The sequence below is a fragment of the Chiloscyllium plagiosum genome, unplaced genomic scaffold (genome assembly GCF_037043375.1).
Source record: "Chiloscyllium plagiosum isolate Xiang-an unplaced genomic scaffold, Cpla_swu_hap1 HiC_scaffold_8, whole genome shotgun sequence".
Lineage (NCBI taxonomy): Eukaryota > Metazoa > Chordata > Chondrichthyes > Orectolobiformes > Hemiscylliidae > Chiloscyllium > Chiloscyllium plagiosum.
The window spans coordinates 52,289,404-52,433,582 of record NW_028270146.1 but is presented as its reverse complement, the minus strand read 5'-3'; the positions used below and the strand labels follow the sequence as shown (position 1 = coordinate 52,433,582).

General features: G+C 41.2%; 2 protein-coding genes and 1 long non-coding RNA gene across 6 annotated transcripts; 2 read left to right on the top strand and 1 right to left on the bottom strand.

The window, feature by feature from the left end:
• Positions 1–33,936: 33,936 nt before the first annotated feature.
• Positions 33,937–40,537, top strand: cdca4 (cell division cycle associated 4). Its single transcript, XM_087989845.1, has 2 exons — positions 33,937–34,069; positions 38,320–40,537. The coding sequence occupies exons 1-2, from the start codon at positions 34,064–34,066 to the stop codon at positions 39,160–39,162; spliced, it is 849 nt and encodes a 282-aa protein (XP_087845971.1). The 5' UTR covers positions 33,937–34,063; the 3' UTR covers positions 39,163–40,537.
• Positions 37,294–58,302, bottom strand: LOC122553580 (uncharacterized). Its single transcript, XR_006312767.2, has 2 exons — positions 58,238–58,302; positions 37,294–38,030 (listed from the first exon to the last, which is right to left on the bottom strand). It is a non-coding gene; the product is annotated as an uncharacterized LOC122553580 (long non-coding RNA).
• On the top strand, positions 58,298–116,307 carry LOC122553578 (SERTA domain-containing protein 2-like). 4 transcript variants are annotated; one of them, XR_015757902.1, is made up of 2 exons: positions 58,298–58,754; positions 82,218–84,546. XR_015757902.1 is itself a non-coding variant. In XM_043697596.2 (2 exons), the coding sequence occupies exon 2, from the start codon at positions 113,179–113,181 to the stop codon at positions 114,019–114,021; it is 843 nt and encodes a 280-aa protein (XP_043553531.1). In that variant the 5' UTR covers positions 58,300–58,754; positions 113,175–113,178; the 3' UTR covers positions 114,022–116,307. The 4 variants fall into 4 exon arrangements, 2 of the variants coding, with proteins under 2 accessions (XP_043553531.1, XP_043553533.1); XR_006312766.2 differs by lacking the exon at positions 82,218–84,546 and adding an exon at positions 70,632–72,170; XM_043697596.2 differs by lacking the exon at positions 82,218–84,546 and adding an exon at positions 113,175–116,307 and having other exon boundaries at positions 58,300–58,754.
• The last annotated feature ends 27,872 nt before the right edge of the window (positions 116,308–144,179 follow it).

Here is a 144,179-nt window from a genome sequence, read left to right as displayed (position 1 = left end):
GTGCCAGTCCCTGACTCCATTACTGGTTAAATTGTTAGCCTTAAAATTTCTCTTAATTTAATCACTTCTTATTACCTGCAAATGGTACTAAATGCTTGTTCTGTAATTATAGAATTTGTAATCTGGGATGGAATGAAGGTTAGTGGGAGCAGACTTGCTTCCTTCCACTTGCCCAGAATGTTCTCACTAGTTTAGATCATTATGCTACAAATGTTCTGTCTCGTCAGTAAGTGGCACTATAAAAACTGTTCCTCTTCAATTTTATTTTCTCTCTCTGTAACTCTTAATTTAGCTTCCATCTTGAAGTCCCAGTTTTTTTCCCCTCCATACTGTAATATTTCATTCCCTAATGACCTACAAATGACTTAGATTGTACTCTCTGGTCCCCAAATGGTGATTTCTGCTTGATTTCTGAAACTTTTGAGTTTTAGTATTTGAGTTCACTATCAATGACTATTTCTCCACATGGATCTTGCATCCTCGGAGAACTACATTCATCCTATCTAGGTAATGAGAAACCAGGATTAATCAAAGATACCCCATCAAATACCTTCTGACTCACATGGATTTTATATCTTATAACATAGCATTACATTCACCAGGTAGATAAGTACTTGTTCTACCAGATTAAACTAAAGCTTATACAGTGAATGGAATAATTTAAAACCAATGAGGCATAAAGTCATGTAGCATGGCTGACCATGTTCCCAAACCAAATGAGTCCCACTTGCCTGTGTTTAGCCCATATTTCTCCAAACCTTTCCTATTCATGTACTTATCCAAGTGTCTTTTAAATGTTGTAACTGTACCTGCATCCACCTCTTCCCCTGGCAGTTCATTCCACACATGAACCACTATTTATTCCTTAAATATGTCTGTCAATTTTTGAAAGGTTTTAGTATCTGGTGCCTCAGGGAAAGTTAGGCTCTTAATAACAGAAAAAGCTGTCACTCCACAGGCTGTCAGAATAATTACTCGTTGCTTTTTGGCTGCCACAATATCATTTAACTAGAAAAAGTAATGCATTCTTTCCACATTCTGGACCCAGTCCTCAATGGCATTGTCAACTGAGTCAAACTTCCCAAACAAAGGCATGATGTAAGAAATGCTTACCCCTGCTCAAAGATGACTGTTGCAAGAGGGTTTCTTCAGGATCATGCTTTACTCCCACTGTTGCCACTAAAATAACTCCACAGAAGCTGGTATCCCATCACCAAGTCACCGTTTATTTACACATGAATAGTCCTTCACTTTCATACTGCCTTAACTATCAGCATAGTAGAATCTCTGACACCTCTTTTTATTTAGGTAAAAACAAGGACTGCAGATGTTGGAAACCAGAGTCTAGATTAGAGTGGTGCTGGAAAAGCACAGCAGGTCAGGCAGCATCCGAGGAGCAGGAAAATCAATGTTTCGGGCAAAAGCCCTGATCTCCCTGAATGGACCAGGTTAACAGCCCCAAGGTCCAGCTGACTGACCTTGTTAAAATCACTACAGCCTTCACTCCTTCTTCTTCCTCCCACAACAGTAATAGGGTCCCCTGGCTCATTTACCACCCTACCAGCATCTCCAAAAGATCATTGGCTATAATTTCTGCCACCTCCAGCAGGTTGCCACCACTGGACACACATTCCCCTCCCCTCCATTGTCAGCTGTCCACCAGGACCATTCCTTCCAGCACACCTGCTCCACTCCCAATACTTCCCCAAAGTCATCTGGCTCACTAATGTAAGTTAGGGAAGGAAATTGCCATCTTTACCTAATCTGACCTACACGTGACTCCAGATCCACAGCAATGTGGTTGACTCTTAAAACTGAGGATCAATTAGGGATAGGCAATAAGTGCTGACCTCATTCCATGGCACCTTCCCATGAAATCACAGAAGGTATAACATTTCCTGCCTCCCTTTTCACTATCCAAGGCCCCAAACACACCTTTCAGGTGAAGCAATGATTTCACTCAATGTTGTCTACTGTATTCACTGTTCACAATGTGATCTCCTGTACCCTGTGGAGACAAAACACAGATGGGGAGGATTACTTTGCCGAACATCAATGTTCTATCTGCAAAACTGACCCTGAGCCCAGTTGCAAGCCCTGTTGCCTGCCACTTCAACACACATTGTATTTCCTGGCCAACATCTCCATCTCGAGTTTGCTGCAATGCTCCAGCGAAGCTCAGCGCAAGTTGGAATAACAACATCTCATTTGCCATTTGGGGACAGTACAGCCATCACGACTCAACATTAAGCTCAATAATATTAGGGCTGAGTACCTTCTTCCATGGCCTTACCCCAACCCCACACACCAGAAGTCAATGTATAATACATAGTACAGATAGAAATAGTGGTTTTCTCCATTTCTCGACATCACTTTTAACAGTAGGTCAGCCTCTGTAGCCTGTATATGCGGCAACTGCCTCTAGCATTATGCCTGACAGAGCTCACTTTTCTCAGCCATTGCCAACCTCTCATTTCAAGAACTGCCTGGGATTTTGTTGTAGCTGGACCCACCCTGTTATCGTAATTATGGCAAAGCTCTGGCATGGAGTAGGACCAGCTTTGAGCAAAATCTAATGTTTTTTTAAACCTGAAACCATTGTCCAGTGACTCATTCCGAAACCAAAAAAAAACAACTAATGTTACAGCAAGAAACAATTTGGGAAAATCATGTCAGTTTTAATGTATCAGATGGAAACAGTATTAAAATGACAGCACAGTCCTTACTACCCTAGTTATTCATGCATGATGCATGTTTCCTCTGGTTTTGGTTTTGGTAACCCAAATACATGCACTTTTAGACAGTAGTGTTATATAATGGCTTGGATCTTCTGAGAACAGAAATCATTATCAAATTGCCCCTCCATGTAAACTTTCCCTGACTTGAGTTGCTCCACTTTTCCTGCCAGGTTTTTCAAGCTTGGCTTTCCCAGAACATGAAGGACAATGTTGCTCAGGACAATTGAATTAGCAACAGAGGGAAAAAACAAGTACCACAACACCACTACCATATCGGAAGTTTGAAGGTTTAGTGTGAATGTTAGTGATTGAATCAATGGATGAATGTAAGTGAATGGTGGCTGAAATCATATGGGCGAGATTATCGTCAGACTGAGAGTATTTGGTGGTGGGAAGGGCTCATGCATAACTGAGAGAGTATTGTCATAAAATCACATAGAAAGGAACCAAACCTTTTGGTACAACTCATTCATGGTGACCATATTTCCCAAACTTAACTCGTCCCATTTGCCTGCATTTGGCCCATATCACTCTAAACTTTCATATTCATGCATTTGACCAAATGTCTTTTACATGTCATAACTGTACCTGCATCTACCACATCCCCTGACAGTTTATTCCATGTATGAACCACCCTCTGTACGAAAACGTTGCCCCTCAGGACCCTCTTAAATCTTTCCCCTCTCACCTTAAAACAATGCTCTCTAGTTTTGAACACCCCTATTCTAGGGAAAAGACCTTTGGTACTCACCTAATCTATACCTTTCATGATTTTATCAACCTCTATAAGGTCACTCCTCAACCTCCTGTGCTCTAGTGACAAATGTGCCAGTTTATTTTTGTAACTCCAACCCTCCAGTTGCGGGAGCATCATTGTAAATCTTTTCTGCACTCTTTCCAATTTAATAATAAGAGTTGAAAAATCAGACAGAGGTGGGAGAAGTGAGGGGGGAATGTGGAGTTGTAAAGTAAGAAGAGTTGTGACTAAAGGGTGAGATTTGAGAGCGGGGGCCAGTTATAAGTTTGAGAAAAGAGTTGCGATAGAGGATGAGTCAAGACAGTAGGGGAGACGTTGAGAGCTGGGATGCTGTACAAGCAGTGGGGGTTATCATGAGAACTGGAAAACAGGAAGCAATTTTTTTCACAATGTCGAGTGGTTAGGCTGCTGATTTCTTTGCACTATACCCATCAGACCAAGGCAAGAAATGAACAGCACGTAAGTATGTCAAAGGATCTCAGAGCTGCAATTGATCAACTGAAGTGGTTTCAAGAAAGTAGCTCACTACCACTTTCTGAAGGGTGATGAGGAATGGACACAAAATGCTGGCCAAGCCATAACACCTGCTCAGCCAGAGAGGAAGCATCTTATAAAAGTGACCCCCAGCTCATGCTTCCATGTCAGTAGTATCATGCCACTTGGATATACCTGTTGTATATAATATCGCGCTGAAATTCAATTAAGCAGCTCACAAACCTGAAACAAAAGCATTGATTTCCAGGTGAAAAGTGGCACTTGAGCTCAATAGGTAGAGGAATTTGTCTCCTTAAGTGGATTCCTGTAGGTGCAAGGGTCATTGAATCCACCCAAATGCTCACCAAGGCATTGTTTGACTAGTTGAGAAGATTGCTCAAGAGCAAATGTATACAGTCCCTAAGTAGTCACATTTTGTTTTCTATTTTTCATTCACGAAAAGAGGGCATTGCTGGCTAGGCCAGCATTCATTGTCCAACCCTAATTGCCCAGAGAGCAGTTGAGAGTCAACTACATTGCTGTGGGTCTGGAGACACATGTAGGCCAGACCAGGTGAGAATGACAGATTCCTTCCCTGAAGGGCATTAGTGAATCAGATGGGTTTTTCCAACAATTGACCATGGATTCATGGTCATCATTAGACTCTTAATTCCAGATGTTTTTTTATTGAATTCAAATTCCACCACCTGCAGCAGGGCTCGAACCTGGGTCCCCAGAACATTATCTGGGTCTCTGGATTAACAGTCCAGCAGTAATACCACCAGGCCATCGCCTCTCTCGTGTCAGCAACTGATGAGCAACCAAAGCAGGTGTGTGCATGCTAGCCTGGAAGCTACCAGGTTTCGATCTGATGGCAATCACTGATGTGCAGTTCTACTGGAGATCGATGTTAGCAGATGAGGCTTATTCCATGGGCAATGATTGACTCCAGTGTATTATCTAGTCTTGGAAGCAAAAAGACTCAACAACCAAATATCTATGGTTTGTTCAGTTATTTTATGAAGATGAGTGTCAGCTATCTGATAATTTGGGTGACATCATCCATTACACTCCGTCAAAGTTCTTGCATACTTTTATGGTCTACTGTATACTTCGTGACTTGGCTGTCCAGAGAGGCGTTGACCTAGAAGAGAGAGAAACTCTGGCAAGACATAAAATTGTGGGATAGTTGACAGTGAAGAAGGTTATCTAAGATTACAGTGGGAACTTGATAATTTGGGCCAATTGGCTGAGGAATAGCAGATGTAGTTTAATTTGGTTAAATGTGAGATGTTCCATTTTGGTGAAACAAACAAGGGTAGGACTTATACAGTTAATGGTAGGGACCTGGGTACTGTCGTCAAAGAGAGACCTAGGATTTCAGGTACATAGTTCTTTGATAGTTGTGTCACAGGTGGACAGGGTCATTAAAGAGGTATTTAGCATGCTTGCCTTCATTGATCAGACCATTAAGTTTAGGAGTTGGGACATCATGTTGCAGTTGTACACAATATTGGTAAGGCCATTTTTGGAGTACTGTGTACAGTTTCAGTAGGCCTGCTATAGGAAGGAAATTATTAAATTGGAGGGGGTTCAGAAAAGATTTACCAGGATGTTGCTAGGACTGGAGGGTTTGGATTAAAAAAGACTGGATAGGCTGGGAATTTTTCACTGGAGTGTAGGAGGTTACTTTGTCAAGATTTATAAAGTCATGAGGAGCATAGATATGGTGAATAGCAAAGGTCTTTTTCCTAGGGTGGGGGAGTTCAAAACTAGAGAGCATATTTTTAGAATGAGAAGAGAAAGATTTAAAGGAACTTGAGGGGAAACGTTTTCACACAGAGGGTGGTTCATATGTGGAATGAACTCCCAGAGGAAGTGTTAAATGCAGGTACTGTTACAATGTTATTTCAATGCAAGGGACCTAACAGGGACGGCAGATGAACTCAGGCAATGAATAAGAACATGGGACTGGGATATCATAGCAATTACGGAAACATGGCTCAGGGATGGGCAGGACTGGCAGCTTAATGTTCCAGGATACAAATGGTACAGGAAGGATAAAAAGGGAGGCAAGAGAGGAGGGAGATTGGCATTTTTGATAAGGGATGGCATTACAGCTGTGCTGAGGGAGGACATTCCCAGAAATACATCCAGGGAAGTTATTTGGGTGGAACTGAGAAATAAGAAAGGGATGATCACATTATTGGGATTGTATTATAGACCCCCCAATAGTCAGAGGGAAATTGAGAAACAAACTTGTAAGGAAATCTCAGCTATTGCAAGAATAATAGGGTAGTTATGGTAGGGGATTTTAACTTACCAAACATCAACTGGGACTGCCATCGTGTTAAAGGTTTAGATGGAGAGGAATTTGTTAAGTGTATACAAGACAATTTTCTGATTCAGTATGTGGATGTACCTACTAGAGAAGGTGCAAAACTTGACCTACTCTTAGGAAATAAGGCAGGGCAAATGACTGAGGTGTCAGTGGGGGAGCACTTTGGGGCCAGCGACCATAATTCTATTTGTTTTAAAATAGTGATGGAAAAGGACAGACCAGATCTAAAAGATGAAGTTCTAAATTGGAGAAAAGTCAATTTTGACAGTATTAGGCAAGAACTTTTGAAAGTTGATTGGAGGCAGGTGTTCGCAGGTAAAGGGACAGCTGGAAAATGGGAAGCCTTCAGAAATGAGATAACAAGAATCCAGAGGAAGTATACTCCTGTCAGGGTGAAAGGGAAGGCTGGTTGGTATAGGGAATGCTGGATGACTAAAGAAATTGAGGGTTTGGTTAAGAAAAAGGAAGCATATGTCAGGTATAGACAGGATAGATCGAGTGAATCCTTAGAAGAGTATAAAGAAAGTAGGAGTATAATTAAGAGGGAAATCAGGAGGGCAAAACGGGTACATGAGATAGCTTTGGCAAATAGAATTAAGGAGAATCCAAAGGGTTTTTACAAATATATTAAGGACAAAAGGGTAAGTAGAGAGAGAATAGGGCCCCTCAGAGATCAGCAAGGCAGCCTTTGTGTGGAGCCACAGAAAATGGGGGAGATACTAAATGAATATTTTGCATCAGTATTTACTGTGGAAAAGGATATGGAAGATATAGACTGTAGGGAAATAGATGGTGACATCTTGCAAAATGTCCAGATTACAGAGGAGGAAGTGCTGGATGACTTGAAACAGTTAAAGGTGGATAAATCCCCAGGACCTGATCAGGTGTACCTGAGAACTCTGTGGGAAGCTAGAGAAGTGATTGCTGGGCCTCTTGCTGAGATATTTGTATCATCGATAGTCACAGGTGAGGTGCCGGAAGACTGGAGGTTGGCAAACATGGTGCCACTGTTTAAGAAGGGCAGTAAAGACAAGCCAGGGAACTATAGACCGGTGAGCCTGACCTCGGTAGTGGGCAAGTTGTTGGAGGGAATCCTGAGGGACAGGATGTACATGTATTTGGAAAGGCAAGGACTGATTTGGGATAGTCAACATGGCTTTGTGCATGGGAAATCATGTCTCACAAACTTGATTGAGTTTTTTGAAGAAGTAACAAAGAAGATTGATGAGGGCAGAGTAGTGGATGTGATCTATATGGACTTCAGTAAGGCGTTCGACAAGGTTCCCCATGGGAGACTGATTAGCAAGGTTAGATCTCATGGAATACAGGGAGAACTAGCCATTTGGATACAGAACTGGCTCAAAGGTAGAAGACAGAGGGTGGTTGTGGAGGGTTGTTTTTCAGACTGGAGGCCTGTGACCAGTGGAGTGCCACAAGGATTGGTGCTGGGCCCTCTACCTTTTGTCATTTACATAAATGATTTGGATGCGAGCATAAGAGGTACAGTTAGTAAGTTTGCAGATGACACCAAAATTGGAGGTGTAGTGGACAGCGAAGAGGGTTACCTCAGATTACAACAGGATCTTGACCAAATGGGCCAATGGAATGAGAAGTGGCAGATGGAGTTTAATTCAGATAAATGCGTGGTGCTGCATTTTGGGAAAGCAAATCTTAGCAGGACTTATACACTTAATGGTAAGGTCCTAGGGAGTGTTGCTGAACAAAGAGACCTTGGAATGCAAGTTCATAGCTTCTTGAAAGTGGAGTCGCAGGTAGATATGATAGTGAAGAAGGTGTTTGGTATGCTTTCCTTTATTGGTCAGAGTATTGAGTACAGGAGTTGGGAGGTCATGTTGCAGCTGTACAGGACATTGGTTAGGCCACTATTGGACTATTGCGTACAATTCTGGTCTCCTTCCTATCGGAAAGGTGTTGTGAAACTTGAAAGGGTTCAGAAAAGACTTACAAGGATGTTGCCAGGGTTGGAGGATCTGAGCTACAGGGAGAGGCTGAACAGGCTGTGGCTGTTTTCCCTGGAGCTTCGGAAGCTGAGGGGTGACCTTATAGAGGTTTACAAAATTATGAGGGGCATGGATAGGATAAATAGGCAAAGTCTTTTCCTTGGGGTCGGGGAGTCCAGAACTAGAGGGCATAGGTTTAGGGTGAGAGGGGAAAGACATAAAAAAGAGACCTAAGGGGCAACTTTTTCACGCAGAGGGTGGTACATGTATGGAATGAGCTGCCAGAGGATGTGGTGGAGGCTGGTACAATTGCAACATTTAAGAGGCATTTGGATGGGTATATGAATAGGAAGGGTTTGGAGGGATATGGGTCGGGTGCTGGCAGGTGGGACTAGATTGGGTTGGGATATCTGGTCGGCATGGACGGGTTGGACCAAAGGGTCTGTTTCCATGCTATACATCTCTATGACTCTATGACAACATTTAAAAGAAATTTGGACTGGTACATAAATAGGAATGGTTAAGAGGAATATGGGCCAAATGCAGGCAAATGGGATTTGTTCAGTTTAAGAAACTTGGTCATAAAGTCATAGAGATGTACAGCATGAAAACAGACCCTTTGGTCTAACCCGTCCATGCCGACCAGATATCCCAACCCAATCTAGTCCCACCTGCCAGCACCCGGTCCATATCCCGCCAAACCCTTCCTATTCATATACCCATCTAAATGCCTCTTAAATGTTGCAATTGTACGAGCCTCCACTACTTCCTCTGCCAGCTCATTCCATACATGTACCACCCTCTGGGGTAAAAAAAGACACCCGCACCAATCAACCAAATCGCCCTGTGGCTCAACATTTCAACTCCCCCTCCCACTCTGCCGAGGATATGGAGGTGCTGGGCCTCCTCCACCGCCGCTCCCTCACCACCAGACGCCTGGAGGAAGAACGCCTCATCTTCCGCCTCGGAACACTTCAACCCCAGGGCATCAATGTGGATTTCAACAGCTTCATCATTTCCCCTTCCCCCACCTCATCCTAGCTTCAAATTCCAGCAACTCGATCCCCTGACCTGTCCGGACTTGTCCGACCTGCCCAGCTCCTTTTCCACCTATCCACTCCACCCTCTCCTCCCTGACCTATCACCTTCATCTCCTTCCCCACTGACCTATTGTACTCTATGCCACTCTCTCCCCACCCCCACCCTCCTCTAGCTTATCTCTCCACGCTTCAGGCTCTCTGCCTTTATTCCTGATGAAGGGCTTTTGCCCAAAACGTCGATTTGCCTGTCCTCGGATGCTGCCTGAATTGCTGTGCTCTTTCAGCACCACTGATCCAGAATCTGTACCACCCTCTGCCTTGTAAATCTTTTCTGAACCCTTTCAAGTTTCACAACATCTTTCCGATAGGAAGGAGACCAGAATTGCAACCAATATTCCAACAGTGGCCTAACCAATGTCCTGTACAGCCGCAACATGACCTCCCAACTCCTATACTCAATACCCTGACCAATAAAGGAAAGCATACCAAACGCCTTCTTCACTATCCTATCTACCTGAGATTCCACTTTCAAGGAGCTATGAACCTGCACTCCAAGGTCTCTTTGTTCAGCAACAGTCCCTAGGACCTTACCATTAAATGTATAAGTTCTGCTAGGATTTGCTTTCAGCATGGACAAGTCGGACTCAAAGGCCTGTTTCTGTGCTATTTGCCTTTATGACTCTATAAAGCAGACAAGTATGAAAATGAGGTTAAGGTAGGACTGGAGAACAGCCTCCATACAAAGAGGGGTGTGGATATTAAAGGCTCAGGAGGTGGAGCTTTAATGGGGATGGCAGGGACACTAGAACCAGTCAGATCCAAATGTATTTCACTTGAGCCTATTTAATCTTTAGAACGTTTTGAGAGAAGATTCCTCTTTACCTGAGTGAAAGCAAGCATCTGTACAGAACAAAATTCAGCAATCTTCCAAAGACAAAAGCATTGCTATGCTAACCCGTATTTGCCTTTCTCCTGCGTTTCATCCTGATGATAAAATCTGCCTTAGTTTAACAACATGCCACATTATTTACAACAGGCACACCCAAGTGGCGTGAGATTTTTGATGTGGATGCCTGAGATGTGGCTACTTGTGTGAAATGTTTCCTCTGCGGCTGAGAATGTGTTGAATGCAGAACACTTGCAACAAAGAACACACACACAGACAAAGACCCACATGCACACATATATTTTGTGGGGTGAATTTGTACTTGCAGGGTTACATTGTACTTTGCTCAAAAATTGCATGCATTCATGTAGAACTCTGAGCTTGAAAATGCATGAATTCATGTAAAACTCCGTTATCCCACTTTTTACAATAGAATCAATCTAAAGCATAGACAGAGAACACAGGAGGCTAACACCTTCAACATATTGTCTAGCTATCACCATTGTCAACAGCTATCCTGAGAATGCAACTTTTTATAAAAAGGTGTTGTGATTTACACATGAAAGAAGTGAAACTATCATGGTATTCTAACAGATGAAAGGCTTAACAGACAATCAATTTTTCAATGTATAATTTCAGTTACATTACACTGTAAATTTTTGCTATAAATTCTGTGTGTTAGGATTGAGCCCTCCACTACCACCTGATGAAGGAGTGACGCTCTGAAAGCTAGTGTGCTTCCAATTAAACCTGTTGGACTATAACCTGGTGTTGCGTGATTTTTAACTTTGTACACCCCAGTCCAACACCGGCATCTCCAAATCATGCTTATTATGGATAAGTTTGTCTTTTTTTAACCTTGAACATTCTAGCTATACATTAGGAGTATTCATTTGTTCTGAACTCTCCCTTCAAGCTTGTTTCAGTGTTTTGTGAAGCACTCTAGTTTCAGTGAGGGAGTACTAAAGTTTATTTTACACAAGTAAATCTCCAGGACAGGGTCCAGATAGTTGGATGCCTTTGTCTCTCTCTGTGTACAAAACAAAAATCTTGTAATTTTAAGAGATATAGCCAGCTTTGTATTGACAGAAATCCTGCCTGAAAATCCAAATCCCTCTCTGGTGAACTGTCCATTAACACTGGAAAATTCCTGGGTAGCATTCCTGACAAAGGGAGATATAGATAAGCCATCTAAAAGCTTTGAAACCCTTACACATTTCTTTGGGGGATTCAGTCACCGAAGTTAAAATCAACCCAAAAACCAAAAACCTACTGATACTTTGCTAATAATTATTGCAACATACTAAAGCGAGCATTTGTTTCAGTTTTCCTTCATATAAATAATAGAATAAATTATATTCCAAAATACTAGAGATTTCGCCAAATTTACTGTCAGAAAATAATTTGCCCTCTCCAGATGTGATTTCTAAAACTGCTACTATAGCTGAACTAATCAAAATTTTGCTGGTTTGAGTGACTATTAAAGATGTCTTCTCATAAAGCACTGAGAGTGTGAAAACAGGCCATTCGGCCCAAACCAAACCTACAAAAACCATCCCACCTCAACACTGTATTTTCTATGGCGAATCCACCTAGTCTGCATATCCCTGAGCAATTTAGCATGGCTAATCCACCTAACCTACACATCTTTGGACTGTGGAAGGAAACCCCACACAGGAGAACATGCAAATTCCACACAGTCACCCAAGGGTGGAATTGAACCCAGGTTCCTGGCACTATGGCTCACCATACCACCCCATGATATCTAATGATTTAGAAATTTGTTAACAGATTAGAGAGATAAAAACTGGAGCCAAGAATTATTAAGACAATAAACTGTAGTGTAAAAATAATTTGAATAATGTTTTGATTTATAAAATTTATTTTGTAAAATAATGACAATTGCCACTGTCTCATAAGGTTCAGATTTTCTGAAACCATTTGTATTCCTGTATCTCTTTAATATTTAAGCATCTTAGTCCACTATAAATTGTGAGGTATCTCAAATCATTTGTTGGGCCAGTTGCATGCATTTGTGATTTAACATTGTTAATATAATCTGGCCCTCTTGTGGTACAGTGATAGTGTCCCGAGGCCTGGGTTCAAGTCCCACCTGCTCCAGAGTTGTGTAATAACATCTCTGAACAGGTTGATTTGAAAAAATACGTTAAATTACCACTGGGAATCTGGTCTTTCACCTAAAAACTGCATTTTCTCATGCTTTGGTGCCATCAAGTGGTGATTAAAAACAATACAGCTATTAGGCTGGATTTTTAATATTTGCCCATTTTGTGGCAAATCTAGATGCAGATCTATAGGTAAAAGGAAGCAGAATCCCCATTCTGCCAAAACTCTATTCATAAAAATGATTACCTTTATTTCCCTCTAGTAAATCTCCTGTGACATTTTGTCAGTAGGAGCATATTTTTCACTTTAAATGATGAATATTGACAAATATTATAGTCCATTTTCCCACTCATGTATTGCCATTGAAAATGACTGCCATTAAAATGATAGAATTGATTAAAAGGAAGTAATAGCATTTGGAAAATCACAACAAATGAAAATCAGCATGACTTCATGAGAGGGAAATTTTTTCTGATTAATTTATTTGAGTTTTATGAGGGTGTGTCAACCAGAGTGGATACAGAAGAACCAGTAGATGTGTTGCATTTGGACTTCCAAAAGGCATTTAACAAAGTACTTCACAAAAGGTTAAGTCATTAGATAGGAGCCCACACTGTTGGTGCTGGTATATTGGCAGGGATAGACGATTGGCTGATGGGCAGGAAACAGCAAGTGGGGATAAGGACTTCCTATTCAGGTTGGCAACCTGCAATCAGTGGGGTGGAATCAGTGCTGGGACTGCAACTGTTTACAATATATATTAATTATTTCTAGGAAGAAGGTGAATGTCTTGCTGAGATGTTAAAGGGTTAATTTATTCTGCTGACCTGCAAGAAATTGGATGTCCCGAGGGTAGGGTGGTATGTCTTTGTCTTGCAGATACAATGTAAAAAAATTACTTTGCCATCTCCGACTACTCAGAAGTAAATTTACATTTTCTTCTACCATTCACTTTGTCATCGCCTGCCATTCAGTATCAATAAGAACATTGCACTTGGAATTCTGATCACACCCTGTAGTTAAAAAAATGATTTACAACAGATCTGACCATTAAGGTATGATTTACTTTACACCGTTTCTGGAGATGATCAGGTCACTGCATTGTGTCTTGAGTAGCATGTGGCTGGGGCTTGTCTTGTGGCCATAAAGGGCTTTTGCCCGAAATGTCGATTTCGCTGCTCCTTGGATGCTGCCTGAACTGCTTTATTCTTCCAGCACCACTAATTTAGAATTGTGGGCATTACTGACTGTGATGTAAAGATTTTGTATAAAGGAAGGTGTCCATTCCTTTGTTTACAGAGCTTCTCTTGACATGCTTCGCAGGCATTGTGAAGAGTGTTAAGAGTTCTTCCAAAGCTTGTACTTGCTTCATAAATTTTGGTTGTTCACAGAAGTTGGCGTATTAAGTTGCATCAAGTGTGTAAGAATCTTAAGACAAAGAACCTAGCATTGCAGCTAAATTTGCAGTCAAAAATAGGTGGAAAGGCAGCTTATAAAAATAGTTATACAAAGTTTACAGAGAGATATTGATAGATTAAATAAATGGGCAAAAAGTTAGCAAATAGAGTATAATGTGGGAAAATGTGAAGTTGTTCATTTTGGAAAGAACAAGAGAACAGTATTATTTAAATTGAGAAAAATAGCAACACAAAGGGACTTGGGGGTACTTACGCATAAAACACAGAAAGCTAGCACTTAATCAAGGGCTAACGGAATGTTGGTCCTTCTTTCAAGGGGTTTACAGTTTAAGAGTAAGGAAGTCTTACTGCAACCGTACAACATGTTGGTGAGACCACATTGGACTACTGTGAGCAGTTTTGGTTCCCTTATTTAAGGAAAGATATTGTTTCATTGGTGGAAGTTCAGAGAAGGTTCACAAGGATGATCCTCAGAATATATTGTTTGTCTTAAGAGCAAAGGCTAAACAGGTTGGGACTCACTGGAGTTTAGAAGAATGAGAAGTGATCTCATTGACACATATAAGGTTCCTAAGGGGCTTGACAAGATAAATAAGGAGATAATATTTTCCTTCATGGGGAGAATCTAGTCTCAGAATTTCTTCTCAGAGGGTCGTGAATCTTTGGAACTCCTTGCCACAGAAAGCTGTGGAGACTGAGTCCTTGTTGAATACTGAAGAGTGAGATAGATAGATTTCTGCTAAGTAGAAAAATCAAAGGTTATAGGAAAAGGCAAGAAAGTGGATGTGAGAAATGTCAGATCAGCATCATTCTGGTAAGATGGTGGCAGAGTAGGACACAGAGCTCCTCTGCTCTACCTATTCTTTTTCTTTTTTCTCCCTATCTCCTCCCTTCTCTTGGCCTTGGACACTTGGCTCCAGCTGGGATTGGCAGTCAGCGGAGATGCCAGTGGCAAGAGCAAGGATGCCAGTAGCTGGAGCAAGGATGCCAGTGACCAGCAGCCAGAGCAGGGACGCCTGCAGCCTGAACAGGGAGGCCGGTGACCAACAGCCAGAGTGGGGATGCCAGAAGCCTGAACAGGGAGGCCGGTGACCAGCAGCCAGAGTGGGGATGCCAGAAGCCTGAACAGGGAGGCCGGTGACCAGCAGCCAGAGTGGGGATGCCAGAAGCCTGAACAGGAAGGCCGGTGACCAGCAGCCAGAGTGGGGATGCCAGTGACCAGCAACCAGAGCAGAGACGCTGGTGCCCGCAACCAGAGTGGGGATACCAGTGACCAGCAGCCAGAGCAGGGATGCCTGCAGCTTGAACAGGGAGGCTGGTGACCAGCAGCCAGAGCAGGGATGCCGGCAGACTACGATGATAGCCAACAGTCAGAACAAGTAGAGGTCCCCTGCACTGGTTTGCTGTGGACAGACTTTGGAAAGAGACTGTGATGTTTGTCTTTTTAACTTTGCTTCTTGTTTTTCTGATCTGTGGTTATGTTGTGTAGAGCTGTAATCTACCTTTTTTTCTTCATTTCTCTATTCTGCAACTAAGGATTGTATCTTGGCACCTTTGTATCCAAGGTAGCACAGTTAATGACAACTTATAAACTTTTCACTGTACTCATTTGTGTACATGAGACAATAAAGCTAATTCAATTCAATTCAACCCTGAGTGTGCTCGAGGAGCCAAACAACCTCCTGTTATTTCTTACGGTCCTATGCTGGTGCTGCACATCTTTTGCTGCGCAAGGCTATGTATTAGTTAAATGGATTTTTGACACAAAGTCATGCCTGTTTTTTTGAAATTGCAATTCTTGGATATTTAAAGGTATTTTGTTAAACTTGAAAGAACTTAAAGGGACTTCTACATCATGAATCAACAGAATAGAAATAGACTTGAACCCAAATTAGTGAATAGACAAAGAAGAACCTATTCCATACCCTGATGTGTGCTCATCTAAGGTCAGAGAGAACTCAAACATTGGTCTCATTTAACAGACGAACTGTAGTCACTAAATGGACTACACTGAAAGTTGCCACTGTGAGAAATTGGCTGTCTTCTGGTCTGAGTTGATTGACATATTGGGTCTTGGAAATGAGCAATCCCAAGGAAACCTCCAATCCTGCTTTCCGTTGGCACATTCACTCAAAATGTCAAAGGCTTTTTTGCATGCCCTCCCAATCAATATTCCTCTGGGATTTATATTCTTCCTTTGCTTTCAATGAAGATGGTAATGGGTAGTAGTAAAAGATGAAAGTCAGTTGAGTGTAGTGACATAAAGTCAATAACCATCTCTCAGGTTTTTACGCCATGGGATCAATAGACTACAGGGAGTTCTCTTTCCGTCTGGAGAGACATCAGCTCTTGGAATTTCTGTGTTAATTCTGCTGTTTCACTGTCTTGTTTGTGGCTATTACCTACCCCTCAATTCAGGGGTAGGTAAAAACAATGACTGCAGATGCTGGAAACCAGATTCTGGATTAGTGGTGCTGGAAGAGCACAGCAGTTCAGGCAGCATCTGAGAAGCAGTAAAATCGACGTTTCGGGCAAAAGCCCTTCATCATCCCATTGCTCAACTCGTGTCAAATGCCTTCCAATGGAATCTGATAGCACTGATTAGGAAGTCAATTTTTATTCCTTTGTTAGAGTTCAAGCACATCTGAGTTCTACATGAACCCATCAAAGAGGATCTGACAGACATTATGGGACTTCAGGTGGCTAGAATCCTGTAAATGGAGGGCTTCATTAAAATCACGCATGTGCCTATAAAGAGTCAATCTCAGGACTATTACCTTCATAAGCAGGGATGGATTTATTTCCCCAAATACCTAAATTACTGGTGATGCAATTGTCTCATTACATATGCCATTACAGAAGATGCAGGAAGTAGCTATGTTTTGTCTGTTCTCAGGCGAACTATCTTTCAATGCCTTGTATGTTTAAGGCTTGTTTCCTTACCTGGGCCAGAAGATCCGGTTTCAAGTCCCATCTGTCCCAGGCATGTGGCATACCATGTCTAAACAAGTTGATTAAAAGAAAATCTCTTAAAGCTTCACTGGTAGTCTTTTAAATTTGTGCTCTGTCATTGTGGCTGCATATTCCAGTCATAGAGTCATAGAGATGTACAGCATGGAAACAGACCCTTCGGTCCAACCCATCCATGCCGACCCAATATCCCAACCCAATCTAGTCCCACCTGCCAGCAGCCGGCTGTTTAAATTATCTATTCTATGCTGGTCTATTTTGTGATATCACGGCTGTTATGAGTTGTTCTGAATATGCTGAGAGGTAGGATAGTTGAGAAAAGAGCATAGACGGGTTTAGGCAGCGAGTTTAGTACGATATGCAAGAAATCTTGCTAGGCTTTGGAGGTGAGAATGTCTCCAAAAAATGCAGGAAAATTGATAGTTTAAACACCACCATCTGCAGTATCCCCTCCAAGCCAAACACCATCCTAACTTGGAACTTCATCACTGTTCCTTCAGTAGGTCAAAATTCTATACTGTGTGCTCCTATTCCAAAGACAAGAAGGCAGTTTTTCATTCACGTTTCAAGAGTATTTAGGGATAGCAATATATGCTGGCCTTGTCAGCTGTGCTGTCATCCCATAAAATGCTTTTTTTAAAAAGCAAGCTCTGAATTCCCTGCTCAAAACACTCCATTTATCTCTCCTACATTGAGATGTGCCTTAAAATTATCTTCTTTGGCTGAACTTTTGGTCATAGAGTCATAGAGATGTACAGCATGGAAACAGACATCTGCGCTGATATTGCCTTCTGTGGCCTGGTGTTCAATTTACTGCATTGCTCTTAATTTCCTAGGGATATTTTATGTTAAAGATGCCATACAAATATTAATCATGATTGTTTAGTAAATCATACAGCACCTCCTGGTAGGTACACACTGATCTCTTGAAACAAGAACAATAATTTGTTATAAATGCATATCGGATGGTTTTAAAAAGGAAGTTTGTTGAAAAATAAGAACACTAAAGCATATTTGATAAGCAGGGAGAAGAAAGAAAAGTGGCTTGAATGCTGGGCATACTTAAATACTTTTGATGCTTACCATCATCAAGGAAAAATGTTTTAGATGAGAACAAGTACCTCTTTACATCAAATCTGCCCATTTGCTACAATTTTATAAATAAGGGGAAGACTAAGCGACAAAGTATTATATTGCATTGGATTAGATGTACAGGGTACGCTGAAATTGTTGTCAATATCTTGTACTTTTGCTGTATCATTCTCACATCTAATGCTAAATATTCATTAATAACCCGTTAATCATGTGTGATTATACTTGTGAGAGTAAGTGCAATGCTCTCTATTTTAACAACATATCTGATATTTTTATACTGTTTTTATTTAATATTGTATATTGTTTTAATTGATCTTCTTGTTGTGTTACAAACAGTAAATCACGACCAAATTCAATATTCAGATAAATAGAAAACACTTGGATAATTGGATCCAGCATGGGATGTGGTGGAGACATTTTGAACAGTAGAAGAGCCTGGGGGAGTGCAGACAGGAAGAGGATGGGAAGAAATGTGGGTGCCAGGAGGTTACTGGATATTAGCGAAATGACAAAGGATATTGAAAGGGTACTTGACACTGACCCAAAGCCCATTTCCACATCCATCAACATTCCCCCGTCATCTTCTTCAAAAACTACTAATGTTTATTTAATATTACATTCCCTTTACCACTTCCATGTTGATGCTCCCCAATTATTTCGAAGTAGTTAATCACTTTACTCTTAATTACAGATTCCAACAAAATTTTCACAACAAATATTAGGTTATAGATCTGAGATTTTCAGGTTTCTATCATTTTTACTTAAATAATGGAGTTACATTAATAATTTTCCAACCTAAATAGACATTTCCTGAATCAGGGTTTTTGAAGATTATAAGAAAAGCATTTCTGACAATTTCCTATTATTTCTTTTAAAAACCTTGGATGGAAACCATCAGGCATTGGAAATTTGTCAGTCTTAAGTGCTAATGTTTTTAGTAATGTTTTCTTGCACGTGTTAACTTTAGCAAATTTTACTGCATCTTTTCCTCTTCCATTACATAGAAATAAACCATAGTGATAAAGTACATTCAGTCCACTCTATAAGCAGTGATTGAACTCCACATCAACCTTCTCCCATGTATTACATCTTTCTGCCCTGCTGCCACATTCTTCTATTCCCCTATCATGTATTCATCAACCTTTGTCCTCATTGTTTCAATGATATTTGCTTCGACCATTCTTTGCGGTAATGACTTTCACAGTTTCACCATGTTCTATAAAGAAATTCTGAAGATTTTTAAAATTTAGTGTGTTTATGGTTATCATATATTTATATACCTTCGTTTGGACTCTCCCACAAAAGGGATCATAGAAGTAGGAATTTTTTTTCTCAGCTGTCTTCGTCATGCGTACTCTCTTTCATCTGGTATCCAAACTCCGTCTGCACTGTGCTATTTAAACTTTGTGAAGTGCAGCTCCATCAACATCTATAGCTGTAACACAATATTCTACATTCTGTTCAATTACATTGATGTACTTATGATTTGTCTGATTAACACACAAAACAATACTTTTCACTGTATCTCAGTATATGTGACAATAATAAATTAAATCAAATCAACGGAGTAGGCCATGTAACTCCTCAAGTCTGCTCTGCAATTCTAAGTCACGTCTCATCATCCATCTCAATGCCATCATTCCTGTGCTATCCCCACATCCTTCGATGTTATGAATAACTAAAGATCTATCAATATCTGTCTTGAACTTAGATAATGTTTGAACTTCCACAGTTCTCTAGGGAAGAGAACTCAAACAATTTCTCCAATTCCACCCAATCAAAATCCTTCATAATTATAAAAGCTTCCATCAGGTCTCCTTTTCATCTCTTCTGCAAAGAAAATATCTCCAGTCTGAGAGTGTGGTGGAGGTGGGCTCAATTGAGGCTGTTCAAAGGGAATTTGACCGTTATTACAAAAATGCATTATTTCAAACTCTTAGCGCTAGGGAAAAAGTCTGGCGTGGAACAGTAATTGTACTACTCTTTTAAAGAGCCCATACAGACATGATGGCCAAATGGACTCCTTCTATGCTGTAACCTTTCCACTTTTTTTTGCAACCTTTCAATGTTTCCTGATTGTTATATTCTAATAACACTTTTATAAATCTTTTCTGCACTTTCTCCAATGCTCCAATATCTTCCATGTAACATGGAGGCCAGAAATGTACATGGCAATCTAACTGTACATTAAGATACTATGCAAATTTCACATAGTTTCTCTGTCGTTGTACTTCAATGCCTAGAAATGAACATGTACTTTGTACTTGTGGGCTTATTGATCTTTAGTGCACTTATATTTTAAATTTAGTGTGTTTCTGTCGTTATGAATATGTGAATGCAGTTATTAAACTGTACCTGTCAGTTTTTTGTTTCTATGAATATGAGTGTAGATCAAAATTTGTACCTATCATTTTTTTGTTGTGTGAAACTGGGAGACTTATTACCAATCTGTTACAGTCAGTATCTGCTCTGCTGAGATGTGAGTGTCATTATTAACCTGGACCTGTCAGTTTCTTCTATGTGAAGATGAGTGTCATCATCAATATTTCTGGTCTGTTTCTGCAATGTGAATGCGTGAGTGTAGGTACCAATCTGTATTTGTCACTTTCTACTTGTAAATGTGGCTTAATTCTCTGCCAGCCGGTAATGTTCTCTGTGCCTATGTAATTCATTCTGTGACAGTAGTTATTAGGGTTCAGACTGGATCTTAATATCTTCTGTATTTTGTGAATTATAAGTGACTGGTCAGTCTGTGGCACATGGGGTGATGACAGGAGGGAGACTGCTTTCATCTGCGAGCCATTCAGAATCATCAACACAATTTCTTGTTTGGATGATGATTGTGGGAGATACATATATATAATAAAATGCTGGTTCTGTCTGTCAGAATGAGATGTGTTTCTTAGGGTTCTGTGGTGTCACTGACACATTTAATTTCATTTTGTACTCAGATATTATTGGCGTTTATTTGTGAAAGTGAGTTTTATTCCGCTTCTCTCTGTTCATTTCTACAGGATATTTTTATACGATACTCTAGACAACAGAATGTGGCTTCCTTAATCACCAGAATCTGCATCATAGAATCACAGCACAGAAGGAGGCCATTCAGTTCCTTGTGTCTGCACTGAGGCATTCTATTCTACATCTGTTCTGCATACCAGTTTCCAGCAATGGTTGAGAAAGTGAATATCATCCACTGCCGCTATATAAAAGAAAATGCAAATTTGATAAGTGTTCTGCACTCATCAAATATGTGCTAGTTTTGTTATGTATGTAACAGTTTCAGGTAGAATACATAGATCTTATTCTCCTTCTATATTCAGTTGTGATTTTGTGTCTGTGTATAGCAGAAACTTTGTAAATATTTACTGACCCCGTGAGATTAAAGGATGAATTTTGCATTAATATTTCTCTTTCCCATGGGGCTTAATTTTATTGCATTCAGTCTCAGTTTTTCTTTACAGTTTGAGGGGTGACCTTACAGAAGTTTATAAAATTATGAGGGGCAAGAATAGGGTAAATAGACAAGGTCTTTTCCCCAGATTAGGTGAGTCAAAAATAGAGGGCATAGGTCTAAGGTGAGAGGGGAAAAATTTAAAAGGGAGCAACTTTTTCATGCAGACAGTGATGGGTATATGGAATGAGCTGCCAGAAGAAGTGGTGGAGGCTGGTACCTGAATGGGTATATAAATAGGAAGGGTTTAGAGGGATTTGAGCCAAATGCTGGCAAGTGGAACTAGATTTATTTAGGATATCTAGTTGGCATGGATGGGTCGGACCAAAGGGTCTGTTTCCGTGCTCTGTATCTTTATGACTCTATTATTTATAACAGTGTAACACAGCTGTTACTTCACATTCCAGACCAGTAGATCTATCAATGTGAAGCAGCACTGTTTCTGCTCCATTGAAGCCTCACATTGTGCATAAATATGCAAATAAATATCTCAGATATTCACTCTGAACATATGCATTTGATTACCACTAGGTGGAGTTGACACAATAAGTAATTCTACTTCTAAGATATTGTTTGATTATTCATCGAACAATTAATAACAAAGATACTCTTAAGAATAAGATATGACAACAAATCTCAGGAGACCTTGTGGTGAAAAACTCTCCAAAAAAACTCAACATAACTTGCACTTAGCCAAAAAAAAGTAAGATTCAGTCCTTTGTGTTACTTCCTAATACAGCTTTTCTGAAGGATACGAAAGGCGATTATTAATTCAGAGACCCAGATAATGTTCTGGGGACCCAGGTTCGAATCCCGCCATGGCAGATAGTGGAATTTGAATTCAATAAAATCTGGATTTAAGGATCTAATAATGATCATGAAACAATTGTCAGAAAAAATCCATCTGGTTCACTGAAGTCCCTCAGGGAAAGAAAACTGCCCATCCTCACCTGGTCTGGCCTAATGTGACTTCAGACCCCCATCAATATGGTTGACTCTCAGTTGCCATCTGAAATGGCCTAGCAACCCATTCAGTTGTACCAATTGCTACAGACTCTCAAAGAATGAAACTGGACAGATCACCTGGCATTGACCTGGGCACTGGAAAACGTAAAGCAGGAACTGCCCTGTCGACCCTGCAAAGTCCTCCTCACTAACATCTGGGGGCTAGTGCCAAATTGGGAGACCTGTCTCACAGACTAGTCAAGCAACAGCCTGATATAATCATACTCATGGATTCATACTTTACAGACAATGTCCCAGACGCCACCATCACTATCCCTGGATATGTCCTGTCCCACCGGTAGGATGGAGCTAGCAGAGGTGGCAGCACTGTGGTATATAGTCAGGAGGGAGTTGCCCTGGGAGTCCTCAACATTGACTCTGGACATGAAGTCTCATGGCTTCAGGTTAAACATGGGCAAGTAAACCTCCTGCTACTTACCACATATTATTCGCTCTCAGCTGATGAATAGGTACTCCTCCATGTTGAACAACCCTTGGAGGAAGCACTGAGGATGGCAATGGCACAAAATATCCTCTGGGTGGGGGATTTCAATGTTCATCACCAAGAGGGGCTTGACAGCAGCACTACTGATCAAGCTAGTCAGGTCCTAAAGGATATAACTGCTACACTGAGTCTGTGGCAGACGGTGAAGGAACCAACAGGAGGGAAAAACATACTTGACCTCATTCTTATCAGTCTGTCAGCTGCAAATGCATCTGTCCATGGCAGTATCAGTAACAGCAACCACAACACAGTCCTTATGGAGATGAAGTCCCACCTCCACATTGAGAATAACCTCCATTGTATTGTGTGGCACTATCACCGTGCTAAATGGGACAGACTTCGAACAGATCTAGCAGCTCAAGACCAGGCATCCATGGCCTTGCGTATCCCCCACTCAACCATTACCATCAAGCCAAGGGATCAACCCTGGTTCAATAGAAAATGCGGGAGGGCATGCTAGGAGCAGCACCAGGCACACTTGAAAATGAGGTGTCAACCTGGAACAGCCACCACACAGGATCATTTACATGCCAAACAGCATTAGCTGCAAGTGATTACCAGAGCTAAGTGATCCAGCTAGGCAAAAGTGAGGACTGCAGATGCTGGAGATTAGAGTTAAGAGGATGGTGCTGGAAGAGCACAGCACCCGAGGAGCAGGAGAGTCGATGTTTCGGGCAAAAGCCCTTCATTAGGAATCCTGATGAAGCTAAGCAATCCCACAACCAATGGATTAGATCTAAGATCTGCAGTCCTGCCACATCCAGTCGTGAATGGTAGTGGACGATTAAACAACTCACAGGAGGAGGAGGAGGCTCCACAAATATTCCCATCCTCCATGATGTAACAGCCCAGCACATCAGTGCAAAAGGTAATGCAATCTTCAGCCAGAAGTGTCAAGTGGATGATCCATCTCGGCCTCTTCCAGTAGTCTCCAGCATTAGAGATACTAGTCTTCAGTCAATTCAATTCACTCCACGTGATTTCAAGAAATAGTTGGAGACACTGGATACTGCAAAGGCTATGGGCCCTGACAACATTCTGACAATAGTACTGAAGACTTGTGCTCCAGACTTGACGTTCCCCTAGTCAAGCTGTTTCAGTACAGTTACAACACTGGCATCTACCCAACAGTGTGAAAAATTGCCCAAGTATGTCCTGTACATAAAAAGCAGGACAAATCTAACCCAGCCAATTATCGCCCCATCAGTCTATTCTGAATCATCAGTAAAGTGGTGGAAGGTGCCAACAACAGTACTATCAAGCAGCACCTGCTCAGCAATAACCTGCTCACTGATGCTCAGTTTGGGCTCCACCAGGGTCACTTAGCTCCTGACCTTATTACAGCCTTGATACATGGACAAAATAGCTGAATTCGAGAGGTGAGGTGAGAGTGGCAGCCCTTGGCATCAAGGCTGCATTTGACTGAGTGTGGCATCAAGGACCTCCAGCAAAACTGGAATCAATGGGAATCTGGGGGGGGGGGCAAACTCGAGTGGTTAGAGTCATACCTGACACATAGGAAGATGGTCATGGCTTTTGGAGGTCAGTCATCTTAGCTCCAGGACATCTCTACAGGAGTTCTTCAGGATCATGTCCGAGGCCTAACCATCTTCAACTGCTTCATCATTGACCTTCCCTCCATCATAAGGTCAGAAGTGGGGATATTTGCCAAAGATTGCACAAATGTTCAGCACCATTTGCGACTCCTCAAAAACTGAAGCAGTTCATGTCCAAATGCAACAAAATCTGGACAATATCAAGGCTTGGGCTGACAAGTGGAAAGTAACGTTTGTGCCACACAAATATCAGGCTATGACTATCACCAACAATAGATAATCTAACCACCATCCCTTGACATTCAATGGTGTTACCATCAATGAATCCTCCACTATTAACACCCTGGGAGTTATCATTGATTAGAAACTTAACTGGACTCACCATGTAAACACAGTGGTAAGCAGGTCAGCAGCTAGGAATACTGTGGTGAATAACTTACCTCCTGACTCCTGAAAGCCTTTCCACCATCTACAAGGCACAGTCAGGAGTGTAATGGAATACTCCTGACTTGCCTGGATCAGTGAAGTCCCAACAACACTCAAGAAGCTTGACACCACCCAGGACAAAGCAGCCTGCTTGATTGGCACTGCATCCATAAGCATCCACTCCCTCCACCACCAACGCTTAGTAGCAGAAGTGTGTATTGTCTACAAGATGGTCTGCAGAAATTCTCAGCAAAGATCCTCAGACAGCACCTTCCAAACTCAGAACCACTTCCATGTGGAAGGACAAAGGCATCAGATATATATGGGAACACCACCACCTTCACGTTCCCCTTCAAGCCACTTACCATCCTGACTTTGACATATATCGCTGTTCCTTCACTGTCGCTGGGTCAAAATCCTGGAATTCCCTCCCTAATGGCATTGTGGGTCAACCCATAGCAGGTGGACTGCAGCAATTCAAGAAGGCAGCACACCACCACCTCCTCAAGGGCAACTAGGGACAGGCAATAAATGCTGGCCAGCCAGTGATGTCCACATCCCACTAAAAAAACTGAATAAATTTAAAAAAAGCATTTTGAACTGCATATATCACAAGGTACCCAGTTCAAAACCCAATGCAGGACTTGAGTGCAGAAATGTAAAGCATACACTTCCGTATTGTATAGAAGGAGTGCTGCATTTATCAGAAGTGAATTCTTTCAGATGGGACCTTAACCAAAGGCCCAGGTTCATACAGTCATAGTTATATATCATGGAAACAGACTCTTCAGTCCAACTCACCCATGCTGACCACAGATCCCATTTCTCAGCATTTGGCCTACATCCCTCAAAACTTCCTATTCATGTATCCATCCAGATGTCTTTTAAACATTGTAATTCTACCAGTCTCCACCACTTTCTCTGGTACTCGTTCCATACACGCATCACCCTCTGCATGAAAAAGTTGCCCCTTAGGTCCCTTTTAAATCTTTCCCCTCTCACTGTAAACCTATGCCTTCTAGTTTTGCACTCCCCTACTGTGGGAAAAAGACTTTGGCTTTTCACTCTATGCATGCCCCTTCATGACAATATAACCTCTGAAAGCTCACCTCTCAGCCTTGTACATACCAGAGAAAAAAGTCCCAGCCTATTCAACTTCTCTCTATAGCTTAAATCCTCAAATCCCAGCAACATTCTTGTAAATCTTTTCTGAACCTTTTCAAGTTTCACAACATCTTTCCTATAGCAAGGAGACCAGAATTGAACACAGTATTCCAAAAGTGGCCTAACCAATGTCCTATATAGCTGCAACCTCCCGACTCCTATACTCAATACAGTGACCAATAAAGGCAAGTGTACTAAAGACCTTCTTCACCACCCTGTCTCATCTTCACATCACAAAACTTGTAGGTCAGCAGGGAAGCTATCCTGGTTTACTGACCAACATGTATTCTTCCAACAACACCACTGGGATTCCTTCACTGCTTTCCTCCCTCAGTCACTTAGCGACTTCTCATCCTTGATAATTTGTGATAGAGGTTGAAATCAGAATGTTCTCTCTCCACCGCATTCACTGTCCGTTTCTCCACATAAACCACTCTTTCCATCTAAACGCCCCACTATTATATTTATGGAAAATTGTTTGATCATGTTAAATGCCATATTATGTGGTTTATTTGGGATAGAAATGCAATGCTGTACCAATGTGCCTCCTGGTTCGCTGTAACCACACGTGATCTCTAGCACATCTTGCAGTCAATTTCAATAAACACTGTGCAGACAAATGTGGCACTGGATTGAAAATATAACATGCTGTCAGAGATGGAGCTGAGGTTAAGGCTGAGGGAGGAATGCAGTGAACATATCTGTGATTTAGGGTGGTATAGAATGATGACTTGAAAAAAAGAGTTGAAAAGGGTGCAAGAAGGCCAGATGCTAAAAAGGAGACAGTGACCAAATCCCTTCTCCTCTGACAATGTGAGATAGAGGAATAAGTGCCACACTACTGATTAGTGGCGCAAGTGCTGGAAGCCATAATCAAGTGGAGAGGTTTCATTAACAGGAAAAATATTGTCACCCCTCAGCTGGGTTTCTATTAAATCCAAGATGTCAATGCAAACATCCTCAATACATTCATGAATGCTAAGGGCCTTCTACACAAGTAAAGGATAGTCTGAAGGGAAATATGTAAAGGGATAGTGAGACTGTTCTGCTGGCAGAATCCATGAAGTCAGCAGTGGCAGGGTATTTGGACAGAAAGATTATCAAGGTTAAGGTCCATGGAATGATAGGTCAATGAGCAAGTGAGGTCAGTGGGAGTTGTGACTGGAAATGATTCATCAATGAGTGTCTTGATGAGCCAGTCAACAGATGTCAAAGGAAGTTACAGAGGGAAGCTATCTAACAAGTTGGCAAATCTGCCCTGGCAACAAGAGAGCATGAACATTGAGGAGTACTGAAGGGATAGGGAATTGGGAAGGCAGATTGTTAGAGTAGAGATGTAAAAGGATGTGAGTTTGTGGAAGACAGGCTAGGAAGTGTAAAGACAAAATAATTTTAAAAGATCAAAAAGTAGAAATACATAGAAGGGCGTTGCTTCTGACCAACAACCAAAATGCACACAAGAATACAAGTTAAACTATTTGAATTTGATGTAAAGTGGCAATAGGAAATAAACTGTAATAATAAGTGGAATTCAGGGATAAACCTGGAGATCCAATGCTGGAATAATGATGAACTAGGAAGAGCAGAATCAACATAAAGCAACTCAGAATTATTGTCTAAGTTTGGAGACAGGGAGGTAAATCTCCAGAAGCTCTTTAAGCATAGATATAGTCAGACGCACTGACACAGGTAACAATAAAAATCCAGGAAATGTACAGAGTCAGGTGCAGAACAGAAGGTGGTGTCAAAGTTGGAGGACTCCATAAAATGCTACTTTCCTTTCCATCACTGTTATTCTTCTGTTTCTCCTTTTAACTTCTTTTGTATCTACTTTGGTATTACCATTCTAATTTACCCTCCTTGTTCATTTTTCCTGTTTCTTTCACACTCCTTAAATCCTTTTGGTTGGGGAGGTGGACCATTGGTTCCAGCATTCCCTAAAGTCCCAAATATCCTTTGATTTGATTCATTATAGTCACATTTACCCAAGCACAATGAAAAGCTTTGTTTGCGAGCAGTATAGGTGGGGATTAATCTAACCTCAGCTTTTCAGTTCTGTTCTTTTATCTGTGTTTGGATCAAGTCTACATCGGGGTTAGTATTTGAGTGGCCCTAGTTGACCTAGTTCTTCTTTCATGGTCTTTTTTTAATATCCCTGTAGAAGACTTTTATCATATTAATCCTCGCCAGATCCATGTGTAACTGCATTGAAATTGCTTTTGCCTGGCCAGTTATTTTATATTAAACGTTCCTTGTCTTTCCCTCACCATGAGTATGTCAATGAGTAGGTGATTTTTTTCAACTGCTTATCTAATGGTTCCATGCAGGACAAAGAGAAATCTTGTGATTTGTTGTGCCTAAATTGCAATTTCCGAGCAATGCAAGCTGACCGGGAGTCCTAGAAACAAATCACAACTACAGAAGTGTCTTCATGTGCTTCTACACTTGAATGCAGCCATCAACATTCCAGACGTTCCAGAGGAACAAATCCAGGGACCTACCTACAGCGTGGCCACTGTGATGTCACAAACTACAAGGTCAAGCAAAATTGATGAGTGATGAATCTGGACCATCTAAAAAGAAATCAAAAATGTACAATTTCCACTCAGAATGGGAAAATGAATTTGTGTTCACAACTGTAAAGATAAGAGTGTTTGCTTTGTATGACACTAAAGTAAAATCAATAATTAAAAAGGGAAATTTGGAACAATATCACACAATAATGCACAGTTAATTCAAGTTTTCCTTTGAACAGCATGCTTCAGACAAAGACAGTAAATAATCTGAAGACAGTTTTGAAAGCTCAGCAGTCACTTTTTTTCTAAACCAGTAGCAAAACGTCAGGTTTGTACTCACAAATCTTTTTTCATGTTTGCCACCTTCAAGAAAAACCCAATAAAGGATTCGTTGATAGATGTAAAAGTAATTAAAGAAGTAATAAGTGTAGCCACTGGCTCTTCATTAAAAGAATTTAAGAACAAAAAAGAAAATAACATCAATACAGAGCATGTCACTTGGTGCTTTCCTCTTTGAATTGCATTGAATTTACTGTCAGTGTATAAGCTATCCATGCCCCCACAAGCTAGAATTAGCAAATAAAGTTATGGACATTCTAGAGTAATTAAAGTTGTTGTTAAGATTGTAAGCAGTATTTGAGCAAGAGCACTTCAGTGTCACTTGTTTAAATCAACAAATGTGATGCTACTATGAACTAATCCTCCATGTGGATGTGAGATGTTTAGGTTGAGGTAAGGTGCTGCAAAGACTTTTAGATCTGATGCCTTAAATCTCTTTTCTTAACTCAAGAAATGAAGTGTGCAGTGAGTTGTCAGACAATGTATGGTTGCTCAACCACAAGTTCCTTACAGACATTATATCAAAACTGAATGAGATGAATTCTGAACTGCAGGAAAAGGACAAAGTCATAGAGTTGTATAGCGCAGAAACAGACCCTTCGGTCCAACATGTCTATGCCAACCAGATATCCTAAATAAATCTAGTCCCATTTGCCAGCATTTGGCCCATATCCCACTAAACCCTTCCTATTCATGTATCCATTCAGATGTCTTTTAAATGTTGTAATTCTACCAACCTCCACCACTTCCTCTGGCAGTTCATTCAATACGTGCACCATCCTCTGCAAGAAAAAGTTGCCTCTTACATTCCCTTTAAATCTTTCCCCTCTCACCTTAAACACATGTCCGCTAGTTTTGGACTGGGGAAAAGACCTTGGCTATTCACCCTATCCATGCCTTCTCATGATTTTGTAAACCTCTACAATGTCACCCCTCAGCCTCTGATGCTCCAGGGAAAATAGCCCCAGCCTATTCACCTTCTCCCATAGCCCAAATCCTCTAACCCTGGCAACATTCTTGTACATTTTTTCTGAACTCTTTCAAATTTAATAACATCTTTCCTACAGCAGGGAGTTGAGAGTTGAATGCAGTATTCCAAAAGTGGCCTAACCAATGTTCTGTATGGCTGCAACATGATCTCCCAACTCCTACACTCATTGCACAGACCAATGAAGGCAAGTGTAGCAAACACTGTCTTCACCACCCTTTTAACTGCAACTCCATTTCCAAGGAATTATGAAGTTGCACTCCAAGGTCTCTTTGTTCAGCAACACTCCTCAGGACCTTACTGTTAAGTGTATAAGTCTTGCCCTGATTTGCCTTCCCAAAATGCAGCATCTCACATTTGTCTAAACAAAATTCCATTTGGCACTCCTCGGCCCATTTGCCTACCTGATCAGGGTCCTGTTGTACTCTCAGGTACACACATTCCTGATGAAGGGCTTATTGCCTGAAATGTCAATACAGCTGCTCCTCAGATGCTGTTTGATCTGCTGTGCTTTTCCAGCGCCACACTTTTTTGAACCTTCTTCGCTGTCCAGTACACCACAAATTTTGGTCTCATCTTCAAACTTACTAACTGTACCTCCTATGTTCACACCCAAATCATTTATATAAATGCCAAAAAGCAATGAACCCAGCACCGCTCCTTGTAGCACACCGCTGATCACGGTCCTCCAGTCCAAAAATCAACCCTCACACCACCACACTCTACCTCCTACCTTTGAGCCAATATTGAATCCATATGGCTAATACTCCCTGTATTCCATGCTCTCAAACCTTGTTAATCACTTTGCCACATGGAACCTTGTTGAACGCCTTACTGAAATCCACATTGATAATGTCCAGTGATGTAGCACGTATGGTCAGTGCTGTTGAAGAGACCTGGCCTTGGCCTGCTGCAATGTTCCAGTGAAGCTCAACGCAAACTGGAGGAGCAGCATTTCATCTTCCGACTAGGCATGTTACAGCCTGCTGGTCTCAACATTGAATTCAACAACTTCAGATGATTATCCCATGTCAACCCCTCTGTTTTCATTCTGCTCCGTAATTTTATTTCATTTATTTTACTTTTTAAATATTTTTTTCACTGTTCTGTACCTCTTATTTCTTGATTGTTTCTCTTTCTCTTGCTCCCCACTCTCTCACCGCCTTTTTCTTCTCCTCTTCCCCCTTTGCTACCCTTCTCCCCTGTTTTCCATTTTGCTTCTGCTTCACCCATCCCCCTCATATTTTGTCACAGCTTCAGTTTTGGTCATCTCCCTATAATCTCTCTATGTACTGTCATTATCACCTCTTTATTGCTACCTTTGCTTCTGGAGCCATGACTCACCATCTCTCAGCCTAGTATAAATACCTCCCTATTTCTCCCTTTTTTTAGCTTTGACAATGGGTCAGTTAGACTCGAAACGTCAGCTCTTTTCTCTCCTTACAGATGCTGCCAGACCTGCTGAGATTTTCCAGCATTTTCTCTTTTGGTCAGTGCTGCAATGCATTTAAATTGAAACTGGTTGTGCTTGTCCCCATTAAAAATAAAACACTGCAACACTTCCCAAGTCTAGAGAAAACACTAAAAAAAATTTAAAGTAAAGAAAAATGGTTCCACCCAGAAAGCTTATGAACTTACCTGAGAAAGTTAGCAAAGGGTTAGGTGTAATGGAACAAATCATCATGTCTGTCTGAAATCCATTTGTTCAAGTAGACATTGGTGTGTTGGCTAGTAAATTTCATCAGCTATTGGATTTACAAAGCAATGGAGTTGAAATGAAGATACTTACTACACAAAGTGGTATTGAGCTAAAAGTCAGATCAAGTGATAGCAATTTTTGGGGACTTGGGACTGGAGAAAATTAACTACCGGTTGTTCTCCTATCAAGTGAATTCACTCTAAAGCAATTGATGAATTAGGGCACTGTTTCTAAAGCGCAAACTTTTAAAGTGTGTATTGGTTATAATGCAATTCTGGCCCCATTAAATAGTGCTGATATTACGCTGTTTTCTTATAACACAGGGTTGCACAAGAATGGAACTACCGCGTAATATCAGAACCGACAGAGCAGTACTATCATCCCATGCATTTAAAATTAAAACGTATTTAATTCCACAGTATTCTTTCCAGAGGATAATCAATTCCAAGTATCGCACTTGCCTCACAGCTAACCATTTGTTGGACTGTACACGACTGTATAAACTACAATTCAGACTTAAAGGAAATGGCAAATAATGTGCAGATACAGGGATCATACTGAGACTTGGTGAGTAGAGAACAAAATAAATAATTATAAATCACAGAATAACCAAATTGTATTGGTGCAGAGCAGGCCATCATGCCTCTGCACCAATAATCAAATACCATTACCTAGTGCTGATCTCCTGCTTTTTCTGCATACCCTTGCACAATATTTTAATCCAAATGATTATCCAATGTCCTCTTCAATGTCTCAATCGAACCTGCCTCTACCAGACTTCCAGGCAGTGCATTCTATACCCCAGCTACACAGAGTGAAAAAAGCTTTTCCTCACTTCACCTTTGCTTCTTTTGTAGGTCACTTTCAAACCATATCCTCTTGCTCCTTTTACAAGCACAGTTCCTCCCTATCTGTTCTATCCAGCCCAATTATGGTTGTGAAAACCTCTGTCATCTCTTAGCCTTCTTATCTCCAAGAACAGATCCATTTTCTTCAATCTATCCTCGCAATGAAGTTTCTCATCCTTGGAACTATTCTTGTAAACTGCCTCTGCACTCTTTCCAATGTGTTCAGATTCTGCCTACAATGTGGCAATCAGAACAGTATACAATATTCCAGTTGAGATTTATCAAGTGCCTTATACAAATTCAGCATCCCTCCTTGTTTTTTGTACTCTAATATCCCTAATTAATAAGTCTGAAGGTACTGTATGCTATAGTTGTTGTGTTGCCTACCTGTCCTGCACTTCCAATGATCAATGCACATGTTGACCCAGCTCCTTCTGCTTATGAACCCCTTTAAAATTGTACCCCGATGTTAATGTATTAATTTGTGAGATGTGGGCAGTGCTGGCTGGCCAACATTAATTTCCTGTCCCTAGCTGCCCTTGAGAAGGTGGTAATGGGCTGCCTTCTTGAACCGCTGCAATCCACCTGCTGTGGGTTGACCTACAATGCCATTAGGGAGGGAATTCCAGGAATTTGACCTAGCAACAGTGAAGGAACAGTGATATATTTCCAAGTCAAGATGGTGAGTGGCTTGGAGGGGAATTAGAATGCGGTGGCATTCCCGTGTATCTGCTGCCCTTGTTGTGGATTTGGAAGGTGCTGTCAGAGGATCTTTGGTGAATTTCTGCACTGCTTCTTGTAAATAGTACTCATTGCTGCTCCTGAATGTGGGTGGTGGAGGGAGTGGACACTTGTGGACGTAGTGCTAATCAAACAGGCCGCTTTGTACTGGGTGATGGCAAGCTTCTTGAATGTTGTTGGGGCTGCACTGATCCAGGCAACTGGGGAGTATTCCATCACATTCCTGACTTGTGCCTTGTAGATGATGGACAGACTTTGGAGAGTCATTAGATGTGCTACTTGCCACAGTGTTGCTAGCCTGCTCTTGTAGTCACTGTGTTTATGTGGTGAGTCCAGTTGAGTTTCTGGTCAAAGATAATGCCCAGCATGTTGACAGTGGGGGATTCACTGCCATCAACTTGATGTTGTTCTGGACATTCATGTACTTGGTTTTAAATTTATACGGATCTAAGAATAAACTTTGTTTATTCTATATTTTCTTCAAGGTAGATCCTGGGATACACTTAAATTCATAATCTTGTTCTTAATAGGGTTGGAGACCAGAGTTCTCGAACCCTTGTCACTTTCTGCCCTTTCTCTGCCACCACCGCAGTCTCTATTTGGATAACTAGAGTACATCCTTATAAGTATAATCTTTGCACCCCTTTGTTGATTACAAGACAAATATTTCACACGTTTTTGTTTTATTCTCTTGATGTTCCTTGTGTGCAGCAATTGTTAAAGCTTTCCCGGCACTGCAGCATTTCCTCGCTGGTCCCTGGCTCAAATGCAACTTCCCACGGGGCGGGGAGAGTAGGCGGGGTTAGCGCGTCGCGCGACTGCCAATCAAACTACGGGTAAACCATGGCAACCGGGCCTGCCAGCTGTCCATCAGAGGGCAGCGTTTCCTGCTGCCGCCGCCGTGATTGTCTTAGTTGCAGTAAATCGCTTCGCTGTCTTCAGTTCGCGCGTTCTGTTTCTTCCCCTCTCTTTTTCTGTGTCTATTCTTTATGCTCGCCATTTAAAGTATTGATCGATGCAGGTGAGCAAAATCTGAGCGAAGTTTATCTTCTTTCAGTTGTTTTATCGGTATTTAGATTTTTTTCCGTCGGCTCGGAGAGGAATGAGTTAGCGATCCTAAAATGGCGGCCGTTACCGCCGGGCGAAGATTTAAATTTGTGTCGCAGCTCCGCTCAAAGAGAATGCGCCCCACCCCCCACTAAAACAGCAGCAAATCGCACGTATTTAAGCGTGGTTTTAGTTCAGTGGCGGTGTGGGGATTGCTGCTCGGTGATTGTGAAGCCTGGCCCCGTCTAGGCCCCGGTTCGCGTATCTTCAACCTCCCCCCTTTACTCCGGGTCCCTCCGCGCGCGCGGCAACGTCACCGGGAGCTCAGGCTCTTAAAGCGGCAACGACCAGACCACAGGCCGCTCACCCGGCCTCTTACATACACAGCTGGTAACTTTACCCCAGGGTCGGAGGGGGAACGATGTGGGAGAAGGTGTGGCGGGGAAAGGGGGAGGTTTTGTGATGAGGGGAATTCTTATTTTTTGGGGGGGGAAGAGGGGTTTGGATTTGGTGGGTGTCATGGGAAGGTGTTCACGGGGCAGAGGGGAGAGTTTGTGGGTTTGATGGCTCGTGGTCGAAGGAGAGGAGAGGAAAGGAAAGCAAAAGGAGTTGGGGGGTTTGGGGAAGGCTATGGGGAGAGGGCGGTTAACGCTGGGGGAAGGGGGAAGCGTTTGACATTGTGTGGATCAGAGTGGGGTAAGAGAAGTGGTCTGTGGATTAATAATCATATAGTATAGAGGAGTGTGTTTGACCTATTGAGGAGTTTATTGCCAAAACTACTCTCTATGAACTAGTCCTACTTGGTCTATAGCCTTAAATGTTATCGCACTTCAAGTGCTCATCAAAGTGGAGAGTGAATTGGGGATGTAAACAGACAGCGAGGTGCAAGAGAAAAAATTTGATTTATTTTTTAGCTAATCAGTTTGTTAGCAAGCAGTCTTCAAACAAGCAGTAGTTGTAACCATGATTTATTTGTTCTCCTGTCAACACCTTTTATCCACTTATCCAATCTAGTCTGGGTATGGAAGGTGCTAAGACCCTACAAGTTATATCTCCGCATTCTATTCAATGTGGATCTGTGCTGGAGGACAACAAATATTGTATGTTTTTAAATGCAGAGCAATTGACGGTAATTACATGGCAGTTAGCTGAACATGAAATAGGAATGTCATCTGTTATCCAGATATGGAGTAGGTTTTGTCACTTGAGAAAAAAGCAGAAATAGTTTTATAAAAAAAAATTTGAAAAGAGAAGACTGTGCTTGCCTGACGGTGGTGGGCAAGTTATTGGAGGGAATCATGAGGGGACAAGATTTACATGTATTTGGAAAGGCAAGGACTGATTTAGGGATAGTCAACATGGCTTTGAGCATGGGAACTGAAAATGTGTTGCTGGAAAAGCGCATCAGGTTAGGCAGCATCCAAGGAACAGGAGAATCGACGTTTCGGGCTTATGCCCGATTCTCCTGTTCCTTGGATGCTGCCTGACCTGCTGCGCTTTTCCGGCAACACATTTTCAGCTCTGATCTCCAGCATCTGCAGTCCTCACTTTCTCCTTTGTGCATGGGAAATTGTGTTTCACGAACTTGATTGAGTTTTTTTGAAAAAGTAAGGGGATGGATGAGGGCAGAATGATCTACATGGACTTCAGTAAGGTGTTCAACAAGGTTCCCCATGGTAGATTGGTTAGCAATGTTAGATCTAGTGGAATACAGGGAGAATTAGCCATTTGGATACAGAACTGGCTGAAACACAAGACAGAAGGAGGTGGTAGAGGGTTGTTTTTCAGACTGGAGGCATGTGACCAACGGAGTGCCACAACAGTCGGTGCTGGGTGCACAACTTTTTATCATAAATGATTTGGAAATTAACATAGGAAGTATAGTTAGTAAGTTTGGAGATGACACAAAAATTGGGTGTGTAGTGGACAGCGAAGAAGGTTGCCTCATATTACAGTAGGATTTTGATCAGATCAGGCCAATAGGCTGAGGAGCGGCAGATGGAGTTTAATTTAGATAAGTGCGAGGTGCTGCCTGTTGGCAAAGCAAATCTTAGCAGGGCTTATACACTTAATGGTAAGGTCCTGGCAAGTGTTGCTGAACAAAGAGACCTTGGAGTGCAGGTTCATAGTTACTTGAGAGTAGAGTCGCAGGTAGCTAGGGTAGTGAAGAGGGTGTTTGGTATGCTTTCCTTTATTGGTCAGAGTATTGAGTATTGATGTTGAGAGGTCATGTTGCGGCTGTACAAGACATTGATTAGGCCACTTCTGGAATATTGCATGTAGTTCTGGTTTCCTTCCTACCGGAAAGGTGTTGTAAAACTTGAAAGGGTTCAGAAAAGATTTACAAGGATGTTGTCAGGGCTGGAGGATTTGAACTACAGGGAGAAGTTGAACAGGCTGGGGCTGTTTTCCCGGGGACTGAGGGGTGACCTCAGATTTATAAAATCATGAGGGTCATGAATAGGATAAATAGACAAGGTCTTTTTCCTGGGGTGGGGGGGGGGTTCAGAACTAGAGGGCATAGGTTTATGATGAGAGAGGGAAAGATAAAAAGGGACCCGGGGGGCAACGTTTTCACACACAGGTGGTGCGTGTATGGAATGAGCTGCCAGAGGAAGTGTGGAGGCTAGTAAAATTACAACATTTTAAAAGGCATCTGGATGCGCATATGAATTGCATGGGTTTAAAGGAGTATGGGTCAAGTGCTGGCAAATGGGACTAGATTAGGTTGGGATACCTGGTCAGTATGGGTTTCTGTGCTGTACAACTCTATGACAAATGTTAAAGAATTCTTTGAGGAGGAGCAGAAAACAGATTATGGAAACTGAGTGGATGGAGTGTGGGTGTCACGGTGGTTAATAGCACCAGGGACCAGAGTTTGATTCCAACCTTGGGTGACTGTCTGTGTGGAGTTTGCACACTCTGTGTCTGCCTGGGTTTCCTCCAACAATCCAAAGATTGGCAGGTTAGATGAATTGGCCATGCTAAAATGCCCTTAGTGTTTAGGAATGTGTAGGTTAAGTGCATTAGTCAGGGCTAAATATCGGATAATAGGTATGAGAATGGATCTGGGTGTGTTACACTTCGAGGGTCCAAGGGCCTGTTTCCACACTGTAGGGATTCTATGGTACATTTGAGTTTAGTAGCAGTAAATTGTGAACTGGATTAAGAATTAGCTAGAAGGGAGAAAGCAAAACAAATAGTTAAGGGTTTTATTTCAGTGGTTACAAGTGGATAATGATGTTCCTCAGATTTAAGTTTGAGTTATTTCCGTTCATTGCTTATACTAGTGATTTAGGAAATAGAGCTAGAAAGTGTAAAGCTCATTCATTAGACACCAAAACGAGAGCAAGATTTTTTTTTCTTAAGCCATAATAATCTGAAAAATGATCTTAGAATCAGGAATAAGTAAATAAGTTGCCAATGAATTTCCATATAACTATGAAGGGATGCTTTTTACTTTTTAAATGAATTCAAGATTCACCTCATATCCTCTTTATAATGGCTGATACAAGTACTTAGATATTTGTTTCTTTGACTGTCCTATATTCATTGATCATTCTAATCCCTGCAGTTGCTGGATGTAGGTTTTGCTCGCTGAGCTGTAAGGTTCGTTTTCAGAAGTTTTCCTGTTCTTCTCAGGGGGTGGTAAATGAGATCCATGTCTATGTGGGATCCCATTTACCACCCTCTGAGAAAAACAACAGAAAATGACAACAGGAAATGGCAACACCACTCCAAGGAAACATAAAAAGCAGGCCATATCACCAGTGCTTCATCCAGAGGCTCACTGATGTTACCTAGTATGGTGATGAAAAGTCTGAAAACCTACATCCAGAATCTCAACCGGAGCTGCAGATCTTCTCAAAACTCTCCCTCCAGTTGCATTTCACTTCAGTTTTCTTTTACTATAGCAATACTGTATTTCAGTCAGTCTGGAAGTAATGATGAAACAGATGGATAAAATTAATTGGTGAAATTAAGAATATGCCACAAAGTCTACGTTAAAAGTAGTTAACAGAACACTATTTAAGCATTATTTGACATGATAGTAACAAAAAGTGCAGCATAATTTGAATATTCTCTCCATGTAAATTCTAAATTATTGCATCTATCAAACCATATGTTAATGTAAATAGGTCTTCTGAAGTAATGGTTAATTCCAGAGTATTTTGTCTTGAATTTTAAAGTATAAGTCTTCATTGTGATAACTTTGTTTTGTAGGTCAACATGTTGGGAAAAGGCACAAAGCGTAAATTTCCTGAGGAGCAAGTTGTAGATGCCTGCCCTGATTCTGTTGGTAGCAGTCTTAATTTGCCATATAATTTGCAACGCCAGTCACTTCTAAACATCTCATTGTTCAAACTTCAGCTCTGCAAGATGGTGGTGGAACCAAATCTTTGTCGTTCAGTGCTTATAGCCAACACCGTGCGACAGATTCAGGAGGAAATGATACAAGACTGCAGTTGGCAGGGACAAATGGCTTTCACAGGAAGTGATCTGTACATAGATCATACTTCTTCAGATAGTCTAATTGCCACAGATTTTTTATGTAGCCCAAACAAAGAGCTACATGTAGAAAGTACCACTGCTTCCATCCGCAATACCGACACACTTACTAAAAGCAAGGTAAACTGTTCATCTTGTGAGAATATTACTTGTTCTTCAGCTACTGCTTCTGCTAAAGACTCCAGTGCTGTAAAAGATTTGGTCCAAGCACATTTTGAAAATGATCTGAATATGTTGGAATCTGAGGAGCAACAAGTGGATCTGAAGGAGTGTCCAAAGCCCTTGGATCAAGTGTTTGGGACTTTTGAGATTGCAAATTACTCCAGCTCTCTCACAGATATGACAATAGATGATCTATTTGTTGATATTGACACTTCTTGGCATGAGCTTGACTCAGTGATGTCTGGGCTGATGACTGGTCCAAAAACAACACCAGTCATATTTGAATTATTAAATGGTTTACCATCTCACACATCAACACCCATAAATTCTCCCCAAAACTGCAAAACAGACTTAAATGAACTTGATCACATCATGGAGATCATTGTTGGGTCCTAAATTTAAGAATTTTCTCCATTCTGTTGGAAGATAATTGTAAAATACATAGCTACCCAATTCTGTTTTCAGTTTTATCTCTTTTTTTGTAAAGTTTATTATCTTGTCTCCAAAATACTGTCATCACTAATGTTCGGATAATACCTTTTGCACGCAACACTTTCATTGCGTTTGTTCTTCTACTTGTAGTTAAAACAAAAATGGTACATATTTTCATACATTTTTAAATATATATTTTAATACGGATTAGATTTTTTACAGTTTCAAAAGTTTCCTGTTTATTTTTATTTGAACAGGTAATTTTGAAATATTATTCTATATCAAAAAATAAGATTCAAAGAGGATTTATAAAATGTCTTCCTTAGTGCCAAGTAGAGATCATCTTTTGTGTTGTCTAAATAGACCAGTTACATTTCAGAATTGCCATATAAATGGAATTCTTTCATCTCTCCATGGCAAATCCAAAAAATTGTTTAAAAGGGAATTTTTCAGTGTACTCTCATTATTGGCTTACAAGCACAGTATTCCGAGTTATAATCTTTGAAATCATTGGATGAAACTTTTATATGTGCTATAATGGTATTGAATTGTTTCCTTGCTAGATTCTCTGTGGACTTGACATGAAAATGTTCCACTTTGTTCTGTGTAATCACAAGAGTACTGTGAATCTGGGCACAGAAGACAACGCTCGCTAAGGATTGAAAATGTAAAGATGTTTTGCATAATTTTAAAAATTGAAGCATTTATAATTTACATTGAGGTGCATATTTTATTTCAAATTAAGCCACTTGGTTACATTTTATAAAAAGCCATATTTTCTGATGGTTGGATAGTTAGCACAAGCTGAATTCTAATTGGGACAGTTGATCTAAGTTATTACAAGTTATTTATTTATTTAAATGAATATCATACAATTGTGAAGTTTTGGGTTGCAGTATGCACCCAATTATGATTATGAATCCTGATTTGGATGGCAGATGTCCAGTTTTTAAACTACTTGGGAGCTATTAAGGGGTCAGAATTCTTTTCAAGCAGTATTACATAGAATTTATATCTTTAGTTAAAAGCTTTAGAAAAGAAAATGCAGTATATTAATAGCAGTAACTATTGACTTAAGTCCCAGAGAGAAATTGCATTTAGGTTATATTAAATGTTAAAACTAATCTATTTTGTATTATTCATTAACAAAACATTTTATTCATGTTTAAGCAATAACGTAAAGCCTGAAACATTAACATGTACTTTAGATATTTGTAATTGTATGCAAAGTTTTTTTTTACTGAGAAATGGATTTGTTCAATAAAAATATACACATGCTTTTTTTGTATTTACTGTGTTGCTTTTTAATATATACAAATTAAAGTTTGTTTTTACGGTTTCTGTTTGCCTCTCCTTACCTATATGAATCTATCAGTTGGCACTTTTGGCACAAATTGGTCATTTTCAATTCTTGTTTACAGTATCTTGTTTAAATGTTTGGTTGCACTAAATACAAAAATGTATTTTTTTCTAAATTGAAAAAAATGAAAAACTTCAACTTCTAAGCTCCTCTTAGCAATGTTTAAAGTCATATTAAGCCACATGTTAGAAATATTTAGTCCCTTCATCTGCATCACAGATTGCAGGGCAGCCAAAGTTTCACTATCTTCATTTGATTTATACCTTAACCGAAAGGGTATTAACAGTCAACTCAAGGTTTAAACTTAACCAATATAGCATTAATTTACCATTTGCAGAGAGATTTCTAAACTTCAAACACCTTTTTTCTGTTGGTGTTCCCTAATTTTCTCTCATTGAACAATTGGATCTTTGTTTTTAAGACTGTGCCCTTTCAAAAAAAAGGCCAATAGAGGGAAACTCTAACATGTCCCTCTGAATATTTAGAAAACTTTGATTAACTCACCATCAATCCCTTCTACAAACAATAATATACAGCTAATTGCATGTAATACCTTCACAGTTCAGCATGTTACAAGAATGATTGAGAATAGCTTAATGATCTTTACAAAACTAAAGGTATCTTTCCACAGCAAGGCTGGTTTTAAATGGACTTGAAATAAAGAATGCTTCAGTCTGGGATTTCAGTAATTGTAAGATCTCTAATTTAAATATGGCAGCTGCTTCGAGTTTCACCAATTATTTCCCAGCTGGAGCATACACTGAACCCAGAATTTGTTCATAGCAAGAGTAACAACACCAGCTGCTAAGACCTTTCTGTAATATCCCTGGAGACTGCCATACAGTCCAGAATAAGTTGTGTCGTGGAAAAACCATGCAAGAAAACTTGCTCCACAGAGGATAGGGTGCATCTCTTGCTCATGCGCTCTCTTTCCCTCCCCCCTCCTCTTCTCCATTAAATTTGAATTTGCTTCGTTTGGAATTTTGACTTCTGTTGCAGTGTCCATGGGAAAAAGCTTGCTGGAATTGTATTAAAATCAAAATGCTGTAGAAACTCAGGTTTTTTTTAAGATTAGATTAGATTACAGAGTGGAAACAGGCCCTTCGGCCCAACAAGTCCACACCGACCCGCCGAAGCGAAACCCACCCATACCCCTACATTTACCCCTTACCTAACACTACGGGCAATTTAGTATGGCTAATTCACCTGACCCTGCACATCTTTGGATGGTGGGAGGAAACCGGAGCACCCGGAGGAAACCCACGCAGACACGGGGAGAACGTGCAAACTCCACACAGTCAGTCGCCTGAGGCGGGAATTGAACTCGGGTCTCTGGCACTGTGAGGCAGCAGTGCTAACCACCGTGCCGCCCACAAAGATGTCTGGCAACATCTTTGAATAGAGGAACAAAGTTAATGGTTTGAAGTGCATGACTTCATGGAAGTGTCTCACCTGTTTATCTTTTTGTTTAATTCGGGAGACCTGCTATTCCCTCCCTGATAGCTGTACTAGATATTACTTATTCACAATTCTGCTTCCCTTTTAAAATCAACACAATGGGTTCATAGTTCTATTTCCTTGAATTAAAATTGTGAAGAGAATTAATTTCATTGAAATGTTTAAGCAATCATGAAAACCAGAGTCATAGATGTACAGCATGCAAACAGACCCCTTGGAACAACTTGTCCATGCCCACAAGATATCCTAAGTAAATCTAGGCCCATATCCTCTTTAAACTCTATTCATATATCCATCCAGATGCCTTTTAAATGTTGTAATTGTACCAGTCTCTACTGCTTGGTAACTCATTAAGAAATGCATCACCCTCTATGAAAAAAATTGCCCCTTAGACCCCTTTTAAATTTTTTCCCCCATCATCTTAATCCTGTGCACCCTAGTTTTAGACTCCTCCACCCCATGGAAAGCCCTTGTCTATTTACCCTATCCATGCTCCTCACTTAAGCAATTGTAATTTTCATGCAAGTTAAAGGGGTGAAATGGTGGTTTGTACTGCTGTCTCAAAGCACCAGGGACCCAGGCTTGATTCCACCTTTGGGCAGCTGTGAGTTTACACAATCTCCTGGTGTCCAAAGATGTGCTAGTTACGTGGACTGACCATGCTAAATTGCCCATAGTGTCCAGGAATATGCAGGCTAGGTGGGTTAGCCATGGGAAATGCAAGATTACAGACATAGGGTCTCGGTCTGGGTGGGATGCTCTTCGGAATGCTGGTGTGGTCTCAATGGACCAATATCCTGCTTCCACACAAGAGATTCTATGATTCAATTAATAGTTGATTAAACTTTTAAATTTTGAAAGGAGGAATTGGTGAAAGAGGGGAATGGTGATACATCTTGTCAGCAACATGCACAAGCAGAAGAGTTTCTGGATACAGCAGTTTGGTAACAGGCTTCAATACCAAAAACAAAATCCAGAATGGGACCTATGCCAGAACCTGCCTCCCCAGTGTTGTCCTTCATGGTCATTGGCAAAGATGCACCAAATAACATTCATCTAAATAGATTGTTTGTGTCAACATGGTTTGTAAATGAAAGGACGCTAATATAAGATGTAGTGGGTAAGATGAGAAGCTTCACTCTGATTAGGTTCAAAGATATTCAGAATAAAGGTTCATGATGCTGATGGCCTTAGAGAGAATGTCAGAGCCAACATCAACTTGCTTAATTAATTTGTAGATGTAGGGATTCCTGAATTGATCCTATTCTTTGCTGCGACTTTACTGAGTTTTCTTGGATGGTGGTTTGTTCTCCTCATGCATTGCTTTTAAACACAGTAAAAGCACACTGCAAGTCATTGTGCATTTATAGCATGGAGCAAGGCCTTTCCGCTCATGAAATGTGCACCACTCATCAAGCATACATCTAATCCAGTGTACCCTTTCAAGCACTCTGCCTGAGTGCTATTGCCTTTCAAGTGCTCATCTAAATATTTCTCAAATGTCTTGAGAGTTCCTGCTTCTCCCACCTTTTTATGTAAAAGGAGTTCCAAAAAACCACAATCCTCTGGATGAAAAGATGTTTCCACAAATACTCTCTAAATCCCCTGTCCTTAAAACTGTTACTCTACTAAGGGGAAAAACATTCTCCCTGTTTATGTGATCCAAGCCCTTCATAACTTTGCTCATCTCAGTCAGGTTCCCCCTCAGTCCCTTTGCAAAGAAACACAAAGATGGAGGAAAGTATGGACTGAATGTTCCCATTTTCATATAATTTCATGGCAGATGTCCAATTGTGGCTCACACCAATCTTGTATGCATTATAACATGTATATTAGGGCTCTGTGGTGCCAAACTGATGCAATCATGTGGCAGCAGAGGCAAATGTGCTCACAATTGCTGGACCTTGTGTCACTCATATTACTAGTGCCACATTTGAAGTCCAGTCGTGCACAACCTCAAATGCTGCAAACCAAGAAAGGCTATCACACTGTGTTACTCCACCATCATTGTGATTACTCGTGTGCATGATCCCGCGGTGGTGGTCATTAACAACTTTGTACCACTTCAAGATATGTCAGTGTCGATATAAATACCACCTTTCCATGTGGGGACACCTTCCACCACGTACGCAGCAGGTACTTGTTGACTTGGCCAACGTTGCCTCTCATACGCTGCAGGCAAGGATGCCCTGAGGCATGGTACATTGGTGAGACTGAACAGACGCCATGACAATGGATGAATGGACACCGCGCAACAATCACCAGCCAGGAGTGTTCCCTCCCATTCGGACATGCAGCCTCGGACCCCTGGGTGACCATCCTCCATAGCAGACTTTGGGACAAGCAACAATGTAAAGCAGCTGAGCAGAGGCTGATAGCCAAGTTTGGTACCTAAGGAGATAGCTTCAACTGGGACCTTGGGTTCATGTCACACTACAGGAGACCCCACTTTACTACACACACTCCAACATACTCAAACAGACCCTCTGCAATACGTACACACATGCACCCTCTCTCAGGCTTATACCCCATCACACTCACACACCTACTTGACCAAGCTTGTTCACATTTACAAGCACGCACTCACTGTCTCCTCTGCTTGTGCGCATATACAAGTTTATGGGGTGAATTTGTATTGCAGAATTACATTTTATTTTGCTCAAAAATATATTGCATAAATCCATGTAAGATTCTGTAAGTCCCATTTTAGAAATAGAACCAGTCTGACTCAACACTGGGACACAGACAGACTTTAACCTCACATCTTTAATGCATTGTCTGAGCTGAGATGGCATCCATTGCCAGAAAAGCTGAAGCTACCTTGAGAATGTAACTTAAAAAGAGCTCTGGGATTTACATATTAAAGAACCAAAACTAGCATATCCTATTTAAAAATATGAAAGACTTAATCTAAATTTGTTTAATATATTGTTACAGCTCCATCACACTATAACCCTTTTGCTATAAAAAGCTGTCTTATGGTCCTGTTCCACAACTACCTGATGAAGAGGTAGCGCCTTGAAGGCTAGTGCTTCCAAATAAACCTGTTGGACTATAACCTGATGCTGTGTGATTTTTAACTTTGTACACATACACAGATAAACATAGGAACAGCAGGCAAGTTTCTCATAAATGCTTGGTAGTCTAGATTGAAAGATGCTTTTGGTGTCTTTATGGGCGGGTTGGCAGCTGTCATGGGGAAAGCCGGGCCAGCAGAATGCTTTAATCATTTATGTTCAGCATCAGTGAGGCAAGGTGAGAATGAGGTGGGGAATGTGAACCTCACTCCAAATGCTCCTTCCTCTCAAGGAGACAGGGTAGTGCCAGGAGGCACCTAGATAGGAGAGGAATCACACAGATAAGAACCCCAGAAGTCTCTTCTCAGGACTCTAGAAGTGCCAAGCCCCTTTGCCTACACCATTCCTGCGATCCCCAACTGTACAGAAGTTGCAGCTGAGCATGGTGAGCCTGCAGAGTAAGGTAATAAATAGCATACTGAATCTTGGACTAGTAATCCAGAGACTCATGTTGTGCTCCGGATACCTGGGTTCAAGTCCTACTGCAAATAGTGGAAGTCCTACTGCAAATAGTGGAAGAATAATAATGAACGTTGGGATGCTTTCTTTTTTTTATTAAAAACTCAAATTTTGTTCAGTGTGCAGACAGATTTTGAACAAATGTAGCAACTCAAGATTGGGGATCTATGAGGTGCTGTGAGCAATCAGCAGTAACTGCAAAACTGTGCTCCAACACAATCTGTAAACTAATGGCCAGCATATCCACCAACCTATCATCAGCAAGTCATAGATCAACTCTGGTTCAATGAAGATTGTAGGAGGGAATGTCATTAGATGTACCAGATCTACCTAAAACTGAGGTGTCAACCTGGTGAAGTTACAAAACAGGACTATTTGTGGCCAAATAGCATAAGCAGCAACTGATAGACAAGGCTAAGCAATTCCATAATCAGGGAATTACATTTAAGCTCTGCAGTCCCACTAAATCTAGTCATGAATAATGGTTGACAATTAAACATCTTACTGGAGCAGGAGCCTCCACAAATGTCCTCATCCTCCAAGATAGGGGATCCTAGTTTATCTGCACAACAGATGAGGCATTTGCAACAAGCTTCAGCCAGGTGTGTCAAATGGATAATTCACCTCCGCCAATGGTCCCATCATCACAAATCATAGTCCTCAGCCAATTCGATTCATTCCACATGATATCAAGAAATGGACGGAGGCACTGGATTTGCAAAGTTACAGGCCTTGATAACATTCTGTTAGTAGTACTGAAAACTTGTGCTCCAGGGCCTGTTGCACCCTTAACCAAATACTTGAAATGCCACCCCTGTTGAAAGGCTATAAAAGATCAAATGCTGGAAAGTGGAATTAGAACAGATGGTCTGAATGGCCTTTCAATGCCGCAAAAATTCTTCAACTCCCACTCACTACCCCCGAGTTTGTTGGTCTACCTTGGCTCCTGATTAAGCAATGACTCAATTTTAAAATTTTCCAGTCCTCCAGTTTTGCTTTTCCCCAATCCTGCAATCTCCTCCACCTCTACGCTACTTGGAGATATCGATGCTCATCGAAATTTAGTTGTGAATGTCCCCCATTTAATTTTCTCAACATTGAGCTCCTGAGGCCTTAAGCTCCAGAATTCCCTCCCAAAATCTCTTTAGCTCCCTAACACTCCAGAGTAATTTATAACTCTCTTCAAAGCCAACCTTTTTGACAAGGTCAACTGTTCTAATATTGATATCTGTGGCTTGAGTGTCAATTTTGCTTTATACCTGGGAGGTACATTGGGGTAATTTTAAACTTAATTTTGTGAAATGAGCTATACAAATACATATTGTTTTTGCAATTAAATGCATCCTTGGGGAGCCAGCTAGTTCAATAACTTGGAGACAGTAAGGACTGCAGATGCTGACCAATCACAATAATCTCATACCTATCACCATCCCACCTACCTGCCCCAGCGAAACCTCCCCCCCCCACTCCACTTATTTCTGGGCTCCCTCCTCCTTCCCAGTCCTGACTAAGGGTTTTGGCCCAAAACATTGACTTTCCTGCTCCTTTGATGCTGTCTGACCTGCTGTGCTTTTCCAGCTTCTCATCTACTGACTCGAGCCAGTTAGTTCAATTGTCTAAATGGCTGTTGTGATTTTGAATACTAGGAGAAACAGACGACTGCAGATGCTGGAGATCAGAGTCAAAAAGTGTGGTGCTGGAAAAGCACAGCTGGTCAGACAGCATCCAAGGAGTAGGGGAGTCGATGGTTCAAGCATCAATTCTTCCTTATGCTCGAAACGTCGACTCCCCTGTTCCTCGGATACTGCCTGACTGGCTGTGCTTTTCCAGCTCCACACTCTGACTCTGGTTCTAAATCCTTGAATACTTGGAACCTGCCTTCTTGCCCTGCCCCTGACAGTACAAGGCATTGGTAAGCCACCTCAAAGAACTGCCAAAGAAAATGGCTCAGGATGAACCATTTTCCTGTCCTCTGGCAGAGCATTAATGGAACGAAATGCATCCTGACTTTTTTGAGTCCATCTTTTCTGGGGTCTTCATTTTTAAGAATAGGTACTTTTAAAATCAGCTGGTTTGGGGATGACCTGAATGAATGGGTGGGATTTAAAGCTTGGCTTTCTTATCTAGAGGTACTGGCACTACCATTGCTCCACAAGAGCCCTAGGCTGCAGTTTCTATGACACAAGCTGGTCTGTTGTGTTCTTGTTCTTGTTAGTAACGGTTCAGAGCTGCTTTGGTAAAAGAAATGGCATCTCTCCCCAAAAAGCATTACAGTTTTAAAATTGGAATACAAATACTGTAACTTAGAACATATCCCAAACATATATAATTATATAAAATTATAATACTAATTTACAGCCATGCCTCATATTTAGTGCATAACCTTATTTGGTATTTGAGTCAGTGATGAATGAGTCATCTACTTTCAATCACTCAGTCACCCACCCACTGTTTTGCCCATAGTACTGTTACTGGCTTAAATCTGAAATGTCACTTTAGTATTTGCCTTCTAGATCATTCAGTAACTTCATCCATCTTGGTAGCTAATTACAGTAATAGTTTAAAGAATATAACTATGTTTTTAAAAAGGTATAGAAATGTAAATGTTACAAAAAAGGAATTTTCATATCATAAATTGTCTTTATACAGGAATAATTTATTAGCAAGAATACAAAAGTAGTTTCTTTTCAAACACTCAAGGAAGTGTGAAAAACTGAAAAAATTATTGCATGTTAGATTATAGATTTAGCCGTTTGATTACTTTTAACGCAAAAAAAAAAAAGAGTTGAAATCTTAGGCTTATTCAGAAAATGGCCCTTTGGAAACAATGTTGTCAGGATTTGGCAGTCAGCAACAAGAGTACGTCTCTTCCATTGGACCATAAGAAATAGGAAGAAGAGTAGGCTATTCCATCCCTGAGCCTGCTCCACCATTGAATAAGATCATGGCTGATCCCACATTGCTCATCTCCACATTCCTGCATTTTCCCCATAACCTTTGATCCCCCTACTGATCAAGAATCTATCTAACTCAGCCTTAGATGTACTGAAGGACTCTGCTATCACAGCATTCTCTGGCAAGGAGTTTCATATACTTATAATCTTCTACGAGAAGAAATTCCTCACGTCAGGTTTAAATTTGTGCCCCTTTATTTTCAGTATATGCCCTCTGGTCCTAGACTCTCCTACAAGGGACAGTCCTACATCCTCTCAGCTTTTACCCTGTCAAACCCCTTAAGAATCCAATATGTCTCAATGAGATCACCTCTCATGCTTCTAAACTCCAAAGACGAGAGTCTCAACTTATTTAGCCTTTGCTCATAAGACAATCCATCCATTCCATGAATCATCCTGGTGAATATTCTCTGAACTATCTCCAATGAAATAATATCTTCTCTTAAATAAGGGGACAGATGCTCACAACTGTCTGCAGACTTCTTGTGGGCTTTTGAAAAAAATTTATAGCCATGAAGATTGTGATGCTCTGATTCATCCTTCACAACGGACTTGTGTGATTAGAGAAAGTACTGTGTTCTTTCAATCAATGAGATTGAAAAATCCTGAGGAATGCAGAGTCTGAACCAGAAGTTTATACTAGAATATTTAATTCAACATACAATCAAAAAGAGAAAAATAGACAGTGACGGAGAATGATGAAATAAAGAGAGAAATGAGAAAGAAAGAAACATTAAAAAAATTGTAATTTTTAGGTTTTTTAAAATCCTAATAATTAAATCCTTATAGAATTAGACTCTGCATTTATATACGTAGAATATTCAGAGCTAGAAAGGCAGTATATTTAGTTATTATGATTTACAATATCACTTATGTTTGATGGACAAGACTTAACCTTTTCTGAAGTATGATAGAACCACAGAACTGATACAGCAGCAAAGGGAGCCATTTAGCCCATCTTGTCTATACTGACCCAAAAACACCCAGATTAACTTTCTAATCCCATTAAACTGCAGGTGGCCCATAGCTTTGCAAATTACAGCACTTAAGGTGAAGATCAAGGTACACTGTAAAAGAATTTAGGGTCTCTGTCTCCAACATCAACTCAGGCAGTGAATTTCAGACACCCACCACACTGTAAAAAAAAAAGTGTTCCTCACATCCCGTCTAATCCTTCTGACACTAAGCTTGAATATATGACCCCTGGTTTTTGAACTCTCTGCCAGTGGAAACAGGTTCCTCCTGTCTCGTCTATCTCTAACCCTCACCATTTTGTATACCTAAATCATGTCACCCCTCAGCCTTCTCTGTTCCAAGGAAACCCCAATCTTTCCAATCTCTCCTCATAGCTACAATTCTCCAGCCCTGGCAATATTCTAGTAAATCCTCCCTGCACGCTCTCCAGAACAATTACATCCATCCTGTAATGTGGTGACCAGAACTGCACATAATACTCACCAGTGTCTTAAACAGTTTCATCATTATATCCGTATTTTTATATTCTATACCTCTGACAATGAAGGGGACCATTCCATATGCCTTCTTTACAACCTTATCTACCTTTAGGGACCTGTGCACTTGTATGCCAATTTTGTCACTTCATCTATCACATTTATTGTGTAGTCCCTTTTACTGTTTGACCTCCCTAAATGCATTACTTCACACTTATCAGAGTTGAATTCTATCTGCCACAGTCCTGCCCACTGCACGAACCTATTGATATCATTTTGGAGCTTACAGCTATCCTCTGCACTATCCACAATGTGGCCATTTTTTGAGTCAGCTGCAAATTTCCCAATTGTGGCCCCTACTTTCAAGCCCAAATCATTTATGTATAAAATAAACAGCAGGGGTCCCAATACTAAGCCCGGCAGCTAACCACATGAAACACCTTTCCATCCACAAAGGCAGCTACTTGCGCTCAAACGAGATTCTGAACTTCCCGTAGCCCATTATTTTAACACAGCATCCTGCTAGCATGCCCAGTGTCTGTCCTCGGCATGCTGCAATGCTTCAGTGAATCACAGCTGAAACTGGAGGAACAACATCTCATCTTCAGACCAGGCACTTTACAACCTTCTGGGCTTAATATGGAGTTCAATGCCTTCAAATGGTGAGCCCACTCCTATTCCATCCCTTTCTTTTAGCTTTACTTGTTACATTCTTTGTCAACATGTTCCCTCTCCCCTAACCCCATCCCAGTGGTCTTTGTTCTTTCCAGACTGGCAGTTAGACACACCGTTGTTCTGCCATTCTCACATTCCAATCACTTAATCGGAACCATCAACATCAGCACTCCAACACTCCCCAACTATTGCATAAATGCTGCCCCCTCCTTACTTCACATCAGCTCAATGAAGAGTCATTTAGCTTGCTTTCTGTCCATGGATGCCGCCTGACCCGCTGTGATCTCCAGCATTGTTGTTTTCAGTACTGACCATTACCCTTTGTTTCCTGTCACTAAGTCAACTTTGGATCCAGTTCAACACTTTACCCTGTAAGCCAATAGCTTTTACTTTTTTGGTTAGTCTGCCATGTGGTGCTTTTATCAAATGCCTTACTAAATCCATGTTGACAGTATCCACTGCACTACCCTCATTGATCCTCCTTATTATTTCCTTAAAGAATTCAAATCACATTTGTAAGGCATGACTTTCCCTTAACAAAGACATGCTGACTAGTCCATGCCCTTCTATATGACAGTTTATCTGATCTCTCAATTTGCTCACTACTGAAGAAAGACTAACTGGCCGAAAATAGTTTGGCATTTCTTTTGTAACCTTTTCAAACCAGGGAATCGTATTTGCATTCCTCCAGCACCTCACCTGTGTCTAGTAAAGATTGGAAAATAATCCTCAGAGCATCTCCCTGACCTCTTTCAACATCCTAGGGAACAATCCATACAGCCTTTGTGACATCTCCACTTTTCAAGGATTCCAACTCCACTAACACTTCCTCTCTTGTTATGATTATTGTGTTCAATATTTCACTCTGGTCCCCTTAGATTACTATATCCACATTACCCGTGTCCTTTGTGAATACAGAGACAAAAATTCTGTGAAAATTCTTCCCATATCCTCTGCATCTTCAGAAAACTTTCCTTCTTCAACTATGATGGGTCCCACTTTTTCTTTTCCTATTTGTTTGTTCTTTATATACTGGTAAAGCATCTTTAGGTTTTCCTTTATCTTGCTTGCAAATTTTTTTTATGTTCTCTCTTTAAAAATTTCTTTTTTTTTGTACACTTGATCCCTTTATTGTCCATGCAGTGTTGAGTTTTTTGTGACCATCATAAGCTTTCTTTTTCTGTTTAATCTTTCCCTATATTTTTTCTAGACAATTATGGGGGTCTAGATTTGGCAGTACCATTCTTATTTTTGGAGGGGACATATCTGCCTTATGCCCTAAGACCTCACTGTTTAGTGCCTCCCTCCTTGTATACCACTAATTTATTCTTTAGCAGTCCTGTCCAGTCCACCTTAGCTAAATCACTTCAATCACAGTTTTGTAAAATTTGCCTTCTCCCTGTTTAAGCTTTTACATATGATTTATCCTCACCCTTTTCCACAATAATACTAAATCTAACTGAATTGTGGTCACTATCCCTGATAATGGTTGCCCACTGTCACTTTACCCATTTGCCCATCTCCATCCACCAAAACTAAATCCAGAATTGCATCTCATGTTCAGCTTGTCGCATATTGTTTAAACAAAAACATTTCTGGACACAGTATATGAATTTTTCACCATCAATGCCCATATTATTTGCAACCCAATTGATATTTAATTGGGATAGTTAAAATCTCCAATTATTATTGCCCTCTTATTCCTACAGGCAACAATTTGTCTCCATTCTTCTATCTCCATTCACTATTTGGATGTCTGAAGTATATTCCTAGTAGTGTGATTGCCCCTTTTTAATTTCTAAACTCAACCCATAAAACCTCATTTGTTAATCCTTACATCATCCCTTCTCACAACTGTCATTGATACAACCAATACTGTTTCGACCCCTCCCTTGTCACCCATTGTATCTTGCCTGAAAATTATTTCCAGGGATAATGAGCTGCAAATTTTGCCCCTCCTTTAACTCACTTTCCGTTATAGCAACAACATTGTGCTAACATGTTTATATCTGTGCCTTTACCTTATCTGCCTTTGTTGGTTGCATTATACTATAAATAGCTCAACCCTGACAATTTCCTTTGCTGGATGCTTTTTAATCCCTTTTTGTTGTCTTTGAGTCACTGACTACATCACTAGCTATGTTCTACCTCTTGTTCTTTGATCTGAATCTGACCCATCTAAGCCTACACTTTGGTTCCCATTCCTTTGGAGCAGAAATGGCACCAATGGAACTAGCAAAAGATCGCATGAGGATAGTCGTCCCAGCTCTGTCCATATGTAACCCATCAGGTTTGCCTAGGCCTTCCTATACAGCTGAGAGACGTGGACTGTCCGCAGCAGACACCTCAAGGCACTGGTGCAGTACTGGGAGAAAGTGAGGACTGCAGATGCTGGAGATCAGAGCTGAAAAATGTGTTGCTGGAAAAGCGCAGGTCAGGCAGCATCCAAGGAGCAGGAGAATCAATGTTTCGGACATAAGCCCTTCTTCAGGTGCAGTACCACCAACACTGCCTATGCAAGATCCTGCAAATCTGGGGGAAGAAAGACACACTAACACTAGTGTCCTCGACCAGGCCAGCATCAAAGCAATGACCACCCTTTATCAGCTATGATGGGCTTGACATGTCCTCCGAATGACAGACACCAAGACTCTCCAAGCAAGTGCTCTACAACCAGCTTTGAAACAGCAAATGAGCACCAGGTCGACAGAGCAAGTACTTCAGTGATACCTTCAAGGCCTCACTGGCAAAGTGCAACATTCCCACAGACACCTGGGAATCACTGATCCAACACCATCCAAAGTGGAGTAGCAGCATCTGGGAAGGCATGGAGCATCACCATCAGGAAAAAATGGAAGCCAGGCAATAACAGCAAAACGAATGCGCTGCCAAACCATTGTCCCATCCACCCATCCCCATGGCCACCACCTGCCCAAGTGTAACAGAGCCAACGGTAGTCACCATGGTCTGTACAGCTACAGATTCACCCAGACGAGAGTTATCTTTGTTTGTGAGGGACTGCCGACGATGATGATGACGACAGGTCCCACCTTCCCCTTAAACAGCCTCAATGCCTCAAGAATCTAAAGCCCTCTCTGGTACACCATTTTTCCAGCCATCCATTCACTTGATTTATCCTCTTATTCCTGCTCTCGCTAGCATGTGGCACTGAGAGTAATTCTGAGATTACTAAATTTGAGGTCCTGTATTTTAATTTATCTCCTAACTTCATATTTTCAGCTTTCAGGTCCTCTTGTTATTTAACTAATCGTTGCTCCCTATGTGTACCAAGACCACTGGCTGTTCACCCTTCTACTCTAGAGTGCCCTGCATCCGCTCAGCGACCCTGGTGCTAGGGAGGCAACATACCATCCTGGATTCAGGTCTGCAGCTACAGAAGTGCCTATCCATACTCCTTACCATTGAATCATCTATCACTATGTCTCTGCCACTTGTTTCCCTCGCCTTCTGTGCAGAGAGCCACCTGCGGTGTCATGAACTTGTCTCCAAAGTGGTATATCTATTGGAAAGGGGGATAGCCACAGGAGATTCTTCCACTTCTTTCCTGAGCCTTTTACTTTGTTTGATGGTCACCCATTCTCTTTCTGCCTATGTAATCCTCATCTGCAGCGTGACCACCTCACTAAATGCGCTGTCCATGACATGAATGAATGGATGATGACTTATTGTCACTTGTATTTTAGTGAATAATACAGTAAAATGCAGTGAAAATTTTAAACTGTCACCAGCATCCGTTGCTATTTTGAATAGTCATAGAGATGTACAGCACGGAAACAAACCCTTCGGTACAACCTGTCCATGTCGACTAGATATCCCAACCCAATCTAGTCGCACCTGCCAGCACACGGCCCATATCCTTTCAAACCCTTCCTATTCATAAACCCATCCAAATGCCTTTTAAATGTTGCAATTGTACTAGCCTCTACCACTTCCTCTGGCAGCTCATTTCATACACGCACCACTCTCTGCATGAAAAAGCTGCCCCTTAGGTCTTTTTTATATCTTTCCCCTCTCACCTGAAACCAATGCCCTCTAGTGATACAAATATTTCAGTAAGAGGCCCAGCAATCTCCCTGTGTCTGCGTGGGTTTCCTCTGGGTGGTCCAGTTTCCTCCCACAGTCCAAAGATGTGCAGGTTAGGTGAATCGGCCGTGCTAAATTGCCCATAGTGTTAGGGTGAAGGGGTATGTGGGGGTATGGGTGGGTTGCACTTCGGCAGGTCGGTGTGGACTTGTTGGGCCGAAGGGCCTGTTTCCACACTAAGTAATCTAAAAAAAATCACTTCTCTAGCTTTCCACAGAATTCTAGGGTACACCTGATCAGGTGCTGGGGATTTATCCACCTTTTATGTGTTTCAAGATATCCAGCACTTCCTTCTTTGTACTATAGACATTTTTTCAAGATATCACCATCTATTTCACTACATTCTATATCTTCCATATCCTTTTCCACATTAAATACTGATGCAAAATGCTAGTTTAGTATCTCCCCCATCTTCTACGGCTCCACATAAAGGCCGCCTTGCTGATCTTTGAGGGGCCCTATTCTCTCCCTAGTTACCCTGTTGTCCTTAATGTATTTGTAAAAACCCTTTGGATTCTCCTTAACTCTATTTGCCAAAGCTATCTCATGTCCCCTTTTTCCTCTCCTCATTTCCCTCTTAAGTGTACTCTTACTGACTTTAAACTCTAAGGATTCACTCAGTTTAAGAATAAATGATACAGCTGGAAGAGAGCACACCATGGGTCTGAGATCTCCTGTCATCTCTTCTTTCTAGATTAAGCTAGTTACTCCACTTTAAGAGAATTTAATTAAGTTAGGGACCTTCTTTTTTTCAAACTCTTCTATTTTAATCAAAAGACCATACCTTTATTTAAGCGAACATATTATGTTTTAAAATCTGTAAGAAAATACCCTGCAGGTATCACTTACCAATTGGTTACTTCCATTGGGGACCATGTCACTTTCTGAACTGCTCGGACTGAAACGGAACACCATACTCAGTCTTTCAGCTTCACCTACTCCCTGGTCTCACCTATGTTCATTTTCACCCAACTTCAAAGCACTCTCGTATAGCCAAGTAGTACTCAAACAGCAGCCTGGTTTTCTAGTGGGTCAGAACCATAACCTCATGTTTTTTTTTAAATGCAAGATACTGGTGCAGTGAAGCTTTTGAAGCAACACAGTAACCAGACAATTTTCTGATTTCTAGATTTAACTGCATATATGGTGAGGCACAAAGCTGCTGTCCCATATTCAGCTCAGTACATTACAAAATGTTCTACGGCATTATAGAAGGGGACAGGATACCCTCAACTAGAAATGGAAAAGATATAGTGAGTAGTGAAAAGGCAACTTTTCAACGTGGAGGGATATGACAAGATGGAGGAATCTACAAACAGAGTTTTGAACCACAAAGGAATTTTCACTGAAAGTTACACAATGTATTAAGCAGAGAGAGAGGGTGGATACATAACAGTTGTGAGGTGCGAGCTGTCTTGCTGGTGGTGAAAGTACTGGGTGATTTTAACTGAGGACATCAATTGTAATAGCAAGGCATTTGTGACTCTGGATCGAAAATAGGTCACCTACAACACAGAGCTTTTTCAAAAGTAAATTAACTAAATTGACAAATTCCTGCAAAGAAGATGTTAATTTAATTGTAGGGGTACTTCCAAAAGGAGGTCATGAATTAGGAGGAAAGCTGACTTTGATTTTGAAAGTGTGCACGTAGTAACAAAGGATAGTATGTCATAGATCATTAGTGATTTTTTTTATCAGTGCCCATGGGTGGGGTGCCAGAGGACTGGAAGGTGGCTAATGTTGTGCCTTTATTTAAGAAACACTAAGGTGAAGCCTAGGAACTATAAGCTAGTGAGTGTCACATTGGTTATATACAAGTTGTTGGAAGGAATTCCGGAGAATCGGATTTACATGTGTTTGGAGAAGCAGGGACTGATTAGGGATAGTCAGTATGTGCACAGGGAATCAAACTGGATTGAGTTTTTTTTTGAGGGCTTAACCAAAAAGGTTGGTGAGGGCACAGCAGTAGATGTTATCTACATATTAAAGCCTTTCAAAGGTTCCACATGGTAGATTAGGTAGTAAAGTTAGGTCACATGAGATTCAGGAAGAGCTTGCCAATTGGATACAAAATTGGCTTGATGGTGGAGGGTTGTTTCTTGGACTGGAGGCCTGTGACCATTGATGTTCTGCAGCAATTGGTGCTAGGTCCACTATTGTTTCTCATTTATATAAATTATTTGGATGAAAGCTTAGGAGGCATGGTTAACAGGCTTGAGGATGACACCAAATTTGGTAGTATAGTAGACAGTGAAGGAGGTTATCTAAGATTACAAAAGAGATTTAATCAATTGGGCCAATTGGCTAAGGAGTGGCAGATGGAGTTGGACTTGGATAAAGGCAACATATTGTATTTTGGAGAAACAAACAAGGGCAGGACTTTTATCCAGGTCCTTACAATTAACTGTATAGTGTTGTCAGAGATCCACGGGCTCAGGTACATAGTTCTTTAAAATTTGTGTCACAGATAGACAGTGGTTAAAAAGGCATTTAGCACACTTGCCTTCATTGCTTAGATCGTGGAGTGTAGGAGTTGGGATGTCATGGTGAGGACATTGGTGAAGCCACTTAAGTATTACGCACAGCTCTGGTCGCACTCTGGAAGATTATTATTAAACGGGAGTGAGTCCAGAAAAATTTGCCAGGATTGTGCCATGACTGTGCCATGACTGGAGGGCTTGAGTTAAGGGTAATTGGATAGCTAGGACACTTCACCGGAGCATACAAGGTTGAACAGTTCAGATTATTAAAGTTTATGAAGTTGAAAGGGGCATAGAAAAGATAAACAGCAAAGATACAGGGAGGTGCTGGTTTTGGACTGGGGTGTACAAAGTTTAAAAATCACGACATCAGGTTATAGTCCAACAGCTTTATTTGAAAGTATTAGTTTTCCGAGCACTGCTCCTTCATCAGCTAGTTGTGGAGTATAAGATTGTACTCCATAAGCTGATGTTGGGTGATTTTTAACTTTGTAAACAGCAAAAAGGTCTTTTCACTAGGGCGGGAGAGTTCAAAACCAGAGAGGAGAAAGATTAAAAGGCCTCTTGACAGGCAAGATTTTCACAGAGGCTGGTTCGGTCATGGAATGAACGAGCAAGGGAAGTGATAAATACAGGTACATTTACAACATTAAAAAAAAAGACATTTGAATAAATACACGAATAGAAAAAGTTTAGAGGAATGTGGGCCTAGCGCAGGCATGTGGGAATAGTTTAGTCTGGGGAAACTAAGTTGGCATAGGCTAGCTGGACCGAAGGGTGTGTTTCCATGCTGTATGACTCTAGTGACTGCCCCGGAGAAACACAAGACCTCAGACTTCACAGACAGCTTGGTAGAAGGCTCCTTCCAGGGCTCTTCATCCCCCCTTCACTCCTGGGCGCTGGCCTTTTAACTAGTTCAGCTCCTGCATGCATTTCGAAATCGGGAACCGAGCCACTGCTCGTGCCTCGCTGACATGACATTGGAAATGTAAGGAAGGAGCGGCACATACACCGCCTATACCTCGATACGAAGAGATACAGCTCCGGAGCACAATGCATCCTCTCAATGGTTAAGGAGCAGCCCACGTTTCCGGTCGCTCGGCGGGCGAGCACGCGCTGCCTTGCGACACACGCTCCTTTATCTTGATTGGTCAGAGCGCGGGGCGGGCCAACCACTGATACAAGTCGTTGACCAATAACCGTTCGGCTCTTGTTGCCCGGACGACGTTTTTCTCCAATGAAGGAGCCCGCACCTGACGAGCTGTCAATCACCGAGTATCTTTCCCGTAGTTTCGACGCTTTGAGCCCTGGAGCGACGAGCCTGGGATCTCGGAGCTTGTTTGCAGCACAGCTTGTGTGGAAATCTAACGGAGGGCTTTGGAGGCAACCTGCAATGTAGACCCAAAATGTATTCGCGCGAATGTCTCCGCGACACTGCTTTCCCATGAACATAAAGAAGATCTCTCAAGAATCGCTTTCCCTGCTCAGTCCTCCGCTAGTCGACAGAAGGAAGTTGCAAAAGTCTCCTCTGTATTAAGGTGGGTGCTGGAACTGTACATAGACATTGGGTTGATTTTTCTGTTGTGTAAGCGTTCCTACAGGGTTAGAGATAGGGCAAAATGTGAGGCTTCTTATAAACATATAACACCATATTTGTGACATTACACAAGTCCTAAAATCATCGTAACAGTCATTTCAGATTCCAGTACCAAGGTTAACACGAAGACTTCATTCAGGAAGCTAATTTGTCGAACCTTTTACACAGTACAATTGCTTGCAAAGTGCTGGAGCCGTTGAAAATCGGTATGATCGGCGGGGAAGGGAGCAGTTGTAAACTGGTACCGGCCTTCGAAACTACGAGCGTAAACGAGCTTCATTTTAAAATTCCTAATACTTAATGAGACGCACTTATTCTCTTGCAAATTGTGAACTTTTTTTTAGTTAAACTCTGGCATCTTCTAACATTGTGTTGCTTTTCCAGCCCATCCGACTCCGAAGTGGTTTGGGAGAGAACTAGTTGTTCCGCTTGATTTGATGTACGGGTTTGCCAGAATGACAGTTTGGCGGATACATGAGTTTGATGTTCAATGTCTCAGAAAAGATTGCCACTTCTCCACAAATTCAAGAAAGAATTCGGGGCAAAACGGGGTCTGGGAAGTGTGGGGGTTGTTTTCTTGACCGATTGTGGGGGGAAAAAAAGCCCATACATCATAAAATACAGAAATGTAAAACAAGTCAATATAATCCCGGAAGGATTCTATTTGATCCTAGTCTTTCTTGAATAAATTACTCTCAACCAGAGAACAGTGCTGGGACTCTGGTATTTGACTAGGTGTTTGCCATGCATAGGGATTTCAAACTGTCTCTTGGTAAAAGGGAAAGCAACCTTGTTGGAAAAGACGTTAAAATACTAATTTTAATTTCTTACGGGGTACATTGTTTTCTAATATACTTTAATGCACAATTGTTTTCGGTGGGAGTCTCTGGGCCTGTGTCTCGCACAAAATGAACCTTGTTTTAACTTTCTTGTCAGGATTTTTCAAATACATTGCTGTTGTGAAGACTAGATTAGTAGAGACGATGTCCCAATTAGACTGGTGGATTCCTCTTGTGTCGGTGGGGGTGGGGTGAGGGGTGGAGATTTAACTGGAATTAAGTTTTTAAAAACAGGGCAATTGACTGCGAGGAGGGGCTGTAGGAGGCGGAGTTCAGAAAAAGCTGAAAGTAAACTAAGACGTCCCTCTGAAGGGCGTGTAAATTTTGTTATGCAACGACAACTTGTATCAATGGCATAAGTAAAACTAATTATGACATCTGTATCTATTCTGTAACTCAAGTATTGTATGAATCTTGACTCATTGGGAATTTAGATTGTCTGTCTATGGTGGACTTATAACAATAAAGGAGCACAGGTAATCAAGGAATTAGTCATAGAGATGTACGGCACAGAAACAGACCCTTTGGTCCAAGTAGTCCATGCCGACCAAATATCCTAAATAAATCTAGTTCCATTTGCCTCTCTAAACCCTTCCTATTCATATACCCATCCAAATGCTTTTTAAATGTAATTCTACCAGCCTCCTCCACTTCCTCTGGCAGTTCATTTTATACACTCGCCACCTTCTGCGTGAAAAAGTTGCCCCTGAGGTCCCTTTTAATTTTTTTCACCTCTCGCCCTAAACCTATGCTGTCTAGTTCTGGACTCTCCCACCCCAGAAAAAAGACCTTGTTTATTTACCCTGTCATGATTTTATAAGGTCACCCCTCAGCCTCTGAAGCTCGAGAGAGAACAGCCCCAGTCTATTCAGACTCTTCCTGCAGCTGAAACCCTCCAACCCTGGCAACATCCTTGTAAATCTTTCATGTTTCACAACATCCTTCCTATAGCAAGGAGACCAGAATCATCAGCTGATGGTGGGAAATAGAGTGACAGGTGCTGTTTTGATAGTCACTGCAATGATGTGTAGGTTAGTTTTGTTAATGTTTTAATATTTTGATATTTTCATTAAAATGAATGTTTCTTCAGGAACATTATGATATATCAGCCTTTTGGATTAGGTGGAAATCAGGTGTGATTCATCTGTACTCTGTGACCAAGTGTCATGTTGAGGTTTGTCTCCTGTGTTCAATCTTCTTGAAAAGGTGATCTTAAAATCAAGCTGACAAAGACTAGGAACACTTTGGAGTTGGATCCTTCATAAAAAATAAAAAAAACCCTTGAATATCACTACTGTTAATTTCCTAAAGCTATAGATTTATGTAAACCATTTTGTAAGTGCTGCAACTGCCAACTTTTAATGCAAATTTTAAATGCAAGTCATGGTTAAAAGACTTCACTCTTTCACAGCCTATTAAAAAGGTCATTATACATGGCATGTACCTGCATTGAAATATGCATCAGTACAAAATTGGTACTCCATTAACTTTTTTTCTTGGCTCAAATATCATTTTAGCCTTACAGTTTATCTGGGAGTTCACAAGTGGAACACACATAGTGCTCATAATACTTTCATAGAGTCATAGAGATGTACAGCACGTAAACAGATAGCCGCAGAAATGTCAGTTTGTATCTCTGATGAGAGAGTCCCCTATCACAATTGATGGCTTGGAACCCAATGTACCCCTGATTACATTAGAGCCATTCTTGGTACGAGAAACTTGGCTGTTCATGCTGCATTCTCCTGAGAATCCATCACTGTCTACATTTTCCAAAACAGCATATTTATTTGAGATGAGAATAGCCACAGGAGATTCCTGCACTACTTGCTTACTCCTCCTACCTTTCCTGGAGTTACCCAGTCTACCTGATTGTATCTGCGGTTTTTCTCCCTTGCTATAACTGCCAGCCATCACACCCCCAGCTCCTGTAAATTCCTTATTGTCTCTAACTGCTGCTCCAATTGATCCATGCAATATAATAGGATTTGCAATCAAAGACACCTTCTGCAGACACTTCCTTCATCACTAACAAGTAACTCTTCCTAAACTCCCATATCCAGCAGAAAGATCACATCACTCTACTAAAGGCTATCTTTGCTCCTTCGCAATCTATAGACCCAGAAAATAATCCTCTTAAAAAAAAATGCTCCAGGCTAACTTAATAGTTATGGCTAATATTTTTAAACTTTAATCAAGAGACAGATCTCAGTAAAACATATAGTCAAGAAAGAAGGCACTCTACTTACTATTGTAGATTTACAGCAAGGCTACACTTAAAAACAATGCACTTATCTGTTCCTGTGCTGTGAGCTCTCCCACAGAGGTTCCTCCAAGGTCAGCTGTGAATTTCACTGTTTGTTAATTTTTCTTAGATGCACTCTGATGTCCAGAGATACTTGAACTCAAACAGCAAAGACAGTAACTGTTCAGAGTCACTGCTGTGTCAGAAAGCAGTGTAGGTTTTTTCTGACTGTGTGGTTAATGCCTTTGTATGTTTCCTCCTTTTTAAAGTGCCATTATTTTTATATTTTGTCCCCCAAAGTTCCAAATCAATGTAACAGTATATAAAACAGTAATAGTTGCTCCTAGTATTTGAGGAAATCTCCTCCAGCACCTAAAGTACCTCAAAAATGGAGCAGCTCTTACAGCCACAATTTTTACCCATCCTCCATCTGAATTACCCAGAACCTAATCAGCTGCACAAAACCACTTTTGTGAATTCGTTGGTTATAGACAATCTTTAAATCTGTTACTACACCATGATCTGTTGGTATTTTTATGTCCAATGTAAGAGTGGTATTTTTATGTACAATGTAAGAGTGTACATAAGGTCTACTGTTGCATTTAGGATTCTGCATGGATAAATTAGGATGGACCATGTTGTTCAGTTAATTTCTTGATACAGTCAACTGGTGAAGAAGACCAGAATTAATTCTTTACTCAGTTTTAGATTTATTCACAAAGTGAGGCATTACACTTGCATAGCTCCTAACTCTGCAACCCACCACCAGTGTCGAAATGTATCCCTTGATACTCATTTAAATACCAATAAAAGTTTTTAAACAAATCAGGTGTGTGAAGCTGAAATATAACCAAAATGTGAGGAATAGCCCGTTTTACATAATGTAAAAGAGGCTGCCACCTTTTACAACTCTTTGAAGAAGAGTTCATATTTGGATATTTGTTGTACACCTCCAGAGCAGGGGAATTAAACCGAAACCTCTCACCTAGAGATAGGGTTACCTAAAACCCTCAAAACATTTTACTCAGCCTTTTTACAGTTACTACAATGTGTCTCTGCAACAGGTGGGACTTGCCCATAGGTAGGGACACTTCTACCTTGCCTCAAAGGTAAGTACATCTCTTTAATATACCTGCAATTATTACCGAATGAATACCCTCCTGACCTGTATGCACTTACAATAAATTAATTTATACATCTTTATGGCATCTTATGATCAAGGAGCATATGGCATCAACAAAGCTAAATTAACAAAGTAAGTTGAAATTCTTTGGCACAGAAACAGAGTTTTAGAGTCATAGAGATGTACAGCATGGAAGCAGGACCTTCGGTCCAACTCGTCTCTGCCAACCAGATATCCTAACTTAATCTAGTCCCATTTGTCAGCACTTTGCCCATATCCCTTTAAGCCTTTCCTATTCATATACCCATCCAGATGCCTTTTAAATTCTGCAATTGTACCAGCCTCCACCAATACTTTTGGCAGCCCGTTCCATACACTCACCACCCTCTGCGTGAAGAAGTTGCTCTTTGGGTTCCTTTTAATCTTTCCCCTCTCATCCTAAACCTATGCCCTCTAGTTCTGGAGTCCCCCACCCCAGGGAAAACACCTCGCCTTTTGAGAAACACCGTATCGTTGAGAGAAACAAAAGTTAACATTTTAAGTCTGGTGACTGTGTTTGTCAGAACCTGAGAGATTTTGACGAAACCTTAAGTATTTTTCTCTCCACTGGTACTGCCAGACCTGCAGTGTTTCTCCAGCACTCTGTTTGGATTCACATTCCAGCAACCATCCATTTCAGTGTGAAATTCATTGGGATGCTTGAGTTTGTGAAAAGGAGCTATGTAAGTTCAAGTTCTTTTACATTTATTTTCTTTCATTGCCAGAGAACTGTTCCCTGGTTAAACAAGTGACAGATTTTTAATTTGAATTATGGAATGCGCTAATATAAAGAATTAGTGAAGCTATTTGCATTCATTAAAGTGGCTCAGTGACATGCAGATAAAGTGGAATCTGATAAGTGGTGCGGGGGATGTAATTCAAGATCTAAATTTTGGAGACAATTGAAACATCTCCCAGCATTTCCATATACCTAATCCTTGATGGTGAAAATGTTGATTTAGTTTACTAATGTAATGAACACTGCAGATAAATGTAAACTGGTAGTTTAAGTTATTTATTTCTTAAGCTTTTCTATAAGTTTAGCTAATGCTCTCGATAATGTAACCAGTTTTAGATGCTTTCCTGAAATGGTAAAATAAACCACACCAGAAATTGGTTCTTTGATACACTTGTGTATATATATTTTGATAAACTAAAGAGATAGTCGCAGAACTGTAAGAGTTGTAGAATGTTACAGTACTAGAATGTGTGTGGTGACCAGTGGTCGTGTTTACCACATCAGTTTTTCTCCTTTTTCAACTATGAAATCTAATCCCATTCTCAATTCCCATATCATTTAATATTTCTGTTTCGTAAACAAAATTATTTAATTTTCTTAACAGGCTCTGCTTCAGTGATAGTTTATGGTGGAGAATTCTACATTCTTGCATGCTTTGTTCAAAGACATTCTTTTCAAATATTTTCTCCATCTTGTGGTTAGCTTAAATTTCTGCATTCACACTGTAATTTTACTAACCGGCGGAAAATAATCACACTGTTTACCTTTCATAATCTTCAGCACCTCCATCAGGTGAACCCTGAAACTTTCATGCTGTAGTTGAGTTAAACTGGTCCTCGAAGAACGAAAGCCTGTTCTCTTAGCCCTGAAAAGACTTGCATTCAATTAGCACCTTTCACATCCTCACAGATTCATAAGTATTTGACAGCCATTAAAAACTTTTTTTAGTTGTGTTGGTTGAAGGATTAACATCAGTCATATCATTGGAGAAAACTACCTCGCTCTTCCTTGAATATCACCATGAAATTTTTTACATAGACTTAAGTAACTAGACAGGGACATGGTTTAATGTTTCAATCTGAAAGACAACACAACCCTCCCTTGGGACAACACTGAAGTGTCCGTTTGAAATTTGTGTTAAGGTTTCTTTATTTGGACTTAAGTTTGCCACCATCCGATTCAAAACTGAAAGTACCTATACTGTGCTAAATGGGATAGTATTTGAACAGATCTAACGACTCAAGCTGGCATCCATGTGGTTGTTCTCAACTATAATCTAACCTATTACAAAATATGTCCTTTACTTTATCAATACTAAGAAGCTGTGAAATCAACCCTGGCTCAATAAAGAGTGCAAGAGAGCATTCCAGAAACAACACCAGGCACACAAAAATATAAGATGTCAACTTGATAAAGCTACAACATAGTACTACATACATGTCAAACAGTTGAAGTAGCATACAGAAGACAGGGGCTAAGCAATCCCATAGCCAAAGGATCAGTCTAAGTTCTGCAGTTCTGTCTCAGTGTTGTGAATCGTGGTGGATAATTAAAGAACTGACAGAAGGTGGAGACTGCACACATTTGACCACATTCAGCCAGAAGTGCCAAATAGATAACCAGTTTCTGCATTCTCCTGAGACATCTAGTATCACAGAGGACTCTCTTCAAGCAATCTGATTTACTCTGTGTAATATCGAGAAACCATTGAAGGCATGGGATATTGTAAAGGTTATGTACCCAGACAGTGTCAGAAATAGTCCTGAAAACTTGATGTCCAGAACCAGCCACTTTTCTAGCCAAGGTGTTCCAATAAAGCTACAACACTGACATCAACCCTACAATATGGGTATCCTATCCCCAAAAAGCAGGATAATTCCAACCCAGCCAGTTAAACCCCATCAGTCTGCTCTTGATCAGCCACAAAGTGATGGAGGGGTCTTTTAATAGTGCTATCTGGTATAACTTACAAAGGAAAATCTTGCTCACTGACACTCTGTTTGGGTTTTACTAGTCTCTCTCTGCTGCTGACCTCATCACAGCTTTGATCCAAAAGAACCGAATTTCAGAGGTGAGATGAGAGTGACTGCCCTTGACATCAAGGCTGCATTTGACTCTGTGCAACGTTAAGGAGCCATAGCAGCACTGCATTCAAGAGGAATCTGAGGAAAAAATGCTTGACTCATTGGATTCATATTTGGTTCAAAGTAAAATGGTTGTTGGTGGTCAATCATCTCAACCACAGGATAGCACTGCAGGGGTTCCTCAGAATAGTCCCTTAGGTTCAACCACCTTTATATGCTTCATCAATAATCTTCTCTCCATCGTAAGGCCAGGAGTGGGGATTAAACAATGTTCAGCATTATTCACAACTCCTCAAGTACCGAAGCAGTCTGTGTCCATGTGCAACAAAACCTGATGAAGCTATAACACTGTACTACAAACAGACTTAGGCTGATAACTGACAAGTAACATTTGTGCCACGGATGTGGCAGGCAATCAGTATCTCCAACAAGAGAGAACCTAACCATTGTTCCATGACATTTTAATGGCATTAGTATTGCAGAATACTTCACTATCAACATTCTGGGGCTTACCATTGACCAGAAACTGACCAGACCAGCTACTAAAATACTGTGGCTAGAAACTCTGGGGATTCATAAGGTGGGTTTTTCCACAATGCCTGTCACCATCTACGAGGGACAAATCCAGGTGGAATATGGTCTATTTGCCTGTTATGGTACAGTGCCACCAACTCCAGAAAGCTCAGCACCATCAAGGAGAATGCAACCCATTTGATTGACATCCCGTCCATCACCTTCCACCCTCACTACTTTCACCATTAATGCATTGTAGCAGCAATGCATACCATCTGCATGATGCATAATAGAACCTTTGAAATTATTGGCCTGACTGTATAGAAGGACATGGACAGCAGAAGCATGAGAACATCATTACTGGCAAGTTCCCCTCAAATCAACATCAACAAGTTTCCTGACTTGGAAACAAGTCGCCTTTCCTTCACTGCCGACAGGTGTAAATCCTGGAATTGCCATTCAAATAGCACAGTAGGTGTCTGAGCATGCAAGGACTGCAGTAGTTGAAGAAGGTGGTTCCCACCACACTTTCAAAGGCACTTAGAATTAAGCAACAACTACTGACCTAGCCTGTGACACCTACATCCTGTAATTGAATAAAAGAAGCACCCTGCCATCTGCAAAATCATACTTCAGACTTCCTAAATATATGACATCATCAGAATTGGAACTCCAATCATAGCACAATTTATACAAAAGAACATTTCTTTTAGAAACCGTGAATGAAAGAGTGTCTCTCATAGCTCATTTGTCACACTCTTGCCTCTGCGGCAGGAAATGATAAAATTAAGTTCCTTCCAGAAAGTTGAGCACAAAACATAGGCTGACACTGATGGGCTACTGTGTTGTCAAAGATGCCATCCTTTGGGTGAAATAATAAACCAGGGTCCTGCTTAGCCCCTCAGGTGGATGTAAAAGATCAGAAGACACAGGTTTAAAGAAGAACTGGAAAGTTAGTCCTTGTATGCCCCAATTAACATCATTAAAATAGATTATCTGCGTCATTATTACTTTGCTGTAATGCTGGGGCTTGTTGTCTGCAAATTGGTTACTGTGTTACCTATATTTTAACTATGATTGCACTTCATATGCTGAAAAACACATTGAAGTCATCAAATAAATGCATGATTTTGAGTTTTTAATCTTGGAGTACAGATTTTTAGAAAAACCTGGCTTAAAACCTGCTGTTAAACTTCAGTGTATTCTATAATTTAGCCCACTTTATTCATTTTTGAATTTTTCCCAAGCATTGTTTATACTTTGGAATAATCAGTAAACCAGCAACCTGAGTGAAGGTTTCCTTTCCAAATTTTTACCATTTACTTAAGTTTAAAAAATAGTTGAGATATAAACCTGCCACACTGTGCACTATGTATGATGGTAAACATGCAGACTTTTCAAAATTCATTTTTGTCAATTTATCATCTGGTGGGGAAAAAGGAGCTTCAGTCAAGCGAAATACAACCAAAGGGGAGAGGAAGACTGGATGATAACAGCAGCATGCCTTTTCCCCCTAATATAAACAAACAAAATTAATCAGGAATCCATTTGCACAACAAACAGTCAGCTTCACAAGAAGAAAATGGTGCTGCTCAATGTTTAGACTGTTGCCAATTTCAGGACCACTGACAAATGTGGTACAACACAGATGGGGAGAGGGGTGTTGTTGGTATTGGTAAATAGCTACAGAATTCAGGACAGATTTTCCCAGTAACACAGACACAGGACACTGTCAATAATTTGCCTAATATTTATCACACAGAAATTTTAAGTTAAAGGTGACATGTTTCCTAAATGCTCAAAACAAACTTCAGGTTATTAATTCAAATGATTTGCTTTGTGAGGAACATAAACTTTCCTGTGATTCAGAGAAAACTTCTTAGTGAACCAAAATGACAATCTGTATTCTGTTACACAAATGTTACAATATCCTTGCTCCTTTTCCCATCTTATGTGAGTGCAGCTAAAATACACCAAAGTACAACATCACTTCAATTATCTGCTCATTGTAACTAGTATTTGCAAGTGTGTGCAAGCTAGACAGATCAAAGATGGGTGTTTCATCTTCAGGCCTGCAATTTTGTACCTCTCATGGACATAAATTCCATGATGAAGAAATGAAATATATGTTCCATTTATTCAAAACTGGAATTGTAAGTTCAACTCCGTAACAGTGATAATGGAACTATCATTGATTGTCCTAAAAATCCACCCCTCAGGTGGTTCACTAATGTTCCTCAGGGTAGGAAATCTTGCCATTCTTATCTAGCCTGACCTACTTGACTGCAAACCAACAGCTTTCTGAAGTGAGCCATTCAGATAGGGCAATTGGGAATGAGCGGTAATTGCTGCCCTCACCAACAACATGGGATGCTGTGTACAACCCAGGTTTTATTGCCCATACCCAACTGCTCTTAAGGTGGTGGTAATCTTGAACTGCTGCAGTCCTTTGGGTGTAAGGACACCCCCAATACTATTAGGAAGCAATACCATACGACTGAGATGATTGGCTTCCAAAAACCACAATCATCTTCCTATCTACTTGAAATGACCTCAACCAGTGTAGTGTTTTGCCCCGAATTCCTATAGACTCCAATTTTGCCAATACTCCTCTAATGTAGTCAAATATTGCTGAAAAGATTGTGTCTGTTCATTTGTCTGTATTTTTAATTTGGACTGAAGTGGGGAAAGGATAGTCTTTAAACCAAGGATTGTGGAGGGAATTTGTGCATTTTTCAAAAGCATGTTACTGAAGCTTATTGTAAATTGTGTTTACATGGTTGCTTTGTTCAGTGAGGGAGACTTTGTTTGTTTGTTTGCTTGCAGACAGGTCAGTATCAGGAAGTGTGTACAAAGTGAGATACAGCCAGCAACCGGTAGTTTATTGGTTGTTGACCAGTTGTGGATGAGCAAGGCCATCAGCTTGGCAACAGCTATCTATTGGCTTCTGGGTAGCTCAACAGCTTTGGCTGTACACAAAACTGGTGGAAGCCTTTAGACCTCTAGAAGGGGAGATGGTGTACATTTCTCTCCAATAAAATATCTAAAACTTGAAGAAAACCAGTTTACATTCCCTCACCAGTTGCTATAAGCTGTGGTTTTAACTAGTAACAAAGAGATTTTACAGATGATGTATCAACTGTCTGTACTTCCTATGAAGAGGTGAAAAGGTATTGTGAAAGAGAAATTAAAGTTCAATAAGCAAAGGATCATCTCCGGGACACCCGCACCAATCAACCCCCCCCACCCCGTGGCCCAACATTTCAACACCCCCCTCCCATTCTGCTGAGGACATACAGGTCCTGGGCCTCCTCCACCGCCACTCCCTCACCACCCAACGTCTGGAGGAAGAACACCTCATCTTCCGTCTCGGAACACCTTCAACCCCAGGACATCAATGTGGACTTCACCAGTTTCCTCATTTCCCCCCCCCCCCCCCCACTTACCCTAGTTCCAACCTTCCAGCTCAGCACCACCCTCATGACCTGTCCTACCTGCCAATCTTCCTTCCCACCTATCTGCTCTACCCTCCCCTTTGACCTATCCCCTCCTTCCACCTATTGTACTCTTATCCACCTTGTCCCCAACCCCACCGCCCCCTCCCATTTATCTCTCCACTGAGGAGGCTCCATGCCTCATTCCTGATAAAGGGCTCTTGTCAGAAACGTCAGTATTCTTGCTCCTCAGATGCTGCCTGATCTGCTGTGCTTTTCCAGCACCACTCTAATCTTGACTGATCTCCAGCAGCTGCAGTCCCCACTTTTGCTGAAAGGATCATCTCAGCAAACCCTGTGGACTAGGGAAATTGAATTGCGTTCAGATTTCTCTCTTCATCCATAATACAATTTTTTTTTTGTCTGTCAAAAAACAAAGAAAATTACAGCACAGGAACAGGCCCTTTGGCCCTCCAAGCATGCGCTGATCCAGATTTTTTAACTAAACCTGTATATCTGTCTAGATACATCTTAAATGATGCTATTGTGTCCACCTTTACCACCTCCTCTGGCAACATGTTCCAGTCCCTCACCACCCTCTGCGTAAAGATCTTTCAACGTGTACCTCCCTTAAACTTTTTTCCCTCTCACCTTGAACTCGTGAACCCTAGTAATTGATTGCCCCACTCTGGGAAAAGGTTTCTTGTTACCCACCCTGTCTATTACCGCTCATGATTTTGTAGACCTCAACCTCCGTCTTTCTAATGAAAATAATCCTAATCTACTCAACCTCTCTTCATAGCTGTAATTATCAACAAACACATCGAGTTAGACCCCATCTACCACCCCCTGAGAAAAAGAACAGGAAATGACATCACAGGAAGTGACATTACCAACCCAAAAAAACTCGAAAGAAAGCAGGAATTATCAGCAGTGCTTCGCCCAGCGGCCCACTGAAGATGTTATCTAGTATGGTGATGAAACGTCTGGAAATGAACCTTCCAGCTCAGCAAGCAAACCTACATCCAGAACCTCAACCTGAGTTACAAATCTTCTCAAAACTCGCTGTAATTTTGTATGTTTAGGAGAGGGTTAGAGTTTAAGTGGTGGTTATATGTTGACAGTTAATACTTGCCTACCTGTGGTTAGAATCAATATATTTGTCATACATTTCTATTAAGTACAGAAATCTGGACTCCATTTTCTGTTAATATAAGTCTATCAAACAGGTGAACTGGGGAATTTTGTGTACCTTTGTAAGATGTTTAAGATTAATGACAAAGCTGGGCATAGTACGGCTTGATTTCCAGTTGATTGCCTCAGTGAGAAATGTCACTGTCCTGATGTCAGGAGTAGTCACTTCTGCCTCCCCACATAAGTTCAGATCTTTGCCCATATCAGGACCAAGGTTGTAATGATGTCAGGGATCGAGTGGCCCTCATTGAACCCAAATTGAGTATCAGTGAGTAGGTTATGATAGCTGCTTTATGTTAACAACACCTTCCTTCACTTTTGCCGATGATCATGAAGAGGTACCGTGGAGACATCTAACAGTGGAGCATTTGTTGCCAAAGGAGGGAAACATCTGCCCACATTAAGGAAGAAAGTCCTGCCTCAGAGACCAGTTGGCTAATCTGATTGGATTGCAGCTCTTTATTCCCAGCAGCATCACTGGGAAGGTTTGCCATTGCTGGGACTACATTTGGTCCCAGCAAAGATGAACCAGGATCCTGATCAAAGGTTAGAATTGGGTCTGTCAGGGGCACTAGGATGGGAGGACCTGTGAGAGGAGTGGGGCCTGATCCCAAGGCCAGGGAGGAGGCACTTGCAGCAAGCCCCCAATTAGGAAAGGTTGTCTGTAGGAGACTTGACTAGGCAAGTCTGCTGGGAATCCTCCCATCCCTGACCTATTCCCCTGGCCTGGAAATTATAGTTGAGTGGGAAATGACATTCTAAAAGGGTAGGTGGGTGGACCTAGCCCCTGTAAAATAGAAGTCAGGTGGGGATTGATAGCTGGGCAGAAAACGTGCAGATGTTTATGGCCGTCCCTCATCTCAGCCTCCAAACCCATTGGCAGGGAGCAATAAAATCTTCCCCCGACATCAAACCCTGAGTTTCTGGCCTCCCTGCAGCACAGGCTACTCCTATTATAATGGATAGATTGTCTGAGAATGAAGGAGAGGTGAACTGCTTTGAAAATATTTGGCATTTCCAAGTCCAGCTGGGTAAATGTACCACTTGAACCAGACATTAAATTGTTGAGTTGACAAAAAATTCCATGTGAAAGTGAGGACTGCAGATGCTGGAGATCAGAGCTGAAAATGTGTTGCTGGAAAAGCGCAGCAGGTCAGGCAGCATCCAAGGAGCAGGAGAAACTTCCATTCCTAAAGAAGGGCTCATGCCCGAAACGTCGATTCTCCTGCTCCTTGGATGCTGCCTGAACTGTGCTTTTCCAGCAAAAAATTCCATGTTCCAATTCAAAAGTTATTACGTCTCAGATGTGACAAAAGTAGAGGTGTATCAGTTCACTTTACTGCCCTGACTACAGAAGGATGAGAAAAATAAGCACAATATCTTATTGCTGACTGCTCAATGTGGTCATTGAGTGAGATATTTTTGGGCTGCTGCACCTGTGGAACCATGTCAACGTCTTCAAGAGCGGGAGAGAATCCGGTCGAGTCAAAAGAATGGAAAAATTACCACTAGAAAACAGTTGCCATTAAAATATGTCTCACTGACTGATATAATTTGTTGCTTCTAAAATGGGGGGAGGGTTGCTGTGCCAGTATTATCTTATTTTTTGTCTCCCTTAGAGCACTCTTGCTGGAGTGTTGTTCTACAAACATTGTCTGATATTTTGCCAAATTGGCCATGACTTGAATGTTGTCTGACACCTGAATAATTTTTAAAGAGCTGGCCAATTTTTAATCAACCTGTTTAAATGTGTTATCACACACACACTGTAAGAAGGATCTGAAGGCTTGTAGAGGGTGTGAAAGAGGTTTACCAGGTTGTTGCCTTGATTGGTATATATTAGATATAAGGAGAGTCTGGACAAACATCGATTGGTTTTACTAGAGCGTTAGAGGCTGAGGGGGTGACCTGATTGAAGTATATAAAATGATGAGAGACGTGGATAGGGTGGAAATGTCAAATACTAGGGGGCATGGGTTTAAGGTGAGAGGGGGAAATATTTAAAAGGAGCTATGTGAGGCATATTTTATAGGAGTGCATTGCCTTGGAAAGCGGTAGCAGCAGATCCAATAGCAACATTTTAAGAGCCATTTATACAGAACAGGCAGGGAACAGAAAGATCTGGACTATGTTCAGGCAGATAGGATTAGTTTACAAATTGCCTCATGTTCAGCATAGAAATAATGGGCTGAAGGGCCTGTTCCTGTACTGTACTGGCCTATGTCCCATGTATCTCAGTAGCCATCACATTCCTGAGGTGGTATCTGGACCTTCTGGTCCAGTGGTAGGGATGTTGCCACCTCTCCCACAAGACTGTAGTCTCTTGTATGCTAGTCATCCAGTAAGGATGGGGGCAGGTACTCAAGACAGCACTAACTTCGGCACCATCAGAGGTAGGTGCCACTGATGCCGATAGGAGAGCGTGAGGGAATGCCTTGAGGTGAAGGCATCTTCGTGTGACCTTGTACACGTTTTTAATTTCAAACAGGACACTGCTTTCAGGCTGACATTGTGGGGGAGTAACCCTTCCAATGGAGTGAATACCTCAGCATTCCTGCAGTCAGTGTTTGCACAGTGGCCCTGATTGACCCTGTAATTAGCCTATGCCATCTGGGAGGTCACCCACTCAATACTGGAAACCTCATTATGAGCTCAATGGAGTGAATCTACAGATACATCATAGAAGGGTATCCTCCAGCAACAGTGATAGCTGGTTCATTAATTGCCCCTCACCATTTCCCTCAATAGTGACCATCTGCCCATCCCTACGGTGGCCTGCCTGCAAGCTCTGGGATTGGGAGAGGGGGTTGGATATCTCACCTATAAAATTCTAACAGGACTGGACAAGATAGATTATGGAAGAATGTTCCTTGATGGTGGGGGAACCCAGAACCAGGGATCACAGTCCATGGATAGGTGTAAGCCATTTAGGACTGAAATGCAGAGAAATTTCTTCATCCAGAGAGTAGAAGTCACTACCATAGAAAGCAGTTGAGTAAAAGCATTATTTGATTTCAAGAAGGAGTTGGATATAGCATTTGAGATTAAAGGGATCAAAGAATACAGGACTAAAGCAGGAATAGGCCATTGAGTTGGATCTTCAGCCATGATCATAATGAGTAGCAAGCAAACTCAAAGGGCTTAATAGCCTATTCCTGCTCCTATTTTCTATGTTTCTATGGCCATTATTCTGGGAGATCATAGTGGAAGTCACCATTCCTTAAAAGAACTAGATCCCTAAAGCTGATGGTTAACTGCATTGAATTGTGTCAGACTTCAGGAATTGGCTGTAGTTAGGCTCCTTTGGATTTCCAGCCATCCACTGGGATCATCTCCACAGCCACAGACCAATTTCTACCCTGTAGCCTGACATAGATGGATTCCTTAGTTTCTTTTCTGACTTAGAAATACACTTGGCTTCAGAAAAGTACCTAATCCGTGCTTAAAAACTTCTGTGTATTGATGGAGTGTCCATTTTTTTTCTATTTATGGATCCAATATGACCCATACAAACTTTTGAGGAGAAAGTGAGGTTTGCAGATGCTGGAGATCAGAGCTGAAAATGTGTTGCTGGAAAAGCGCAGCAGGTCAGGCAGCATCCAGGGAACAGGAGAATCGACGTTTCGGGCATAAGCCCTTCTTCATACAAACTTTTGACTCATGTTCCCATTAAGTTGCAGATATTTCATGTTGATATCACTGATATGAATAGACTTTATTCTGAGTTGCCAATTATCTATAAACAATTTAAGTGATACTAAAAACATTAGTTTAAAAATGGTTTCAAAAATGAGCACATTTCTTTTCCTTTCCAATCAATATTCATATGAAATGCCCAGTTTCCATTAATGGTGATCATTTGTGCACACGTAGTTACATAATGTTTTCAAAACAGAAGCAAAGTGTGCATTGACATGAAGTTGTTTCCACAACTGAACACAGGTTAATTTTTAAATGTTTATTCTTAAGCATCAATTAATATATCCTTGGTATTGAAGGTCAAACTGTAGTAACCAAAAGATATTTGTAACCATGCACTGTATGAAGATACCATTGCCATGAAAGAAGCCTAGACTTGTTAAATCACCACTGCTTACAACAGAGCACCTTCACTGTTACTTGTGTGGGTTGGAGTGACATTTACCCACTAAAATATAATTGATTCTAGAGTCTCTTCTAAATGCCTTCAAATCACTATCTTATGTTCTCTTCTCTACTTTTGTACAACTGTATGACACATGGATTTCCAGTGAATAATTAAGTCTAACTGACCTACTTTGGTGAGGAAAAATGCTGAGAGGACATATTATAATTTTAAGATAACATATTAGCTGATCATTCTGAAGTCAGCTGATTATCAATTACATATCTCCAGATTTCAGAATAACTTAAAGTTATCTATTACTGAGAATCATGAGATCTTGGTATGTGAGTGGCTGATCAATCTGTAACATCTTCAGAGGTCCAAGCATCACAGATGCCCTCCTTCAGTCAAATTGATTCACTCCACATGATATCAAGAAGTAGTTGGAGATGCTGGATACCTTCAAAGGACATCAGCCCTGAAAATAGTCTAGCAATATTACTGAAGATGTATGGTGCAGAATTTATCACATCCCTAGCCAAGTTGTTTTTAATATGGCTACAACATTGGCATCTACTTGACAATGTGAAAAATTGACCAGGTCTGGCCTTCACACACACATCAGGACAAATCCGACCCGGTCAATTACAGCCCCATCGGTGTACTCTTGGTCGCCATTAACGTGATGGAAGGTGTCATGAGCAGTGTTATCAAGTGTCACTTCCTTAGCAATAAACTACTCACTGGCACCCAGATTGCGTTCCGGCAGGGCCACTCTGTTCAAACTTCATTTCAGCCTTGGTTTAAACATGTACAAGAAAGCTGAATTTCAGAGGTGAGAGTGACAGTCCTTGATATCAAGAAGTCCTAACAGAACTGGTCAGTGTGAAACTGGGGGAGAACTCTTCACTGGTTGGAGTCGTACCTAGGACAAAGGAAGATGGTTTTGGTTATTTGGAAATTATGGACTACAGTGGTGAAGAGGTGATAAATCAGGCCAGTCAGCAACACTCCCATCCCATGAGTTATATTTTTTTAAAAATGCAAGATTTATTGTTCAGAAGAAACTTTGATTAATACAATATACCAATCTGCTGCTCCTCGTGAGTGTACTCTAACATAAGAAAGTGCATTCTACAAGCATTAAAAAGAACTAAATTAAATAAAAGCCTTTGGACCACTTCTGTCTAATGACTATGAATAATTTGCATTAGTCAGCCCATCTCATTATACCAGGAGAAATTCCAGCACATACACTCCATGATTCTCCAAAAATAACAACTTGAGCATCAAATTTTAATGTGTTCTTACTAGATCCTGGCCTACTGCTTTCCACTGGAGATGATTCCTCCATCTTTTACCACCAGCTACAGAAACAAGTATAAATCTAATTAATGGAAAATAACAGGTTGGCAGTACGATGTTGTGTAAGTTGCAATCCGGTTGGTGTGATCAAGTTGTGGTGCACGGGTAAATTTAATAGATGCAAAGTGGAATTTCTATACCTTGTAACTTCTAGTGCTGATGTTGTTTAATATATTTTGGTGTGCTATCCACAATGGCAGTGGTTACATATACTGTACTTCCTGTAATTTGTGAAGCAGCAGTATCCAAGTATAAAGTTAAAAACCTGCTCCTTCATCGGGTGGTTGTGGAGTATAAGATCGTAAAACACAGAATTTATAGCAAAGGTTTACAGTGTGATGTAACTGAAATGATATATTGAAAAAGACCTGGATTGTTTAAGTCTCTCATCTTTTAGAATGACATGTTGGTTTCAGTTCTTTCACATGTAAGTCGCAAGACGTTTTAAAAAGTTACATTATCAAGTGAACTTTAACAATTGGTGTCATGTCAGCCCAGATAATGCATATCTGTAAAAAGGATTTACAGAATCTTACATGGATTCATGAAGTTTTTGAGCAAAGTAAAACGTAATTCTGCAAGTATAAATTCACCCCACATACTTATGTGCATGTGGGTGAGTGTGTGTGTGTGGTGGGGAGGAGTGGTGGGGTATGAATGTCTGTGAGAGTGTGTGTGTATGTGTGAGAGTTTGAGTGTAAAGGGGTATAAGTCTGTGAGAGGTTGCTTGTGTGAGTGTATATGTGAGCGTATGAGGGAGGGTCTGTGTGTATGTATGTATGTAGTGCAATAGGGTCACGTGTAGTGTGACATGAACCCCAGGTCCCGGTTGAGGCCATCCGCATGGGTAGCGAACTTGGCTATCAGCCTCTGCTCGGCTACCTTCCGTTGTTGCCTGTCCCGAAGTCCACCTTGGAGGACGGTCACCCAAAGGTCGGAGGTCAACTGTCCCAGACCGCTGAAGTGTTCTCCAACAGGGAGAGAACACTCCTGTCTGTTTAATTGTTGTGCGGTGTCCATTCATCCGTTGCCACAGCTTCTGCTTGGTCTTGCCAATGTACATGCGTCTGGGCATCCTTGCCTGCATGGGATACCACCATATATGTGGAAGGTACTCTTTCGACTCAGACAAATTTGTCTATCTCATACACTGCAGAGGCTCATAACACCCGCCACTCCCACCACAAACAATCTCTCTCTCACACACACACACACACACACACACACACACACACACACACACACACACACGTACGTTTGTGGGGTGAATTTGTACTTGCAGAATTACATTTTACTTTGTTCAAAAACTGCATGAATCCATATAAGATTCTATAAATCCGCTTTTTAGATTAGAATCAGTCTGACCATCGTGACACAGACAGTCTTACACAGGGCAGCTCCCACCTTAAATGCATTATCTGGGCTGACATGACACCAGTTGTTAAAGTTCACTTAAAGATGAGAGACTTAACAAACGATCCAGGTCTTTTTCAAGTTATAATTTCAGTTACATCACACTGTAAACCTTTGCTTTAAATTCTGTGTCTTACGATCTTATACTCAATAAACACTTGATGAAGGAACAGCGCTCCAAAAGCTAGTGCTTCCAAATAAACCTGTTGGATTATAAGCTGGTGTGCAATTTTTAACTTTTGTACACCCCAGTCCAACAGCGGCATTTCCAAATCAGTATCTAAGTATGAACATGATACATAATGAAGAAATGTACTAGTCCCAAAATTGTATGACCAAACTGGTCGGCACACATTACATAAAAGATTGTCGTCTGCTGATTCAGTTAGATTTGACCCACTAGATAAGTATAAACGATGGAATTGATGCACAGCATGCTACACAGGGATAGTGTAACTGACAAAATGTTACTTTACCTGGAATGAAATTCCATAAGATCATCAAATCATAAAACAGCTACAGAACAGGAGGTCATCATTTGGCCTGGCATGTCTGTGTCAGCTCTCTGCATGAACCGTGCATTTAGTGCCACTTCCCTACTTTTCCCTGTAGCTAAGCAAATTATTTATTTTCAGACAATGATCCAAGTCTATTTTGAAAGCCACAATTCTGCTTACACCACACTCTTACGGAGTGCAGTATAGACTCAAATGACTTCTCTCCTTTTAAACTGTTTTATTATTCCTGTGAATCTGTTCTATAACTTTCCTAATGTCTTCAAGTTCTTCTTGTAGTGTGGTGCCCAGAACTGGATGCAAAACCATTGAGCCAAACAGGTGTATTATATAGGTTTATCATAACTTGCTTGCCCATGTACTTTGTGCCATTATTTATGATGGTCAGGATCCTATATGTTTTAGAAACTGCTCTTGCAACCTCCCTTGTCACCTTCAATGATTTGTGCAGATATTCCCTCAGGTTTCTCTGCTTAGAAACCTCCTTTTGAAATTGTATGCTTTATTTTATATTGTCTGTCCCATTTCTTCTGAGCAATGTAAATCACTTCATAATTCTTTGCTTTAAATGCATCAGCTTCTTGTCTCCCACCTCCACCAATCAGTCTATGTCTTTGTAACGTTAACTTGATGCTTAAGACAATTCACAATACTTGTAGGATTTGTGTCATCGTCAAATCTTGCAATTGTGTTCTGTCCACCACAATGTTGATCATTAGTATATCTGGAAGAATAGGGGTTCTAACACAGACCACTGAGGAACTCCACTATAAATCTTGCCACAGTCTGAAAGACAAATGTTAATTCTACTTCATTTCCTGTCTCAATTTTGTATCCACGTTGCTAACTCCCTTTTATTCCACGAGTTCTAAGTTTGCACATAAATCAGTTGTGTGGCATTTTATCTAATACTGTTTGAATGTCTATATACACCACTTCAACTCTTCTCTTCACTCTCCTCTACCCTTTCTGTTACTTCATCAAAATAATTGAACAAATTGTTGCCCCTAAGAAATCTGCACTGGCTTTTCTCCGATAACCTGCAGTTGTCCAAGTCATTGTTAATTTTGTCCTGAGATCTTATTGCTAAAAGCATGTTCACCACTGAGGTTAAACTGATTTGCCTGAAGTTACTGACTTATGCTTACACTAGTTCTGTAAATAACCCCTGGGCTATGTTTTCTAAACCAGGGCCAAATTGACGACTGGTTCAATGAGAAACTTTTCAATCTTCGTAGGCTGAAGGTGATGTCCAACATCTCTCACATCACGGTACTGGACCTCTGTGCGTAGGTGATTGTTTTATTCTAGCACACACAAAAGGCCACCTCCGACCTATTTGAAGAATTTAGGAAACTATTGAGCCCTAAAGCTGAATCTGAAAACTGATAAGGTAAAGGTACTTCTCCAGCCAAAAGAGAGACACTTGAGTCATAGAGATGTACAGCATGGAAACAGACCCTTCGGTCCAACCTGTCCATGCTGACCAGATATTCCAACCCAATCTAGTCCCACCTGCCAGCACCTGGCCCATATCCCTCCAAACACTTCCTATTCATATACCCATCCAAATGCTTCTTAAATGTTGCAATTGTACCAGCCTCCACCACTTCCTCTGGCAGCTCATTCCATAAACGTACCACCCTCTGTGTGAAAAAGTTGCCCCTTAGGACTCTTTTATATCTTTCCCCTCTCACCCTAAACCTGTGCCCTCTAGTTCTGGACTCCCTGATGCCAGGGAAAAGACTTTGCCTGTTTACCCTATCCATGCCACTCATAATTTTGTAAACATTTATAAGGTCACCCCTCAGCCTCCGATGCTCCAGGAAAAACAGCCCCAGCCTGTTCAGCCTTTCCCTCTGGCTCAAATCCTCCAACTCTGGCAACATCCTTGTACATCTTTTCTGAACCCTTTCAAGTTTCACAACATCTTTCCGATAGGAAGGAGACCAGAATTGCATGCAATATTCCAACAGTGGCCTAACCAATGTCCTGTACAGCCACAACATGACCTCTCAACCCGTGTACTCCATACTCTGACCAATAAAGGAAAGCATACCAAAAGCATTCTTCACTATCCTATCTACCTGCGACTCCACTTTTAAGGAGCTATAAACCTCCACTCCAAGGTCTCTTTGTTCAGCAACACTCCCTTACCATTAAGTGTATAAGTCATGCTAAGATTTCCTTTCCCAAAATGCAGCACTTCGCATTTATCTGAATTAAACTCCATCTGCTACTTCTCAGCCCATTGGTCCATCTTGTCAAGATCTGAGTAACACTCTTCGCTGTCCACTACATCTCCAATTTTGGTGTCATCTATAAACTTACTAACTACCTCTTATGCTCGCATCCAAATCATTTATGTAAATGACAAAAAGTAGAGGGCCCAGCACTGATCCTTGTGGCACTCCACTGGTCACAGGCCTCCAATCTGAAAAACAACCCTCCACCACCACTCATGACTGATCAAAGATTATAGGTTGGGCAGTGGACACATTCCAAAGATGTCCTGAAAGCCTACATGAAGAACATTGGCTTTGATGTCAACAGCTGGGAAGAGCCTGCCTTGGGACACTGATGACAGGCCCTTCTTGACTGAGGTGTAGCTGGCTTTGAAGTGAGGCGGATGATGAAGGCTGAAGATGAGAGCGCGAAAGGCAGCTCAAGAAGGCACATTAATCAGGTTGAGCCAAGCTCATGAAACCCATGTGTGATAAAGAAAGTCAGTATGAATGAAATTTAATATTTTACAAAAGGTACAGAAACTTGGTAAGGTGATCTCCTCCTATTTTTGATTTTGCTTTTCTGGAAGTTTCACACACCGAACACAATATTATGAGCTTTAAGAGGGAAAGTCATCAGCAGATTATCCATCTTGAAACAAACCATTATGCTGTAGCTGTAATTCAGGCAAACAGAATATGGGCAGAAAAGCAAAATGGAGTTGTAACAATAGTGTCTCAGTGATGAAACAAATTGGTGAATCATTTACTCACCTCAGCATAACCATGTGGAATGTGGTTTCTATATTTTTTGAATACTGTTTGTCAGTTAGTCTTTTACTTTTATATCTCCTTTACCTTTCACTCACCTCACTCCTATCTCTTGCAATTTCTTTATTCAATACAATAGCAATACAATACAATTCAATACAGCACAGGAATAGGCCATTTGGCTCAAGAAGCCTACTCCTAATCCTTATTTAGACCAGCTATGAATTGCCCATGTGCAGTTTTTACTCCCTCTGTTCACCTCCCATTCATGATTATATCAAGATACACCTTAAATGTTGCTAATGTGCATGATTCCACCACCCCAACTGGCAGTACGTTCCAAGCACATCACCTTCTAAGTGAAAACTTTTTCTCTTTTTTTTCTTTTTTCTCTGTCTTTCTTCACACTAGGTGTAGTGAACACAATATTATGAGCTTTAAGAGGGAAAATATCCACACCAAATCAACAACAAATTGTATTAGAGTTTAGAAATTTGAACTGAAGTGGAAGAAAAAGCTGACACAAAGGAATGTGAAGAAATGGAGGAGTGTTTTTTTTTTGAAACATTATAAAGATATAGAGTGAGGTATAAAGTGTTTCAGGATGTCATGAATGAATGTGGAGAAGGGCTAGAAACCAATTAAAATTGAAGAACTGCAGAGCCAAATGGAAATAATTTGAAAACTGTCTGAAAATATGAGGAAATAAGAGATCAAGAGAGAGATAAGGAAAACTGAGGGAGATAATTAAGAAAAAGTTCACAAAAACATCAAATGTAACAATATATTAAATGACAGGGTTTTTTTTTATTAATTTGCAGGATGTGGGTGTTGCTGGCTGTCCAACATTTATTGCCCATCTCTAGTTGCCCTTGAGAAGGTGGTGGTGAGCTGAAATTGGTGATGAGATCTTCCTGAGAAGAGACCACTGCTACTATTTGAATAATGATTTTTAAAAAATTGATACAGGAATTTAATAGATTCTCATCGGTCTTTAATAAAGAAAATCAGTGTAGAAGGAAGTGAATGCTGAAGTGGTTGGGGGTGAGATTAGTAGTATTATACATACGGAATTTAAAAAGTAGTAAAATCAAGGGGAGACACATCACTAGGGTGTGTCAGGATATGTCTTTAGGATCATGTGGGAATTGAGGGAGGAAATTTCAGTGGCCTTAAAGATGTTATTTCAAATATTATTCACAAGTACAATTACATGCAGTATCATGCGAAGTGTGAATTGGATTATTAATTTTATTCTGCAAGTATAATAGTCATTAAATTGTAAACAACTAGATGAGTAAATGGTTTTTCCTTATAGGCATCAAACTTTGGTCATGATACACATTGATTTCTGAATCTGTTCTTATAACTCAGAAATAAAGAATACTCACAAAATGCCCAGTACTATGGAGCTGCATTAATTGTATTGAGTAGCATTGTTTCAGACAAGACATGGTTCGCTATATTATATTTAAGAAATAAAACTGATAAAGGAGTTACATCATTTGAAGGTAGTGTGAAAAATGTGGAGATTAAATGACAACCCAAATGAAAAAGAAATCATTAAAATCATAATTCCCTAGAGAAATAGTAGCAATAGATGAGTTCACTTCAATGTGGCATGCTGTCACACAAAGGCAAATGTATTTCTATCCCTATAAAGCACTGATATGTTTGTATGACATGTGTGGTTTTTGCCTTGTTTTAAACTTTCTTTTTACTTCTCCAACTGTTCAGCCTTTGAATTTAACAGTAATTAAGTTGCACTGTGACAATCAGTATCTTGCTACCTGAATTCTTCAGGAGTGACTGGTGGTCAATGGGGTGTTGAGAGTTGGGAAATGATTTCATTGTTAAACTCCTGAAAGGTTGAGGTGTGTTTTTCAATTAGGAATAATTTGGAGACACACCATAAATGTTGAAACATCTTATTGAGTGGGGTTGAGGTATGGAATCCCCATTAGCTATCACTACTTAATTGTATTCTTTAAGTATTTGTACTTCAGTGCTATCCATTTTTCAGTGCTTTGAAAAGTTTTATTACAAAGTGATGTATTGTGAAGGAAATGTTAAAAGCTTTGCCTTTTTAGGAGAAAGAAGACTTATGATAAACAATATCATATCAGAAGTAGTGAGAGAGTTAAGTTAGACTGTGTCCAAGGGTTGAAAGGTCTGGATGTAGATGTAAGATTAAGCGTTAGAGATTTAGAACAGAAAGCAGGATAAACCTTAATGACATTTAACAAAACCATATGGAATGTGCTACTGGAGTTGGTGATTGAATCAGAGACTATGTTAACTTTTGAGATTAGGTTAAATAGTTGGTTAAGTACATGGAGAAATGAGAATAGAGCAGTCACCTGCGATCATGTAGAGGAATAACAACAAAGGACAGTTAGACCAAATGTTTTGTGCCTATATTGTAATTTGATATAATACTGTATCCAAGGAAATATTATTGATACACCATCCTTTGAAAATTACTTTAGCATAATGCATCTTGGAAGAACATATTTTAAAAAAAACAGTTTGACTGTTCTACAAAATGTGTGCTAACTCAGTCATCACTTCTAGTTTAAACTTCTTTTTAATAGCCATAGAAGAATTTGTAATTTGGTGACTAACATAATGGTACGTGTAGATGAGTCATAATAGGCAGCTGTTTCACTTACTGATATAGACAGCAATGTCTTTCAGCTTGTAACTCTCCTTTAATGGTAAAACAGTCCTAATGAGAAGAATGGCTGGTGATTGGCTTGTCCCGAGCTAAAGTGCAACCCACTCAAATGCAGCTTCTTACGTGGCTAAAGCCATCAGTTATTTCCTGTCATTGGCTTGCTTCTTTGTCAAGCTACAGCCAGTGAGAGGCTGGCTTGTGTTCCTGCCCTAAATGTGTAATCCGTGGGAGTCATACTGCCAAACGCCTACTGCTTGCCACTGCGTCACTGAGTCACACTTAACAATATTTCATCTGAGGTGACTGAATTGTACCAACAAAATGTTAAAATAAAAGTATTTTAGCGTTATTCACAGCAGGAAGCCTTTATATGGTGTCTAATTTTGACTTTTTTTAGCTAAAGAGAATTAAGCCTTTAAAATGTGGCATTCAAAGTCATGCACATTACTTTTTTTTAAAATAGAGCCGCTGGGCTATTCAAATGGTCATACTTATTTTTTGTTAGCATTGTGGATCATTTATGCTTAAGATTCTCATACTATCCAGTGAGGTACGGCTGTGTGCTTTTTTATTCTATTGGTTTAAGAATGTTGTCAACAAGTGGACAACTATTGATGAATTAGCTTAATTATTTGATAGGAGAGTGATTGTTATTCTTTGGAATAGGAAATCATTTGATTTTTGAAAAGGCTAAATGTTATTTGAATCTCATTCAAAGCAACACAAATGAATTTGACTTTTATGTTGAAGGATTTGTGATAAGTTTATAGTTTGTAACAATTTTACAAGGGTAATGATGCTTCCAGTCTTTACTGATGGCTCAGTGAATTTCGAATGCAACAAACTGATCCACAGAAACGTAAGTCCAAATGGAAGTCTCTACTGGAATATCGGTGTAGTGGTCAGAATGTTAGAATTGACCTGAGTAATCTGGATTACAGAGAGAAAAACTGCTCAGATTTCTTGCTTCTGGTTAAGTTTATTTTACTATTTTTGTTTGCTGGAAGGGTGTGTGTGTGTGTGTGTGTGTGTGTGTGTGTGTGTGTGTGTGTGTGTGTGTGTGTGTGTGTGTGTGTGTGTGTGTGTGTGTGTGTGTGTGTGTGTGTGTGTGTGTGTGTGGATGGATGTCTGGATGTCAGGCTCAACTCTAAGATCCCCATGATAACACAGCCAGCCACAAATGTTCAAACTTGTGCAGTAATGGCAATAAAAGCCATTATTTGAAACCGTAATCTTGTGAGAATCAATGCTTCAAGAGAAAAGGTGAGAAAAGATACATGTTACTAATGTGAATAAATAGGTTTGTGACCTCTCTGTGTTCCAGTAGTACATCTGGATTAAAAATAATTGTTTGGTTGGCAGTTGATCATCCTCTGTCGAGCCTCAAGGGAGACTGGTTCGCCAGGTTAGATCTCATGGAATACAGGGAGAACTAGCAATTTGGACATAGAACTGGCTTGAAGGTGATAGTGGAGGGTTGCTTTTCAGACAGGAGACCTGTGACCAGTGGTGTGCTGCAAGGATTGGTGCTGGGTCCACTACTTTTCTTCATTTATGTAAATGATTTGGATGTGAACATAGGAGGTATAGTTATAACTTGGAGGTGCTGGTGTTGAACTGGGGTAACAAAGTTAAAAATCACATGACACCCGGTTATAGTCGAACAGTTTACTTGGAAGCACTAGCTTTTGGAGTGCCACTCCTTCATCAGGTGGTAAGTTTGCAGATTACACCAAAATTAGAGGTGTAGTGGACAGTGAAGAAGGTTACCTCAGATTACAATGGGATCTTGATCAGATGGGTCAATGGGCTGAGGAGTGGCAGATGAAGTTTAATTTAGATAAATGTGAGGTGCTGCATTTAGGGAAAGCAAATCAGAGCAAGACTTATACACCTCAATGGCAAGGTCCTGGGGAGTGTTGCTGAACAAAAAGACCGTGGACTGCAGGTTCATAGTTCCTTGAAAGTATAGGATATTGAAGAAGATATTTGGTATGCTTTCCTTTATTGATCAGAACATCAAGTATAGGTGTTGGGAGATCATATTGCGGCTGTACAGGACATTAGTTAGGCCACTTTTGGAATATTGCATGCAATTCTTATCTCCTTCCTATTGGAAGGATGTTGTGAATCTCCAAAGGGTTCAGAAAAGATTTACAAGGATGTTGCCTGGGTTGGTGGATTTGAGCTATAGGGAGAGGCTGAATTGGCTGCGGCTGTTCTACCTGGAGTGTCTGAGGCTGAGAGGTGACCTTATTTATAAAACCAGGAGGGACATGGATAGGCCTTTTCCCTGACATGGGGGAGTCCAGAACTAGAGGGCATAGGTTCAGGGTGAGAGGGGACCTAAGTGGCATGCAGAGGGTGGTGCATGTATGGAATGTTGGAAGCTGGTACAATTACAGCATTTAAAAGGCATCTGGATGGCTATGTGAATAGGAAGGATTTAGAGGGATATGGGCCAAGTGCTGGTAAATGGGACGAGATTAGGTAAGGATATCTGGTAGACATGGACAAGTTGGACGAAGGGTCCATTTCCATGCTGTACATCTCTATGACTCTAGTCACTTGTAATGTAGAATCTAAGTATAAAGTCCAACATTGATATAAAGACATCCGTCAGCATGGGTTGATACTGAACAAACTTGGATATATTTGTTAATTGAATATTTAAATATGGCAGAATAATAATTGGGTATAACAAAGCTAAGCAAATAAGCATAGCAAGGGCTCTTATGGCACAGTGGTAGTTTCCATATATCTGGGTCAGAAGATTCTGATTCAAGACCTAACTGCCCTGAAAAGTGTGCCCTAATATGTCCAACCACAATTGTTTCTTTTTAATTATAAGTATGTCAATGAATGCACATTTGTGCATGTATTAATTCTAATTGTCTTTTATAATACTGCAACATATTTTGAGCAAATAAAATTTCTGATGAGATATAAATTTTACATGAAACATTGTGAAATAATCTTCCAATAGAGATGCATTTTTAAATATGAAAATCTTTCAGCAACATCAATTTAACTTTTATTTTGTGCATGTCATTGCACCTATCCTAAGCATAGCCAACTACACACTAACACAATATAGTCAGTATATGATATCTGTAGATTTAACATTATTTGGAATAAATAGTTCATCTACCATGACATTAGACATGTGAACTAGGAGCATAAGCAGACTATTCGACCCTTTGAGACTGCTCCGCCAATAAATAAGGACATGGCACATCTGTTTGTGTTTCCAATCCATGTTGCCATCAACCCCGATAACCTTTGATTCTGTTGCCTAATAAACTGCCTTAAAAATATTCAATATTTCAACTTTCATCACCTTGTGAGGCAGAGACTTCCAATATCACACAACTCTCTGAGAGTTGTCATGACCCTGTTTGGAAATCAAGCCCTGTAAATCCAAAAGTCATCACAAGTGTGAATTGTGACCAATTTAATCTCTCAGAGCCCTGATTTTGACCACTTTTGAATATAAAAGAATCTCTCACCAGTTTTGTCAATGAACTGATAAACAAAACTATAGTTATTATAACAAACTTATCCTCTAACATGGGGCAAAACAGATTATCAATTACTAATGACCAAATTTAAACCGTATCCCATTTAAATCCAAATGCACATACAAGATGGACAAGGCAAGCAATTATTTCCAGAAATATCGTGGATGAAAAATTATAGGCAAAAGGGTACAAAGTCTGTGCAGCAGAGTTCAGTCCAAAAGGGGTGGAATGGGATGACTTTGTTCACAGTTGCTTTTAGTGATGATATCAAATTGTGGACTATGACATCCCTGAATTCACTAGCTGATTGATAGAATATAGATATGGTACGTGTTAACTGTTTCTTTTTCTAAAGTCATTGAATGTTATTTCTTTCACACAGTGAGTGAGAGAGAGAGAGAGACAGTGCAGAATTCTTCAAGTCTTTGAACAATGTGGGCAATTGTGAGTCTATTAGGAAAATATGGCGAGATTAGGAAAATGAGATTCTCAGTGATGAGGAACAAAAGTCAAATTTTACACCTAAGTTTTAAATGACAAGATGCCAACCTCAGCAGTAAGTGGTGAGAAGCCTATTTGCTTTGACTTGTCTTTATTTCTTATTGTTATATGTACCTTCATACAGTGAAAAGCTTCGTTTTGCGTGCAATACAGGCAGATCATAACATACATAAATCATCTGGCTATTGAACAGAGTGAGGAATACAAAGTTACAGCTTCAAAAAAAGTGCACAAAAAGCAGGATCAACATTAGATTTGAAATTTGAGAGGTTCATTTCAGATGTGTAATGACAGTGGGAAGGAAGCTGTCTTTGACCTTGTTGGTACCTTTGTTTAAGCTTTTTGTATCTTCTGCCTGATGGAAGAGGTTAGAAGAGATTATAAGTGGGGTGGGAGAGGTCTTTAGTGCTGGCTGCCATTCCAAGGCATCGGGAAGTGTAGATTGAGTCGACGGATGGAAGGTTGGCTTGTGTGATGGACTGGGCTGTGTTCACAATCTGTAGTTTCTTAGTTTGGACAGAGCAGTTAAGTACCAAGCCGTGATGCATCTACATAGAATGCTTTCTATACTTAGTATCAATAAAAGTTGATGAGAGTCCTTACGGATGTGCTGAATTTCCTTAGCCTCCTGAAGAAGAAGAGGCGTGACTAAAAACAAACATTGCTGGAAAAGCACAGCAGGTCTGGCAGCATCTGTGGAGAGAAATCAGAGTTAATGTTTTAGGTCCGGTGACATTTCTTTGCCCGAAAATGTAACTGATTTCTCTCCACAGAGGCTGAGCTTTTCCAGCAATTTCTGTTTGTGTTTCTGATTTACAGCATCCACAGTTCTTTCAGTTTGTATGCCTTCTTGACCCTGGATCAAGGAGGGTGGTCCAGGACAGAATGTTGGTGTTCGTCACTCCTAGGAACTTAATGCTTAACCATCTCCACCTCCGCTCCATTGATGTAGATAGGGGCGTGCCCTACTCCTTGCTTCCTGAAGTCAATGATCAGCTCTTTAGTTTTGCTGACTTTGAGGGAGAGATTGCTATCTTTACACCATGCCACCAAGCACTCTATCTCTTTCCTGTATTCTGTTTCATCATCATTTGATATCCAGCCTACAACAGTGGTGTCATCAACGAACTTCTAGATGAGTTTGGATGAAATTTGACTACATAGTCGTGAGTGTACAGGGAGTACAGTATGGGGCTGAGTATGCATCCTTGTGGTATGTGGGTATTGAGGATTGTCACGGAGGAGGTGCTTTGTCTATCGCCACTGATTGCAATCTGTGGGTCAGGAAGTCGAGGATCCAGTTGCAGAGAGCAGAGTAGAGATCTATGTCTTGCAGTTTGGAGATTAGTTTGGTTGGGATTATAATGTTGAAGGTGGAAATATAGTCAATATGTAATTTGCATGCCTTTAACATATAAATGTGGCAGAATAGGTAATAGGTAATTGTGGGCGGCACGGTGGCACAGTGGTTAGCACTGCTGCCTCGCAGCGCCAGAGACCCGGGTTCAATTCCCGTCTCAGGCGACTGACTGTGTGGAGTTTGCACGTTCTCCCCGTGTCTGCGTGGGTTTCCTCCAGGTGCTCCGGTTTCCTCCCACAGTCCAAAGATGTGCAGGTCAGGTGAATTGGCCATGCTAAATTGCCCGTAGTGTTAGGTAAGGGGTAAATGTAGGGGTATGGGTGGGTTACGCTTCGGCGGGTCGGTGTGGACTTGTTGGACCGAAGGGCCTGTTTCCACACTGTAAAGTAATCTAATCTAATCTAATCTAATCTAATATTTCTACATAGTATGCTATTTTCTCACAGAGCAGAGTAAAACTAAATGGTGACAATACCCAACATAAATGTCAGAGCAGGTACCTGGTGGATCCAGCTTGCCTTACTCCTTTTAGGCCTCCATCTTGGCCAGCAGTTCCTTACATTTCAGAGTACACTCCGTGGACCATGACTGCCTGCATCCTTTGTCCATGGCAGTTGTCACCAGACATGTAATAGCCTCACCACATCCTGGCACATTTCCTACCCACTTAGAATTTGGTTATCCACTTCTGTTCTGCACTTTGGAATGCTCTGACACCTTGTGTTGTAATACCATTACCATGCTAGTTTGATTAGATTAGATTAGATTCTCTACAGTATGGAAACAGGCCCTTTTGGCCCAACAAGTCTACACCGACCCTCTGAAGAGTAATCCATCCAGACCCATTCCCCTACAGACCCATACCCTGTCTAATGCATTTAACACTGTGGGCAATTTATTATGGCCAATTCACCTGACCTGCATATTTTTGGATTTTGGGAAGAAACTGGAGCACCTGGAGGAATCCCATGCAGACACATGGAGAATGTGCAAACTCCGCGCAGTCGCCCGAGGCAGGAATCAAACCCGGGTCCCTGGTGCTGTGAGGCAGCAGTACTAACCACTGAGTCCCGTGCATGCAGGAACAGCAAACAATTTGGAGCAGGGTATATCTCAGGGCTCCAAGTTGCTCGCTTAGCATTTAATTACTTTGCGCTTACTCAGATGTTCATAGCACCTCTGCATTGCATTGCCTCACCTCATCTTGTCTATTTGCACTTGTTGCCTCTGTCAGAACATACAGACTCTCAGTATTTCTGACTTGCCTCAAGTCAGATTGAGGCTGACTTTTAGGGCAGATGCAAAGTCAAACTGCCTGCCATATATTGCCAGCAGCGATTTCTCATGGGAGTACGGAGAGGTGGCGGTGAACATGTTGTTATATAACAATATGGGCGATGGGAGGGCTGGGGAGGGGGGGGGGGCAGCTAGTCTGAGCCTGAAACTCACTCTGTAAAGTACTATCTGTGTTACTTTCCATCCAAATCAAAATGAAAAATAGCTGCTGACACACCAGGATTGGGGGAGTCAGTGTTTTTTCTTATTTCTATGAAGGAGTAGGTTATACTTTTGTGTGAGGCCCTTCAAGAGCCAATAGTGTTAAACAAACAGGATTAAAGTAATCTGTTATCACATAGTTCTGTAAGTGAACCTCATGCATTTGCCTTGTTTGTTGATTTTGTTTTCAGCAAATAGAATAAAGGAGAACCCTAAAGCTTTCTATACGTATGTGAAGAATAAAAGAATGACTAGGGTAGGAATAAGGCCAGTCAAACACAGAAGTTGGAAGTTGAGTGTGGACCCTGTGGGGCTCGGAGAGGTGCTAAATGAACATTTCTCATCGGTTTTCATTCAAGAAAAGGAGAGTATTCTAGAGGAGAAGAATGAGGTGTGAGATATTAGACTAGAAAGGATCATGGTTAATTACGAGCAGGTGTTATCAATTAGATTAGATTAGATTACTTAGTGTGGAAACAGGCCCTTCGGCCCAACAAGTCCACACCGACCCGCCGAAGCGCAACCCACCCATACCCTTACATTTACCCCTTACCTAACACTACAGGCAATTTAGCATGGCCAATTCACCTGACCTGCACATCTTTGGACTGTGGGAGGAAACCGGAGCACCCGGAGGAAACCCACGCAGACACGGAGAGAACGTACAAACTCCACACAGTCAGTCGCCTGAGGCGGGAATTGAACCCGGGTCTCCGGCGCTGTGAGGCAGCAGTGCTAAACACTGTGCCACCGTGCCGCCCACTAATTCTAGAAGGAATAAAATTCGACAAGTCCCCTGGGCCAGATGGGATTTATCCGAAGATTCTCTGGGAAGCTAAGGAGGGGATAGCAGAGCCTTTGGCTTTGATATTTAAGTCGTTATTGTCTATAGGTTTAGTACCAGAGGACTGGAGGATTGCAAATGTTGTGCCGTTATTCAAGAAGGGCAGTAGAGATGACCCAGGTAATTATAGACCAGTGAGCCTTACTTCTGTTGCAGGAAAGGTTTTGGAAGGGATTATAAGAGATAAGGTTTATAATCATCTAGCAAGCAACAATTTGATTTCAGATAGTCAACATGGCAGGTCGTGTCTCACAAACCTCCTTGAGTCTTTTGAGAAGGTGACCAAGCATGCGGATGAAGGTAGGGCAGTTAATGTGGTATACATGGACTTCAGCAAAGCCTTTGACAAGGTTCCACATGGTAGGCTGTTGGAGAAAATGCAGAGGCATGGAATTGAGGGTGATTTAGCAGTTTGGATTAGAAACTGGCTTTCTGAAAGAAGGCACCGTGTGGTAGTTGATGGAAAATATTCAGCCTGGAGTCCGGTTACTAGTGGTGTGCCACAAGGATCTGTTTTGGGACAACTACTGTTTGTCATTTTTATAAATGACTTAGACGCAGGCATAGGTGGATGGATTAGTAAATTTGCAGACGACTCTAAAGTCGGTGAAGTAGTGGACAGTGTGGAAGAATGTTACAGGTTGCAGGGGGACTTGGATAAACTGCAGAATTGGGTTGAGCTGTGGCAAATGGAGTTCGATGCAGCTAAATGTGAGGTGATTCACTTTGGGAAGAATAACTGGAAGGCAGAGTACTGGGTCAATGGAAAGTTTCTTGGTGGTGTAGATGTGCAGAGGGACCTTGGAGTCTGTGTACATAGATCCCTGAAAGTTGCCACCCAGGTTGATAATGCTGTTAGGTTTCATTCATAGAGGGATTGAGCTCCGGAGCCACAATATCATGCTGCAACTATACAAAACGCTAGTCCAACTCACTTGGAATATTGTGTACAGTTCTGGTCGCCATATTTCGGGAAGGATGTGGAAGCATTGGAAAAGGTGCAGAGGAGATTTACCAGGATGTTGCAGGAGCTGCCCACTTCACATTTTGGTCTATATAATGTCCACCCTATTCTCCTATATGCGATGTTTTCTTGGGTAATGTGTGGATTGGGGGTGGGGGAGAGATTCTTACTATTGCTACCACATTTACAATCACTGAGTGTATATGTGCCAAAGGCTTCAGCAATATAGAACTGATTTAGATTTATGCAGTGACATCTGAGTGCCCTTCTTATCAGAAACCTCCATGTCCAAATAATTTGGAGGATACTTTCAAATATTATTTATGTGTACTTACTGTGAATAACTATACTGCCGAGGAGCTGCTTTGTTTCTGATATTGCCCATTTAGATTCCGAGGAACTGTCCCTAATGGATCCAGGAATAAAAGCTGGGGTCATCTCAGTGGCTAATGCATTATGAACATCCACATAGATGGATGAGAAACACAGGAGCCTGGAAAACCAGGACCAGCATAAACCTCCAACAAATATGGAGCTGCTTCTCATGCAGAGTTCCCAGCCTTGGGTGCCCATATAATGTACCAAAGGAGAGCCATAAACACTTATCTTCCAAGGAATGCTGTGTAAATGAGGGGGAAACTGTGACACCATACCCTGTTAGATTGGCAGTCAGAAAACTGTGAAATGATGTCCAACTTCTCTGCAATGCAACATCATTTTAGCACTAAAGCCAACAAAGGTCACCAGATGTCTCTTCCACACGAGGTTCCCATGCAGGTCTCGTCTGGGTGTTTGTTGCAGTATCATTTAGACAGAAGATACCATTTGATCCTGAGAGTCTCTGCTTCAGACAATTTGCACACATTAAGGCTACATGGTTTTGAGAAAAACAATCAATATGGGGCATGAACATCGCTGGCTAGACCAGCACCATTTGCTATCCCTAAATGCACAGAAGGCAGTTAAAAGTCTACAACATGGTTCTAGAATTGCCAGGTAAGGAGGGCAGATTTCTTTTCTCGAGCCAGATCTCTTTTTTACAATTGGCAGTGGTTACATGGTTGCCACTAGGCTAGATCTTTTCTTAAATGGTCAGTGGAGATCCGACAGACAATGGAGATGTTACTCAGAAGGAACAGCACCTTAGCCCAGTAACGTTGGCTAAAGCAAAGCACGAAGGACTTAATTGTGAACCTTCTTTTTAATGCAACTGAGTTGAGTGAAGTCATCTTTCACTGCTGGCAAATATTTTGTTGAGGCCAGCATCCTTTGTGTAATTCCAACTGCAAGTACACCTTGCTGTTTTTATTCTATTTATACTTTTCCTATTGGTTAAAAGAAGTTAAGGTTCCAAAATGATGGAGGCCTTAACAACAAATGATGCTTCCTAGATCAGTCATTGCAAAGTTCCATGCTTGTATGGGCACTATGGAAAGGATAGCTATCACTCAGACAGACAGGCTTAGAACATCGTACGATGCTAAAGATGGCTAGTCTCTCTACCTTCATGCTTGTAGCTGCAGTCAAACTGACATACAGTTAATAATTAAAAATTAAAATATTTTTTACAAATCTATTTGAATGAAGTTTCATCTATCTCACCTGCCCCAAGCAGGTTTTGGTTTTCTTTTCCTCCCACCATGTCTCGGTGTATCCTGAGCCCAGATTTGAGATGGAGGAAGCTTACCCTAGAGTGGAGCCAGTTGACTTGGATTTTGGGAGGGTGCTCCTAGAGTGTTTGTGGCTAGACTGTCCAGATATGTAGAGAATGTCCTACCCAGATGCAAGTTCACCCTCATTGGCTTGAACTCTCACAGAGTTGGGGATTGCTGGCAGTATGAAGATGGAGAAGCAGGGCACCTCTGGAGTGTCCTGAAACTAGACTTCTGGTGGACCTGTATATGATTCCTCTTCCGGCTCCTACCTTCTTGTAAGGAAGCAGCACCCGGAGTGAGGTCAAGGCCCCCTTCCTCTCTGTTGTTTGCATTGATCCCCAAGGAGTGGAGTGATGGAGTGCTGGTCTGTGTTCCATGGCAGCTGCCAGCTTGTCCTTGGGAGATTGCCAGATGCTCTCATACCAAGGCAGCACAGTACTGATCGTGTTGGTGGACTCCTCGAACTTCCTACTGCCTCTGACAAACCTACCTGCTGGTTCCTGTGTCTGTGCATTTCCATGGGGTCCTTTCATTCCTGGAGCTGAGCAAGTGCCTGGTCTTCAGTAGTCTTCCGAATGCTAATGACCTGGAATGTTTCTTCCTAATGTGCCACGTGCCAGTGATGTGCTCACCCAACTAACATACAAATGAAGATGTCAGTATGTGAGCTGGTGGAGGGTGCAGGGGCAGCCTTGCCTGTAGTTCCCCATAGGGATCTGTGGCTACTTGGGAATGTTGAGAATACATTCACAGTGTTGATAATGGGAGAGAAGTGCAGTGCTTGACAATGAATCTTTTACTTAATTGCCAGGTAGTGGAGGTCTCAGCGATGTCACGACTGGTCATGTTCTCTCCTACTCGGGGAAGGATTTTCTCCTTGTGGGTGATTAGGAGACAAATGTTTGGTATTACCTGGTTTGCCTCTCTCTGCTCTGTTATGAATCCTTTGTTTTCTGGAATAAGAAAAAGGAAGATGAAAGTGGCTAGCACAGCTGTTGGTTCTGGTCCAGGTGGAGGCAAGTTGGTGCGGTTTCCTGAATGAGTGCATAGGTAGTGCAGACAATATGCAGGGTTAATAGTTTGATGTGCCAGGATAGATGAAATCTACTCTGTGAAAATGTTGCAGGAAATATTGAGAATGGCAGAGCATAAGCCTTGGTGGGAGGTAAGTGCAGTAGTGGGGTTAGAATATGAGAAAGCAGTGAGAAGTGGTGTCACTTATCTTCGTGCAGCACAGTCAATCATTAACCTTTTTTTCCTGCACTGTTGGGTGTTCCTCTGGACTGTGGACACTGACTGACATGTGAGGCAACCTCAGACCAGGCTGGCAAGGCCACGTGCTATGGTCTCCTCTAGTGGCTGTAGGGTAGGAAGATGCCCCTCCTTTCCACCATCCCCTCAAACAAGATAGTAGTGCCACAGAGATGTGGTGAATACAGAACCAAAGGAGAAATGTGTGAGAGAACACAGACGCTCATGGAGAGAAACCCTCCCGGAAACTCCAAGATTGATACTTATCCAACGTCTGGTGAAATTTATCCCAGAGAATGATATCAATGGCTGGCAGACTTGAAAGTCTGATTGCCAATTGTTCCCTGTCCTCTCAGTGCTGTGACAAACTGACACTGACAACCAATCCAACCCTGTTATTGTGAAGCTACTTACTTCCCCCAAAGAGAACTGGTGCCATTACAAAAGTATCCTGTTCCAGCAAAAGCACACCATTAGATTTGACTTTTCCCTCAGGTTGTAAAATAAACAAATAATCCAAACTTCCATTCATCAATTTTTATTTCCAAATAAATATAAGTAGAGCTTCCAGAGGGGAAAAAAATGGAGACCCCCTAAGTTTTGAACAGCACCTTCTAGTTCTAAACTTATCCACAAAGTGATGGCGGAAGTGCCAGGGCAGGATGTGTTCGGACTCCTAGGCCTGTCCCGCTGTCTCTCACGTTACTGACTATATCCCTTTTTTTTTAAAAAAAAACCTCTTAATTTAACTTTTGAATCGAATTCATCTTGTCTTTGTTCTGCGGCTGCGGGGATGGAGAGAGGGAGAAGCAGGGAGGTTGCAGGAAGTTGTTGAGCGGCAGATCCAGTCTGTTCCTTTGTGGCCACGGTGATCACAGCTTGAGCAGCGTCTGTGAATCAGGCTCCGTTCTTATCCTTTCGTGTTTCAGTGGTATCTGCAATGGCCCCTCGATCCTCGAGAGTTCATTTGGACAGTCAGTTGTTCCTGGGAGGTTGAGAATTGGCCGCGGTCCTGGAGAGTTGGGCATAGTCTCCTGGCGATAGCAGCAGTTGGTGATGGACTAGGGGATGCCCTGGGTCGGGGCTGGACCAGGCGATGCCCTGCGACTGGGCTGGACCAGGGGATGCCCTGCGACTGGGCTGGACCAGGGGATGCCCTGGGACTGGGCTGGACCAGGGGATGCCCTGGGTCGGGGCTGATGCGGACTCAGGGACACCTTTTAACAGCTGCGGAACAAAAAATAAATGAAATTTGTTGTAACCTTGTATGCATTATTTCGATTTTTATAATTGATGTTATTAAAGTAGCGCCGGATTAATTGTGACAACTTATGTACATATTTTACTGTATTTTCAAAATCCATGTAACAATAAATTACTATGCTATACAAAAGGAAACACTCGTTCAAAGTTTGTGACTAAATCTGAATTTTACTTGGAGATGGGGGAGGCGGGTAGGGGCAGCATAAAAGTCGGAGCAAGCCAACCCCTACTTGGTTGATTCACCTTGCAGCCGTATGATGGCAGTTAGCCTGTTAAATGGCTTGAGGACTTCTGGACTTCCATCTTCCCATTTGGGAAGGGTGTGCTCCTCCTGAGAGCTAATTCTCTTGTTGAAACATCACCAGCTGAAGAAGTGGCTACTGTTGGGACAGTAGACAGTACCAGAAGGGGATAGCCAGTGACTGAGCTGAATATAAAGGTAAGTTAGTGACTTCTATGGAGCCTGGCTGACAGGCAGGTCCTGGTGAATTGGGTGTCGCACCAGTTAATGGTCCAATCAGAGAATGGACAAGGGAAAAGAGATATGTGGATAATGTAGGGAGGGGGTGGTGGGGGTGGAAAGGTTGGTTTGTTTCAACTAGTGGGATGGATATTTTGTACTGGTCTCCCCTTCTGCCTTGTGGCTGGGCTTTGAAGAGTCAGGAGGTGAATTACCTGCTGCAGAATTCCAGCTCCTAACCTGCTGTTATGACCCACAGTATTTATTGGATGGTCAATGGTAATTCCCTGGTTGTTGATAGATGGGGACTGAGGGATGGTTACATCATTAAATACCAAGAGAGATGGTAGATTCTCTCTTGGAGATGGTGACCACCTGACACTTGTGAGAATATTACTTGCCACTGAGCTGCCCAAGCCTTTGAACATAGTCCCTGACCATATGCAGCAAGATTTGGACAATGCCAGGAGCTGAGGATTTGCAAATGGTATTAAATATTGCACTAATCAGCAACATCCCACACCCAACCACGTGATTTGAGGGAAGGTAATTGATGAAAAGATGGTTTGGCATAGGGCCACCACCCTGAGGAATTCCTGCAGCAAAGCAATAGGACTGAGATGTTCTGCAACCTCAGCATTGCTGTAATTTTGCAATGTTTGGATATGAGAATAAATACATTCTGCACTTCAAATAATGGTTTAATTCTAGTTGAGTTTTGTAAAAGTGAATTATCCAACTTGCAATTTCAGACCTAAATCAAACTGTAACACTGATGGGAATGTAATAATTATGCTCCTGGTTTTCTACATCTATTATATTGGATAAATAATTCTTAAAAGAATATATTTTGAAAGAGATTCACTCTTAAAATGTCTTCAACTATTATATGCTGGAAAATTGACCATGTTTTACTGGTGCTTCCTAAACCAGATTAAGAACAGGTCTTAGCCTCTGAGGAAAACCAAAGAAGAAGCAGTAGATTCATTAGGAAAGCACAGCATGTTCCCATTTACAAAGGAAGTAATGGCACTTCCTCCAGACTTATTTTGATATGGAAGAATAAAGCTTTTGCTCATGGCCTTAGTGCAATGATCTAATTTCCTTCTTCAGTATCTTGAGAAGCTGCACTGCACAAAGAGGTCCTTTCTGCAAGAATGACTAATGTCCTTGAATAAAATCATGTCCAAACGTAGGAGAAATGTAATAATATGTTATGATACTTAAAGAGAAAGTTTAATTAATTAATGGCTGCTGAACAAACTTAGCACTCTTGGGATAATTGGTGGGTTGACCTTATCATCATCTAGCTCTTAATGTTGCACCTACTGTTTATTCTGTATGGGTTCATGGCGCAGTCAATGAGCAGGTTTTGTATGGCAGTGATTCTGACTGAGACTTGTTGAGACATTGGAAGTACTACTTGATCAAACATCTACTCTGATATATGATAGGGCGTCACCATAAATTCTATTTGGGAGTCTGAGCATGATGACCAGATGAAACTCTGGTGCAGTGCTGAATTGATACTTGAACTGTAACGATATAAGGAATGGTGTATGGCAGACTGCCCTTCTGTTTTCTAGCAATGGCCAATCAAGAAGCCCAAATCTGATTGTCAGACATGAAGCTGTCTGCTGTGAAATTGCATCTGAGGCAAGGAATATTGCCACTGTTTACATGCCTGGTCTCATTGAACTTGCACCTCACTGAGCTCCTCTCCTATAACTTGCTGTAAAAACCCAATAATTCTCTTCAGGAATTGGACCTGTTGAATCTGACCTGTATTTGACATTCGTCACAAACTATGGTTGACAATTGGCACCTTCTGAAGTGTTTTAAAAATCTGTTATTTTGACAATGTTGGAGCTATGGAAACGATAGATTATAGAAGTATTAGGATGTTCCGGGGTGGGAGGGCCATAAGTTTCATAAAATTGCAAAAACTGGGGCTATAATCAGTGGAGAAAAAAAGTTTGAGGAGGGGGAGGCTGAGGGGTGACCTTATAGAGTTTTACAAAGTTATGAGGGGCATGGATAGGGTAAATAGGCAAAGTCTTTTCCCTGGGGTCGGGGAGTCCAGAACTAGAGGGCACAGGTTTAGGGTGAGAGGGGAAAGATATAAAAGAGACCTAAGGGGCAACTTTTTCACACAGAGGGTGTGTGTATGGAATGAGCTGCCCGAGGATGTGGTGCAGGCTGGTACAATTGCAACATTTAAGAGGCATTTGGATGGGTATATGAATAGGAAGGGTTTGGAGGGATATGGGCCGGGTGCTGGCAGGTGGGACTAGATTGGGTTGGGATATCTGGTCGGCATGGACAGGTTGGACCGAAGGGTCTGTTTCCATGCTGTACATCTCTATCTGGGGCAGCACGGTGGCACAGTGGTTAGCAATGCTGCCTCACAGCAGCAGAGACCCGGGTTCAATTCCCGCCTCATGTAACTGTCTGTGTGGAGTTTGCACATTCTCCTCGTGTCTGTGTGGGTTTCCTCTGGGTGCTCCGGTTTCCTCCCACAGTCCAAAGATGTGCAGGTTAGGTGAATTGGCCATGCTAAATTGCTCGTAGTGTTAGGTGAAGGGGTAAATGTAGGGGAATGGGTCTGGGTGGGTTGCTCTTCGGCGGGTCGGTGTGGACTTGTTGGGCCGAATGACCTGTTTCCACACTGTAAGTAATCTAATCTATGACTCTATGAATGCAATAAGAGAGAGAAATTGATAAACTCTTGAAAATGAAAGCATGGAAAGGAACAGGAAAAACTGTACTGTACAAATTGAAATGTTTGTGACTCTGTTCTAGAATCATAGAATCCCTACAGTGCAGAAAGACTATTTCACCTATCAAGCCTGCACTGACCTTCCAAAAGGTTTCTCTCCCAAATCCAATCTGCCATCATGTCCCTGTAACCCCACATTTACCATGGCTAATCCATCTGGCCTGCCCATCCCTGGACACCACAAGGCATTTTAGCATGGCCACTCCACCCAACCTGCACATAGAACATAGACCAGTACAGCACAGTACATCTTTGGACTGTGGAAGGAAACTGAAGCCTCTGGCAGAAACCCATACAGACACAGGGAGAACGTGCAAACTCATAGACAGTCACCCAAGGCTGGCATCGAACATGGGTCCTTGGTGCTGTGATAACTACTGAGCCGTTGTGCCACCCAGAAAGCCTGAAGTTCAGTTATTGGTTGGTGATGCATTTGCTGATCCCACATTGCCGATGACTGGAGAATGTGTCTAAGAGCGAGAGGGACAGTACGAGAGACAGTGAGAGATGGGAATAGTGAATCAAAGATGAACAGATTTCATACCCCACCTGCACAACACACTCACCGTCAAATTTTCTTCTCAGGATCTCTCAACATCTGAAGTATTGAAATGGGGTCCTCCAGAAAAGGTTTGAGGAGCACCCATTGTACAAGAATAAATAAATTTTTGTGTACCATTTTAGAAACATTTTTCCCCATAGATTCTAAACATAGAATATCCATCTGAGTGTACGGCTTGGAATCAGTCATAATCTTATTCAATGGTGATGCAGCCTTCAGGGGCAGAATGGCCTACTTCTGTTTCTATTTATGGTCTTATGGAATGACAACAATTCTGAAAATCTTAATTCATTTTTTTCAACTAATATGTAATTAATGTTTAATCATTCTTATTCCTGACGATGCATGTTTGTTCAGGTCACCTGTTTAATTTGAATACCCACTCCTTTGGCCCAGTACATTCACCGATATAAAAAGCATTGACTGTTAAATGAAGTTCTTAACAGATAAACAAAAGTGTTTACTTTAGTTCTTCGTAATTCTCTTTCGTTTTAACGAGTATTTTAAGGATTCTACATCGTGCAACTCTTTTGAAATGCATTCGTGTTTTCTACTATCACAGAAATAAAAGGGAGCCAGTTGTGAAATAAGTTTTTAATTGTTCTATAGTTTTGCTTTAGGCGCTTTTATTTCACTAATGTTTTACAGTATCTAAGTGGATTGCAGCGTATAAAGCCTCAACAAACTCCTGTTAACGGACACGGCAGACACTGAAAAAATTTCTGAAATAGCACAGTTGGGGCCCTGTCTGTTTGTTGGGCAGTCCTCTGACTGTTCACTAAGCTGGAGATGGACACTACTGCAAGCCTCAAAGCTCCACCCACTCTTTCAAGCTCCACTCCTTTCCACGGCAGCTTAGTGCTCTGCGTCATTGTGCTTGTGCAGTTGCTGTTTGTCAGCTGTCTGAAAAAAGCAAGACAGCTGCATGGCAGTTTGTGCAAGTGAGAATTCTAGCTTGCACACAAAAACTGGTCAAAAAACCAACCGAGGACTAATTCACTTTCATTTGATATGTTCAAAATGTACTATCAGAGTAACTCCAAAGATTTAGAAATAAACACTGTGGCACTTTGGAACAAGGTAAGCTCTTATTGTGTAGCATTTGCCCTAATTATCATAAAAATATCTGATTCTTTGTTAGATTGTTACTTTGTTTACAGTAACATTATGGGGAAACCTAAAATAAGTGAGTATAGTGCAAGCAAGGATATTGCAAATTCTGTTAAGGCTTTAAAAAGATTCAGTCAGACAGACTTCTTTGTTTACTATACACCCAATGTATGTGAAGGCATACAGTAATCTGGGTAGGAATTGTTCTGTCTGGAATTTACATACAATTGATCATTAAAAGAAGCATGGTAGCACTATAGTGGAGGCACCAGTATTGATTTTAAATACTATGAAATGTGTATAAAGGCAATAAGGAGTAACCTGTAAGTATCAGTAGATTGAGTAGTTGAAATCCTCTAAATAATGTTTTTCCCTAATTTCTATGCATCAGATCAAATTATTTGTGCAGTTATTATCCTGTGGAGTTAAGAGTTACTGAATGTTATTTTATCATTAATTTGGAAAATGCATAAAAATTCTATGGAAATGCTCTGAGCTTCTGTTATCCAAGTCTATAGCCAAGGCATATTTAGCTGCTTTGTTGAAGTTTTAACATTTGTAACAGACCATAATGAAGAGAGTTTTTAAGATTTCACCTGTTAGTTCAGAATTTTTAAAAAATACACAACATGTTACCAAGTATTTAAGTGCTGACATTACAGTAAGCAATGTAGCTTCAGTGCTGAAGTGGTGCAATTAAATAAATCAGAGATTTGGTAAACTTACACCTAACAGCCTGGATTCACGTTGTACCCCCAGGTTTCTAATCCAATAGTTGTATATTACTATAGTAAACTAAATGTATGTGTAATGAACGTATTAACATTCTGCGACTTGACTGGTGAGATTATTAGCATGGGATTTGTTGAAAATCTAAATATGCATTTCCCCAAAATATACATTATTATTAAGACTATTGATCTGGGAACTGAATTCAAATATAAAATTAATCCTTTATGCAATTTTCACTTAAGATGATTTGTCTATTATCACTGAAGAAAAGGCAATGCAACCTTCCTTGAACTTATTAATAAAACTATAATGTGCAAGTTGGCAAAACATATCAAATGATTGCTGGAGAACACTATAGTAGTAAATTTTCTGTTTTAGATCTATAGATAATATGTGAATTAATTAGTTTAAAAAGGGTTAGGTTTTCTGTTGCAGGAGAGATCCTTGCAGTGAAAATCTTAGGCAAAAAGTGAATTCGTAATCTGAAATGGTAGTGTATGGTTATAGCATTGGGCAAAAAGAATCATGCTGAAAATGTCTACCTTGCTTTGGGGAAATTGTACAAAATATTGTCGCTGACATAGAAATATGTTTACAAATTAAGGAATAAAAGCCTTTAAATGGCAGGATTTTATTTCCGTTTTAAAATAGCTGGAGAAATCTTAAATTGCGTGTAATATTTCCTCTGCTGAAAGCTTATGTTTTAAATGCTTTTTTAAAAGCAGATGGTAGATTAATGGCTGACTATAAATCTCTCAAAAAATTTCTTTTAATCGCAGTCTCTCACATAGTAAAGGGTATACGTGTGTATTTAAAACAGTAGCATTTCCACTGGATTACAGTGATGTCTCCAGTGCTGAATATTGACCAAACCAGCACAAGTCCTCATAAGGAGTTTGTGCAGGTTTATGCATTTGTCTAAAATATTGCACTGGAAACCAGTCTTGTCCATAAACTGACCATGTCCCTGATTGAATTAATCACCACGGTGAATTTCCACTTATTGAACATGTTTGTGGGCCTTCTGAGGCTCTTAAAATTAAGCTCTTTTTTAAAGACTTAAGTGCACTGATAGGCAGCTTTTAAAAGCTTTTAAAATAGTTTTCTTAATTTACTGGCAGACTGACTATATTATTTGAAACTAGTAATGGTTCCATCTAGTTAGGTAGTGTTCAGAAAATAGTGATTATTTTTGTGATGATCTATTTTTAGTTGCATGAGAAAAAACTGTACCTTTAATATATCAAGAACATTTTTTAACACTTTTAAAAATGCTACATCCTAATATGGTTTTTGGAAACTTTTAATTTTGGTAAATAGGCAAATAAACGTGAACAGTAAACCGGCCTAAAAAAATACCAGTTTCGAGCGTAGTTTGTGTCGGGATCACTGAGTAAACTTAAAAGGAAAACAGATATATTTAAAAATATACATCATTCTACATTGTTGAACTAACATTATAGCTATTAGTTTCAGCACATTGTTTGTATTTTGCAATTTCATAATTGTTGCCTCCGCTAGTTAGTGCATGTGTTGGTCATCACCTGAATTGCTGTGATCGTTTTCCTGATTAAGAACTGTGGATAAAAGATGGTGAGTGATAGTCTGTGCCATGTAAGTACCAGGCAATTGCCATCTGCAAAGCGACACAATTTACCATCCACCCTTGACATTCAATGGCAACACCATCACCAAAAACTCCACTATCAATATCCTGGAGATTACCATTGACCAAAAAACTGAACTGGGCTAAGTACTGTACCTACAGGAGCAGGTCAGTGGCTAGAAATCCTGCAGCAGGTAACTCACCTCCTGTCTCTCCAAAACCCATCCACCACCTACAAAGTACAAGTCCAAAGTGTGATGGAATACTCCCCACTTGCCTGGATGACTATAGCTCCAAAAACAATCAAACTTGACACTATTCAGGACAAAGCAGCTTGCTTGATTGGCACCACATCCACAAACATTCACTCCTTTCACCAACATAGCTCAGTAGAAGCAGCATTTGCTACTTTAAAAACAAACTACTGCAAATGCTAGAAATCTGGAACAAAAAGAGAATTTTGGAGAAACTCGACAGATCTGGCAGCATCTGTGGAGAGAGAAACAGAGTTAATGTTTTGAGTCTGGTATGATACTTTCTTTCACACTTTCATTCTGGACTAGAAATATTAACTCTGTTTCTCTCTCTGCAGATGCTGCCAGATGCGCTGGGTTTCTTTCATATTCTCATTGTCTGTGCCATTTACAAGGTTCACTGCATAATTTCTCCAAGGTTTCTTAGACAGCACCTTCCAAGTCCACAACCACTACCATCAAGAAGGATAAAGGCAGCAGAAATATGTGAACACCATCCCTGCAAGTTTGCCTCCAAGTCTCTCACCATGCTGCCTCAGAAATAAATTGCCATTCCTTCCAAAATCTTGGAATTCCCTCTCTAAAGGCATTGTGGGTCTACCTATAGCAAGAGTAACTAGGAATGGGCAATAAATTTTGGCCCAATCAGTAATACCCAGATCCTATGTTTATAAAATCATGAACATGGGTAGGGTGAATAGTCAAAGTCTTTTCCCATGGCTGCGCTATTCAAACTAGAGGGCATAGGTTTAAGCTGAGAGAGGAAAAGATTAAAAGGGACCTAAGGGGCTGCTTTTTCACGCAGAGACTGGTGCGTGTATGGAATGAACTGCCAGAGGAGGTGGTGGAGGCTAATACAATTATAGCATTTAAAAGGCATCCGAATGGGTATATGAATAGGAAGGGTTAGAAGGATATGGCCAATTGCTGGCAAATGGGACTAGATTTACTTAGGATATCTGGTCAGCATGGATGAATTGGACTAAAGGATCTGTTTCTGTGCTGTTTATTTCTATGACTCTATAATATTAAATAAAATTCAAAGCTTCTGTCAAATATGTCTTCTAAGCTACGTGGATGTGCCGCCAGGCAGCAATTAGAAGTGTACTTTACAGGGTTAGGGTGTTTAGTACAAGATGTGCACATTCCAAGTTACAGAGCAATCTTAAAGGGATTGCACAGCACAATGGAGTTACATAGCAAGAGGAAATGAGAAGAAACATTACTCCCAATATAGTTTTCACATAGAACCAACCCTTCATTACAGCTGTTTGATTAATTCAGTGAGAATCATTTATAGTGACTTAAAATGATTCTCTAATATTTGAAAAGAAGAACAAGGAAACTAAATTCACTGTTGACATCTTTGGTTGGTCAAAATTCCTTTTACAAGGTTGCTTTCAGTGATCACTAAGGCTCTTTAGTTGACATAGAAATCAGAGAAGTCCAACATGTGGCCTGTACATTGAGTTTTAAAAATAAAGAACAATTCGATATTCATTCCTCACAGCCTTAGAACTGCAGCCACTGACCCTCATTTCAGAAACTAAACATCTGATTCAGTTTTTCAGGTGTTTCCTACCATATACTGTTGCAAAAATATTGCTTAGATTTGTTTTAATTTTCTCATGGGATATGGGCATCGCTGGCTGGCTAGTGTATAATGCTCTCCCTAATTGCCCTTGAGAAAGTGGTGGTGAGCTGCCTCCTTGAACTGCTGCAGTCTACATGCCATTGGTAGACCTACAATGTTGTTAGGGAGAGAATTCTAGAATTTTTACATAGCGACACTGAAAGAATGGCGATATATTTCCAAAGCGGGATGGTCAGTGGCTTGGAGGGAACCTTGCAGATGGTGGTGTTCCTATGAATCTGATGCTCTTGTCCTTCTAAAGGGAAGTCGTCATGGGTTTAGAAGGTTCTTTGGTGAATTTCTGCAGTGCACCTTGTGGATAGTACACATTGTGACTGAACATCAGTGATGGAGGGAGTGGATGTTTGTGGCCGTGGTGCCAATCAAGCGGGCTGCTTTGTCCTGAATGATTCTGGATCAGTGGTGCTGGAAGAGCACAGCAATTCAGGCAGCATCCGAGGACAGGCAAAATCGACGTTTCGGGCAAAAGCCCTTCATCAGGAATAAAGGCAGAGAGCCTGAAGCTTGGAGAGATAAGCTAGAGGAGAGTGGGGGTGGGGAGAGAGTGGCATAGAGTACAATAGGTCAGTGGGGAAGGAGATGAAGGTGATAGGTCAGGGAGGAGAGGGTGGAGTGGATAGGTGGAAAAGGAGCTGGGCAGGTCGGACAAGTCCGGACAGGTCAGGGGATCGAGTTTCTGGAGGTTAGAAGCTAGGATGAGGTGGGGGAAGGGGAAATGAGGAAACTGTTGAAATCCACATTGATGCCCTGGGGTTGAAGTGTTCCGAGGCGGAAGATGAGGCGTTCTTCCTCCAGGCGTCTGGTGGTGAGGGAGCGGCAGTGGAGGAGGCCCAGCACCTCCATATCCTCGGCAGAGTGGGAGGGGGAGTTGAAATGTTGAGCCACTGGGCGATTTGGTTGATTGGTGCGGGTGTCTCGGAGATGTTCCCTAAAGCGCTCTGCTAGGAGGCGCCCAGTCTCCCCAATGTAGAGGAGACCGCATCAGGAGCAACGGATACAATAGATGATATTAGTGGATGTGCCGGTAAAACTTTGATGGATGTGGAAAGCTCCTTTGGGGCCTTGGATAGAGGTGAGGGAGGAGGTGTGGGCGCAGGTTTTACAGTTCCTGCGGTGGCAGGGGAAAGTGCCAGGATGGGAGGGTGGGTCGTAGGGGGGTGTGGACCTGACCAGGTAGTCACGGAGGGAACGGTCTTTGCGGAAGGCGGAGAGGGGTGGGGAGGGAAATATATCCCTGGTGGTGGGGTCTGTTTGGAGGTGGCGGAAATGTCGGCGGATGGTTTGGTTTATGCGAAGGTTGGTAGGGTGGAAGGTGAGCACCAGGGGCGTTCTGTCCTTGTTGCGGTTGGAGTGGTTGGGTCTGAGGGCGGAGGTGCGGGATGTGGATGAGATGCGTTGGAGAGCTTCTTTTACCACGTGGGAAGGGAAATTGCGGTCTCTAAAGAAGGAGGCCATCTGGTGTGTTCTATGGTGGAACCGCTCCTTCTGGGAGCAGATACGGCGGAGGCGGAGGAATTGGGAATACGGGATGGCATTTTTGCAAGAGGTAGGGTGGGAAGAGCTGTAATCCAGGTAGCTGTGGGAGTCGGTGGGTTTTTACCTCGTTGTCCTGAATGATGTCAAGCTTCTTGAATGTTGTTGGAGTGGCACGCATCCAAGCAAGCTTTGTTTCACTCCTAACTTGTGCCTTGCAGCTAGTGAACAGGGAGTCAGGAGGTGAGTTACGCACTGTGGTACTCCTAGCCTCAGACCTGCCCTTGTAGCCACTGTATTTATATGGCGAGTACAGTTCAATTTCAGGTCAATGGCAATCCCCAGGATGTTGCTGGTAGGGGATTCAGTGGTGGTGGCGCCATTGAATTTCAAGGGGCAGTGGTTACATTGTGTCCTATTGGAGATAGTCAGTCATTGTTTGACGTTTGTGCAGTGTGAATGTCAGCCCAAACCTGGATATTGTTCAGGTCTTGTTGCATTTGAAAATGGTCTGCTTCAGTATCTGAGGTGTTGTGAATGGTACTGTACATTGATCAATCCTCAGTGATCATTCACACTTCTGACCTTCTGATGGAGGGAAGGTCATTGATGAAGTAACTGAAGATGGTTGGGCCTAGGACACTATCCTGAGAAACTCCTGCAGAGATGTCCTGAAGCTGAGATGACTGACCTTCAATCATCACAACTGTCTTCCTATGTGCCAAGTATGATTCCAACCAGCAGAGAGTTTGCCCCTGATACCCATTGATTCCAATTTTGATAGGGCTCCTTGATGCCTCAGTTGGTCATATGCAGCCTTCATGTCCAGGGCTGTCACTCTCACGTCACCTCTGGACTTCAGCTTTTTTTGTCCATGTTTGAACCAAGGCTATAATGAGGTCAGGACCTGAGTGGCCCTGGCGGAACCCAGAGTGTCACTGAGCAGGTTATTGCTAAGCAGGTGCTGCTCGATAGCATTTTTGATAACACCATCCATTATTTTACTGATGATAAATAGACTGATGGGAGAATAATTAGTTGGACTGACTTCTTCCTGCTTTTTGTCTACAGGATATATCTGGTCAATTTTCTACATTGTCAGGGAAGTGCCAGTGTTATAACTGTATTGGAATTGCTTGGCTAGGGATGCAGCAAGTGCTGGAGCATATGTACTATGGCCAGACTGTTGTCAGGGCCCAAAGCCTTTGCAGTATCCAGTGCCTCCAACTGTTTCTTGATATCATGTGGAATTAATCCAATTGGCTTAAGTCTGTCATCAATGATGATGGGGACCACTGGAGGAGGCTGAGATAGATCATATACTTGACACTTCAAGCTGAAGATTGCTGCGAATGCTTCAGCCTTATCTTTAGTGCTGGGCTCTTCCATCATTGAGAATGGGGATATTTGTGGGACCTCCGCTTCAAATGAGTTGTTTAATTCACGATTGGATGTGGCAGGACTGCAGACTTTAGATCTTAGCTGTTTGGTTGTGAGATCACTTAATTGTGTCTATAACTTCCTGCTTATGTTGGATGGTGCACATGTTGTCCTGTCTGGTAGCTTCACCAGGATGATACCTCATTTTTAAGTATGTCTGGTGCTGCCCATGGCATGCTCTCCTGCACTCTCCATTGAACCAGTGACAGTCTTGTTGATGTCAAGATGGTTTGTCTATATTCTGATATTAGATTTTGTTATTGATTGGGACAATTTGTTTATACACTAAACATTATGGTAATATAGCGGTTATTTACTGGACTAGCAATACAGAGGTCTGGGCTAAAGAACCAGAAGGATGAGTTTGAATCCTATGGTGGCAGCAAAGGAGTTTAAATCCAATTAATTAAATCTAAAATACAAAAAAAAATGTCAGTAATGGTGACCTTTGAAGTCCTGGATTGTTTTGCAAATTTTTATCTTTCACTGGAATTTGAGTGTCCTTAGCCTGGTGTACACGCTGAATACAAACATACAAATTAGGAGCAGAAACGGACCCATCACCACCCTGAGCCTGCTCTGCATTCAGCATGATTCTGGTTGATCTCTCGGTTTTAAATTCTGCATTGCCATCTACACCTGATAACCTTCGAGTCCCTGGGCCTAACAAGAATTTATCCACTTCTGCCTTAAAAATGTATATAACGATCTCACCTCCACTGCCTTTTGGGGCAGAGCTTTCCCAACGTGCACAGCTATCAGAGAAGGATAAACACTCTCTTCCACGCTATCAACCCTTTGATTTTAAAAACTGTGGAATGACCCACAAGAGACACTATTCTTTCTCTGGCCATCTTATCAAATCTATTCAGGATCATGTACACCTCAATTAAGTCACCTGTAATTCTTCTAAATTCCACTTGAACCAAGCCCAGCTTGGCCAGCCAATATAAGACAATGGGCAAGCAATCACTCAGTTGAATTTGACGGCAATTAGGGACAATAATATGTTCACCATGTCAATGCTGGCTACATTTCATAAATTAATTTACAGGAGATTCATCAGGATGTTAGCTGGGGTTACTTTAGCTATAGGTTAGCTACGAAAAGAGGCTGGATAAACGTGGACAGTTTTTTTTTCAGAGCAGACCAGGCTGAGAGGAGGTCTCTTTGAGATGTATAAGATTGAGTGGCATGGACAGGGTGGAGAAGAACCAGCTATTCCCCTCAGTTGACCCCTCAGCATCAGTGACAAGGAGGCATAATTTTAAGCTGAAAGACAGGAGGTTGAGAGGGGATTTGTGTTTTTTTTTAAAATATAGGGTCGTAGGAATCTGGAATGCACTGCCTCGGAGGGTAGTTGAGATAGGAAGCCTCATAAACTTTAAAAAAGAATTTGGATGAGCACTTGAATTGTCAATACATTCGAGTGCTGGAAAGTGGGGCTAGTGTAGATTTCATTGGTGCAGATGGCTGAAAGGCCTCTTCTGAACTGTATGATTTCAGGGGCAACCGGCAATCCCCGCATCCTATGAGTGAATTTAAAAAAAAGTTCTGTCATCCTATGAGCTATCGAAACAAATCCTACACTTAATCTGCTGGGTTTATTTAATTTCAAGCAGCATAGATTTAGGGACAACTTGTGAGAGGCCTGTAATATTCTGAAAAGTTTATCATAGCATATCTATTAATAGATTTGGAAAAAGTTTAATCCCACAAAATGGGTGGGTTTTGGTTGGATGACAGAGTTATTGGAGCATGAGAAATCTGTTTCCTGAACTCAATTTGGCTTCAACCCAGCCATTTCCAGGTTTCTGGTGCTAAAAGGAGGGTGCACCCATTGCAAGTAGATTCATTTATTCTTAAAGATGACAGTGAGTCTGTGTAATATTGAGAATATGAGATCCATAATCATTGCACTTTTGGAACTTGACTGCTGCTGAGTGGGTTACCTGAATATCAGTGCCTCAGCTTTGACAAAAGAATAGAATAGACTTGTGGAATCCAGGAGGTGACAGCCTTTATACCTACCTCCTAAATCCAGGTGCCTGCCTCTGTGATTGGGCACCACTCTCAACCCTAAACTCAAATGAGGTATCTGACCTACATCTTCAGGGATTCTGTCTCCCACCCTCAGCTGGGGCCACTGGATCGACTTGATCCCATTTTCACAATCTTGCATGACGGACAAAGCCATTCTTTCCTGACTGATCTGCTCCATGTCAGCCATGTACTTAAAACTTTCACCCCGTTATTTCCAGTTTAACAGATTGAATAGGACTAGGCAACAAGAGTTCCAATCACATGAAGTAGAAGTAGACTGGATATTAATGAGTTCCTCTTCTACCAGACAGTAGTGAGCCTCTGGAACGCACTATTGTCTGGTGTTGTTGCTGACTGTTTGTTTGTTTGTACACCTTCAAGAGGGAGATGACCCAATTCTTGGCTGGAACAATGATTACATCAGTCATATGGTAGTTAAGTAACTTTGTTTTTTTTTAAATCAACCTATCATTGCATACTGCTGGACAGGTGGGACTTAAAGTGGGACTTGAAGTCTGGCCCAAGGCAGGGGTACTACCACAAGACCTTTCTTTACTCTGGTGTTATCTGTTGTCTCTACCAGGGCATTTTGTGTGGTGGGATGGGGACTAGATCATAGAATCCCTACAGTGTGGAAACAGGCCATTTGGCCCAACAAGTCCACACCGACCCTCCGAACAGTATCTCACCAGACCCATTCTCCTACATTTACCCCTAACTAATGCACCAGCCTGCACCTCCCTAAATACTATGGGCAATTTAGCTTAGCCAATCCATCTAAACTGTACGTCTTTGGAACCAGAGCACCCAGAGGAAACCCATGCAGACACTGAGAGAATGTGCAAACTCCACACAGACAGTTACCCGAAGCTGGAATTGAACCTGGGTCCCTGGCATTGTGAGGCAGCAGTACTAACCACTGAGCCACCATGTCACAGTGGTATGTTGATCTTCACCTTGTCATCAATTTTGAATGTTGGTAACTTGCTGCTAGTGCTAAACTGTGAGAGCTGTTAGCAAACTCAGGTGCAGATTATACATTCCTACATTTCTTATGATAAATTCATTTCAAATAAATGCAAATGGTACTTTCTGGATCATGCTGCTACTGTACTATGGTAAACACTTATAAAGTTCTCATGGCAAAAACTTAAACATGAATAATGGCAAGGTAACATTATATAAGTCACTGCTAACTTCTACAATGTTCTGATGATTATAACCAGAAGGTTATTGCATGTGACAGCAGGAAAATACCTTGATGTAGCAAAAACTAGTCTACTAGCTTTCTTTGGGTTTGAATGTCTCTTACAACCACTAAATAGGCTCAGTGAAGGATCTTTCAAGAGAGTACAAGAAAATCAGTTAACATGAATTAGGTCTTTCACAATATTAGTGGGAAAGAGTAGATTAGCGGTTTTCAAACTGAACTCTCTCTTGCTCTTAAAGGATCTGCAAGGTCATCAAATTTCAGCTGTGTGATCACATTTCTACATCTTCTGATGTTCTAGCATGTTATTTTTGTTGTTGTTTACTAATCAAAACACTGATATCCTTTTGAAGAAGGTGACAGTTGATAGTTAGGATATGGATTCCCAGAAATGATTTCTGTGAATAGAAGGGTTTGTAACCCACTGGATTTAGTGGCTCAGAATCTGGAAAATTATAGACTGAATTCAAAAAAGGGTATTAATTTTGAGTTGTACTATTCCAATGTGCTTTGCAATTTGGGATACATATCAATTAGTTTCAGTTGTCAGAAACATTTATGAACTGCAGTTGTGTCCCTTACTCACTTGTTGGGAGACGCTTATTGATGGGAGCACAAATCTGTAAAGTTTTCTTTAGTGCTTCCATGGCAGAGAAAGTTAGTTATTCTCTTAAATCTAATAGAAAATGCTGGAAATACTCTGAGGTCAGGCAGAATCTGTCAATAAAGAAACCGAGGTAATGTTTCAGATTTGTGACCTGAAAATTGTCTTAAATATTAATAAACAAGAATGCTGTGAATTCAAATATTAGTTTACTGTGCACTATTTTATAATTTCAGGTACCTAAACAACAGGATAGCTACACACTCATTTATATTATGTGTTGGAATAGATACTCAACTTTTTTCTTCTATGTTCTAGATTCATGTTGGCTAAAGGACTGAAGCGCAAGCTTAGTGATTACGAAGAAAATATGGCTGGTGTTCCTGGTGCCTTTGATTCTAACCCAGGGCTGCCCTACACTTTGCAGAGACAGTTGGTACTTAATATGTGCCTTATCAAATTGCAAAGCTGTCGGATGCTGGTGGAACCAAACTTGCACCGTTCTGTCCTTATCGCAAATACTGTTCGGCAGATCCAGGAGGAAATGAGGCAAGAAAGCAGTCAAGAAGGATCTAATATCTGCAGTGGAACAAGCCCAGTTCCAGACTCATATACAGCATCTCAGGCCAGTATTGAATTAACTGGAACACCATCAACCATTCAAAACAGTTCTCTGGATTTGAATATTTCTTCAGATTTTTCAGAAAATCAGATTGAGAACTCTCTAGTAGTTGTTTCAGATGATGACATGTCATCCGCCATTTCATCAATCCTTAAAGATTTGGATTTCATGGAGGATATTAGCCCATCTCCTTGTCCTGCACCTGCAGGTGAAGATGACCCAAATTCAGACATTTCTTTGGCAGACAGACCACAAGAAACTAGGCCTGCAGAAACTGTGTTTGGCTCTTTTGAAATCACAAATTCAACGAGTTACCTAACAGATCTTGCTTTTGATGACATATTTGAAGACATTGACACGTCCATGTATGACTCAGATCTGTGCTTACTTCCATTAACACCTGCTAGAACACCACCAGCTAGCGTGGATGATGTTTCAAAACCCTTTCAGTTATGCAACTCTGCGTCAGTGAACACCATTCAGATCTGCAGAGTAGATTTGAGTGACCTGGACCATATCATGGAAATTCTTGTAGGATCCTAATTCATCACTGGGGTGTTGCAGAATTTTGTGTGCTTGTCTTCCGAATTAATTATAACAACTATAGCTGTACCATTAGAGATGGAAACAGCCAGTATAATAGCTAGCTGTGTTCATTGGAGGGTTTAAGTAATTTTCAACTTTTTAAATATTTTAAGAAGTTGGAAACAAAATGCTACAGCAAGAACTCTGGTACTTAGCATGTGAATTATGGCAGAAGAACTGTTGGCTAGTAATGATAACTTCTGGTTTGCTATGCACAAATGTGCCCTTAACCACTTGGGTTATTTTTTTAATGGGATAAGATTGTTTTTAAGAAATGAATGAACTGCTGAAACATGTTGAACATTAACTTAATCAACTAAACCTTTAATAGAGACTGAATAGTATTTTGTGTTTCTGTAAATCTTCTTTTTAATAGTTATGGTTTTCAGCATTTATATCTGCAGTGTGAGAGGAACTAATTATCTGAAGGACATTGTTAGCAGGTTTATTCTATTGACTAAAGCACACAGTATGTTTTATTTCCTTACAGATGTTTTATATGGTATTCTTGAACCAACAAAGACACCTTTATCAAAGGTTACAAAAATGTTTTATATGACATTTAAACTATTTATTTTTTTAGAATTTTATACTCTAAATCTCTATGTTTGATGTTTGTCTTATTTGGTTTTTAGTTCCAGTCTGGCAGGCTTTGCTGTTGGATTTGACTTACACTACCTCTCCTAAGATCTAACAATAAAGCTTTGGTTTTTTAAAAAAAATGCTGTACATGAACGAATGCAGCTTCTGTTTTTCTTAATTTAAAAAAATGTTTATGTAGGGAGTAGAATCTAATGTATCCAGAGCAAAGTCAAGCTGTTGAGATAGAGTTAAATATTTATGACCTAGACTAGTTTTCTTCTAATTCTGTTTATACTCTTCAATTATCTGAAAACATGTTAACTCAGTATTAGGACTTGTTTGATTTTGGGGTCTTATTTTGAGATAAGTATTTATGTTAAAACTGTTCACAATCAGGAACTGGGTACTTTATCAGCTGTGTTAGGAGATTTCTTGTTTAGTTATCTTTAGATATTCTGACATCTGACCTGTAAACAAGGAAATATATAGAAATATAAAGGTGATATAGTTTAAAAAAAAATTCATTCACTGGATGTGTGTGTTGCTGGCTAGACCAACATTTATTGCCCTTTCCTAATTACACAGAGGGTGGTTTAAGAGTCAACCGCATTGCTGTGGGTCTGGAGTCCCATGTAGGCCAGAACCGTTTTCCCTCCTTAAAGGACATTAGGGAAGGAAAGGCTTACATGTGACTCCAGACCCACAGCAGTGCAGTTGATACTTAATTAGGGATGGGCAATAAATGCTGGCCTAGCTAGCAATGGCTTCATCCCGTGAATGAATTTTTAAAAATTGTCTTTTTATTTCAAACATTTCCTGTAAAAACTATTCTAAGGTATTGAAAGACTACTACAAGGAAATGCATATGAAGGTAGGAATAGAAAATTCATATGAAAGCTGCACAAGAATACAATTTAGCACACAGTGGTAATTCTAATGATTGGATGAACCACATTTTGCAAATTGTACACTGATTCAGACAATGCAATGCAATATGAAGACAATACTATCACAATATTATTGAATGGTGAGATAAAGACTTTTAATGTTAATATTTTATCTTCCTTGGTTAAAGTAACGTTTCTTTATGCTTTCTGAATTACCAACATGAACAAATAATTTCGTGAATGGCTTTACTGTTAAAATCTGGAACAAATACAACTGAGGAGAGAAATAGTGTTTAATGATTGTATGAAAACAAAATTGAATTATACTAAGAGATTGTCTGAATGTGCCTCCATTGGCATCAATGTTGACTGTTTCCTCCATTGTTGAAATATGTGGTGCTGGAAAAACACAGCAGGCCAGGCAGCATCCGAGGAGCAAGAGAATCGACGTTTCGGGCATAAGCCTGTTTCCTCCATTGTATTGATACGTTGTGTTTAGAAGTGAAGGAGGCAATATGGAGGAGTTTCCTGAATAATATAAAGATGTTTAATGTGAACATCTATTTATAATATTCTAACAAACTTGTACCCCAACAAAAATCACTGATATTAAGTACATAAACTTGGTTGACAGTTCATTTCATTACTGAGGGAGAGCCGTATTCCTGAAGTTGGCAAGATGTTAACACTGGGCCAAATTTCCCAAACTTCTTCACATTGTGACCCACAGTTTGGGAAGTCTTGACTGAGGTTCTGGTCAATAAAGGCATTCATTGTAAAGCACTGAGAATGTAGGCTTGTTTATTTATTCATTCTTTTTCACCTGCTCAATTCATTAACCAGCTTTAGTTTAGCTTCTCAGGTGAATGTAGAAGATCCCATGCTGTTCTTCAAAGACTAGGAGAGTTCCCCTTGAAACTTGGCTATCATTGGTCTCTCAAACGATGATCATGAAATAATATGGCTACAGCACAGAGGATGCCATTTAGCCCTTCTCATTCATACCTGCTGTCTACAAGAGCAACTCAGCTAGCCCCACATTTTCACTGTATACCAGCCATTTATTCCTCCCCTGATAATTATTCAATTTTCTTCAGAAAACCACAACAGAACTTTTTCCACTATTTGCTTAGACTGTGCATTTCAGATTCTAATCACATACTGCATTTAATTAAAATATTTTCCTCCTGTTGATTATTTTGTCAGTCCCTTTAAATCTGCCTCCTCTCATTTTTGTTCCTTCCTCTAATAGGAAGTTTCTCCCTACCGACTCTGTCCTGACCTTTCATGACTTTGAATACCTATCAAATTTGCTATAAACCTTCTCTAAGAACAGCCCCTGATTTTCCAGTATCTCCATGGAACAGAAGTCCCTCATCCCTGAAGCCGTTTCTGTAAATCTGTTCTGCACTATCGTTAATGATTTCACATCTTCCAAACTGTGGTGTCAAGAATTGAACACAATATTTCAGATGAGGCTGAATGAGTCTTTTGTAAAGATTCACTACAGCTTCCTTGCTTTTGTACTCTATGTCAAATTTTAAAGTCCAAACTATTATATGCATTCTTAAACATTTTCTCAATCTGCCCTGTTTGTGGTCCTTGATTTGTAAATACATCCCTGAGCTCCTGCATTTACTTTATAATTGCTTGCTTTATCTTACATTGCCTTTCCTCATTCATCCTATCAAAGTGTATCACTTTCTACCCCTCTGCTTTAAAGCTTATCAGCTATTTGTCCAACCATTCCACCAACCGATGTCCTCTTGTTGACTATCATTATTCTTCTCTCAGTTCCAAGTTATGTGTCATTTACAAAGTGTGAAAAGCTCTATGCAAGCACCAGTGTAGGTCATTAATATACATCAAGGAAAACTGTGATTCTAACCCCCGGGAAACCTCACTCTAAAACTTAATCCAGTCCGAACAATAACCATCCGCCATTACTCTCCATTTCCTGTCACTCAGTCAAATTTGTTTCCATGTTTCCACTGCCTTTTTTAATCCTTGTCTTGCTGACAAGCTTCTTACATGCCACATGATAAAATGCCTTTTAAAAGCACATAACTGAATCACCCTCATTAATTCTCTCTGTTTCCTGATCAAAAAACTCAAACAAACTTGATTAAGACAACTTGTGTGCTTGCTTTCACGAATCATTCTGCATTTGTCCAAGTGACTATTAATTTTGTCCCAGATTATTGTCGTAAAGATTTTCCCACCATTGAGGTTAAACTGATTGTCTGACCTATATTGTTACACTTAATATTATACCCATTTTAAACAACCTTTACAATTCTCCAGTGTATTGGCATCATCCCTATATTTTAGGAATACTGGAAGATTATGGCTTGTTTCCAAAATGCCCACCCTTCCTTCAGTATCCTATCATGTAACTTATCTTGCCCTTGTGATCTTGGCAGCAACTTCTTAATTGACAAAGACAGAAAATGTATTCATTTAGTACCTCAGTCATGTTGCCTGCCACCACCTTTAAACTACCTTTTGGTCGAAAATTGGTCCTCTCCACCTTTTACTACCCTTTTTTTAATTTGTGTGCCTACAGAACATTTTTGGATTCCCTTTTATAATATCTGCCAGTCTCATGCTCTCACTTTGCTTCTGTAATTTTATTACTTCTCCTCTCAGCCTGGTTCTCATTTGCATTATCAATCTGACCAAACTTGAAAATAATCAGTGTACATGTTCTTCTCATTCATAGAATTTGGGCATTGCTGGCAAAGCCTACATATGTCATCCATTGCTAATTGCTCAAGGTGGTGATGAACTGACTTCTTGAACCATTGCCTGGTGTATGTACTTTGGTGCTGTTAGAAAAGAGTTCCAGCATGTTAATCAGCAGTGGAAGAATGGTGCTATATTTCCCAAGTCCAAATGGTGGGTGGCTTGCTGAGGGAACCAGGTGTTTACATGTACCTGTTGTCATTTTTCTTTTACATGGTAGAATGCTGTTTTGAAATGGCTTGGTGAGTTGTTGCAGTGAATCTTGTTAACAATACACACTACAGCCAAAGTGTGTTGATGATGGAGGGAGCGAATGTTTAAGGTGTGAATAGGGTGCAAAAAGGCTAATTGCTTTGCTCTTGAGCTTCTTGTGTTGTTAGAGCTGAACTCCTCAAAGCAAGTGAAGATTAACCCATGAAACTTTCAGTTGGTGCCTTTTATAGTGTTTAGATGATGATAGGCTGGTTCAATTAACTGTCTGGTCAGGGATAACTGCTGAAATTCCCATCATTAACATCCTGCAATGTATACTATTGAATGTCAAGTGAGGACAGTTAGATTATGTCTTGTTGGAGATGGTTATTGCCTGGACTTTGCTGTATACCATTTAGCTGCCACATTTGCCTCCATGACAAAACTAACAACACTTTAAAAGTACTGAATATAATATTCCAAAGACATTCATAGCCAAGGATAATACAAAAGGTAGTTGCAAAGCGGTGAGGATTTAGCACTGCTTCTACTATATCCAAGGTCAGCGACCAAGAGAGCCTGATTGAGAGGTGGGGTTATCCTAGCCTCACTGGTGTAAGTAAAAGTATAATGATAATGATAATAGCATGATTAAACTTACTTGGTTAAATTCTGGATAGTCCATTCTTGATTTCTATGAAGGGTTAGGAGCCACCATGAATCTTGAATAAGATTAAGTCATTCACACCCAGATAAGTATTACAGAAATGTTCAAAAACAATTTCCAAATGAATGATTTGATATACTGTGATTAACGTTGTTTAAGTTTCAATGTTTGATAGTTATTTATATATTTTGCTTTCTGAGCAAGGATATTAGCATGAAGTTAATTGCCATCTGCCATGGTATGTCGGACTGAAATATGAATTAATCCTTATAGTGGGTGATTGGCATCTGTTATTGGGGTAGTTGTTATACATCTGAAGTCAAATTGTGGCTCTTCTTGTTTAGATGGATTGCTATCATTTCTCTTTTCCATTATCTTAAGCTCCAATCAATTAAAAAGCATATTTAACCACAATAAGCCCTTGTATCATTTATTTTCAATTTACTAAGGTGAATGTCCTGCCCTATCAAATATTAAAAACATGTGCGATCTCTTATTTTGATCACATGTATCTCAGAGAGACAAATATATTTTGTGTTCCTAAACTTATAATTTATGATGTTATTAAATGGCATTTGGTTTTCATTGAATTGTGTGTATTTTCATTTGTTGTCTATCTTCAAGTTGGTTTTAAATATCTTTTTAGGTTAAATGTTTAAGTAGTAGTTCTTGGAGAAACTTGGTTAGATATATTATTGTTGCTTCAGTGAACCTGGAACAACACTCTATGAATTTGAAAATTTATTCTGATAATATATTGTATCTTAAAGTCATTGATGAGGTTTGCTTTCAAAATAGTGTTTAATTAGATGTAAACAGCAAATAGTTATGAAATTATTAAATCTCTTTTATGTTTTACCATGATGGGTGGAGAAAGCAGAACGCTTTAGTAACTAATTGGAAATTGATTATTTAGAAGAAAAATATTTTAATATTTCTGTAACATAACAAACCTTTCAGAATTAAAGAAACTATTATACTGTAAATTCAACATTTGGGAGTAACAAACAAAAATATTTGTAACAATTGAGGTGAAGGCTCAAATGTCCAAATTGTAACTTTTAGTATGTATTTCATGTTATGTATAATTATGTATAAAAATAACCTCATCAGTGTTGAAAGGAAGTCTGTGGGAACTATGACTATATGTTGACAGGAAATGACAACTTTTAAGTTTCCTGAGCTACTTAAAACAGTACTCTCAACTGACCATTTAGAATTGTACCCCAATCCCATTTCGTGTTCATATTTTCACCTTCAGATTTCTGGATCCTTAACTGGTTCAAATAATTTTTGTTCATGCTGAAAGCTTACTGCAAATTAAATGTAAACACACCTGTTGTCTTATTCATTATGTGAAGGGTATATATTCATTGTTTGCATTTTTACTGTTAAGGATATTATATTTCATAATGAAATCTGAAAACCAGAATTCAAAGGAGAAGGTTAGTTCCATTATTGCATTGCAGCTTAAACAGAAATTCCAGCATGTTTGCGTTACTGATTTGTTTTAGTTGGTTCTCACTTATTCAAGCAGAATTGGAATTAAGAATGTAGTAAATCATGATAATATGCTGTTGTGGAAGAGATGATTTGCTGACGTGTGTGGTGTGACTGTAGATAGTAATGTACGCACTGTTCTATTTTTAAATGAGTAAATTTGAATGAGAATTGTAGTACTGTCAAAGTCATTTCTGTCTTCATTTCTTCCATTTGCAATCTGTTGTAATAGGTCAGTTATACCTAAAAAATTTGCATTTTTCAAGCATTTCGTTGAAAATAAAGTTCAGGTAATTGAAAATATTTTTCACGCATCTTTTCCTTATGGGACTTTTCAATACGGGAATGGGTGTGGACCATGAGGCATAACACTTCTACCTCAGATATCTTGGCCTGGGAATGACAAATGAGAATGGATGGAGAGAATTCAAGCTAAGATGCTGTCATGAGCTTTATGTAACTAATATCTTATTTCAGAACAAACCATGCCATAGATGTCCTGGAGACATGCAAGATCACGGCATTGGTACCAGCTAAATCTAACCATCACCAGATATGACTCTCTGAACAGAACTCTCAGTACATGCAGCTGCCACAGCACTCAGGTGAGGGTGCAACATTTGAAAAATTTTCATTCAAAGCAAAAATGCTGTCCTTGTATCAATATCAGCCATTCTATCTACCAGATAAAACAAAATTCTGTGATTCAATTGAACAGATGCTGTCCAGCATTTCCAGATAGTGTGTAGAAGCTTAAAGGAACACACTTCAATTCCATTTACAATAAACACAACATTTGAGAAGCAAGGGCAAAAAGTAATGCCTACATAAAGGCTAACATAACTGTGATGGAGTCATTATTGGTGATTGGCTCTCAGTAATTACAATAGGAACCTGAATGATAAAAGTCTGAATGCACTAAGAGCAAATTGAAGTTTAATCAAACAAACTGCTAGAGGCTCTACTAGTAACTATTAGTTACAAATCTTCCAGAATATCCAGTTGGTCTTTGATGCAGCAAATATCAGGGGTATGCATAAACAGACCTAAAAGGTACCAGTCCATCGGTACAGAAACCAGCTGCATTGAAAACAAAGGCAGGGGAGGTCATCACCTGCAACAAAGTGGAGAATTGGATGTAACATTATCTTGTGTTGTACTTTAGAGAAAACACTGTCATAAAGGAAGCTCTAGCCACCAGAGAAAGTTTGCCAGACATGGGAGAGCAGGCTATCAAATCACAGTGGAAAGTTTGGTAGAACTATTCACCTTCATAGAATCATAGAATCCCTACAGTGTGGAAGCAGCCCATCGGCCCAATAAGTCTGCATGGCCCTTCGAAGAGCATCCCACCCAGACCCTATCCCTATAACACTGCATTTCCCATGGCTAAGGCACCTAACCTATATATCCCTGGACACTGCAGGGTAATTTAGATTAGATTAGATTACTTACAGTGTGGAAACAGGCCCTTCGGCCCAACAAGTCCACACCGACCCGCCGAAGCGTAACCCCCCATACCCCTACATTTACCCCTTTACCTAACACTACGGGCAATTTAGCATGGCCAATTCACCTGACCTGCACATCTTTGGACTGTGGGAGGAAACCGGAGCCCCCGGAGGAAACCCACGCAGACACGGGGAGAACGTGCAAACTCCACACAGTCAGTCGCCTGAGGCGGGAAATTTAGCGTGGCCTATTCACCTAACTTGCACATCCTTGGACTATTGACCTTCTTCCCATGGGCAAAGCTCCAGAAACCGATGCTATACCATCTGAATACGTGAAGCATGAGAAATTGAAGCTTGTGCAGTAGTCACATGAACATCTCTGGCTTTACTGGATGGTGGGCGACAGTGCCATAGGATACACAAGAGCTGCCAGAGGAAATGGTGGAGACTAGTACATTTGCAACATTTAAGAGGCATGTGGATGGGTATATGAATAGGAAGGGTTTGGAGGGATATGGGCCGGGTGCTGGCAGGTGAGCCTAGATTGGGTTGGGATATCTGGTCCGCATGGACGGGTTGGACCAAAGGGTCTGTTTCCAAGCTGTACATCTCTGTGACTCTATGACTAATCACAAGAACAGTGGCAACTGCAGTAATTGCAACATGGATCAACACATTTCCCTGCTGAGTATTGTGGGAAACGTATTTACCCATGTTGCCCTTGTCAGATTGAAGATCTTAGTTGAACACATCTGTCTGGAATCTGTGTTATTTTAGAAGTCTATTTGTAGATTTGACATGCCCATCTTAGTTTGACAGCTGTTTAGAAAAATTTATATGAACAAAGGGACCCATATACGTTGACTTCATCAATTTCACGAAGACATTTGTCTATGTGTGACGGCATGGTCTATTTAAGCCGCTGGCGAAAATTAGTTGCCAGTTGAGCTATTCAGTATGATGTCTTCATTTCATAACAATATAGCAATGAGTAAGGTAACTATGATGAGACAAATCTAAACTGTTTGAAATCCACAATAGGGTTAACAATGTTGCATTCTGACACTAATGGTCTTTGACACTATCTTGTGTTTGCTGCTGGAATATGCCTTCAAGATCTACAGGGGGTATCTACTAACATCTAAGTAGGAATGGAAAGCTGTTCAGTTTTGCTCACTTAACCCTGACCCTGATGGCTTCGATCTTAGCACCCTAAAAGAAGAAGCCAAATAGAAATAGTGGATGTGATGGTTATAATTCTCTAAAAGTCCTTCCATTTTGGTGAGTATAGGAGTTGGGAGGACATGTTGTGGCTGTACAGGACATTGGTTAGGCCACTTTTGGAATATTGCATGTAATTCTGTCCTCCTTTCTATCGGAAGGATGTTGTGAAAGTTGAAAGGGTTCAGGAAAGATTTGTAAGCATGTTGCCAGGGTTGGAGGATTTGAACTATAGGGAGAGGTTGAATAGGCTACGGCTGTTTTCCCTGGAGTGTCAGAGGCTGATGGGTGACCTTCTAGAGGTTTATAAAATCATGAGGGGCATGGATAAGGTAAATAGACAAAGTCATTTCCCTGGGGTGGGGGAGTCCAGAACTAGAGGGCATAGGTTTAGCATATAGACTGACAAATGCCTCTATGATCACCAGCATCAAAAAGACACATAGCATGGTCTAAGGTATTATCATAATGCCACTTAGCCATTTTGATGATGTGATGTTGGAGATTGTTTATAGCTTCACATACATAAGCTCACAATCACCAGCAATCTGTCGTTTGATGTAAAAATGAAGCATCAGAAAAGCTACAAATATTATGTCCAAGCAGAATAAGATAATGTGGAACAGCTCCAAATAGTGTCTACCAAGCCTGCATTCTCTGCATATTACATAGAACATAGAACGTTACAGTACAGTACAGGCCCTTCGGCCCTCGATGTTGTGCCAACCTGCAAAATTAATCTGATGTCCATCTAACCTACACCATTCCATTATTTCCCATATATATGTCCAATGCCCTTAATGTTAGCGAGTCTACAACTGTTGTAGGCAGACCATTCCACGCCTCTACTACTCTGAGTAAAGAAACTATCCCGATATCTGTCCTAAATCTATCACCCTTCAATTTAAGCTCTGTCCTTTCCTGTTAGCCTTTACCATTCGAGGAGAAAGGCTCTCACTGTCACCCTATCTAACCCTCTGATTACCTGCTACATCTCGATTAAGTCACCTCTCAACCACCTTCTCTCCAATGAAAACAGCTTCAGTTCCCTCAGTCTTTCCTCGTAAGACCTTCCTTCCATGCTAGGCAACACCTAGTGAATCTCTTCTGAACCTTTTTCCAAATCTTCCACATCCTTCCTATATTGCAGTGACCAGAACTGCACTCAATACTCCAGGAGCGGCCTTACCAGTGTCTTGTACAGCTGCAGCATGATCTCATAGCTCCAAACCTCAATACCCCTACCAATAAACGCCAACACACCATATGCTCTATTAACAACCCCATCAACCTGGGTGGTAACTTTCAGGGATTTTTGCACCTGGACACCAAGATCTCTCTGTTCATCTACACTGCCAAGAATTTTACCATAAGCCAAGTACTTTGCATTCCTGTTACTTCTTCCAAATGTAACTACCTCACACTTTTTCGCATTAATCTCCATTTGCCACTTCTCAGCCCAGCTCTGCATTTTATCCTTTGGCACTATTCGCAACTCAACTTGGCAGATGACAATAAGATAGGTAAATAGCCCATCCTTCCATACCCACCTCTAGATCATTTATAAAAATGAAAACAGCAGTAGCCACTAAACAGATCCTTGCAGCACACCACTGGAAACTGAGCTCCAGGATGAACATTTCCCATCAACCACCACCCTCTGTCTTCTTTCAGCTCGCCAATTTCTGATCCAAACTGCTAAATCACCTTAAATCCCGAAACTCCGTATTTTGTGCAATAGCCTACCATTTGAAACTTTATCAAATGCCTTACTGAAGTCCATGTACACCACATCCACTGCCTTACCTTCATCCAACCTGTTTTGTCACCTTCTCGAAGAACTCAAGATTAGTGAGGCATGACCTACCTTTCACAAAGCTGTGTTGACTAATCCAAATTATTCCTTTCCAGATGATTAAAAATTCTATCTCTTATAACCTTTTCCAACACCCTACCCACAACTGATGTAAGGCTCGCTGGCCTATAATTACCAGGGTTGTTGCCACTCCCCTTCTTAAACAAGGGAACAACATTTCCTATCCTCCAGTCTTCTGGCACTACTCCTGTAGACAATGATGACATAAAGATCGAAGCAAAGACTCTGCATTCTCCTCCCTGGCTTTCCAGAGAATCTGAGGCTGAATCCCACCCAGCCCCGGGGTCTTACCTATTTCAGATCTTCCAAAATTGCTAAAACTTCCTCGCTGTCAACCTCAATCCCATTTAATCTTCTAGCCTGTATTCTCAGTAATATTGGAAAAGGGCAATGTGAATACTGACAAAAGGTATTCATTAAGGGCTTCCCCTATGTCCTCCGATTCCACACACGACTTTCGAATTTTATCTATGATTGGCCCTAACCTTACACTAGTCATTCTTTTATTCCTGATATACCTTAGAAGGCCTTGGGGTTTTCATTGATCCTATTCGCCAACAACTTCTCATGTCCCCTCCTGGCTCGTCTTAACCCTCTCTTTAGATCTTTCCTGGCTAACTTATAATTCTCAAGCCCCCTAACTGAACCTTCATGCCTCATCATCACATAAGCCTTCCTCTTCCTCTTGACAAGAGCTTCAACTTCTTTAGTAAACCATGGCTCACTCTCTCGACAACTACCTCCCTGCTTGACAAGTATGTACTTATCGAAGACCCGCAGTAGCTGTTCCTTGAATAAGCTCCACGTTTCAAGAGTGTCTATCCACTGCAGTTTCCTTCCCCATCCTAAATTTTGCCTAATTGTCATAATTGCTTTTCCCCTAGTTATATCTCTTTCCCTATGGTATATATCTATCCCTGCCCATTGCTAATGTAAACATAACCGAATTGTGATCACTATTGCCAAATTGTTCACTTACCTCCAAATCTAACACCTGGCTGGGTTCATTCCCCAGTACCAAATCCAATATGGCATCACGCCTTGTTGATACACTCTGTCAGAAAATCCTCCTGCACACATTGAACAAATACTGACCCATCTAAAGTACTTGAACTATAGTATTCCCAGTCAATATTTGGGTAGTTAAAATCCCCCATAACAACAATTTTGTTACTCTCGCTCCTATCGAGAATCATCTTTGCTATCCTTTCCTCTACATCCCTGGAACAATTTGGAGGAATATAGAAAACTCCCAACAAGCTGACCTCTCGCTTCCTGTTTCTAACTTCAGCCCAAATGATCTCCGTGGATGCTGTAATACTACCCTTGATTAACAATGCCACACCCCCGCCTCTTTTACCATCTTCCCTGTTCTTGCTGAAACATCTAAATCCCAGAATCTGCAACAACTATTCCTGACCCTCCTCTAGCCATGTCTCCGAAATGGTCACAACATTGAAATCCCAGGTACCAACCTATGCTGCAAGTCACCCACCTTATTCTGGATGCTCTGGGCATTGAAGTACACACATTTCAAACCAACATCCTGATTGCTGGTGCTCTCTCGCAACCTTGTAAACCTATCCCCAACCTCACTACTCTCAACCTCCTGTACACTGGAACTAGAATTCAGGTTGCCATCCCCCTGCTGCATTAGTTTAAATCCCCTTCTCCACCCCCCCCCCAAAAAGGATATTGGTACTCCTCAGATTCAGGTGAAGACCATCCTGTTTTTAGAGGTCCCACCTTCCCCAGAAATAGCTTCAATTATCCAAGAATCCAAAATCCTCACTCATGCACCATCCCTGCAGTCATGTGCTCAGCTCCACTCTTTCCCTGTTCCTCACTTCGCTAACATGTGGCACAGGCAACAAACCAGAGATGACAACTCTGTTTGTACTAGCTCTAAGCTTCCATGCTAGCTCCCTGAATTTCTGCCTTAGGTAGGAAGAAAGATGGGAAATCTATCTCGTTGGTGCCTATGTGAACCATGACTTGGGGCTGTTCCCCCTCCCCCTCAAGGATCCTGAAATTACGATCAGAGACATCACAAACCCGGGCACCTGAAATGCAACACACCAACCGTGAGTCTCTGTTGTTCCCAGAAAACCTTCTATCTGTCCCCCTAACTAGGAGTCCCCAATGACTAAAGCTCTGCTCCTCTTCCCTTTTCCCTCTGAATAATAGGGACAAACCCTGGGCCAGAGACCTGTGCCCCATTGCTTACCCCTGGTAAGTCATCCCCTGCAATGGTATCCAAAACGGTATATTTGTTGTTGAGGGGAACCACCACAAGAGGTCCCTGCACTGCCCTGATTCCCTTTCCTACCCCTGACGGTAACTCATCTACCTTCTTCATGTGGCTGTTGAGTAACTAACTCCCTGTAACTTCTCTCAATAACCCCTCTGCCTCCTGAATGATCCGAAGTTTATCCAACTCCAGCTCCAGTTCCCTAACACGGTTCTGGAGGAGCTGGAGTTGAGTGCACTTCCACAAGTGGTCAGCAGGGACACTAGCAGTGACCCTTACCTCCCACAAACTGCAGGAGGAACATTCAACTGCCTTAACCTCCATTCCCGCTATTCTAAATTACCAAGTAGACTGCCAGGAAGAAAAAAAACAAATGAAACACAAAAGAAAACACTTGTCACCTCACCAACCGATGCACAAAATTTGTTTTTGGTTAGAGGAGGAGACACTACCTGAGAATGATGAGACCTAAACAACATATGTTACAGAGGAGAAAATCCTGAATAGTTTCCACCTTCGCTTTCTCAGATGCATCCTTAAGTTTTTTTGGCAGGACAAGTTCACCACTTTCCATTACTATACACTCATAACTAGACTAATGGCATTCTGTAATGGTTTGGCTACTTTCATACTGAATGACTGACAGCTGTTTGGTGAATTGGCAAGTGGGTCACAAACTCCTGGTCTGAACCTCTGCTATGAGGATCTCCGTGGATATGAAATGAAGATGACAGACTTTGACCACTGCCACACTAGGCACTGCTTAAGAGTTACACACCCAGGTGCAAACCACTGTCTTGGGAGATGGAAAGGTGTATATCTAATTAAAAGTATTTTTCAAAATGGATAAAGAGTTGTGTAAGTTCTAAGCACTCTGAGTGTATTTCAATATCCTTTTCAATGTAAAACACTAAATGAGTGTTTCAGAATTATTTAAGTTCACTTTACACAAACATTCACAAACAAGTTCACACTTGCTGTAAAATGAAATGAAATGTGACATGATGTGCAAAATAAGTAGGGATCACAGACTGCAGGCTGAACAACAAGCTGTGCACTATAAGAAATCTCAGTTCACGCTGTACAATGTCAATTTCTGTCTGGCACATGAAGTACGTCCCCACCACCTTAACTTTCTCATTGTTGGATCAGTAGATAATGATACAAATATTGTTCAAGTAGTGAGAAATATACTTGCAGCTTTTTGCTCTGCTGAATTGTTTGCAATGCCTTCTAGTCCTGAACATGTGGAATTCTGCCCTAAATGCATTCTACCTGTGCACATATTGCTTCCTACACCTTGATTTTGCTACAGCACCTTGCATTGTGCAATAAGCTTTACAGCTGTTTGCCCATCAGGCATACAGCCTTTTCAGGTTGGTTGTCCAACAACATTAGCTAAAGTTACACATAGACTTTTCAGGTAGCTGCCTCTGCTTGTTTTGATCATTGCCTAGCTGAAGCACTTACATCACAAATAAAATTAAACTTGTTCACTGTTAGTAATGTTAACTTAAGATATACTGAATTTCAGAATTGATGTGAGAGTGACAGTCCTTAATGTCAATGCAGCCTATGTGTGACATCAGAGATCTCTGGCAAAATTGAAGTCAGTGGAAATCAGAGCAATCATCCTGTGGCAGAGCATCAATACATAACTTCCCCTGAGTAAGATCCTAGGTTCAACCACCTAATGGATGCAAATACTTCAGCCTTGCATTTGGCTGATATTCTGGGCTTCCCAATTGGAGAGGGCAGAGACTTCACCTCTGTTAGTTGTTGAATTGTTTACCATCATTCATGACTATGGCAGGACTGCAGAGTTTAGGTCTGATCCCCAACACAAACATTCACAAACAAGTTCACACTTGCTGTGAAATGAAAGGAAATGTGACATGGTAGTTGTGTGATCATTTAGCTCTGTTGTATGCTGCTTGTTTGATGCACAAGTACAGAGTAACTGTGAATATCTGAAGGACATGGGCGGGCAATATTTCATTTGTTTAATCGAATGCTGGATAACATAGTTTAGTCAAGCATCAGGATCTTGCGATCTTGCTGGATAATCCGAAAATTGGATAATTGAATGCCGGATAATCGAGGTTCCTCTGTATTGTAGCTTGAACAGGTTGACACCTCGAGGTGTGACTGCTGTTGATATCAAGGCAGCATTTGACCAAGTGTAGCATCAAAGAACTCTAGCAGATCTGGAGTCAGTGGGAACTGGGTGTAAGCTGTCCACCAGTTGGAGTCACATCTAGCAAAAAGGAAGATAGCTATGGTTGTTAGAGGTCAGTCCTAGGACAACATGACCAGAATTGCTGAGAGTAACATCCTAGGTCCAATCACCTTCAATTTATTTCATCAATGACATTCCCTCATCAGGACCGAAGAGAGGATGTTCACTGATGATTATTCAATGTTCAATGATTCCTGAGACACTGATGCAGCAAGACACGGACAACATTCAGCACTGTACTCATATACAGCAAGAAACATTTGTGACACAGATGTGTTAGACAGTGAACATCTCCAAAGAGAGCATTTAGCCATCTCTTTTTTTTTTGTAAATATATATATTAGCAATTTTTTTTTAACTTTACAAACATATAAAATTATTGAAAAAAACAATCAATCACAAATATCAGTATAATAAAAAAAACACAAATTACAACACAACTACTATCTACTAACTACTAACCTACTCTATAATAAAAAGCAAACCCTAACACTGTGCAAAGCAACACTAAAAAAAGAAAGAAAAGCAAAAAAACCCACGAAAAAACCCATGAAATACAGAATGCTCGGCGCAAGGCTTCCAAACAAAGGAACGGGAGCATTGTGTATAGACCCTCCAGGGCCCAGGGCTTGACAAATCTAATCATCCTGGTTAAACAAATGCCCTAGTTAAGATAACTGATAAATCTATATCCAAATAACTCAAGTAGAGCTGCCATGACTTATAAAAATTGTCTGTTGTGTGATGCACCATGTTTGTGAAAAAGTCCAAGGGAATGTGGTCCATAATTAATTTCTGCCAGCCCAGCCAGCCCGCCGGGTTCTCAGACACCCAGTTCATCAGAATATTCTTCCGTGCACAGTGTGCAAGAATACTAAATAGTTTCTTCCCATGCTTGTCTAAAGATGGTAAATTCGGTAGACCTAAGAGGAGAGATATCGGGTCTACTTTGATTTCAGTCCTCAATACCCTCCCTATCTCTCCCGCCACAGCGCTCCAATAAACACGGAGCCTGTGGCATGTCCAGAAGCTAAGGGTAAGAGTACCTACACTTATTTTACATTTGGGGCACACTGAAGATGCCCCTTTTTAAAACTTCGCCTGACAGTCTGGTGCCAGATGAGCCCTGAGCAGAACTTTTAACTTTCTAGCGCATGTCCTGTTACAGATTGAGATCTTTCGAGTATTCTCCCATATGTTCTCCCATGTTTCAGAACAGATCTCCACTCCCAGCTCTTGCTCCCAGACCTCACATAACCGGTTAATATCCTGCCAGGCCCTGCCACCAGGCAGGCGATAGAGGGCACTAACTGAAAGGGTGATTGTGGAACCTAGCAACAACCTCTCTGTATCGGGCTTATAGGGCTTAGTGAGAAGCGTAGTCTTCTTCTGGATGAAATTCCTAACCTGAAAAAAAATGGAAAAGGTCTCTGCTGGGCAGCCCATATTTGCGGCTCAGTTGCTCAAAAGACATCATAACCTCACCCTCAAACAAGTCTCCCAAACTAGAAATTCCTCTCGCTACCCATAGTTGGAACCCTGAGTCCATCATCCCTGGTCAGAACCCTGGCATGCCAACTATAGATGTAAGTGGCAATGTCTTGGATAAACCACCCTCACTCTGACGCATCACCCTCCAAGTCCTGACTGTACTAATGACAATGGTTTTCCGGCAGTGGTCCATAACTATCCTCATCTTATCCATGAACACTAGGTTAATAAGAGGGCACTTTGCTTGGGAGGCCTCAATATCCAGCCATATTGAGTTTTGGATCGTTACCTTCCTGATCGCAGACAAAGGACAGCAGGGAACTCAATTGATACCTCCTGATGTCTGGGAAATCAACTCCCCCCACTCCTTGAGGCAACTGCAATTTAGTAAGTTTGATGAGGGGCCACCCACGATGCCAGACAAAGGAACTAAACCAACCCATAAGTTTCTGCAGTGTTGACCTGGGAGACATTATAGAGAGCATACGCATTGGATAAAGCAAACGAGGAGGAACATTCATCTTAATGAGAGATATTCGGCCCGCCATGAAATTGGAAGAGCCTCACATCTCTGGAGATCCTGCCTAATATTGTCGAGCAAGTGAGCAAACTTAGCCTGAAATAACAGATCAAACTTGGGGGTAATAAAAATGCCAAGGTATCGGAATCCTGCCCGTGACCACTTAAAAGGGAACTTAGAGCCACCTTCAACTTCTGGCACATCCTTATGGTTCCCCAAAGGCATTGCCTCTGATTTTGCAAAGTTAATCTTATATCCAGAAATAGCCCCAAATGAATTGATACATTGTATCAAATGGGGTACGGAGGTGATCGGGTTCGATAAAAACAGAAGGACATTTTCCGCGTACAATGTAATCTTGTGTGCCCTCGATCCCACTTCCGGAGCAGTTATGTGGACGTTTTGATGAATAGCCTCTGCCAGCGGCTCTATCACCAATGTAAACAACAATGGTGAGAAGGTGACTACCCCAACCAATCGTAAAATTCCAAGACTTCACCCCATTGGTGATGACTGCAGCCAGAGGGTGGCGATATAAAACCTCCACACTCCGAGCAAAGACTCCACTCAATCCGAACTGTTCTAAGAAATAAAAAAGATACAGCCATTCCACCCGGTAAAATGCTTTCTCTGCATCTAAGGAAATCACCAACCCCTGAATCAATCGTTGCTGACAAACTTGGACCACATTCAGCTACCTTCTAATATTATTAGAGGACCTGGGCTTGCATGAGGCACAATCCTCAGGAACCTTTCCCTTCTTACAAATTAGGGAAATATTAGCTTCTCTCAAAGATGGTGGTAGATATTCATGCATATAGGAGTGATTGTACATCTCCAACATCAGTCCTGACAGAATCCCTATCAACTCCTTATAAAACTCACCCAGAAGACCATCAGGGCCAGGCGCTTTCCCACTCTGAAGTTGCCTAGCTGCCTCCTGTATTTCCTGAACTGTCAAGGGGGCATTAAGGAGAGAGGCCTGTTCCAAGGTTACCCCTGGGAGGTCCAAGTTCTCAAAAAAAGGTCTCCATTTTAGCCCTCCTATCTTCGCAACCTTCAGACTGATACAATTCAGAGTAAAAGCTCCGAAAAGCCTCATTAATCTTTTTAGCATCGTATGTAAGGACCCCGGTGCTGTCTCTGATTGCAGTAATGGATTGGGAAGCACACTTTTTCTGAGTCAGGTACGCTAAATATTTCCCTAGCCTATCCCCATATTCGAACAGCCTCTGTCTAGCAAAAGCAAGTTCTTTCTTTGCGTTTTGTGTCAGTATTGAATTCAAGGCAGCCCGAAGGGCTGTGATCCGCTGTAGCTTAATCACCGAAGGCTGCGCAAAATGTGCTGCCTCCGCGGCTTTCAACCACGTCTCAAGTAGACGCTGCTGTTCCTCCTTCTGTTGTTTCCGGCTAGCCGAATAGGAAATAGCTAATCCCCTAGCAAAGGCCTTAGCAGTCTCCCATAGCATGGACGGACTACTAGCCGTGCCTGAGTTGATAGTCAAGAATTCCTGAAACTCCTTCAAAAAGTAGTCCACAAATTTGGAATCCTTAAGGAGAAAGGGGTCCAAATGCCAGTGCCGCAAACCTAGTCCTTCACTCTTGGCCTTAACCTCCAAATATACTGCCGCATGATCAGAGACAGCTATATTCCAAATTTTGCAACCCATAATCAAACCCAGAAGGGCCGAGGGAGCCAGAAAGAGGTCAATCCTTGCGTGACATTTATGTGGGTTTGAAAAAAAGGTGAAGTCCCTGACCGTAGGGTGAAGACATCTCCAAATATCCACCAGCCCCAACTCCTCGCATAAGTCAACCACCTGCTTGGCCTGCGAAGAAATAGTTGGGGGCCCACAAGGCATCCTGTCCATTGTCAGATCCAAAAGACAATTAAACCCCTCCCTATAATAATGTGCCGTGTTCCAAAAGCACTCAACTTAGAGAAAGCACTAATTAAATTTGAGGGGATGTGACGGAGGACAGTAGACATTTAAAATGCCATATTCCTCCCCATGTATCAGGGCTTTAAGTATCACAAACCGTCCCTGCTCATCTTTCACCTGCTCTAATAATGTGAACGGAAGATTTTTCTGGACTACTCCCTTACTTTTAGTAGTAAAGGATGAAAAGAATACCCGGTCATAACCCCCCTGTTATAGTTTCAGGTGTTCCCCATCATCAAGATGGGTTTCCTGCAACAAAGCGATATCCTCCCTTTCCTTTTTAAGACTAGAAAGCACTTTTTTCCTTTTAATAGGCGAATGACTTCCCTTAATGTTCCAGGTGTACATTTAATAAGCCACTTAGCCATATCCCCTTTAGTACACCCTTGAACCCCTCGAAGGGAGAACCCTGCTTACAAAGTGCAGAGCATAAGTAAATAAAGACGTATAGAATCGAGAAACTATATATACAAAAACTACTCTATCATAACTATAAACAACTATTACTACCAAAAACTACAAAGAAAACCAACTATAGAACTTTGAATAGAAGACTCTTCCCCCTGCCCATAGGGGGCACTCACCCTACCCATCCCCTCCTTCACAGCTCCTTCAAACCTGGATTGTGCCCCAGCCTTAGGCCAGAAAAAAAAACAAGGAGATGATCCTTAAATCAAAGGACAAAGTCAGGATGAGCACTCCACCCACCCCTGGATTCATGATACCCCTACTTGTGACTAAAAGAGAAGCAGAACAAACAAAAGGAACATCCACAAAATTTCCCATCAGAAAATCCAGTTATTAAAAAAAATAGGAACAACTTATTCCAAAGTCTTTTCCCCCTTTCCAAAAAGGAAATTATTAGGGAGAAAGAAAGGAATTAAAAAAAGAAAGGAAAACATGGGGAAAAATAGAAAAGAGAACAAACATTAACCATATTCTTCAGGCCAATCTGTCTATTTTAAAGTGTCCACAAAGTTTTTAGCCTTATCCGCCGAGTCAAATGTATACACTGAGTACTCATGGCTGAAATGAAGTACTGCGGGGTATCTCATAGAGTACTGGATACCCAGATTCCTCAGCCTCTTTTTAACTTCATCGAAGGACTTCCTCTTATGGATTACAGCTGCTGAAAAATTCTGGAAAAACATGATTTTTGACCCCTTGTACAGCAGCGCCTGCGGATCTTTTCCCAGGGATCTGGAAGCTTCTATGACTTTTTGCTTGTCCTTATATGAGTGGAAGTGCACTAGGACCAGGCAGGGATGCTGCACCAGCCCTGACCTGTGCACTGTAACCCAATAAGCCCTTTCAATCTGTAACCTGCTGGACTCGATGTGAAGGCCCAAAAACTTCGGCAGCCATTTTTCAAAGAAACTGACTGGCTGCTCACCTTCCTCACCTCCAGGGAGCCCGACAATTCGGAGATTTATCCTGTGACCTCGATTTTTGAGGTCGTCGGTAGAGTTTTGCAAGGCCTGCACCTCTCACTCCAGCACCTGAATCCGACTGGATGAGGACTCCATTGCAGCTTCCAAGGCCTTAGTTCGACCCTCCACCTCCTCCAGCCTCTCCCTGAGGCCCTGGATCTCCTGCTTGTGCTTCTGCAGCATGGATGCGATAGGTTGGACCTGGGCACGAATCTCCCCACGGATTTCCTCAATCGAAGCCGCAACTTTCAAGATAAATCTCTCCATCGCTGCCGCCAATTCCTGTGAGTCAGTCAGGTCCCCGGCGGGTTCAGGAGAGGCTGCTGCTGCAGTCACTGGTGTAGTAGGTGCTGCAGGGGACTGTCTTCCCAGCTGCTGTTTGCTTGCTCCTTTTCCCTTTGGCATCCTTCCCACTCCCAAATATTAACAAGTATGTGTTCTGTAAGGTTTTAAACTAATATTTCCACCACATAAATTGGCCAGGGACGGCAAAAAACACCAGTATGCCTTGGCTGTTAGGCAGAGCTGTCCACAGCAGTCCTACAGAATCGCCGCCATCTTGCCGAGTCTCAGCCATCTCCTCTGAACATTCAATGGCATTACCATCACTGAATCCCTAACTATTAATATTCTGCATATTACCATTGATCAGAAGTGGCCGAGAACAGGCAGGTCCTGGGCTTCCTCCACCGCCACTCCCTCACCACCCGATGCCTGGAGGAAGAACGCCTCATCTTCTGCCTCGGAACACTCCAACCCCAAGGCATCAATTTGGACTTCACCAGTTTCCTCATTCCCACCCCCCCCCCCCCCCCCCCCCTTACCCCAGTCCCAACCTGCCAGCTCAGCACCATCCTCATGACCTGTCCTACCTGCCAATCTCCCTTCCCACCTATCCGCTCCACCCTCCTCTCCAACCTAACACCTTCATCCCATGTCCATCCATCTATTGCACTCTTTGCTACCTTCTCCCCAGCCCCACCCCTCCCATTCATTTCTCCACCTCGGAGGCTCTCTGCCTCATTCCTGATGAAGGACTTTTGCCCGAAACGTCGATTTTCCTGCTCCTCGGATGCTGCCTGATCTGCTGTGCTTTTCCAGTACCACTCTAATCTTGATTCTGATCTCTAGCATCTGCAATCCTCACTTTCGCCTAGCCAAATAAATACAACAACTACAAGTGCAGGTCAGAGGTTGTAAATTCTGAGATGAGCAACTAAGCTCCTGATTCCCCAAAGCTTGTCCCATAATTTACAGCAAGCTTAACGTGTTAGCAAAGTTATGAAAGAATTAAAACAAAGCATGTCTTCTGACTCCTTTATTGTTACATCTGGAATTTATCCTGATCATCTTGCTGACCCTCAGTGACGTCATCCAAAAGCCATGCTGACTGGTTCCACATGTTTATTGAAGACACCCAGACCCACTTCACCAGCACAGCTCTCGGTTCCTCCCCTGTAATAGATTAAATTACAAGGGACAAATCAGGATTGCAGTGGAATACTTTCCATTTGATCGATTAAGTGCAGCTCTAACCACATTCCAGAAGTTTAACATATTCCAGATCAAACCCATTTGGTTGGCACTCCATCCACCAGCCTCAACATTCATTCCTTCCACCACCACCATACTGTGGCAGCAGCATGTGTTCTGTACAAGATGCACTGCAGCGACTCACCAAACCTACTGAGATTGCACCTTACAACCCATACCAGCCAGAAGCATAAAGCAGCAGGTGCAAGTGACACTTCAACTTGCAAGTTTCCCATAAGTCACAATGCATTCTGCCTTTGAACACCATTACTGTACCCTTACTGCTGCTGAGTCAAAATCCTGATATTTGCTTCTCAGCAGTACAATGGATGCATTTATGCCACATAGACTGCAGCAATTCAATAAGGCAGCTCACCATCAAGGATAAACAGGAGAAAGTGAGGACTGCAGATGCTGGAGATCAGAGCTGAAAAATGTGGTGCTGGAAAAGTGCAGCAGGTCAGGCAGCATCCAAGGAGCAGGAGAATCGACGTTTCGGGCATAAGCCCTTCTTCAAGGCTTCTGCGCTTTTCCAGCAACACATTTTTCATCAAGGACAAGCAGGCAAGGACAATTAAGGATGGACAACAAATGCTGCCTTTGCCAGCAGCATCTACAGCTTATGAAAAATAAAAACAATGTCTTCTCTTCCCACTGGTACACCTGAAATCTATCCTGTTTCTCCATTTTTGATCTATATGCTGAGCCTCAGCAAGATCAGCCAAAACCACACAGTCAGGTTTCCACATAAGCACTAAAGGCATACAGATCTATTTCACACCACCTTTCTTAACTCCTCTGTGGTCACTGATTTGTCATACTGCTCATAGGATATCTAGTACTGGATGAACAAAAATTTCCTCCAACTAATTATTGAGAACACCAAAGTTATTGTCTTCAGCCCCTGCTGCAAAATTGTATCGTTCGCCATCCCAAGGTTAGAACCAGACCACTCCTAACTTTGGGCTGTTATTTTAATCTGAGATGAGGTGTCCAGCACCAGGAGCATCTCATTCCACCTCTGTGACACTGCTGGACTGCCTCAGGTCATCCACTGCTGAAACCTTAATCCATGTCTATTGCTACCTCTTGATAATGATTCAAATTCTTTCCAGCCTGAGCTCAAACTTTTCAATCTCTATAAAACTAAACTATGACACCAAAGTTAATGTCCTTTTCCGAAAGATCACCAAGTTCCATTAATCGTTGGCTGGTCTCTATGGATCCTGCTCCAGAAATTCGTCAATTGTTAATGTTCTTATCCTTTTGTCCAAATCCTCCATTGTCCCTCTTCTCCCTAACTTTGTATCCACTCCCAGTGCTCCAATCCATTTAGATTTCAGCACTGCTCCAATTCTTGTCTCTTGCAAATCACTTTCTTTAACTGCTTCCTCACTGTTGGCTGTGTCTCTCGCTGCCTTCAGCCTAGGCTCTGGAATTTCTTTCCCCCACCCCTCCCACCTCTCCTTTTAAGGCAGTCCTTCAGCACTTCCTTGTCAGCTGTCCTAGTATCCTTTGGAGATTTTACTATTTAAAGATGCTAAATAAATGCAAATTATTTGTTGTACCAGTCTACAGGTACCAACCTACCACCCTACTTACCACCCTTTTATCCCTCTTCAAGGTTTGCCATCAAGAAGGACCAGAGCTATCAGGCGAATGAGAGCACCATTATCTCAATGTTTTCCATTAAGTTGAACATTATTGCGATCTGGAAATGCATAACTGTTCTTTCACCTTTGCCATTATAGTATCATGAATGCCATCATCATACAACTGAGGTCAAAGAAAGCAATTCACCATTTTCTCCTCATTGCAATTTGGAATAAGCAATAAGTGCAGCTTTACCATGTCTGTCTACATTCTAACAAGAAACAACCTTTTTTATGAAGTCAAAGACACAGCAACTTTCAGGTCAAATTTCAGATTTATTTTTCCTCCACATTGATACGCAGTTACTCGTGTATCACATTCCTACTTCTTTTAAAATAGTAGAAGTCACCAAATGATTTTTTTTTTAGGTTTTAAAGCAAACAGAAAGCACCTTTATAAGACACAGGTACCAATGAAAATATTATTACAAACTCATATGTTATATGCTTCAGAATGAGAATTGAAATGGTGATCTGAAGGCAGTAGGATTGCAGCCCTAACTGTGGTAAATGTTGAGAGACTCCCGGCTTCTGAGGGTAATAACAGGAACTGCTACTTCCAGAGAGCTGACTTCTAATCAAGTCCAGAAAACACAATTTGCCAGAATGGGCTCAAGCTGATGGTTGTGCTGGGGCCTGGCAGTGTTTAATTTATTTTAATCAATCTGTTCAGACATTTAATGACACACATCTGGGACTTGAAGCCAGATCTCTTAGTTTGGGGATAGGACCCTATCACTGTGTCACAAAAGCCATTTTGTTTAGGGTAGCCTGGCGAACTAATCCAGTAACATTACCACACCACTGCCTCCCTCTTAGAACATAGAACATAGAACAATACAGCACAGAACAGGCCCTTCAGCCCACGATGTTGTGCCGAACATTTGTCCAAGCTTAAGTACCCATCCATGTACCTATCCAATTGCCGCTTAAAGGTCACCAAAGATTCTGACTCTACCACTCCCACAGGCACTGCATTCCATGCCCCCACCACTCTCTGGGTAAAGAACCCACCCCTGACATCTCCCCTATACCTTCCACCCTTCACCTTAAATTTATGTCCCCTTGTAACACTCTGTTGTACCCGGAGAAAAAGTTTCTGACTGTCTACTCTATCTATTCCTCTGATCATCTTATAAACCTCTATCAAGTCACCCCTCATCCTTTGCCGTTCCAACGAGAAAAGGCCTAGCACTCTCAACCTATCCTCGTACGACCTATTCTCCATTCCAGGCAACATCCTGGTAAATCTTCTCTGCACCCTCTCCAAAGCTTCCACATCTTTCCTAAAGTGAGGCGACCAGAACTGCACACAGTACTCCAAATGTGGCCTAACCAAAGTCCTGTACAGTTGCAACATCACTTCATGACTCTTGAATTCAATCCCTCTTGTCAGTGCGTAAACTTGGGACTTTTTGCCTCATATTCATACTGTATGTGGTGGTGAGTAGGGTCAAGAGTGGGAGTAGTTGAGGGTGCAGGGGATTTGGAACAGAGCTGGAAGGTGAGCGGTGGGTGGGATTAGGGGGATGGTGAGTAAAGCCAGAGAAGAGGGTGTGTGGTTGACCGGGAATGGGAGCAGAGCTGATGCTGCCAAGAAGGGAGGTAGTGCTGGACAGTAGCCAGAATTAAAGCACATTATTAGAAACCACTTAAAATAATTAAAAACACTTACCTGTTATTGAGCTGACTACAGAGCTGAAAGCCTCCATGTCTTCAGCTTCTAACACAGAACTGGGCACGGTTTCCCTGGAATTGTACCTCATCTCTAGGCTTCCCTGCATACCTTGTTAAAGAGCCGTGCTACAGCTGAGAGAATAGGTTCATGCTGTTGTCAGCATAAAAGGAAAGAACATATTTTAAATAGAATTAACAGCAGAAGCCTCCAATACAGTGCTGACCACAAGATCCAGGCATTGTCTAGAATAGTAACATATTCCTCAAGGTATAAAAACAAAAGATGTTATATTATTAATAAAGAGCTAGGAACTATATGTTCTGTGAATACATATTCTGGAGTGCCACATTCACTAATCTACTGCAGTCATATTCAGCTTAAAAATGTACTGGTCTACGGGACAAATGGAGAGCAGCAAGAAATACACTTGACAAATCTTGGACATTTTGAGTCTGAAATGTGATTAATTCTAACTTGTGGGAACCAAGGACAAAGTACAAGAAAATACCTGTTTGTACATTTAGCCATCAGAACACTCATGGTGGAATATTTGTATGCTATTTGTCCACACATTTCCCAATTGATGATTTCATTTTGTTTTGCCTTGCTCCCTTTTAATTCCAACAAGGTACATAGTTATTTATTCTCTTGTTTGTTCTATGTCTTATATGCAACAACCAATGTATCTCAGAACAATACAGAGATTACCCCAAATCTTGTATCTAAAAGACACTGGCCACTTTTGGAATACTGCGTTCAATTCTGGTCTCTCTGCTATATGAAGGATGTTTTGAAACTTGAAAGGGTACAGAAAAGATTTACAAGGATGTTGCCAGAGTTGGAGGGTTTAAACTATAGGGAGAAGCTGAATAGGCTGGGGCTATTTTCCCGAGCGTGTTGGAGGCTAAGGGGTGACCTTATAGAAGTTTATAAAATCATGAGGGGCACGGATAGGCTGAACAGCCAAGCTTTTTTCCCCAAGGTAGCAGAGTCCAAAACTAGAAGGCATAAGCTTAAAGTGAGCGGGGAAAGGTTTAAAAGGGACCTAAGAAGCAACTTTTTCACACAGAGGGCAGTGCGTGTATGGACTACCAGAGGAAGTGGTGAATGTGGGTACAATTACAACAACTAAAAGGCATCCGGATGGGTAAAATGAATAGAAAGGATTTAGAGGGATGTAGGCCAAATACTGGCAAATGGGACTAGATTAATTTAGGATATTTGGTTGGCATGGACAAGGGTCCGAAGGGTCTGTTTCCATGCTGTACAGCTCTTTGACTCTATGACAATTATTTCAGTTCCTTACAAATGTGTCAGCAATCACAAGATGGCAAAACTCATGGCATTAGCTCAGATTACAGAATCCTCTCGACTGGTGTCAGCTGTCCAAGCTCTACCCACAGGCCTAAAGAATCAAACACAGCAACACAGATCAGTGAACAGACAAAAACACAGACTGGTGACCAACCCACACAGACAAGTGAACAGACAAAAAACACAGATCAACCAATCCAATGATCAACCCATCTTTTTCCCCATTTTAACTAAAGACATTATTTTAAAATTTAATCATTATAAACAACAAATAGAAGTCTGGTGGCACAGTGGTTAGCACTGCTGCCTCATAGCACCAGTGGTTTCAAATTCCAGCCTCGGGCAACTGTCTGTGTGCAGTCTGCACATTCTCCCCATGTCTATGTGGGCTTCCTCCATGTGCTCTGGTTTCCTCCCTCAGTCTGAAGGGGTGTAGGTTCAGTGGATTGGCTATGCTAAAATTGCCCAGCAGTGTGCAGGAATATGCAGCCTGGGTGGGTTAACTATGATAAATATGGGGTCAAGGGGATAAGGTGGGATGCTCTTTGGAGGGTTAGTGCAGACCCAATGGGCTGAATAGCATTTTTCTGCACTGTAGGGATTCTATGATCCTCTGAACAAACAAAAATAAATCAAGGCATTTCTTATAGTTCAACTTGTCTGTTTTCTTAAAGTGCATTAGTGATCCTGGAGACAGGAGAAAGTGAGGGCTGCAGATGCTGGAGATGAAGAGCTCATGCCCGAAACATCGATTCTCCTGTTCCTTGGATGCTGCCTGACCTGCTGCGCTTTTCCAGCAACACATTTTCAGCTATTATCCTGGAGACACAAAGGTCTCTTAGGTCCGGGATCAAATCTATGAATGTTAGGTTGTGGTTTTGAGTGATGTTCTTCCTGAGGTGAATGATCAGTGTCTGTCACAGGAAAAGGAAACATACCCTCATAATCACTGTCCTCAAAACATTCTACTCAGCTCACTATGAAGCACTTAGTGTTAAACTTGGTGTTTTCGTCCAGCAGATAAACTTGGAATACCGAGCAAATGTTTTGAACATGATGCAGATGGTGTAAATCCATGGTTAAAATCTGGCTATTTGATTTGGGCAGAATTTCCAGCTTAACATCATAGCTCATCTTCTGTTTGTCTGTCAAAGTAGGCTTCAGTTTTTCCTGCTCCCTTTGTGATTTCATCTGCTTTTATTTTGACATTCTTGTTGACTGGTGATGGCAGCTTAAGAATAGTCAGTGGCATGTAACAGTTACAACTTACCATATGTTCGACTGGTGTCTTTCCCGTATAAGTACATGTGAGCAGAACAAGAATTAATTGTTTGAGTACTTTTGCATCTGACATGCTAGCTCTTGGACTCTCCTTTAAGACCTTATTTAATTGTTCATTCATTTGCAGGTTGCATTGCAATTTCAATTAATGACGAATTCCATAAGTTACGTGGAAATTCATGAACTGACTGGAAACAAACCACTTGCTTTTAAAGTTCTTGTATGCAAAAGCATATTAAATGAGGTTTTGGATATAGGATAATATCCTTTAGTCTCCCAAAAGTGCAGAACCAAACGAAATTTGGGATTAAAGGAATACATCTTCACTTGATACATAAACTATTAAATGGCTTCACAAGACATTGAAAAGGTGCAAACAAAATAGTAAAAAATAAATCAGTGACTTATCTTGATAGTGCATTAATTAGTGTTACTTGGTTCTTATTAATGAGAATTGAAAAGTGTGGCACTGGAAAAGCATAGCATGTCAGGCAGCATCTCAGGAGCAGGAGAGTTGACATTTCAGGCATAAGCCCTTCATCAGGAATGCTCTGACTCACTGAGGAGGGTTAGTTCACTGGGCTGGACAACTGTTTTATGATGCAGAGTGATACCAATAGCATTGGTTCAATTCCCACACCAGCTGAAGTTACCATGAGGGTTTTGCCTCTGCAACCTTTCCTCTCATCTGTGATGTGGTAATCTTATGATTAAACCCACTAGTTCTCTCTCTCTAATGAAAGTGGCCATCTGGAACTATAGGGTCTTTACTGATATGTCAGTATAAAGGGAGTAAATGCTGAAGATGGTGGACGGGGTGCCAATCAATCCAACTATTGTGTTCAGAAGAATAATCGGAAAGCCCAGAACCAGGAGTCACACTTTAAGGGTATAGATAGGCTGTTGGAGAGTGAGATGAGGAAAGATTTCTTCACCTAGAGTGCTAAGTCTGTGGAATTCTCCACCTTAGAAACAGATTGTGACCAAATACTGAATTTTTCAAGAAAGAGTTGGATATAGTTCTTAGGACTAAAAGGATCAAAGGGAAGAAACCTGCAACAGGTCAATGGTCAGATATATCATATTGAATGTGGGAGCTAGTTCAAAGGGCCAAACACCCTGCTCCTGCTCCTATTTTTATGCTTTGATATTCCTGAATGTTGTCAGAACTGAAATCATCCAGAATAATGGAGAGTATTTCATCACCACTGACTTTGTGCTTTATAGATGGTAGAAAGGAGATTAGTTACTTGCCACAGAATATCTCTGACCTGCTTTTGCAGCCTTTGACCAGCCAAGTTAAGCCTGTGAATTACTGACTAATGGCACATTCATATTCTGCATAATGGTATTTTGTATACTTCTACTCCGTCAAACAAATTGCAGTTTAGGAAGCCATTTTCATATTTAAATAATGCACATTTTCTCCTTCATATAGTGTTGTTGTATATCAACATTGAGATAGTCGTATTGCTTTACTATACACTCTTACATTTCTAATGCTAGAAATAAGGCAGCAGTTCATCAACTGGTTCTTTTTAGATAGACATTTCAATACATTTCAAGCAGAAGCAATATTTGTCAGTATCAATCAGCAATAATTCATACTTTCACAAATATATCTCAGAAAACTAACATATTTATAATTACGAATCAAAAT

What these genes read in the sequence shown, in the direction of transcription:
- LOC122553578 (XM_043697596.2), top strand. Translation starts at nt 113,179, where the DNA reads ATGTTGGCTAAAGGACTGAAGCGCAAGCTTAGTGATTACGAAGAAAAT.